Source organism: Arvicola amphibius, chromosome 1 (genome assembly GCF_903992535.2).
Source record: "Arvicola amphibius chromosome 1, mArvAmp1.2, whole genome shotgun sequence".
Taxonomy (NCBI): domain Eukaryota; kingdom Metazoa; phylum Chordata; class Mammalia; order Rodentia; family Cricetidae; genus Arvicola; species Arvicola amphibius.
In genome coordinates this window covers 137668013-137811431 of record NC_052047.1, presented here as the reverse complement: position 1 = coordinate 137811431, position 143419 = coordinate 137668013, and the positions used below count along the sequence as shown (strand labels likewise).

Below are 143419 nucleotides of genomic sequence, written 5' to 3'. Positions count from 1 at the left end.
TACTTGGTGGGGGTTCTGCACTCCACTGCTGGAGCGTCTACCTGATCATTGGTGTCCGCATGACGGGAAGTCCTGAAGTCAGATACGCTTTCCTTCCTCCCATATAAATCCATGCACCGTTTAGATTCGGGTAGATTGTCGCTAACACTTGCCAGGTCGATTCCTGAATAAACCGCGGAGCCTGAAGAAGAGAAGAGCTCAGCGCCTCAGAAATAGGTGTGACACCTCAAAACCCACCCTATTATAGGAGTACTTTTTAACAAAATGGAAGGAAGGAAGGGAGGAAGGAAGGAGGGAAGGAGGGAGGGACAGAGGGAGGGAGGGAGGGAGGGAGGGGAAGAGAAGGAGAGAAGGAGGGAGGGGGAGGGAGGGGGGGAAGAGAGAAAGAGAAAGAAAAAAGTTAAAAGACTATGAAAGAAGAGACAAGTGGAAGAACATTCTAGAGGCTGGAGACAGATGAAGAAATAATAAACAACTAGACAATCGGCTTTATCTAGAGTGGTCCCCTGCTGATCATCCAGGAAGTTAGAGGCTCCACCAAGATCCTGAGTTGTGGAAGGGAGGGTAGACTCAAGGTAGGGTAGGCCTGGAAGCCTGTATGTAGGAAGACAATGAGAGACCCTAAATCCTTTCGCTCTCTGGTTGCCAAAAGAAGACTGTCCTGCTAGAGTCTAAGAGAAGGCCAGAAATTGTCAGAGAACCCTAGGCTCTCTAAAGTCTATTCTTCTCAGACAGGAGACCAGGATCAGCCTTCTTGGGTGTAATGAGCATGGAAACAGATTCCTCTGAATGAATAAATAAAGGGGAATCTGTAGTGTAGATAGAGCAGGAAATTTATAGGATAAGAATGAATGTAACTTGGTGTAATGTAAAAGCATTTCTTTTTGTGTGTGTGGTGTGGAAAATTACTAAGGTGAAATATTAAGAGAACATTTGCCCGCTTGAAGGCTGCCACACCCATCTGGCCCTGCCAGATGAGGGGGCGGCACCCAACAACCGTGGTAACGAAGTAATCTTGCCACACAAGAGGGACCCCCACCCTTCTGTGGTCATTCGATACTGATAACCCAGGATATCTGGTTATTGGAAGGATCAAACGAGAGGCAGTGTCAAACTGGAATAAAAGAGAGGGCTGAAGCAGGATGGTCATCTCACTTCTCACAATGGCTCTGGCATCAAGCCTCCATGGAAAGAGAGATCCTCTAAGCCTGCCTCCCGGAAAGCAGAGATATTAAATGCCTTGCCTAAACATTTAATGCTCTGTCTCCCGAGTACAGAGCTTCATCTCCTGATAACAGACATTTTAACACCTTGCATCCCGAATGTAAAACCTCATTTCCTGAGAGTGGACACTGAAGGTCTGTCTCCCAAGAACAGACAAGATACTCTGCCTTTCAGAACGATTTGCCATCCCAAGAGCAAAGTTTCATCTTCTGAGCAGACAGAACGCTTTGCCATCCCGAGAGCAGAGCTTCGTCTTTGAAAATAGTGAACTAAGAGCCTTGTCTCCTGAGACTCGGTCACCCGAAAGGCCGAGTCCAAGGCCCTACATTCTGAGATAGACTAGCACCAGGCCATAGACGACGTGGTCAAGGACTGATCCAGTACCCGATACCAGCCTGGAATAGGACATTGGAACCTTGTTTCCCGAGCACAGACTACAGGGTCAAGAGTCAATCTATGCTACCCAGCCCCCAGTGTGGACAAGAGCCCAGCCTGAAGAAATTCAAAAAGCCCTTTTTAAACCAGGGAATACCAGGTCGTATGATGCTATTTTATGTGTGTATGAGATGTTAAGAGAAGAGCATAGACATATTAATACATAGGTTTAGTGTGTGAAATGTAAAGAGCTATCTTATGGATAATTAATAAGATTAGAAAATGTTAATGGATAAGTTAAGGTTAAGAAGTGTTTTATAGATAAGTAATGGATAAGTTGTATTAAGGTTAAGAAGTGTTTTATGAATAAGTGATAAGTTAGATTAAGGTTATAAATTGGTTTTATGTATTAGGTTTAGTAGGATTAATAATCGTGATATTGAATTGCTTGTGTGTTGCCCATTATCAATCCCCCATGCCTATTAAGATTGTAAACCCCATTGATACATTGGATATTGAAGTTGCTAGTAAAGAATCATTATAAAAACAATTCTCTTGCTTGGTCTACTCACTCATCGCTCTCTGGGGAGAAGAGCACAGAGTCCTCATAGATATTACTCGAAAAGAACCTGGAGCTGAAGTCCTCCAGCTTGTAACATTGGGGAATCCAGCTATAAAGAGGAAGGAAAGACCCACAGATATGGATATGTAGCCAGGACTCAGCTACCACAAGGGCCCCGACCTCTGTGCCAAGTCCTCAGTCCCCAGTCCCAGGTTCTAAGGCATGCCAGCACTGTCTCCATGTTTAAAGATAAGCAGTCATGAATCACTGGACAGCTAAGAAATTTAAATAACAAGAGAGTGAAGAGGACAAATGATCAGGAACAGCCCTTGGGGAAGCTGAGACCATAAAGAAGAGAATAAACAATGAAATTGTCATTAATACGCTCAGGAGACAAAAGAAGAAAGAAACTGGGCTATTGGAAATTGAAGTTATAAAGACTGTGGAAAAAATAAACAGATTATCCAAAACAAAATCAGAGTGCTCACCAAGCAGATGAAAAAGAAATAATAGGAAGAGAAAAATGGGTTAAAAGATTGGAGAATGGTTCCACTAATTCAGGTATCTCCATGATAAAAACTTTCCAGAAAGAATAATTAAGAAAATGGCTGAAGCAAAGCATTTTAGAAAACATGCCAGAACCTGCAATTCTAGATGGAAGAGCCTGAGAGAAGCCAAATCATAGATGAGGGGAGCTGGGGTGGGGGAGACACGGTGCTGAGGTGCTGTGAGGGACCTGGGCACATAAAGAATGTATTAAAGCAGTGGTTCTCAACCAGTGGGTCGGGACCTCCTTTGGGGTTGCATATCAGATATTCACAGTATGATTCATAACAGTAGCAGCTATGAGGTAGCAATGCAATTATTTTATGGTCGGGGGTCACCACAACATGAGGAACTGTATTAAAGTGACGCAGCATTAGGAAGGTTGAGAACCACTGTTCTACAGAGACTTCCTCCTGTGAGAATGAAGACAGAATAGTGATGTGGGAGTCCTCTCTGTGTGCTGTGATTACAATTAATGAATAAACTGCCTTGGCCTGTTGATAGGGCAGAATTTAGATAGGTGGGGAGGACTGGACTAAATGCTGGGAGAAAGAAGGGCAGAGTCAGGGAGCCGCCCTGGAGCCGCCAGAGATAGACATGCTGAAACTTTGCCGGTAGGCAATGACCTCGTGGTGATACACAGATTAATAGACATGGATTAAATTAAGATGTAAGAGCCAATAAGAAGTTAGAGCTAATGGGCCAAGCAGTGTTTTAATTAATATAGTTTCTGTGTGGTTATTTCAGTTCTGGGTGGCAGGAACAAACAAGCAGCTTGCTACTTGCAACAGAATGACACCTAGTGTGTGGTTTGTCCTTAAAAAGTGTCAATTCCCAGGGTAGAACCTGGGCTGCGGGGTGCTAGACTCAGCTTTGGAGGTCTCATAAAAGAGTAACAGTCCTCAAGCTGGCAGGAATCCCTTGCCCCAACTTAACCCACTCAGCTTCATTACCAATTTCCCAGTATTTTACCATAAAAAGCCCCAGGATAGCTCCCTCCATAGATGCAGCTACACTGGGAAATACATGCTGATAGGGTTTCCAGTTGCTTTTAAGATAAAGAAGGAGATGCCAGGAGATGGTTCAGAAGATGGACCCTTTGACTCACAGGCTTGATGGCCTGAGTTTAACCCCCAGAATCCACGTAAAGGTGAGAGGAGAGAACCACAGAGCTGTCCTCTGACCTCCACGTGAACCATGTGATGCTCCTACACCTTTACTCCTACATCTAAAGGGGATTGGCTACCTGGGAGGGAAGAAGAGGCCCAGCCCCTTGCTGTGTGGCAGGAGCTATTTTCCTGAGGAAGACCTGTTGCAGCTACTTCTTGTTGTGGACATTTAGGCAGGACCACTGAATCTGAAATATTTGTTAAAAATAAACTTAGTAAAGAAGCTTTACCTCCTCCAAGAAATGAAACTGTGCTAGCTAGCTTTCTCCACTTGTGCTGGCCTGGGATGTTTTACTAGATGACAATACACACCTGGGAATGGGCACACAAATCCCAAGAACTCAGCTCTGTGCGTTTCTACACATGGAACACACCTGGGTCACGGGCCCGAGTGATGTGAGATGTCCTTCTGTATATGTGTTGCTTTTATTGTTTAATGAATAAAGCTGTTTTGGCCAGGGGCTTAGCAGAATAAAGCCAGGTGGGAAATCCAAACAGAGATATAGAGAAAGAGTAGGCGGAGTCAAGGAGGTGCCATGTAGCTGCTGAAGTAGACAGATGCCCCGGAACCTAACTGTAGATCACAGCCTCATGGTGATATGCAGATTAATAGAAACGGGTTCATTTAAGATGTAAAAGTTAGTGAGCTAATAGGCCAAACAGTGTTGTGATTAATATAGTTTCTGTGTGATTATTTGGGTCCGAACTGCTGGGAAATGAACAAGCAGTCACTTTCTACACCCTAGGATCCAGAGAACTCACTTCCCAGACACCTTAAAGTGAGACTAACACATTGCAGGAGAGTTGCAGAATAGTTCCTTGTATCTGGTTGCTTGTTTTTTCTCCATACCACATTTGGATATCTGGTTACTATAATAGTATTTTTTTCATCAGAACCAACAGCCTACAAATAATGATACAGAAACTTATTATTAATCATAAAAGCTTGGCCTTAGTTTGGGTTTTTTAACTACCTCTTATAATTTGAATCAATCTATTTCTATTCATCTATTTTCTGCCATGTGACTTGGTTATCTCTCCTCTGTACCATATGTATATCCAATTTCCCTAGTGTCTCCATGGCCTCTCCCCTCTTCCTGCCTCTCTTCTTCCCAGAGTCCTCTCTCTCCCTGGAAGTCCTGTCCATTCTTTCCTGCCTTGCTATTGGCCATTCGACTCTTTATTTAAACAATCAGAAAGCACCTTAGGCAGAGACACATCATTGCAGTGTAAATAAGTATTCTGCAATATTTCCCTCTTTTAAGAACAATTATCAGGTAATAATTACATTCACAATGCCTAATCCATTTGTATTTGCAGTTTTGGAGAAAACACTCTATTATCTATTCTCTCTTGATGAATCTAACATTTCATACCTAAACCACTTTATAACATAACTGGTGTTATCAGCCTAAAATATATTTCTAGACCTTAAAGCATTTTCTTAGATAAACAACTTAAGCTTTTATGTCTCTCAACCTTATTCGCTTTACACCTTTTTTGTGAGATTTTTAAAAAATTTGGTAACAAGGAAAACTGTAACTATAATTATCTAGTCTTTAGAGACCTGAGAAGGATAAAATTTTACCTGAGAAAACAGGAAGCACTGAGCAAAGAACTTCCAAAACTATAGAAATGTCAGAAACAGCTGGTTGCCTGAACTGTCACCCAAGGTTCCCCTGCAATGTTGGAACATTCATCTTTGGCCTGCAGGCCTAGAATATCTGAGAGGTTTTTTTTGTGAAGCAGGTATTTTGAAGGACTGTCCTACCATGTCTTGGCAAAGTTTGACAATCCCCTTCTTTGGTGTCCTGCTTGTCCAATTTGATCAGCATACTTTCAGCAGTTGGGGCAAGGGCAGTTTCTCATGAGTGACTAATTTTGCCACAATGAAAACAAACTCCATATGGAAGTTCTTCAATGCCCATTTGTTGTAGAATATTATTTTAACTAAGCAAATACGTGTTACATTTGTTTATGCAGCAGAATATTGCTTTAACTATGTAAAGGTGTGTTACTTTTTCTGCTGCATTTGTTTAATTATGTAAAGATGTGTTACATTTGTTTTACCTTGTCTGCCTAAGGCACCTGATTGGTCTAATTAAGAACTGAATGGCCAATAGCTAGGCAGAAGAGAGACAGGTGAGGCTGGCATGGAGAGAGAATAAGTAGGAGAAGTCTAGGCTTAAAAGAAGAGAAGGAAGAGGAGCAAATGGGAGAGATGCCCAGGGCAAAAAGTCAGGCACTCAACCAGACACAGGGAAGTTGTGACTGCTCATGGGAGAGGCCCAGGTAGGGACTGCAGCAGCACTGGCTGGTGTGACTTCTTTATCTGTGTGGCTGTACCACATGATAGAGCACCAAATGGAATAGTATTTTCTCATCAGGACTGCCAGTCTGCAAATAACGACACAAAGAACCATTATTAATTATGAAAGTTTGACCCTAGCTTACACTTTTCCCCAACTAGCTCTTATAACTTAAATTAGCCTGGTTCTATCAATTTACATTCCGTCATGTGGCGCAATTACCTCCCCTCTGTACCTTATGTCTATCCAACGTTTATATGTCTTGCTGGCCTCTCCCCCCTCCCTGCCTCTCTTCTTCCCAGAGTCCTTTCTCTCCCCAAAAATCTGGCCTATTCTCTCCTACCTAGCTATTGACCATTCAGCTCTTTATTAAATCGATCAGAAGGTACCCTGCCTGAAATATCTTTTATTTTAAAATGTGAGCAGAAGGGATTGTGAGGCAGGGAAATGAGGGAACAGGTGAGGATGGCTGTGTGTGATAACTGTGTGTGCGGGTCACATAATTCGCTAGCCTCTTTTTTAAATCTCTCCCTTTAGAGGCAGAGTGTGGAGAGAAAAGAGAGACCTAAACCTACCAGGAGAACTGAATGAGATGAAGTTTTAAAACATCTTTCAAAAGACCTCAGAGGGGTAGCTGAGAAACAGACTCAGTCTATAAAGGCAAATGCCACCAAATTTGACAAAGTGAATTAGATAGCAGGGACCTACAAGACAGAAGAAGAAAGGGGACTCTGGAACATTGTCCCCTGACCTCTACAGCATACCATGACCTGGAAGCTCACACAAATGTTTTCTTAAAAGCCCCTCTCACTGTCTAGCTCACACTGTTTATTCTTTTTCATTAAAATATGCCTGATTAAGATGAATCATCCAAAGCCCTGTGCAAGTTGAAGGCATTCCTTGCAGCTTTGCAGAACCATTTTCTTCCCCTGTGAAAGTCAGTGTGAGTCAGCCTCTATGAGTCGAGGTGGTCCTTTGTTGCAGAACCACAAAGTTACCCTCCATGGCTAAGTGAACTCAGGGAATGTCATCCAATAACCTTGTTGCCTGCCTTCCTGGAGACTGCATAATTGTAAATAGCATGTGGCAACTCTGGGCTAGGAGAAATACTATACATTGTTTCCCAAAAAGTCGCTGGGCTACGGTGTAGCATCCCTGGGGATGCTGTGATGCCAGAGGCACTTTGAGAAAAGGTGTCCGCCTTTATTCATAAAACAAGCTTCCCGTGCATGCTCACCACATTTACACCAACACAAACTTAAGACAGTTCATAGAACTGAGTACCTTCTGAAAAATAGCAAGAAAGAAAAGACAAAATAGGGCTTGTTGGGAAGCTAGCAGGTACCAGGACTCAGAACGACACTATAGTATTTTACTGGCGTTACCATAGGAAGACACCACTCTTGTGAGAGATGAGGGAACCGATTCGCGAGAAGTGGCACTCCAGGCCCCGTTCTCGGCTTCCAAAGCTGCATAGTAGAGCTTCGCATGATGATGGTTTATGGATAATATGCAAACTATTTTTAAAAATCTGACCACAAGCTGGGCGGTGGTGGCACACGCCTTTAATCCCAGCACTCGGGAGGCAGAGGCAGGCGGATCTCTGAGTTCGAGGCCAGCCTGGTCTACAAGAGCTAGTTCCAGGACAGGCTCTAGAAACTACAGGGAAACCCTGTCTCGAAAAACCAAAAAAAAAAAAAAATCTGACCACAGAGTCTGATCCAAAGCAGGTTGGGCCACATAGCCACCCTGGCCTATGAGCTTCCAGAGAGCATCTCTGGGGTTGGTGAAATTGAAGAAAGGGTTGTGGGTCACCCACTCTGCTGCAAAGCAGCTGTGTGATGTGAGCCAAATCTTCTCACCCTCGGAAGTTCAAATCCCATCTGTGAGCGGGGGACGGTGCCTGGGGCTACATCAAGAGGTGATGAGTGAGGACCCAAGTTTCTGCTGGGCAGGGTGAGGCATTGTGTCCATCAGGCTGGGTCGCTGCAGGAGACTTCATCTGTCCTGCTGGATGCTTATGCTCAGTCCTCAGGCGGCACCTGGATCCCAGGTCACCACTTCTGGTCTATCAGAGACTCTGCTCCAGTCATTGAGGCATCTCATGCTGGCCATCCCAGGGCTCCTCCATCCATCCCCGTGTGACTGAGTAATCTATCAATAGTTAGGAGTCAAGACATCTGTAGGAGGCCAGAAGGCAGGCAGGCAGACAGACAGGAGGTAGGGAAGGAGGGAAGGAAGAGATGGAGCGAGAGAAGAAGGAAAAGAAGGAATGGAAGAAAGAAGGAAGGTCTTCGAGCACAAACTAAACACCGTTAAGGGGAGGAAAAAAGCCTCCTAGACATAGCATAACTCCAATACTGCACACACACACACACACACACACACACACACACACACAATAGGTCCAATACTGCAGACACACAGTAGGTCTAATACTGCAGACACACAGTAGGTCCAATACTGCAGACACTGTGGGTTCATAGCTCGGTGCTAAAATAACTGAATGGTTGTAGAAGCAGTTTTTGGTTCTCTAGGTTTTTTTTTTTATATCCTCCTTTGTGAAATAAGAGCATAATCAGGCAAATGACACACCTGAACACCTGGGCTCTAATTAAGAAGGCCCTGCACTCAGAAGAGCCTCTGTGGGTCCCTACATCTGCACCCCCGGGTGTCTCTCCCTTATCCTTTCCGGAGCACAGCGGGAGTATTCACAGTACCACAGTACAAAGTGGCTGGGAAGATTGGTAGGAACCTGTAATGCTGATAAGGATGACATCCTGGGGCAGACCCTCCTTGTCAGCTGTAACCCCTTCTAACTCACCGTCCATGTCGTTAGCTCATACAAGCTCAAGAGGGCATGTCTGGGTCCATAGTCCCGATGCAGCTGGGGTCTGTGATGATATCCATGGCCCTTGTTACCACAGGGGGTAATGGGAACCATGCCCGTTAAAATCTGAGGGCCGTGCTGAGCCAGCCACACCCCTCACTGACCCTGGATAGCTGGCCCTGCGTCTTGCTGGACTCTGCGGCGGCAGAAGAGCTGCCCGCCTCCACGCCCACCCCCACTCCCCAAGGGAAAGCTGGCCTCCACACTCAGGAGAGACAGCTTTGTACCACACCACAGGCGCAGGGAAGCTGACACCAATGGCTTGGACCCATGAGCGCTGACTCTGCCCCTTGCCTGAAGTGGGTGGTCCCAGAGGCCCTGCCCAACCACTTCAGCTACTACCCAGACCCACATCCTGGCCCACCCTAACGTCCATCCCATCTCTGACCTGCTGAAATGTGTGAAGGAACTGGTCCTGCTGAATATTAACGGCAGGATCTCCATGACCCGGGACAACAACAGGATATCCAAGAGGAGTTTGGTGAGGGTCCAGTGACGATGCTGTGCCAAAGGCCTTGAACCAGAACAATGACTCATTGCAATGAACAGTTTGCGGGTGGGGTTGATTGGACAAAACGGTATACTGTGTGACCACAAGGATGAATGAAGAAGTGTTGGAGAGACAGAGGAGAGAAGTGGCACTTGTTTGTTTTGTTTTTCATTAATTTGGGGGGAAGGCTGAAGAGGTGAGGAGTGTATATGGAGGTACTTGGAGGTGAGTGGAACTGGGGTACATCATGTGAAATTCCCAAAGAATCAATAAAGATTTTAAAAAATGGCTCAAACTAACAGCTTCAAAGTTAAAAGAACGTCTGCAGCGATTGTCCTCTAGGTGGCAGCAACATTCAGAACCTGCTAAAGCCTGCCCCTCAGGTCGCCCGCTTCGTAAATCCTGCGTGTTTCCCACTCAGGCGGCGGGCCCGTGGACACCCGGAGTTCTTACTCAGCTTTAGTGCGCAGCCTGCCCCCGTAGACACCGAACATCTCAAACAGTGAGCTACTAATTGCGCAGCCAGGGCATGCTTCCAAACTGATCTAATGTTGCAGGCTGATGTTTTCTAATGTTATTACTACTAAAGGTGGGTAAGTTAATCGAAGCCAGTTCCTCGCCATTGCTATATTGAGCTGCAAAGTTTGAGGACATTTGTCTCGTAATGTGTGAGACAGAAGCACACTCCACTCCCTTCAGAACTTTTCAACCTACGGTAGTTTATGTCCCCAAAATCCTGTTCCAGCAGCCCCTGGGGCTGGATTTGTGGTCCCAAGGAGAGCAGAGGAGCGGACAGGACCTAGGGATGTGAACTCACCTCCTTGACACAGGTTTCCCAGAGCATTCCGAAACAGTGCAGTGTTCAGGCGCTAACGCTAGGTGGGAACCTGGATCAGCCTGCCTCCCGTGGTCGCTTAGCGGTTCCTAGCTGGATAGTCTGTCTTAAGCGTGAGCGTCCGCCTCCCGCCGGAGGGGGCGGGGCTGGGTTCTGCACCTGCGCAGATTTCCGAGTTCCTGCTCCCTAGATCCCGCATTGCATCCTATGCTGCAGTGGCGCGTGGTAGCCGCCAGGTGACGCTATGGTTCCAGCCATCGTGGCCTCTCCACCACCTCAGTGGGCTGTTGAACTGCCGAGGGTGGAGCCTGACCCTGGTAAAGGAAGATCGATATTTTGCTCTTCCAGGAGATTCTAGAAAGTCGGGTTTTTGTTTGAAATGCTAGCAGTCCACCACTTCAGAGTTGAATCCAAATTCCTTTTTTACAGGCTAATGGGAGTCCCCTGGCGCTGAGTTGGTCTGGCTGGGACACCTGCGACTAGAGGAGGCATGTCCAGGCCTTGTCCTGAGTTAAAATTTAAATACCGCAGAATTCTCGGGAGGCCAGGAAACAGGAATTACCTGATGAGGGAGGAAGGGAAACTCCATGCCCTGGAAAATTATGGGTTCGTCATGGGGTCTCTGAAGCCCCTCCCTGCCTACCCACCAACAGACATAGGTAAGCAGGTTTAGAAGTGTAGCTGCTGTTATTTAAGTCTTTGTTCATTTTGGAGGATTGGGGTTTTGTTGGGGACATTTTTCATAAGGGTTTGGCTACATAACCCAGTCAGGCCGTCAATTTAGGGGCTCCTCCTGCCTTAGCCTTTAGGGTTTACAAGTGCGCATCTTTACACCCGGTTTCTAATGTTAAGCGATAGATTGCTTACTTTCAAAGCTGGTTTTCTTTCTCCTGAGAAAGCTCAAGGTGCACAGAAGTAGACAGTAACAAAATGAGCCCCATCTCATTAGTCTACCTCCCCATGCATCAACAGGCACCATTCAGGTCCACTCTCGCCGTGTTGAAGTAAGCCCCAGATAACATCTCTCTGGTTTCACAAGCGCTACCGTGGTAGTTTGGCATGCCGGCGCAAGCCTGTAATACCAGCACCCTGGAGGATGATGCAAGAGGCCTGGAGTTTGGGGCCAGTGTGGGCTACGTAGCAAGATTCTGTTTCAAAATAAACAAACGGAAAAACTGCAGTGGGCATCCCCAGGAGCTAGAGATCCCTTTAAACACTAATACCATTGCTGAGCTAACCATACTGCCTCACACCGACATATTTTTTTTATACCATCAGATATTCTCCATCAGTATCCAAATTTCTGAAACTACTTCATGAACACAAAGGTGCCATAGGCAACTGATTTATCTTCCCCAGTCATCCCCAAATGGGGACCATGAATTGAATTTGGTTGATTCAAATATCGTTTGAAGCCGGGCGGTGGTGGCGCACGCCTTTAATCCCAGCACTCGGGAGGCAGAGGCAGGCGGATCTCTGTGAGTTCGAGACCAGCCTGGTCTACAAGAGCTAGTTCCAGGACAGGCTCCAAAGCCACAGAGAAACCCTGTCTCGAAAAACCAAAAAAAAAAAAAAAAACAAATATCGTTTGAATTAGGGTTTACGTTTTCACACAGTGAAAGGAACAGATATCATTTATGTAGTTCTAATAGTTTTGATAAACAGTGACCTTCCTGTATGATAAGCACATCAACCAAAAATATAAAACAGTCTCAGTCACTGTTGAAGATTCCCTTCTCCGCCAATCAACCCGCCATCAGCCCAGCCAGAAGGAACCACTGATCCGATTCCGGCTACCATACAGCCCTTCTCTGCTCCTGCCTTCATCACCGAGGTTCAGCCAATGTTTATCGATATTTCAGTCCTTTCCTCTCATGCTTTGCCATCTGAATGTAACACAGTTGGCCTCAATGTATCCTGTTAGGAAATACCTCTGTCGATGGCTATTGGGGCTGTTCCCAAGCTTTGGGAAAAAAAAATTATAATGCCCCATTTACCAGTCTCGTTGTGGCAGTAAACTTTCATTCCTCACTGGCAAATAACCAGTAGTCAAACTGCTACCTTAAAAATGATGGGTATTTAGCTTTATGAGAAGCCACCTGTGGCTGTGCAGTGTGGCTGTGCAGTGTGGCTGTGCAGTGTGGCTGTGTGCTCTCCACTCCACCAGCAGGGCCTCCCTGAGGCTCTCACTTGCCTGCCTTAGTTTCTGCTCTTAGTTTCACCTTTGTTTTGACAACATGTCTTCCTTGCGTGTAGAAACCTCCGTGGACAAGATGTTCTTTCAGTGGCCCTTGTCTGTAGTCTTCTTGAAAAGTCTTTCTGTGGACTTGGGACTTCCAGCCTTGGCTAAGAATCAATGGCCACCCTCACTGGGATCTGTCTGTCTGCACCCGCAACACCAGCTTCCTCCTTTATCCCAGGCCCTACCTTCTAGCACAGGGAGCTCGCTGCTCTCCTCTGAGTCCCCTTGTATACCTGTAGAAAGCAGGGTATAGGCAGGGCACATGTTGCTGACAGCGCTCAAAGATGCTGGCTTGACTGAAGAATGCCTAAAAAGATCTGCCTTGGATACTGGCCTTTGTCAGTGGGAGAATAAGTCTGACCTTGACTTCTCTAAGTTTCCCTGATCCACACTGGTTTTTTTTTTTTTTTTTTTTTTTTTGGTTTTTCGAGACAGGGTTTCTCAGTGGCTTTTGGAGCCTGTCCTGGAACTAGCTCTTGTAGACCAGGCTGGTCTCGAACTCACAGAGATCCAACTGCCTCTGCCTCCCGAGTGCTGGGATTAAAGGCGTGCGCCACCAACGCCCGGCTAACATTTTTTTTTAATTTTGGTTAAGTCCAGTTTGTCTGTTTTTCTTTTATACTATAGAAGCATCCACATTCCAGATTTTTCCAAGAGCCTACCAGGAAAGTCAGAAGGCTTCCAGGCAGGCCAGGTCCTCTTCAGGTTTGCTTTTTTTTTTTTTTTTTTTGGTAAGATAAGGATCTCTCTGTGCAGCTCGGGCTGGCCTGTATCTCGGGATCTTGCTGCCTAGGCCTCCGGGAGATCTGGCGATGAGGCAGAGGCTGTACTTTAGGCCTCCCCCTCACCTCCCACCCTCCCCCCCCCCCACCACCCAGAGATAGAGGTGGCTGTTTCTTTCAGGCTGCAGGTCCCAGGTGAAGACTTGGTGAGATGTGAGCAGAATTTGGTTCATATAATCACCTGTCATACGCTGGTTGGAGTTTGCTTTTGGGGCACCTCATATTGATTTCCACATGGACTCTACTAGTTTGCGCTCCCACCAGCCATGTGTGGATTTTCTCTTTCCTGGCAGTCTTGCCAGCAGTTTGTTTTGTTTTCTTGAGGATAGTCATTCTGACTGGGATGAAATGGAATCGAATTCCGTGTGGTTTTAATTTGCATTTTCCGTATAGAATAAATGCTTTTTTCATATATTGGCAATTGTTTTTAATTTGCATTTTCCATATAACTAAGGATAAATACTTTTTCCATATGTTGGCAATTTGTATGTCTTTTCTATGAAAATATATGTAGTTCTTTTAAGAACTATTCATTTTAATCCATCTGCTTATTTATCAATTGGATGATGTGTGTGTGTGTGTGTGTGTGTGTGTGTGTGTGTGTGTGTGTGTGTGTGCGTGTGTAAATCAACCTTCTATGCTTTAGTTTTTACCTCTGGTCTTTCTGCTCCGTGGATTCTTGGGTTTTGTCCTTTGATCACATCTCAAGGCTCTTGAGGCTGTGGTCATGCTTATTGTTTTCCTTTACTGATGCCTGAACACTCTCTCCTCCTCGGTTAGTGTTGGGGGTTTGCTCACTTACGGAACGGGACAAGGATGAGCCTTCCCTGGTCCTTTGTTCATCTGTCCTTGTCACATTTATTTTTCCCTGAGCTCCTGTGTTTGTGGCAGCATCCCTCTCGTTGTTGCATGGACAGTTTCCCTGCACGATACAGAAGTGTTCGGTGTGCATATCTTCTTCCCTTCCCTTCCCTTCCCTTCCCTTCCCTTCCCTTCCCTTCCCTCCCCTTCCCTTCCCTTCCCTTCCCTTCCCTTCCCTTCCCTCCCCTTCCCTTCCCTTCCCTTCCCTTCCCTTCCTTTCCCTTCCCTTGCCTTCCCTTTCTCTCCCCTCCCCTCCCCTCCCCTCCCTTCCCTTCCCTTCCCTTTGCCTTTCTCTCTTCTTCCCTCCCCTGCTTCCTTTCTCTCTCCAATCCTTGCTCACTAATACTTTTTTCTGCATGTCCTAGTTTCTTGAGGTGAGCAACACAATGTATTTTGTTATATTAAATGTTTTTTTTATTTCCAAAGTTTCTTCCTTGTTTAAAATCTCATTTTTCCCGCTCAATCTCTCTTCCCTGTTGCTGACTCCTATGTGCTGCTGACTTTCTTTTCTATCCTAGATGGATTTCCTTGCTTTGTTTGTGTGTGTGTGTATGTGTCCTCTGTAAGCTTATTGGTCATTTTGAGAGGTGACGGGCTGTTTTTATGGAGCATTTTACCCCATTCACTCTTCAGGAATTTGGGTGTTGAGTGATGATCATCTACAGCACTGGTTCTCAACCAGTGGGCCGTGAACCCTTTGGCAAACCTCTATCTCCAAAAATACTTACCTTACAGTTCATAACAGTAGAAAAATTATAGTTATGGAGAAGCAACAAAAAGAATTGTATGGTTGGATGCGGTCACCACAAGAGGAGCTGTATTAGGATCGTAGCATGAGGAAACAGAGTGCATTTGGATGGGACCTCTGCTTCCTCTCACTTTGCCAGAGAGCCACAGCAGAGCCGGGTGCATCCTCCTTGCTGTTTTCTCTGTCCTTTTTGTAGGGTAAAAGGTTCAAGCCCACTTCAGGGTTTGAAAAAGCACCAAACCCCACCAATCGCTGAGCTCAAAATCCCTCCAATCCCTGAGCTTGAAAATCTACCAATCCCTGGGCTTAGCTCAAAATCTTACCAATTTCCACCCTAGAAATCTTCTCCACCCCAGAAAACTCCCACCCTAAGAAACCCTATATAAGCCTGTTTTCTGTTCAGTTTCTTGATGCTTCTCACCTAAGCAAGGGCAGCCATCCTCTTGTGTCTCTCCCAATAAGTCTCTTGTGTGAGGTTTGTTGTGCAGTGTGACTTTGTTGTATTCCTTGGCTCCTGACTGCCAGGAAACATTTTCCTTTAGAGCCGTGTCACATGAGTAGAGTGTAACATGAAGGGTCTATTTATTGGGGTTTCTGTCCCTCCTGGTACCCCATAGCTGGCAAGCCCCCAAAGAAAAATCACACAGAGAGTCTGCATTAGGTTATAAAACTGATTGGCCCATTAGCTCAGGCTTCATATTAGCTCTTATAACTTATATAGCCCATTATTCTAGTATATGTTAGCCATATGGCTCGGTACCTTTCTCAGCGGGCAGGTTACATCCTGCTTCTTTGGTGATCTGGGCAGGAATGCTAAAAGAGCTTCCTTCTTCCCAGAATACTCCTGTTTTCATCGCCCTGTCTCTACTTCCTGTCTGATTGACCCATCTATACTTCCTGCCTGGCCAATCAGCGTTTATTTAAAACATGATTGAAAGAATACAGACAGTTCTCCTGCACCAGTAGAAGAAACCCTTCTCCTCAGAGCTGCAGCACTAGGACTTTCTAGCTGTCCTGTCCCCTCTTTGTGATGCCTGCCGCCCTTTCACTCTTTGAAATAGTCTATTCTTTGTTATCCTGACTTTTCTCATTCTTGTGTCACACGGAAGAAACCTTGACGAACAGTCCTAGGGAAGCCACACAGAGGCTGAGTGGCTCCTATGCAGCCATGTCTATTGGTTTCCTTGCATGACCCAGAGTGGACTGATGAGCCTCTCTGCATCTTCTTTCCTCCTCCTCTTCCTTCCCTTCTTCCTCCTCCTTTCCTTCCTCCTCCTCCTCTTCTCTTCCCTCTCTCCTTTCCTCCCTCTCTGCCCCACCCCTTCCTTCCTCTCCTCATTTCTTTCTGATAACATTGTAAACTCAAGGACTTTAAATATATATGATTGCTTCAAATACAGAAATTTTATTTTCTTTTTCCGAAGATGAAATGAAAATTTCCCACAGGTGGATAGAGCAAGTGGCTTTATTTTGGCTCCCATGCCCTTAGACACGAGCCTGGTGGTTTTTGAGAGCACACTTGCTTTTTTGGTGTACTCAAGTATCCTAGAGTTAGTTACCCTACACACCCGCTGCTCCAGATCTAGAATTGCCATTTCTGGGGAAATCTAGGTCCTCTTAGTGAAAACCAATGTGCCAAGCTATAATCTAGAAGGCAGGGACACTTCTAACTACTTGGTAAATTCATGGTCTCTTCAGGGAGTCTGATATATTCATTGTCTTTCCTTCACTATAAAAGACATAAAGAAAAGTTCATGACTTTGGAGGCTCAGGGGCATGGGGCATGCACCTGCTCAAGTCAGAAGGTACCTCGTGTCTGGTAACTGATGTAGGATTCCCCTCTGTATGCTGTGAATATGTTTTATTACCATTGGTTAATAAAGAAACTGCTTTGGCCTATGGCAGGGAAGAATATAGGTAGGCAGGAACACTAAACCGAATGCAGGGAGAAAGAAGGCTAAGTCAGGCAGACACCATGTAACCGCCCAAGAGGTAAGCTACGAGCCTCGTGGTAAAATATAAAATAACAGGAATGGGTTAATTTAAGATGTAAGAGTTAGTTAATAAGAAGCCTGAACTAATAGGCAAAAGAGTATGTAATTAATATTAAGCCTCAGAGTGGTTATTTCATAAGCAGCTTCGGCAACAGGCAGACAAAGAAAACCTGGTTTCGGGGACCACTGGAACAGAGAATATTTGTAGCTACAGATAACCATGGAGTACTTGTTAGAACATGTTATAGGAATCAGTTGGGACCAAGAAAAAGAGCCCAGCTTTCAGTATTTAAAGCAAGCCTATGGTAGAGGGTCTCCTTAGCTCCCGATGACCTAAGGACTACTCTAGACCCTACGTCTTAGAGATGTCACCACTTCCCAACACCCTGTCCCCCACGAAATAAATTCCCACCACAAGAACTCTGGGCACCAGAGAATACCATCTTGAAAGGGACTGTATACCACGTGTTCATACTGACGTCTCCAGTGAAAATTTTGCTTCATTTTCAGGCTCGGCTGCTGCCTGTTCAGTTGCTGATAGCTTCGGAGAGCCCCTTCTTGTCTTTTGCCCCACATTTGGGCAACTGATTAGAAAGTTTAAAGCTTAGTCCTTTGGAGCCAGCAGGAGGTACAAGCCACACCCTGCACGAGCAGCTCTGGTACTCGCTCTACTCCAGCCCATCCCCCCACCCCCTTCCCAGGCTATGCCGACCTGCCAGGGAGGACAGAACCCAGGAAACGGCAAACATTTCATACTCTCCAATCTATTTACAAAGCAGCCCAGGGTGGGGACCTTTACTGTTTTCTACTGGACTCACAGACCACATCATTTCCTTAAATTTCATGCTGATATCCCTTTTCCTTGGGCTGAAGAAAGAAGTTCTGATCTCATGACATTCACATCACCCTAACTCCGCTGTGATAACAGAGAGGTTCAGAATAATGATATCTATATTGCTGCCAATATAATTTTTGAAGACTGCTTAATTTTTTTTTCAGGTATTGTAGCCTCAGGAAATACCAGTTTCCTGGTGGACGTGCCATTCAAGATTACATTTTGAATTACTTTCAGGTCATGTTGCTGCATTTTACATGATTTTAATTCCTACTTTCAGGATTTTCCTTTCTTTTCTTTAATTATTTAGGGCAAATAATATATGTTAAATAAAAATGATGATATTTTTATTTAATGTAATTCATTTTATTTTAGTACATTTAACATCTTATTTATATGTTTGTAAGCATTCATGTGGTTTGCAAGTCAAATCTGCATACACACACACACCCCAGCAAAATAAAATCAGATTCAAGGAAAATTACCATTTCCTAACAAGACATTTCTGGTATTTCAAGGGTAAGACTTAAGTTAGTTAGTGAAGGCTTTTACCAATGTCAATAATAAACCTGGAATCCCAAGTCTTTTTTATGATGGCAGAAAATCAGTTGTGGATCATGTCCAAAGTTGTCGAAGTAAAAGAGATCATAATCTAGAAAGGTGTCTAATCTACTGTTATAGTATTGATCACGATTGCTGAAGATCTGTTCCCAGGAATGCAAATATCCAGACTCATCCTAATGGAGTTTTCCCTTTATTTTGTCAGACTTTGATAATTTAAAAGTTCTGATGTCTCCTTTCCAGGGGAGTGGCTATGGTGCACCTCCTTACACACCCCTGTGGAAGGGCAGTGCATGAGATTTCTTTACACACCCCTATGGAGGAGCAGTGCCTGGGATCTCCTTACACACCCCTGTGGAAGGCCAATGCATGGGCTGTTCCTCACACACTCCCATGGAAGGCAGTACACCTGCTGTTCCTTACACACCCCTTTGGAGAGGCAGTGTGGCAACTGCTCCTTACACGCCCTTGTGGAGGGACAGTGCACGAGCTGTTCTCTTCTAGTGCCTTTCCTTATTGTTGGAAACCAATACCAGACAAAAAGCAACTTAAGCAGGGCGGGTGTTATTTTGGTTCATCATTTGGAATTCACTTAAAGACCTGGCAAGTTTCCAAGCCTTCCACACATCTTCCTGAGGCAGCCAGCAAAGTGGCTTTCGCTAATCTTCAGCCTTCTGACTGACTTGTAAATCTCTAGAAACCCTGCACAACAGAGATGTGTTTCTTAGACAAATGAGCAAGGAGAGCCATGAGTCAGCAGGAGAGCACCAGGCGATAACAAAAACCTGGAAGATCAAACACTGAATCATGGAAGGGGGAGTTTTCAAACTTATGTTAATTTGAACAGTTCAAATCAAAATGATACTCCTTTTTGACTGAGCTAATTAGCAGAGAATTTTAAATGCTAATGAAGAAAAGATCGGGTATAAAGCAGATATTCTCAGGCATTGAACTTGGCGGACAGACTGTGACAGCCTCCTGGGAAGACAGCAGTTCGGTGATTGAAGTGCATGCTGCTTGATGAAAGACTAGATTTCGGAAGCTCTAAGATCTGCATATCAAAACAAGGTTGTGTCTCAACGTGTTCAAAGCACTTATTAAATAATAAAATATTAGAAAAAACTACCAATTTTCAAATAGGAGGAAGCAGAATTATCATCACAACATTTACCTATAATAAAATGTTTATAGTATTAGATGAAAAAAGCAATTTACTTGTTTATATAGATTTGATTTATTGCACATATGAAGACTGTGTATGCATGTTTGCATATATCGGGGCACACCCATGCCCCGTATTTATTTGTATATGGATATGGAGGCCTGAAGATGACATTGAACCCTAATCCTAACCCAAACTCCCTTCTGGAGAGTTCTCTGACTGCTTGGACCAGAGGTGGTCCACCAACTATCAGAGCTCAGCTGCTTTTCTCCCTAGAGAAAAAAGGGGAACAGAGTGTATCAGCTCTGAGCTGCAGAGAGCCTGGTTCTTGTCAGCAGGAAGAAGCTAGGGACTGAGCACTGGGAGTGGCCTGGTTCCAGAGGACAAGGGACAGGAGTGTGTGTGAGTGTGTGCGCGCGCGCATGTGTGACCTACCTCAGAGCCTGGCAGGACTGAGCCTTTTGATATCAATCAGGAGCTCTGAAGGAAGGAGGCCTGGAAGGCAGAGAGTCAGGTGAGCTGGCTCAGTCTGGAGTAATGGTCCAACAGAGGAGTCCAAGCTGAGCCCCAGGGGTCGTCAGAGGTTGCATCTTATCCTCGTAGTGCTGAGACAACATGAATGGAGAAATAGGAAGAGAACTGGAGAGAAACAAGGGATGTGGGCCCATCTGTGCTTTGGGAAGGTTACCCTAATAGGGGCTCACTACCTGAAGAGCTATGTGCAAAGGTCCAGGGGTCACGGTAGGGACAGAGATATGGCTTTAGTGAGAGGAGCCCCGCAGACCCGGTAAAGACATGTGGAGTGCCTTGAAAGGGAGGGCTGGCCTGGAAGGCTCGATCCCTGCTAGAGGGCCTGGATCCTGGGGAGGTGGGAGTGGAAGGTAGGGGGTCAGAGGACTGAAGTCGGTCAGCCTCTCTGCAGGCCCTGGGCTCACTGCATATGGACCCCAGTCCTCCTGCACCCCAACAGTCTGATACCCTGACTCCCTCCCTCTATCTTACTTTCATAGTAACATCTTTGTCTCCACTGTGAAGGGAAAGCTGAAGGGGAGTACAGTGATGGGGAGATAGGAAGGAGGTGGGGCTTCACATGCCCCCTTGATTGGTTCCCATCAGCAGTATTGAGAAGTCAGAGCCCGGCCCTGCAGTCAGCAGCCCCAGGGGTTCTCTTTGCCCCCAGGGCCCTCCTTCATTGTTTGTGTTGCTTTAAAGAATTTGAGCATGCAGGGCGGTGGTAGCGCATGACTTTAATCCCAGCACTCGGCGAGGCAGAGGCAGACAGATCTCTGCGAGTTCGAGGCCAACCTGGTCTACAAGAGCTAGTTCCAGGACAGGCTCCAAAGCCACAGAGAAACTCTGTCTCGAAAAACAAAAAACAGAAAAACAAAAAAAAAAAAAAAGAAAAAAAGAATTTGAGCATGAGCCAGAGTAAAGCAAAGCCAAAGAGTTGAAGATTAGGGAGAGCATATACTTTAAAGGGAAGAAGGAGGAAAAGAGAATGGGGTGTTTTTTTTTTTTTTTACAATGTTTCAGTGTCTTTTAAATGACTTTTCATAGAGTCCTGTGGTTGGGAGTACGCCCTCCCCTCCCCCATGGGCTCATATATTTGGATGCTTGGTCCCCAGCTGGTGGAACTGTTTAGGAAGGATTAGGAGGTGTGGCCTTGTTGGAGGAAGTATGTCACTGTCACTGGGGGTGGGCTTTGAGGCTTAAATTGTCCACACCATCCTGAGTTTGCTCTCTCTCCCTTTTCCTGTCTTGCACTTGTGGATCAGGTGTAAGCTCTTAGCTACTTCTTCAGGGTCATCCCTGTGTGCCTGCCTGCTGCCATGCTCTCCACCATGATAGTCATAGATGCTAATCCTCTGGAATGGCAAACCCCCAAGTTTAATTTTTTTCCTGTTTTTTGTTTGTTTTAATAAGTTGCCTTGATCGTGGTGTTTTGTCACAACAATAGAAAAGTAATGTGACACCGTGGCTTCTAAAGTTACATCCCCCAAGGCTATAGTTTACAACAAAACATAAAGCTTAAAATTTAAGTATGGTTTAAAAAGCAAACACGAGCTGAGAGCTGAAGAGATGGTACAGTGGTTAAGAGATCTCACTGCTCTTACAGAGAACCCGAGTTCAGGTCCCAGTAGCTACTGCCTACAACCCTAGCTCCACAGATCCAGTGCTCTCTTCAGCCCTCCACAGGCACCTGAACCCACAGTCACAGCCACACACACACACACACACACACACACACACACACTCGTACACATAATTCACAATAAAGTAACAATTGCATAGAGGAATATATGAGCTGGGCTTTTGTGGGTTTTTTTTTTGTTTGTTTGTTTTTTCTTAATGAATTCCCTTTGGTAAATGCAATTCCGAGATGCTCTTATTAGGTGCCTTGCTTAGATTTGGGGATGAGAAAGTAACACCTAAGTGGTTAGAGTAGAGCTTGAATCCTTGCAGCCCTAATCAGGAAGGCTCAGGTACCCATTCTCAATAGGCTAATTAAAGAGGCAGGTAACAGGGAAAAGCAGAACAGGGAGATTTATTGAATGTGGCCCCGTTGTGAAAAGGAACAAAGAGGCACAATGACACCCTAAATATATTATATAAATATAAACCTGACCAGAGGCGTAGGTTTAGAGGCCAAGAGGTACGCTTAACTAATCAGTTTGGGTTTGGGTGGTCTAATCCTTCCCGGTCCCACGGTGAACTTCAGCAGAATCAGATTTCAGGCTTGTTCTTGGGACATTATGAGAAAAGGGCAGACATTGTTTATATCTCCCCAGCTGGGGAATTTTCACAACACCCTACTGGGAGAACACTGGTCCAGATCCAGAAACAGGAGGAGGGGGCATGGAAAAAGGGGTCACCAAAGGCATGGCTAGTCTACATTCACCTTACTGGCACCTGGTCCCAGAAAACCAGGATCCCGATTTTAAGGCATAGTCTTGCACAGGTTATTTTAATTGTCATGATTTTTCTTCCCTAACAGCAAAGCATTGCAAACTTAACTGTGCTGCAATAGTAACTAAGTAAGTGGTGGTTTCCTAAAAACAGTGCCACAGCCTCAGCGTTCACTAAGCAGAAAGGGAGATGTAGGATAAATGCAGCGCGCCCTCCACCCCATGTTTAAAACATCAGAAAGGTTGATACTGAAAAGGCAGGAGAAGCAACCTAAGGTGATGCAGAAACTGCAGAGGAAGAGTTTAATTTTAAAAAATGTAAAGCTCTTAGCTTTAAGCAAGACACGGTGTTGCCCGTGTATGATTTCTGGAGCGGGAACCTAAAGGTGGCTATTTACGGATCTCCATGCTTGGGTTCCCCGGAGCTGCAAAGCTGAGCCGCTCTGTCTGGCGGACCGGAGGCGGATCCCCACCCACCAGCCCCGCCCCGTCCGCCTTCCGCAAGACGGCGACGGCGGGGACTCCAGCCTCGCCGGTCGGCCTGGCATCTTGGCCACGCCCACCCGCCCGGCTCCGCCCCACCCACCCACCTACAGCCTGGCCTCCACCTCCGGCTCCGCCCCCTCTCATGTCACCCTTCCCATTGGTCTCCCGCTGCGCCGTCTGGCCCAATCGCAGCACTTAGCGCCAGATTTTGAACCGCCGTTTTCGTTTGAATCGGGCGGGCGCGGCGGGCAGACTTGGCGCGGGACTTCCTAGGAGGGCACTCAGGCGGCGGGCGGCGGGTGTGCGGGTCGGGGCGGAGCGAGGGGCGCGGGTGGCCGCGGTGGGTTCGCCGCGGCTGAGGAGCCGACGGCTCTGACGCGGACTGGAGCCGCTGAGAAGCGGTCCCGATCGGGGGCGCACAGCGAGCTTCACCGAGAGGCCACTCGGTCCTCGGCCGCAGTCGCTCGTCTCAGACTGACGGCCGGGCGGACCATGGCGTCCTCGGCTCGCCTGGTCACCATCAAGCGGAGCGGCGACGACGGCGCACACTTCCCGCTGACCCTCAGCTCCTGCCTGTTCGGAAGGTGAGCGCGCGCGCGCGGAGGAACCTAGGTGATCCCGGGACGCGGCCCTGTCGCCCTTCGCGCTTGCCCGGGTTGGCCCTGTACGGTGTTCGGAAGTCATGTTCCGGTACCGGGAGCTTCCCAAATGGAACCCGGGTTTTACATTCGGTGGACGCCAAGCTGACGTCGGTGCCCCGCCGCTCCCGCGCTGCTCGGGTGCTCCGGGGGAATTTCCCCCTTCTCTTCCCCTGCGGGTCGGATAATAACGCTCTGCCCTGAGGCCTTCCAAGCTGTTGCTTGCGTCGCCACTTCTGCCAAGCGTGAACCTTACGGCCCATTCTGCCGATTTTTAAATGTTACCCGAGAAGGTGAAAGGAAAGCTCGTCTTTCCTAACACCATGCAGATTGGTGATTATTGTTCAGATTTTTTGCTCGTCTGCTTAGCAGTAGACTAAGCTCCGAGGCAAGGGTTGTATTGATACTGATTACGTCCCCACGGCTCCATATGGTGCCTGACACTTAAGATCAGTCAGTGTGTGACATAGGGTGGGTGTCCAGCAGGAAGATGGAGATTTGGATTTGGGGGTCAAGGGAGAATGGTAGTTCTCGGGGAGACATTTGACAAGGTCTGGTGACCTCTTGTCACCCTGGGAGAGGTGTCTGTAGCTAGTATCGCTGAGTGAGGAGAGAGACTTGGTGTGTTTGACGGTGAACAGGACGTTGAGGAATTCCTTGGTCCACGTCTGTAGTATTTAGGTTAAGAAATATAGACTGTCGTCATCATTTCTGCTCAATAAAACTGGACTCTAAGATATATTCTCTCTGCCTTGTGTTTTGATACCCAAAGCCTACATTTTCTGGAGAGTTAAGGATGCTGTCATTTTCCATAGCTTTTTGTTGTTGTTCAAAAGAAAAAAACATTCTTGTCACAAGTGTCACTCATTTTGATTATTTTGCAATACTAATTAAATGTACTGTTTGCAAGTTTTAAAAATTTTGAAAACAATGTTTGATTGTGTGGTCTTTATAGGAAGTAAGACACTTACACTCTTGGGCAGCAATTCTCAACCTGTGGTTTGCGACACCCACCCAAAAGACCATCAGAAAACACAGATATCTACATTATTATTCACAGCAGTAGCAAAATTAGTTATGGAGTAGCGATGAAAATAATTTTACAGTTGGGGATGACCACCACATGAGGAACTGTATTAAAGGGTCACAGCAGCAGGAAGGTTGAGAACCACTGCCCTAGAGGTTCGTAGGAAAACGGTCTGTGGTGAGTGCCACCACAATGCTAGCTTCCTAGAAAGACAGTTTTTGTGGATTACTATTTGTAATGTGAGAACATTCGAATCTGTCAACATGGTGTGGTTTTTAAACAACGGTGAAAACCTCGCGTGGATTTACCGTGCGACATAGACATAGACAGTGACACAAGTGACTGAATAGCGAATGGGTGCTGGCGTAGACTGTTTGTATGTGAGGAAACTGAGGTGCTCATTACCATTCTATGCTAGTGCCTTTCTGTGTTCTTAAATACCCATATTGTTATATAAAGACATTAATTATAAAGTTCTCCTAAACTGATAATGAAGTGCTCCATTATTTGTGTCTTGTAAGGATAGCTGTTTATTTTATTTTTGTTGTTGTTGTTGTTGTTTGTTTGAGATAGGGTTTCTCTGTGTAGCCCTGACAGTCCTGGAACTAGCTTTGTAGACCAGGCTGACCTTGAACTCGTAAAGATCCTCCTGCTTCCACCTACCCAGTGCTGGGATCAAAGGTGTGCATCACCACACCCTGCCTAGTATAGCTATTTATTTGAAAGGTGATTGATTATGTGTTCTAGTGTTTTCTAATATAATTCTGAAGTACTTAGAAATTTTAATAATCCTTTATAGCTTCTTAGGCAGTACTGTGTCATTGTGTTGTTACACTTACAGTCTCTGGGTTAGTCACATTCTGTCTGGTTTTTTTTTTTTTTTGAGGTTGGTGGGGGTTTTTGTTGTTGTTGCACACACCCCATAAAAACCTTACTTTTTTTTTTTAAGGAGTATTGAATGTGACATTCGTATTCAACTGCCTGTAGTGTCAAAAAAACACTGTAAAATTGAAATCAATGACCAGGAGGTAAGTGAGTTTTGGAAATCAACTTTTAAAGCTTTTGGATATGATTTTAAGCAAATCCTTAGTATTTTCCTCTCCTCTCCAATTGTAGGCAATATTGCATAATTTCAGTACCACAAATCCAACACAAGTAAATGGGGCTACTGTAGATGAGCCTGTGCAGCTGAAGCATGGAGATATAATTACAATCATTGACCGATCTTTTAGGTAGGTGAAAACTAATGGGTTAATTCTAAATGCTGTGTTCTCTTTAATCATGAACTAGTACTAGTCCAGCTGTGGTCCTTCTTTGGTGTTGATGGGTGTTGGGAATATCTCATGGGGTGAGTGTGTGGGGTGTGTGTGGGGTATGTGTGTGTATGTACAGATACTTGCACCTGTGCCTATGGAGAATAAAGGACAACCACACAATAAAGGTGTGGTCCTCAGGATAGGTCCCTTTTTTTAATCACAGAGTAGGCTAGACTGGCTAGACAGCCAAGCCCAAGAGCCCTCCTGTTTTTGCTTTTCTAGTGTTGATGGCACATCTTAAAATTCCCAGCTTTTTGCCTTTAGAGAACAATTATGTTAAACTGAGGCTATTGGGCTGAAGTCCTAATCCCCCCATGACTGATGTCATTATAATGAGAAAAGATTAGCACCCAGAGTTACCTGGTGAGCAAGTACACAGAGGGGAAGCACTGTGAAGAGGCTGGAAGAGGGCTGCCAGTCAAGGAGGCCCAGAGGAAGCCATCCCTGCAGACACCTTGGACTTCCAGCCAGAACCGTGAGCAGCACATTTCTGTCACTTCAGCCACTCTGTGTTGTGATTGTGGCAGTCCTAGCAGACTAATACCACTACCACTAAGTCACGGACATTTCCACACGTGTCTTTGCGCTCTCTTTAATCACTATTCCTTTTCTCTTATTACTTATCTCTTAACATGGTATCTATAAGAGATAAGTATCTTTGGAGTCATATTACCTGCTGGTGGGCCTCTAAACACTATAACGTAAAACTCCATGTGTTTGTGCCTGACTGGTACTATTGTCTGTGTGTGTGTGTGTGTGTGTGTGTGTTTGATTTGCAGCATGTTGGGCGCCTTTGGCTTGTTTCTTCTCACAGTATGGGCATTTCATTAACGGTCACAATATTTGCAGTAATGTGTAAGAGTGTTCACAGTTTATTTGTTCTTGATGAGCATTTGAGTGATTTCCACTTGAAATTTGTCAAGGCTTTCTTTGTGATCAAATGTCCTCCTCGCTTCCTGTATTTGAAAATGGTATTCTGCAGCTACTGAAAGCACTGTTCTAACTATAGAGCTATTAAATCTCTATTATTAGTAGTTTTATATTTCCCTGCTTAATAGTTTAAGAGATATTTTGAAATCACCACTGAGAACTTATTTTTTTGAATTTCTTTATCACTTTTTGTTTTATTTATATTTTTTGATGCTACACTTGGTTATATGGTTGTGGACTCCTGGACATAATTCTAAATTATGCACAGAATTCTTTGTTGTTTAAAATATATTCTATTTTTGTCATTTTTTTTGTTTTTGTTTTTCGAGACGGGTTTCTCTGTGGCTTTGGAGCCTGTCCTAGAACTTGCTCTGTAGACCAGATTGGTCTCGAACTCACAGAGATCCACCTGCCTCTGCCTCCCGAGTGCTGGGATTAAAGGTGTATGCCACCACGCCTGGCTTGTCACATCTTTTGCCTTAGGATTCCTTTGGATGATAAATACAAGTAAACTCAATTCCTTTTGATTAGTGCTCACATAGCACAGCTTTTCTATCCCTTAATTTCAACTCTTATAATTCTTATGGCTTTTGTTGTTTCTGGGAACCTGCTGTTGAGTAACTTGTCTTTAAATATACTATTTTCTCAGATCCAATATCTTGATGGATTTACCCTTAAGTTCTCATGAAATGTCCTTTGTCTTTAATTTGACTTGATTCTTTAAAAGAGGCTTAGTTCAACAAGATGATACTTGGGAGAGGGTTCCAGATGCTAGCTATCTTTAGATCTTACATAGACAGCAACTAAAGTCAAATCAGGCTACTTCTCTGAGGTACTAAAGTTTCATTGTACACAGTAAATGGTTTTACCTATGAACTGACCACCAAGATCTGCCATGATCTAATGCCATCTTCCTAAGATATGCCTTTCCTCCAGAGAGATTGGGAAAAGAAGTCATCATAATTCTAAAGCATGCTTTGTAATTAGTTTTCTGTTATGTAAGTTTTTATTATAAAATTTTTTCCTAAACTAAACCAATTTCTTGGCTTAAGGTAATATTAGGAACAAAGCCTAAAGTTTGTTCCAGGGTTTCTATCTATAACCCCTGGACCTGGAGGTTCAAATCCTACGCCGGATTCTCTGTGTTGTAGGTATGAAAATGGAAATCATGAGGATGGAAGCAGATCAACGGGATTTCCAGGAAAATCATTTGGACAGGTGAGGGGAGATACTCAGGTTTGACTCTTTCTTTACCAGGATGGGAACTCATTTATATGTTTTAACAATTGATTTCTCACTCTTAAATTGGTGGCCAAGAATGGTTTCTGATTATAGCAGAAATATATAATAAAATAAGGAAATAAGTTGATTATGAACATAGTAAAAAATAACTAAAACCTTATTTTTTTATTTTTTATTTTTTGCTACTCAAAAACAGAGTGCTAACTTGGTCTTATACTCCACTAGACTCTGTTGTGATTTTACAAAAGCCTGTGGTTAGAATAGTCTGAATACATAGAAATTGAATGAAAAAAAGATATATAAAAGGAAGAATATGGCTGCTCCTAGGCATGATGGAAGAGGTATATTATAGATTTGAGACCATAGGCAAATTTCCGGGAGAGTCCAGAGTGAACATGGCCCTGAGCAGGGCTATGTGAGGAGAAAGGGAAGGGGAAAAGAGCCTCCCACAAAAGAGGGACAACTTGGGCCAAGAGCATAGCTAAAACAGCTGAGTTATATAGGGGCCAGAGTAGCTTGGGAGGGCAGCCTAGCCCTTGGGCTAGAGAAGTTTAGGGTAGTGGGTAGGGTATGCCAGCCAGAAGGATCTTGTAATGGGTACAGACAGGGATGCTGGGAGAACCTGGTAGCCAGCATCCACTTTGATAGGCACCTCGGCAATTTGTCCTGGGTTTGAGACCTAACAGAAATAAAAGATACAGCTCATGACTCGTTTCGGCTCCTATTCATTGAGCCTGTCTACCTCTGTGTGTCTAAAATAATTACATCGCGAAAACTGAGTGCTGAAGAAGCTTCCTAGTTTCTGGTGAAACTATGGTGTCTATAGTTTTGTGCCTGTGGTGACTTAGGAGATGGAAGAACTTAATTTTAACTTTGTGTCTTCCTTCATGTGATATTGGAAGACATTCTAGAAAATGTACTAGGGCTGGAGAGATGGCTCAGTGGTTAAGAGCATTGCCTGCTCTTCCAAAGGTCCTGAGTTCAATTCCCAGCAACCACATGGTGGCTCACAACCATCTGTAATGAGGTCTGGTGCCCTCTTCTGGCCTGCAAACATACACGCAGACAGAATATTGTATACATAATAAATAAATAAATATTAAAAAAAAAAAAACTAGCCAATACAGACCCCCTTCCTCTGGCATCCTCAGGCATCAGGCAGGGATGAGGTGTACACACAGGAAAATAGTCATACACATAAAATAAAATAAACATTTCTTTAAAAAAAAAATGTACTAGGAGAGGGGGCCGGAGGAGATGGCTTAGAGAGGTTGAGTGCTCTCTGTTCTTCCAAAAAGGGCCCAAGCTCAGTTTTTGGCCCCTATATTGGGCAACTCACAACTGCCTGTAACTCCAGCTAACATGGGATCCAACATTTTGTTCTTGCCTCCACAGGTACCCACACAAATGTGCCTAAACATACACACACACACACATAAATAAAAAATTAACTTTAAAATTGAAAAAAAGAAAGCTCTTAAGTCTGCTAAGAAAAGTTTAGGTCATGACCACTAACTTTTAAGTCACTTGGGTCTGTTTCTCAAGTATCTAAATGTCATGAAGAAGCACTTTGCTAAAGAATATAATTAATAAGAATATCTTCATCGTTTCAAAATGATCACACTAAGAAGGCCCTTAAATTCCTATTCTTATCTTCCCCAATTATAGGAACTGGTGCAGCAAGCCTCAAGAGCTAGCTTCTCTGATGATCCTGGTTGGTATTGGTTGGTTTCTGTTGTGGGACTGTCAGTATCAGATCATTATGACATTGGCAAGGGTGGGATCATGGGTACACAGGCATGAAATTCCTGGTCTTCTAAACTCTTAAGAGCCTGTTCCATTTAACATGCCAAACCAAAGCAGATAGATAGCTGGGTAACTTCTTCCCTAGTGCTTACCTTTTTAGCTGTCCATTTAATCTTGAGTTGTTGGTGGGATGTGTTACATCACTCGTTATTCAAAGTTAATGTGTTTTTTCTGGATGGAAACAACATTATAAGACAACTGTAAGGAATTAAGTAGTAGCTGGGCAGTGGTGGCGCATGCCTTTAATTCCAGCACTTGGGAGGCAGAGGCAGGCAGATCTTTGTGAGAACGAGGCCAGCCTGATCTACAAAAGTTAGTTCCAGGACAGGCACCAAAAACTACAGAGAAACACTGTCTCAAATCCAAAAAAAAAAAAAAAAAAAAGGAATTAAGTAGTTTGTCAACTAAATGAAAAGCTAGGTTATAAGGCAATCTAAAATAAGGTACTGGATTCCAGAAATGTTAGTCATTGAGAAAATGTTGAACTTCTGTTTCTTATTTCATATTTGTTGCCAAGATGGGAAAGGTCAAGATGCCAGCGCTTCAAAAACCACTGCTTCAAGAAGATCTTTGGTGTATGCCAAGAGGCTCTCTGGAGACAGTTCTGCCTCAGGTGGTTCAAAGGACAGTGTTACCCAAGATCCATCCAATACCTGTTCTTCAGGGCATGTAGAACAGCACAGTGGCAGAAACACAGAAGAGCCCACTTCTGATGTTCTTTTTAAGAAGTCCAGGGCTGCAGGGAGCAGTTACAGGGAACTGAAGTCTTCTCCTGCACAGAGCCTTAGCAACAGCAAGAAAAATGAATCTCCCTTTGAGAAACTTTATCAGTCAATGAAGGAAGAGTTGAATATAAAATCACAGAAACAGTCTCGTAGGAAGTCAGAACCACAACCTGAATGTGCAGCAGGAAAAGAAATGTGGGAGACAAAGTTATTGGTGTCATGCAAGTCAAGAGCAAAATCCAGTGGAAGCACCCCTGGTCCTGCAGTCTCTTCACCCAAAGTAGGAAAGATCTGGACTGAGGACCAAAGTAGTGCTGTGGGGCCTCTTCAGACTTCCACAGAGGCTCTGAGTTCCAGCTTCTCGCTCACTGAGACAGCTAAAATGAAGACCCCTTTGCGGAATTCACAGCAACTTAAGGATGAAGAGTCCCACGTTAATGGCAGAAGAGAATCTGTGAATCTGAATGAAAGTGAAGGTGCCAAGGCAGATTATAAGATAGTCACTCCTAGGAAGCCGGAAACTAGAAACCAAACTCCAGTGAAAGTTGAAGGTGCTGCCAGCCCTGCCGGTAAGCCAGAAAACCTCTCTTCCAAAAAGAGGAAGAGTCTTCCTGCAAAGATAGAAGTGCTGTCTGTGGAAACACAAAGCCAGTTCTCTTCAACTCATCACCTTGCTTCAGACGAAAAGAAAACTCCAAAGGATTCCTTCAGCAAACCTGAGAAATTGGCCACAGCAACTAGGCAAATTTATTCTGGGCTACCTGGTCTTAGTTCCGTTGATATCAGCAATTTTGGTGACTCCATTAGTAAGTTGTTTAACTGTAGATCTACTTTCCCTAATCAGTTAACATCTTCCCTGTATGTTATGAGTTAACAAGGTGTATGGGTACTGAAGATTTTGCCTTTTATAAGGAGTGATAACAGAGGTGGTGTAGCTAGCTAGTTTAGGAGGGAACCATATCACAGGAACTACGTCAGGAAAAATGTGCTTTTCTTTTACAAAGTAAGGGGTATAATCATAACGGCTTTTTACTTACTGCCTGGTTCTGAATACCAGTTGTATTTTGTGAGATTGGTTCTTGGGAATAAACCAGGAGCAGTCCTTTGACCATCATTGAACATAGTGGCCCTTGGATGTTCACAATCTTTTCAGTCTGTTACAAGCACTTTATTATAGACACTAAATGAACTCAGTTTTCTACACCAGCAAAGTTCTACATGCTTCCAAGACATTAACATTTTGTTTTTAAATTTTTATATCATTTACTTATTTGTGTTTATGGGGGAAAGGGAGTGTAAGCATGTGCCATGATCTTGGGCAGGAGTCTGAGGACAGCCCGTAGGGGTCAGTTCTCTCCTTTCACCATGGGCCATATTGGTCCTAGGGATGACCCTGAGGTCCTTAGGCATGGCAGCAAAGCACCCTTACCTGCTGAGCTATTTCACCACCTAGAAAAAGCTTTCTCTTTATCTCTGTTACAAACAAGAACTGACAATCCAAGGCTACATAGTGATTAACCTTGTGGCATCTTCCTACATACCTGTTTTGTGCTGGCTTACAGAAATAAAATGTCTCCAGACTTCAATACCACAACCTTTATATTAGGAATAATTTCTGCCAGTGGCCCTTGGTGTGGCTATCCCTCAGTAACACTTGCACGCAACAGCCAGTATTCCATTGAGCTTTATAATGGAGTGTCTGTCTTGGACAAGGGGTTTATGTAGACTGCTTACGAAGTTGTATAACGGGGTTTGGGTTGCATGAACTGTCCAAAGGCACTACCTAGAGATTTGTTCTTACTCATATAGTTTACTCATAAGGCAAGTCTTGTTCTGGTCTAAGTATTTATGTCTTACTGAGTTTCCCCAGGCCATTGCTCAGGGTCTGATTCCTCTGGTGCAGATCCCTTTCTTAAGCTATTTCATATGCAATTTCCTGTTTTAAGGAGAACCCTGGTTCTGTCCAGTTGAAGTGTAATGCATCTGGTTTCTCTTGAAGTCTTTTAAAGGAAGTTCTGAGGCTGCTCTGCTTTCATCTGTTTTATGAATAAGGGTGTCATGTTTCAGTATCTCCTCAAAGCCTTATTTCTAATGCTAGTTTGAATTAAATCCTAAGTCCTGGCATGTCATTTATATTGCTCTTTTCATGTTTGTATTCCTTACTTCAGACAAGAGTGAGGGAATGTCTTTGAAGAGAAGACGTGTATCCTTTGGTGGTCATCTGAGACCCGAGTTATTTGATGAAAACTTGCCTCCTAATACACCACTCAAAAGAGGAGAAACACCGACCAAGAGGAAGTCACTTGCCTCTCAAGCTCCAACAGTCCTGAAGAAAATTATCAAGGTAAGCTGAACAGTCACATTGTGTTTATACCTCGTGGCTCACAGATTGTCCACATTCCACCCAAAACCCAGGTAGAGGTAGAATGGCAGTTGAGACCTTTTTTCTACCACTTACCTCATGCTCAGAAACAACCATATGGGCTCTCAGGTGGTTCTTCTGGGAGGTGAGGTGGTATGCTGGACACTTTCCCTTTGAAGACTATGATACACCCACAAGGCCATATAACTTCCTGGGTCACACAGACACCATTTAAAAGAATCTGAAGACAGTAGCATATGAAATCACAGGTATTGGGTTTTTTTTTTTTTTTTTTGGTTTTTTTTTTTTTTTTGGTTTTTTTTCGAGACAGGGTTTCCCTGTAGTTTCTAGAGCCTGTCCTGGAACTAGCTCTTGTAGACCAGGCTGGCCTCGAACTCAGAGATCCGCCTGCCTCTGCCTCCCGAGTGCTGGGATTAAAGGCGTTCGCCACCACCACCCGGCACAAGTATTGTTTTGTTTTCTTCTGGAAGTATAAGGGCATTGAGGTTGCAGGAGGGATAATCTTTGCTAAAACATCTCTCTTCTGCACATTCAGCTCCTTAGACATTTGGCCCTCTTTTTTTTTTTTTTTTTTTTTGGTTTTTCGAGACAGGGTTTCTCTGTAGCTTTGAAGCCTATCCTGGAACTAGCTCTTGTAGACCAGGCTGGTCTCGAACTCACAGAGATCCGCCTGCCTCTGCCTCCCGAGTGCTGGGATTAAAGGCGTGCGCCACCACCGCCCGGCTTGGCCCTCTTTTTTATTGCTTTTCCTTGGTATGGCTGCATAGCTCAATTTCCTAAAAGGGCTTTGGTCAGCTTTATTCTGTTAGTCCCAAAAGGCCTGGTAGGCCTGCTTAATCCTTTCCTACCTTGAAGTCCCACCTCCCAGAAGTGAGTAGTCTTTTTTATGCAGACCTTGGGGCTGGTGTTGACTGGGCTGAAGTCAGTGCCTTGTTTAACTGAGTGATGTCCCCATTTCTATCTACCAGAAATACCTTAGTTCAGACTCCTCCGATGCGTATGTTCCTTTCCTTTGCTTAAATGAACGGGACAATTGGCCCTTTCTTATCCTTGAAAGACGGGCTTTAAAAGCTACATGGTTTGTTGTAAAGGTTTCTGATAGACACTACAGAGACGTTGCATCTTGGTCAGGTTTCTCATAAACAATTCTGCCTTGTCAGGAACGGCCTCAGTCACCAGGGAAACGAGAGTCTCCTGGAATAACTCCACCAAGCACAAATGATCAAAGCCGCAGATCAGGCAGGAGTGCACCTGCTTCCAGTGGCAGCAAATCCTTACCTCAGACAGACATTCCCAAAAAAGCAAGCAGGAAGAGTGGCAACCTGCCTGCCAAGAGAGCATCTATCAGCCGAAGTCAGCATGACATTTTACAGATGATCTCCTCCAAAAGAAGGAGTGGTGCTTCTGAAGCCAACTTGATTGGTTAGTGATGTCCTAGGGGAAATATTTCAAGCTTTATTGTTTCATGCTGAGTTTTGAAAAGTTTCACCATATTTTCTTTTTGACAGTTGCAAAATCATGGGCAGATGTTGTAAAACTTGGCACGAAACAAACACAGACAAAAGTTGTAAAACATGTTCCTCAAAAGCAGGCGAGCAAAAGACAAAGAAGACCTAATACTCCCAAGGTACAGTGTTCCAGCCATGTACCACTTTTACTCTCAGCTATCTTAAGCATATTGTTCATCTGTGATATTTTGTCTTTCTCGTTTTTGTGTACAGAAACCTACAAGCAACCTTCACAATCAGTTTAGCACAGGCCATGCAAACTCTCCCTGTACCATTGTAATAGGAAGAGCTCAGATTGAAAAAGTAAGCATGCCTGCTCGGCCCTACAAAATGCTGAACAACTTGATGTTAAACCAAAAAATTGACTTCAGTGAAGATCTGTCAGGTAAATACAACCTAAATGCCTGTAGTCACAGCCTTCTTGGCCCTTTTGTTTGTGACTTCCTTAGTGGTGGTTCTCTCCACCCCATCCCACCCCACCCCTTACAACCACCTGAGAACCATAGCTGGGAGCTCAGCAGCAGTGAATGTGACTACAGTCGAGCTAGCTTTCTGGTGTCATAATATTCAAAGATGAAGTGGTTTGGGAGTAGAGGGCATGTCTCTGTCTATTTGGGGGTTCTGTGTCCTACAGGAATCAGGGATGAAAATCTCAAGTTCATACCCTCTGGTGAGCTGCATGCGTATAGAAAATGGAAAGGTGTTTTGTGGTGTGAGGGCAAAGGACTCCTTTACTAACTTTTAGAGGAGTTGCACTGATGATAGCTGACCGCAGGGAATCGGTGGTTTAGAGCAATATTAATGCTTCTTCAAGATTCATTTTCTTTCTACAGAGCTTGCTAAGAGGAAGCCATATAAGAAAGTTCTTTGGAGCCATTGATAATTGAACTGTTTCCACTCTGCTTTAGTAGCAGTGAAAGTGTGACTGGCTGCTTAGACTTACTCTCAAGAAAGCAGATTTATTTCAGGTTCCTCGATATGTGATAGTTTCTGGTTGTACAATTTGGAAGAGAATACTTGAACTGAGCAGGTAGAATTTTATTTTTATTTCTTGCAGATTAGGAATTGAAAATGACCAACCACCTCAGTGTATAATGGTTGCGAATAGCCCCTAAAAGAACTGCATTTGGATCAATTCACTTATCTTTATAAAAGTAAAAAACAAAAGCAAAAACGTAGCAAAGTGTAGTGTGTGATCATAAATTATGAGTGTGTGATGAAAATATATATTATTTTAAAAACTCTCAAAGATAAATAAGATTTTAAATACACTATTCTTGAGACAATGGATTGTCTTAAATGTTCCTTTCTCCTAGACCCATTCTTGTTGTAGACAGCGCCCCCCCCCCCACATACCCTTTTCCTTTTTTCTTGGAACAGAGTCTTAACTAACCAGGCTGGCTTCAAACCCACAGAGATCTGCCTGCTCCTACCTTCTTAATGATACTATGCCTGGCTTGGCAACTTCCATTTTAAAACAATAGAAAGTAAACCCTTTCAAGTATTTCAAGTAAGACACAGAAGGCTATGGAAAGAGACTTGCTTAACAGACTAGTGTGGATGGGACCTCAATGGTGTCCAGACCCATTCTGTGGTGAGCGCCAACTCAACTTTTCATTCTGTGTTGGCCACAAGACAGGAGCATGGTACACTGACTTTTCAGAAAGTTTAATCGTTCATGGAGTTATGTCACTACTGCCTTTTTATTTTAAAGTGAATGGGAATAGCACTTAAGTGTGTGCGTGTGTGTGTGTGTGTGTTCTTGATAGCACTGAAAATGGTCAATGTTCTGTCAGTATTCTAAAATGTGGGCACATATTATTTGTATATAAGATTAGATCCTGAGAAACCTCGGATTTCTTGAGCATAGAACAAGGCCCTTAGGTTGTGGATTCTTGGTGAATATCTCCTGAAAAGAGGTGCCCATATCCAGCTTTTGTTCCCCTGCCAGGACTTATTTTTGGGAACTACTTTAGAAGACCACAGTGGTCAACTAAATCACTTGGTTTCCTTTTTCATAGGAGAGGGTTAAATAAACTATAGATATATTTGTCTTCTCATTCCCCCCCCATTTTTAAATGAGCATGTTAACAAAATCCTTATTTTAATGAAATGATACATACCTAGAATCTGAGAGCTTCTCTGTCATCTAACTTGTCCTGTATGAGGAATGGGATAATGTAAGCCATGTTTCCAATATTTTCCTTTATCAGGACTAACTGAAATGTTCAAGACTCCAGTGAAGGAGAAGCAGCAGCAGATGAATGACATGGGCTCCATTCTCTCCAATTCAGAGAATTTACCTGAAAAACAGTTTCAAGTAGCTAATTCAGGAGACAAACCTCTGCCTTTCACCTCAGAGATTTTGGGTTGGTTTATTTGTCTGTTACCACTCTTACACTTTTAATGGGAACTTCAAGATGCTTTTTTTTTTTTTTTTTTTTTGACAGTACTGTATTACTTCTTTACAATAGCTTTTTCTGGTGAGATGCATTTCCACCTTCTCTGTTCTGTTTTTCAGCAGTCTTTTTAGTCTTACTAACAACAGTTACTGACCTAGCTTTGTAGAAAGAACTACTGACTCAGTTAATACGCTCCAATGATGTCTGTGTGCTTTTAACTTCTTTGTTAAAAGATGATGGAAGCACAAACAGCACACTTGACCTGTCATATATAATTACACAAATTAAGAATTACTGCAAGGATAGAGATACTCAATTGGTAGAGTGCTTGCCTGACATGCAGGAAAATCTCAGCTCAGTTCTTAGTTCCTTCAAAAACTTGGTGTGGTGATGTCTATAATCCCAGTACTTGGGAGGTGGAGGCAGGAGGATCAGAAGGTCATTGTTGATTACATATAGAGTTTGATAATGGACCCATAACATACACAATAGAACCTGTTACTTCATTAGTGAATCAAGACAATAACTTTCTGATGTTTCAGAATAATTGCCTGTATTCAGATCCACATTACATGTCATGGCAGCTTTTAGAAGACATTTTGCAATGGCCCTGCTTTATCATCAAATAACATTATAGAACAGTTGTTAGATCATCTAGTAGCTTCTTATATAAGAAACAAAATTATTTGTTCTTATACACTTCCTAAAGATAAAATACTAAGTAGATGGTGAAAATAATACGTTTATTGTATAATTATATTGTGTTTCCTGTAGGAGAAAATGTGCTCTCCAGTACTCAGAATGCAACAAAGGAACCATCTGATAAATATTCTGCAAGTCCTACCTTAAGACGGAGAAGCATCAAAAATAGAAACACTGTGCAAACTCCTGAGAATGTCCAAAACATTACTCACCTTGAAAAGAAGACTCCAGGCTCTGTGACAGAGCCTCTGAAGACAGTATCCAGTGTGAGGAAGTTACGAGGGTCTAGAGAACTCAGACACACACTTGCAGAAAGTATGAATGAAAGCACAGAGGCAGACCTTGCCAAGGGCATCATAGTAAGATACTTAAGGAGGCCATCACTTCAAGGACAAGAAGTGGATCAACAGGTACAGGACAGTGAAAAGTGTTCACAAAGATTCAAGGAAAGTGTTGAATTAAAAGAAGATCCAGAAAAAACATCAGCTATGAGATCAAGTGCCAGGAAGCAGAAGCCAGCGAAAGACTTAATAGGAAGTCAGATGGTCACTCAAACAGCAGCCTGTGCTGAGGAACTATTTAATCAAGAAAAGAGAACCACAGAAAAACCAGAGGAATCCATGCACAAACAAAGTACACCAATATGTGATGGTCAGAGAGCTACAAAACAGACAGTGGACATGAAGCACTGGCCAAGGACTCCTGATAGAAAGACCCAACCTCTAGAAGACCCAGCTAGTCTCAAGGAGTTCTTCGAAACACCAAACTGCAGAGACAAACCAATAGGAGATAATAAAAACAAAGTCCTTTGCAAACCCCCACAACCTACAACAGATAACACCAAAGCAAGCACAAAACCATGGCACAGCACATCTGGGAAGAAAGTAGACATGAAAGAAGAACACTCTGAACAAAAGAAGTTTGTGCACATGTCAGGAGGAACCAGACATGCTCCCAAAGTTCCAGAACTTGCTCATGGGGGAATTAAAGCTTTGAAGGAATCTGAAAATCAAATGCTGGACCTGACTGTAACTGGTAGCAAGAAGCCGGTAGGAAAAGCTAAAGAGAGGGCTCAGTCCATGCAAGACCTGACTGGCTTTCAAGAACTCTTTCAGTCACCAGTCCCTGGTGACAAAATCACAAAAATGTCCAATAAATCACCATTTCCAGAACTGGCCAGAACCCCAGCAAGCATTAAGAGACTGTCTAAGACAGGTCTTGGTAAGGGGGATGTGAGAGAAGAGCTTTCAGCGCTTGGGAAACGAACAAAGTCGCCAGGCAGAGCCTCACACACACCCACAGCATCAGAGCTAGAAGAGAATGATACCACAACCTTTGTAGAAACTCCAAAGCAGAAACTGGATTTCACAGAGAACTCAACAGGATCTAAGAGAAGGTCACGGACACCTAAGATGAGGGCTCAACCCCTAGAAGACCTGGATGGCTTCCAAGAACTCTTCCAAACTCCAGCTGGTGACAGTGACCTAGTGACTGTTGGCAAAATTACAAAGGTGTCTTTGGAATCTCCACAAGCAGAGCCAGTCAGAACCCCAGCAAGCACAAAGAGACTGTCCAAGGCAGGTCTTGGTAATGCGGATGAGAGAGAAGAGCTTTCAGCACTTGGGAAACGAACAAAGTCACTAGGCAGAGCCTCACACACACCCACAGCACCAGTGCTCGAAGAGAATGTTACCACAACTTTTGTGGAAACTCCAAAGCAGAAACTGGATTTCACAGAGAATTCAGCAGGATCTAAGAGAAGGTCACGGACACCTAAGATGAAGGCTCAACCCCTAGAAGACCTGGATGGCTTCCAAGAACTCTTCCAAACTCCAGCTGGTGACAGTGACCTAGTGACTGTTAGCAAAATTACAAAGGTGTCTTTGGAATCTCTACAACCAGAACCAGTCAGAACCCCAGCAAGCAGAAAGAGACTGTCCAAGGCAGGTCTTGGTAACGCGGATGAGAGAGAAGAGCTTTCAGCACTTGGGAAACAAACAAAGTCACTAGGCAGAGCCTCACACACACCCACAGCACCAGTGTTTGAAGAGAATGTTACCACAACTTTTGTGGAAACTCCAAAGCAGAAACTGGATTTCACAGAGAATTCAGCAGGATCTAAGAGAAGGTCACGGACACCTAAGATGAAGGCTCAACCCCTAGAAGACCTGGATGGCTTCCAAGAACTCTTCCAAACTCCAGCTGGTGGCAGTGACCTAGTGACTGTTGGGAAAACTACAAAGGTGTCTTTGGAATCTCCACAACCAGAACCAATCAGAACCCCAGCAAGCACAAAGCGACTGTCCAAGGCAGGTCTTGGTAACGCGGATGTGAGAGAAGAGCTTTCAACACTTGGGAAACGAACAAAGTCGCCAGGCAGAGCCTCATGCACACCCACATCAGGAGTGCAACAGGAAAAAGGAATAAAAGAAATTATGGAAACTTCAAGTAAGAAACTGGAGTCTTTAGGAAATTTAACAGGGTCTAAGAAACAGTCTAGAACACCTAAGAAAGAGGGCCAATCTCTAGAAGACCTACCTGATTGCCAGGAGCTCTTCCAAACACCAGACCATAGTAGTGGCCCATTGGTTGTTGGCAAAACCAAAAGAATGTCCTTTAATTCTACACAACCAGATCCTGTCATAACCCTAAGAAGCATAAAGAGACAGTCCAGGGCAAGTATGGGTGAAATGGAAGTGAAAGAAGAATTTTCAGAATCCGAGAAATGCCAACAAATAGAAAAGGCCATAGACACACTCCAAGTATCGAATGATAGCAATGTCATTAGAGCACCGAAGCAATCTGCAAAGCGGAAACTGGATTCAGCAGCTAGTTTGCCTGGCAGCAAGAGGCTACGACGTGCATCTAAGGATAAGACACCATGCCTGGAAGACCTGAGTGGTTTCCAACAGCTTTTCCAAACACCAGTCCATTCTAAGGATTCACTGACTATTGGTGAAACTTTAAAAATGCCCACCAAATCTCCACAGTCAGGACCACTTAGGAACCACACCAGCAGAAAGAGTCTGCCCAAGATCAATCTCAGGAAAATAGATGTGACAGAAGAACAGAAGAAGGAATCACCAGGCAAAGACCCCACAGCATCAGTACAAATGGATGAAGGAATACAAGCAATTAGGAAGACTTCAAAGGAGAAACTAGAGACTGCAGCAAGTGTAATTGAGTTTACAGGACAGAGAAGAGCGCCTAAGGTAAAAGCTCTACCCCTGGAAGACCTTGATGGCATCCAAGAACTCTTCCAAACACCAGGCCACAGCACTGATCCAGTAATTGGTAACAAAAGAACAAGTATATCCTTGAGATCTCCACAACCAGGAATTGTTAGAACCTCACAAACATCAAAGAGACTAGCCAAGACAAGTCTTGGAAAAGAGCATATGAGAGAAGAGATCTCCTCAGTGAATATGCTGGGGTGTGCTCTAGGAGAGATTGTACACACATCCAGACTTCAAGAAGATGATGGGGGAGAGAACAACGATCTGGAGGAATCCAGAATTCTGACACTGGGCCCATCAGTAAATGTAACTAGCAGCAAGAAGCAGCGAGGGGCACATAAGAAAAGGTCTCAGTCCCCAGAAGGCATATTTGATCTTCAGAAACTCTTCCAAACACCAGCTAGTCATAAAGACTCGGTGACTGTTCATGAAACTACAAAAATGTCTTTGGAATCTTCAGAACATTTCAGAACCCCAGCAAGCACAAAGAGACTGTCCAAGGCAGGTCTTGATAAGGCAGATGAGAGAGAAGAGCTTTCAACACTTGGGAAACGAACAAAGTCACTTGGCAGAGCCTCACACACACCCACAGCACCAGTGCTCGAAGAGAATGTTACCACAGCCTTTGTGGAAACTCCAAAGCAGAAACTGGATTTCACAGAGAATTCAGCAGGATCTAAGAGAAGGTCACGGACACCTAAGATGAAGGCTCAACCCCTAGAAGACCTGGATGGCTTCCAAGAACTCTTCCAAACTCCAGCTGGTGACAGTGACCTAGTGACTGTTGGCAAAATTACAAAGGTGTCTTTGGAATCTCTACAACGAGCACATATCAGAACCCCAGCAAGCACAAAGCGACTGTCCAAGGCAGGTCTTGGTAACGCGGATGTGAGAGAAGAGCTTTCAACACTTGGAAAACGAACAAAGTCACCAGGGAGAACCTCACACACACCCACAGCACCAGTGTTTGAAGAAAATGTTACCACAACCTTTGTGGAAACTCCAAAGCAGAAACTGGATTTCACAGAGAATTCAGCAGGATCTAAGAGAAGGTCACGGACACCTAAGATGAAGGCTCAACCCCTAGAAGACCTGGATGGCTTCCAAGAACTCTTCCAAACTCCAGCTGGTGACAGTGACCTAGTGACTGTTGGGGAAACTACAAAGGTGTCTTTGGAATCTCCACAACTGGAATCAGTCAGAACCCCAGCAAGCACAAAGAGACTGTCCAAGACAGGTTTTGGTAAGGCAGCTGTGAGAGAACAACTCTCTCCGCTGAATAAACGAAGGTGTTCAGCACAGGAAGTCATGCATGTACTCAGACTTTCAGAAAATGATGTCACAGGAACCAAAGATTTAAAGGAATCTGCAGCTCAGATATTAAACCCAGCAGTGAGTGTAACTAGCAGCAAGAGGCAGCAAGGGGCGTGTAAGAAAAAGTCCCAGTTCCCAGAAGACCTGTCTGGTCTCCAGGAGCTCTTCCAAACACCAGGCCATGACAAGGATTCATTGACAGGTGATAAGCTCCCAAAAATGCCCCACAGATCTCTGCCACCAGAGCCAATAAACACTTCAGTAACCTCACAGAGACAGTCCAGAACTAGACAGATGAAAGTTCATGAGAAAAGTGAACTATCAGGAGACAGAATGCTTCCACAAGTGTCAGAGGAAATCATGGACATAGCTAGAGTACCTGAATGTGAAGAGAAGGGCATTAGAACAAGGAAGCAATCTGTAAAGCGGAAATTGGACACAGCAGTCAGTGTGCCCAGCAGCAAGAGGCAACGATTTGCCCGAGCAGAAAAGGCACAGACCCTAGAAGATCTGTCTGACTTCCAAGAGCTCTACCAAACTCCAAGCTTGGCAGTGAAGCCAGTGACTGTTGACAAAACCACAAAGATGCCCAGCAAATCTCCAGAGCCTGTGGATACAACTTCAGAGACACAGACAGGAAGACGACTCAGGAGAATGGGTGTGACGAAAGAGCCTCTAGCACAAAGAAAGACTACAAGAGTGTTGCGGGAAACCAGAAACACATACAAAGAGCCTGTGGGTGACAACAAAGATGTCAAAGAGTTTAAGGAATCTTCAATGCAGAAACAAGACCCAGCTATAATTTTAACCGGCAGGAGGAGTCAACCAAGGACACTTAAGGAGAAGACCCAACCCTTGAAGGAGCTGCCCAGCATCCAAGAGGAAACAGCCACAAGAATATCTTGTGAATTTCCACAACCAGAAGAAAAGGAAACCTCAGCATCCTCAAAGAGGCAGCTCAGAATACAACTGTGCAAAGAAGGTGTGAAAGAAGAGCCCACAGCTCAGACAAAGCCACGAGGCAGGGTAACCAGGAATACACTCAAAGAGCCCATGAGTGATAGTGGAAATGTTGAAGAGCTTAAGGAGTCTACAAAGCGGAAGATTGACCCAGTAGCAAGTGTGCCTGTCAGTAAGAGGCCACGGAGGGTACCCAGGGAAAAGGCACAACCCCTGGAAGTGACTGGACCCTTAGAACCAGTCCAAATTCCAGGTCACACTGAGGAATTAGCAAGTGATGAAAGACCCACAAGGGTGCCCTGTGATTCTCTACAATCAGAGCAAGCAGACAACCTCCAGACCTCACCAAGACGTCTTAGGACAAGACGCGGGAAAATAGAGGTGGACCAAGAACCTTCAGTAGTGAAAAAGACAGTGCCAACATCAAGGCAAACTACGCGATCCCGCAAGGTCCCTGAAATTGATGACAAAGACACCCAAGCTTCAAAAGAGTCTGGAGAGCAGCAATTAGAAACAGTTGCCAATGTAACTGGCAGCAGGAGGCAGCTAAGGGCACATAAGAATGAGGTCCAACCTCTTGAAGTCCTGGGTGACTCCAAAAACATAATTCAAATATCAGAGCACACTGAGAAACTAAGGCATGACACCAGTACCCTTAAGAGCACAATACAGCAAATGCCAGACCCCATAAAACCTCTGAGAACAAGCAGAAGAGTGCTAAGGGCCTCTAAAGAGGACACTGTGGAAACTGTGGAAATGTCAGTGGATACCAGAGATCCTGCAGAATCACAAAGCAAAAGCAACACTTTTCTGTCCCCCAAGAGGAAGTCTGCAAGAGATGGAGGTGGTCCAAGAACCAGGAGGTTGTGCTTTGTGACTCCAAAGCAGGAAGCAATAGATGAGAAACCTGCACCTAAGAAACAGAGGGCTGCTCCCAGCAAGAATCATGTGTCACCTGAGCCTGTGAAGATGAAACACCTGAGAATCATGTCAAGCAAAACTGAACCAGTGGAAGAGCAGATTAGCAATGTCATGAAAACAGAAGAGGAAGCCCAAGTAGAAAACTCAACCCCTCCAGATCAGGTAATGGGGATGGACATAGTGGGTGCATAGCAGGGCTTATTCACAGATGTGTTCATGTCCTTTGGGGATTTGTACAAGGAATAGACTAATGCCTTAAGAGTTTTCCTGCCTGGAAAAGAGCTAATTAAAAGTGGCTGTAGTAGTTGTCAGGGACTGAATGAATTGCATGTATTTTCAGTTTGAAGAATCAACAAAACAGGTGGGCAGTGTAGTTCTGTGTATGTGACAGTATTCTAATAAGAACACAAGTGCTAAGGTTGGAGCATACATCCTTGAGAAGGAATGGCATCCATCAAAGATTGCAGGCCCTTGTTCCTTGGTTGTCTTTAAAAGACCAGAAACTCATTTACTGCCTGTATGATGGGCATTCTTCAATAGTGTGAAATGAAATATTTTGATATGATTATCACCCCGAATTTATAATTTATCAGAGGTGATTTTTTTTCCATAGGAACAAAGTAGCTGAGGCATTGTCTTAAATATCTTAGATGACTCTTGGTAAATTAATCAATATGAAATTTGTGGTCCTTTAGTTTACTTTTTTATTTTTTCCTAATGGATCTTGAGATTTAACCCATTTTGTGGTTGTCTTCTCATTCCCTTAGAAAATGCCTCTGCCCTCCAGATCCCGACAGAAAACCAGTGAAAAACATCCAAGACCCAAGGTTGGTGCATCTACAGAGAAGGATGGGATGAAGACAAATGAGAAGACCATGAAGAGCTCCCAGGAGACAGAGCTGCAGAACACAGATGATGGAGCCAAGAAGTCTACATCTAGGGGCAAAGTCAGTGGGAAAAGAACGTGCTTAAGGTCTGGAGGACAGAGCGAGATTCCCCAGCCTCGTGCAGCAGAGGAGAAAACAACTGAGACAGGTGCAGAGATCTTGAAGACTCAGAAAGAGAAAGGAGTCTCTGGAGATTCAGATGCCAGGTCTTTGAGATCCAGAAAAACTGGAGCCACTTTGGACAGTGAACCTAACCCAAAAGTAACTCGGGGTTCCAAGAAAGATATAAAAGTTCCAAAAAAGGTAAGCTGCTTTTATTTTACATTCTGCAAGACTGGGAATCTTCTGATATTTATGCTCAGGTTGCAAAGGCAAATCAGAACACGCCAGCAGCTCCCAGCTATGCTAGTGGGAGAAGCCATCATCCAAACCACATACTTTCTTGTGTGTTTTGGTAATTCCACTTTGAATAGTGAGTTATCTTATGAAATATTTTATTCCAGAAGATCTGTGCATTCATCTAATGTCACTCTCTGATGCTTGTAATGGTGCTTATCATGGTTATAGATGATAAGCCTCTCTAGGTCAGCAACACTTAACTAAGAAAAAGGTGGCCTAGGCCTCCAAAGTCGTCCTTTAAGACAGCTGAATAGGGGCTGATGAGTTGGCTGAACAGTTAAGAATACTGACTGCTCTTTCAGAGGAACCAGATATAATTCTCAGGACTCATAACCACCTGTAATTCTATATCCAGGGAATCTGATGTTTTCTGATTTTGAGCACCAAACAAGCACATGGTCCACATATATACATGAAGGCAAACCACTCAGATATAAAATGAATAAGTCTGGTTAAAAATAAATAAATAAAAAGGCAGAATAAACCCAGAATTGGCTGTCTCCTAGGCAATAGAAGTAAGTAAATTTTATTCAGTAAGGAGTATGTTTTTTTTTTTACCACACAGAATCTAAGTACTCATGTGTTGTCAGGGATTTGCACTATCCCTAGTGTCATGGTTACACTGTATTGTAGGAAAACTTAAAGATAGGGTGGGCATCCAGGACAGGCTCCAAAGCCACAGAGAAACCCTGTCTCGAAAAACCAAAAAAAAAAAAAAAGATAGGGTGGGCAGTTGCCTTTGTGGGAGTGATATGCAATTGCTCTCTGTTGTCGGGGGTTTCTGTCCTGCCCGGTTCCCACAATCGTTCCCAAAGTCCCAAAGAAATTACACAGAGGTCTACATTAGTTTTAAACTGATTGGCCCATTAGCTCAGGCTTCTTATTAACTCTTATAACTTATATTAGCCCATTATTCTTGTCTATGCTAGCCATGTGGCTTGGTACCTTATTCAGCGAGGCAGTCACATCTTACTTCTGTGGCTGGGTTACAACTGCAGACTAGGACTTCCTTCTTCCCAGAATTACCTGTTCTCATTGACCTGCCTCTACTTCTTGTCTGGTTGTTCCGCCTATACTTCCTGCCTGGCTACTGGCCAATGAGCATTTATTTAAAATATAATTGACAGGATACAGACCATTGTCCCACAGCACTTCCCCTCAGCCCTATAGGGTTAACAGTGCATTTCATGTTCTCACCCTAAATAGGAACTATAAGCACATATTCATAATTTTGAAAGTAGTATCTTGTCAGAATGAAACGGAAGGAGTAAAAGTTAGTCTTTCCTTTGATGATCCTGAACACAGCTGCCAAGCCCTGAAGGTGATCAGGCTAGGTCGTCATGTCATAGTACTCAGGCCTCTTCTCCTCACTTCCAAGCACCCAGGGGACTCTACACATAGTAAGTTTTTTCCAGGGCTGCATTCTTTGCTGTCTGCCAGTCATGTGCTTCTGTGTGTCCATAGACGCAGAAACTGCATATGTGGGGTATATGTATTTTCCAGGGGTCCATGCTGCTAGAGTGTTAGAGGAACAAGCCTCTCACCTGATGTGTGTGCTTTTCTGTCATCATGTGTAGTCAACCATGTTAGCAGCTACCTGTCACTGTCTTCAAGAATTCAGTAGCATTAGCATTCACATACCAAGATCTTCTATCCACGTTGAACCTCCTACTTCTAGAGTTCCTGTTTTGTCTCTCCTTTTCTTACTATTCATGATCACCCATAAAACTGCTTCTAAAGTATGCCCAGCATCACCCTTGACTTTTCCTAATTTGTGCTGGGTGTGTCTTGTGTTTATCAGTACGAGGATTTCTGTTCATTTGCTCTGAGAGGCTTTTGGCATCTTTTACTTTCTATAGATTTGATCCCTATCAGGTAGATCTCCCTACTGCCTTAGAAGACTCACTATACTCTTTTTTTTTGGGGGGTGGGGCGGGTGGTTCGAGACAGGATTTTTCTGTAGCTTTTGGAGCCTATCCTGGAACTAGCTCTTGTAGACCAGCCTGGCCTTGAACTCACAGAGATCCGCCTGCCTCTGCCTCCCGAGTGCTGGGATTAAAGGCGTGCGCCACCACCGCCCAGTGATTCACTATACTCTTGCAGCCACATGGGGGAACTCAGGACACAGTGACTGTCCTGTCTGTGGGAAGCTATCTTTAGGACTCTTAAGTTTTCATCCAGGCCACTTTCAGATTCAGTTTTTGATGCTTTCTAACTAGTGAACCATGTAATATATGTTAGAAACTTATGAAAGAGCACAAAATCTAAGTTTAAAAAGCTAAATAAGAAAATATTTAGGGGAAAACAGCTTTAAGGTAAGCATTGTAAAACTAGTTTCCAACTTTAATTATTTATTTTTTAAAAACACTTTTAGGTTCTTTTTTCAAATGAGTGTTTTGTCTGTATGTATGTGAATCACGTGCCTGCTTGCAGCACTCAGTCAGAACAGTGTATCCAATCCCCTGGATGGTTGTGAGCCATCATGTGGGTGCTGGGAGTTTAACTTAGGTCCTCTGCAAAAACAAACAAACAAAAAAAAGTGCCTGTAGCTAATTAGCCATCTCTCCATCCCTCAAGATTTAGATTGGAAGACCTGAATGACACCTAGTAAGAACTGGGGGTTTGTAGAGTTAAACTGATCACAAAAGTTGTTTCTTCACATTATTTAGGAGTTGTTTTTCCTCCCATACAGGATGAAGACATTGTATACACCACAAAATTAAGGACAAGAAGTCAGAAGAATAGTTAAAAGTATGTAGCAAAGATATTTAAGAAGGAAAAATAAATTTAGCCTAATGATAAATTCCAATGTGGTTTTCATCTTCAATGTAAAGACAAAATGTAATATAATATACTGCCTGTGTTTAAGGAAGGAAGCTTTGAGCTTTCGTGGTTATACTCTCTTCAAACCCCAGTGAAGATCATGAAGGGGGTCACCAGGATCTCAGAGCAATAGCAATTTAAAAGTTTGGAGGTGTGCAGGCCGAAGTGTGGCCCTCTATCCTGTACAATAAAGCTTTGAAGTTAACTGCCTTCTGTGGTCTCTGTGCGACTACATTATCATATCATCTGCTTGTGTCCTCGGTCAACGGCAAAGGTAGATGTCCTATGTCCCTCCACTGGCCAGATTCTCAGTATACATTAGTTGTGTGGTTATAGCAGTGGAGCTTCCACAGGATAACTACACAATGGAGCATTTGGTTTGTAATCTGATCATTGGTCATTTTATGAGTTGGCTTGATCCTTTGGTCTTTGCCCTAACAGCTAGGACAACAAGGATGTCTGGTGAGCCCATCTTCATGGACACAGCTTGCTCTGTTAGAGGGGGCTTGGTACCTGTGCTTTTCTTGTTTGTAATTTTTTATTTATTTTATTTCATGTTTATTGTATTTTGCCTGCATGTATAGCTATGTGAGGGTGTCTTGGAGTTACAGACAGTTGTGAGCTGCCTTGTAGGTGCTGGGAATTGAACCCTAGTCCTCTGGAAGAACAGTCAGTGCTCTTAACTGCCAAGCCATCTCTACAGCGTACCTGTGCTTTTCAATAGGCATCTATACTAAACAAGTTGACTACCTTGCCCATGGAACTGTTGCTATTGGATAATATGCCACTCTAGTTTTCCATGATAGCTTGTTTCTATTTGCTTTTTCTGACCTCTTGCCTGGCAGCATGAGGCTTTCACCCACAGCCACCCTAGCATTTGGTATGAGATGAGTATTTCCCAAATCTCTTATCCCTAGACTCCGTTTCAGACCATGGTCATAACTTTTTATCTCCACTATGCTTGTTGCATATCCAAATTTTCTACCTTCCACCCTGTCCCTTAATCCCCTTTCTGTGTTTTCCAGCAATCACACATCATTGTTTCAGGCTGTTCATTGGCCTCCCTTGCCAAATGGGGTGATGATGGCAGGCTGGACAGAGAGGCCCTGGTCAGCCAGTGGCCTAACCTGCTCACTTCTTTATCTTTGTGTCCCACATGCAGCTGAGTATATAGTTGTAAGATACTGAGTGAAGACAGGCATTTAGCAATTTGCGTGAGTCTGGAAGTTACTTCTGCCATTTTATCTACCACAGGATTTCTTTAATCATAAAGAATGGCAACAGCTTATTCCTAAGTGGACAATTGAGGCTTCATAGGACTGGTGACAGTTGAGCTGGCAGAAGACAAGGGAAGAAAGAGCTCTTTTTTGCCAAGTTAGATGGTGTGAGGCATGAAAGTGCCCTTAACTGACTTAAATCTTAAGTCAAAGTCTTTTAAGTAACAGGAACACTGACTGACTTGTTCTGATGTATAATTAGAAATGTTATATGTATGTGGGAAATTTCAGTCACCTGCATGCTTGTTGAATGGCCCATGGTGATGGGTGAAAAGCCTGTTGTAGGAAATTCTGCCTGAGCTATGTCAGTACATTTTCTCACTGAGGTAACTAGTATTTCAAGAGCCCAAAGACTTGGCCTTAGGGCTACAGGTGCTGGATTAGAAAGGCTCATTCAGGACTTGGGAGATGGCCTAGTGAAGCACTAGCTATGTAAGAGCTGGGCATGGTGACACAGGTCTGTAACCCCATCATTGGGATGTGGGGCCAGGTGAATCCCCGGGGCTTGCTAGCCAGCCATTCTAGTCAAAATGGATCCAGTAAGAGACTATATCTTTCAAAAGAAGAAAGCCATCCCAAATCAACCTTAGGCCTCCACACCTGACTGCTTGTGTGGGTGGATGAGTGCATCTGTGTGTAGGGTGTGTGTGTGTGTGTATGCTCACACCTGTGGCTGCCACACAATAAACTAAAATACTCATCTCAGGGTGACACCAGTGTTCAAGACATTTCATAGAACACATCCTTCATTTACCTTCGTGGGAACATGAGAGGAATACCTGTTTTCTTGGCTAATTTTATAGTTGAGAACAAATACCCACCCATTCCTCAAGTGGGTAGCTACAGTCTCTAGCAAAGTCAGTTTCCCAGCAGAAACCATGGTGGGAGATTCCTAAAAAAAGGACATTGTACTTTTTTGCCTCTTGGAACCTGTTTGACTCTTTCTGTTTTGCTGTCATTTGCTCCTGCCCCTCCCACAACCAACTGCTCTTTTCTCTGTCTGAACACACCCCTGCACTTCATCTGTGTTCCTTGGAATGGTGAGCTTAGCTCCAGCAACCTTTCTAGGCCTCTGCACTTCAGCCACTGTGTAAGGTTGGAGCAGATCCTTGGTTGGCAGCAGAAGCCAGGCACCTAGTGAGAATCAGCATTCCAAATGACATTTTCAGCCCCTTGACTAAGACTGATTTAGTTTAATAGTGTGTAATCTGACTTGCCTGCTCATGGCAGTGTGACTTAGGGCAAGCCTGTCACAGTTTGACAGGCAGTTTTCTGGCCTATTGAATGATGTTCTCAGTGCTCCAGCTCAGGGCAGTTAGGAGGATTAACTGAACAGAATACTACTTGTAGCTGCTATAGCCCCTGGCCAGCGCTCGCAGTCAAGTTAATTAGGATCGTTTTCACAGAACCTATATCGCCAAGCTGTGTCCTGGGGTTTTTCCCTGGAGAAGGTAGGAAGATTTGAAATGCTAAGTCTCAGCACTAGGTTCCGCACAGTGTCCCAAACAAGGAAACTCTAGGCTAGGAATAATAGACTATTCCTCCACAGTGGTTCTGATCTCTTAATCACAGCGAATTTCTCAGCCCCAGCCAGCCAGCACCAACTGTCCCAGTAAAGGTTTCACTTGGGTGGCGCTGCACCCTTGTCAGTTCCAGCTGACCAGAACCCACAGCTTTAGTTCAGAAACACCCAAGCAGCCTGGCAGTCGTTGCTTCCCTCCGAAAATTGGCAAGACCAGCCTCTATGGTTCACACCTTTCAGCGTTATTGTCCAAGTTCCCACAGAACAGCTCCCTAAAGCTCTGAGCACTCAATGGTTTCTCCAGCCCCAAATTTCAGATGCTTCCACAGTCTGCACCTACTCAACATGGTTAGGTCTGTCACAGCCAGTGTATTCCAGGTGCCAATTGCTGTATTAGTTACTTTTCCAATACTGTGTACCTGGACATGTATCTGTGTTCTCATGCACTTGCACACACACACACACACACACACACACACACATTTAAGTAAGACTCTAAATTGTCTTTGGTACTGTGGTTCTAACTTGGGGCCCCACACAGGCTAAGTAAGTTCTTGACCACGGAACTACACTCCTAGCCCTCAATGCATGGCCTTGTCTAAAAGGACTTGGACTTTGGGCAGGGGAACGAAGTTCGGAAATGTGACCAAAGCAGCACAGGTACAGCTTGGTTTTCAGAGGTTTATTCTTGCATCAGGATGTTCTCGATCTTGCAATTTGCATGTCCCAAGAATTCAGCGACATTCACTGGTGTTATAATCAGAGCAAGATCAAACGGTAAATGTAATCAAAGAAAATACGAGAGTTGCGACCATGACACATACACATATAAAGATTGCACATAAATTAAACATGGCTTGGTTACAAACGAATATATATATATATATATATATATATATATATATATATATCAGTAAATACATGAAAAAAACCCAACAACATGGCCATGTCTCCAAATGCTGAAACACAGGTATCAGGCTCATTTTAAAAAGTTTTTAAAAACACATAAAAAATACCTTGGAAAACACAGGTGTGTATTCCTCATTCATCTAGCACATGGAGAGAATAAAGCAAGTCACACAGTGACCAAAGAACGCACCTGATCAGAACACTCAGCTCTGATTGCTATTTGGCATTTGAACACAACTGCATGCAACAGAGAAATGAGAAGGTTGTTGTTGGAGCCAGGCTGTTCACTGGAATATACCGAACCTTCTTTGACTGAAGAAAGAAGGACATGCCAGGTACACAGAGAAGATGCTGAGGCCCCACTTAGGATGCCCCTTGCATACCAAGGTTCTGTCTTAGGGAAGCTGAATTTGGCAGTGGCATTAGACAAAAGACTGAAGGGATTTGCCCCTTCAAAGAAATACAAATATGCCACAAATATGCCCACAAGAGGGTGGTCTCTGTTTCTGGAACGAGACAAGCTGTTTAAAAACAAGCAGGCCTCCCACGGGGGAACCTGGGGCAGCTCTGAGGTGAGGAAAAACACAAATAGAATATTTTTCTAGATATCCTGAAAAGGTCTACCCTAAGGCATTTCTTGATACAAGAGATGCCTGGGATTCTGAGTAATGAAGTTGGGGTGCCAAGGTGCATGACTGAACTTTGGTGTGGGACCAATGTGAGGTCACCTTCATTCCAGTTGGCTTGGGGTTGCAGGGTGGAAGCTTGATGCCCTTTGTCCTGCTTCAGTCAAAGAAAGGCATTGGGCTTGAAGTTTAACATGAAAAAATGAAACCACTGGCCAGGGAAAGCCCCCAGCTCTTCCACTGCTGCCCAGAGAAGGGCAGGACCTGCTCCACACAGAGCCGGTCCTGGGTGCAACCGATGGCGATGACAGAAGCCACTGTCTGCTTTCACCCTGTGTGCTGGGCACCAGCTAGTGCCTCTGGATGGAACTGAGCTGTGGGGTGTAAGGGAAGCTTGGTGACTTGTCCACCTGTAGGAGGCGGTGGCCCATCCTGGAGGAGGCGGTGGCCCATCCTGGGGTTGTCCCCGTACACACTATAAACAAGGACAAGCAGTGCAATAGACAGGCATGATCGGTCCCCCATGGAGATGGCAAATAAGGCCTTAATATTTTCACATCACTTTTCAAAAGTCTCCAAACTGCGTGTGTTCAAAGCCTTCGGTGACTTAGACCAGATGCCTTTTTTGTTGTTGTTTTTGCCTTGTGCTCATTGGCTAGGCACCTAAATGCCATAGGAAGAGCATATTGAAGTCTATGTTTCCGCATTCACCCTGCTCCCCCCTCACCCCATTCCTTTCCCTAACCTACTTCTCTCTGGCAGTGTGCCCATCACGGCCACTTGGGTTCAGAGGCCTCACCAGCAATTCCATCCAAAGGTAAGTTAGATTTCAAATTAGGATTCTCTCTCTCTTAAACACCAAAGAGTGGGATGTTTAAAAAACTGTACAAATCTAGATTTTAAGATTTCTTTTCTTACAAATCATCTTACAACTTTTTACAAAGAAAATCTGATATACCAAAATGCCTGTCAGGAAGTTTACAGTACACTTGCTTGTGGTCATCCTACCGTTTCTCTCTCTCTGTGTGTGTGTGTGTGTGTGTGTGTATGTGTGTAAAACACTTCGTTTTAATGAGGAAGGGAAGGAAGAAGTTTTGCATTGAGCCTGTGGGCTCAGTTAATGTCAGCACAGGTGGCTGGGCCAGTGGAAGGGACACTGGAAATAAGCTTGGCTGGATTGAGCCAGACTCACAGGCAGACGGACAACAAGCGGTTTCTCAGGAACACAGCTCTGATGGCTAGTGTAGGGATACCAGAGGCCTGTGAGACGGGATGTCCTGGGACCAGCATCTCTTCGCATTGAATCTCCAGTGACAGAGACACAGCCTTTCATAAATAAATGGCTGTAAAAATTCACTGGGAAGCCACCATCTACCCTTGTGGGCCTGAGACCCAGAGTTAGGTTGCAAGATCTGAATTTTATTTTTAATGTATGTTTTTGAGACAGAGTCCGGGCTGGCCTGGACCTGAAGGCATGTTTTAGACCCTCAAGTGCTAGAAACACAGGTACGCACTGCCATACCCAGCTCCTTCTTTGATCTTTCAAATGTAAAGATGAGCCACAGGACTGAGACCTAGAACTGTCCCAATGCCCGCATCTGTACTGTTTGCCACACCCCGATGCCCTGGATGGATGCAGCAGTTGGCAGGGAGAGTAAATGTGTCCTGATTCTGAGCCCTCAACAGTTTCCTCCACAAGGGGCTTCATGTTTAGTGTCTTTCACAAACACATTTGACATATTAAGAGCTACATTTACAGATGCATGACATGTGACATCGCATGATGTGAATCTTACAGAATTAAGATATTGACTGATATTAGCAGAAATATATTTCTTCCCAGATAGTATTTGACCTTAACAATTATTTCCATTTTTAAAAAGAACATCTAAGACTTAATAATAACCTTACAGCAGATAGCCTTTAGGACATAACAAAATATATACAAAGGAATTAGGAAGGATATTAATGTCCACTAGGAAATAAATTAACATTATTTCTTTTTACAAAATATACTGACCATTAAATTAAAAACTATTTTAAGGCAGGAATCTTCATTTGAAATTAGCATAATCAGAAAATATATCGATAAAATCTTGTACCACTTTGTAGCAGAATTCATATTGCTCCTGAAAAGAGAACAAGAGTGCATTAATAAGCTGCTTCACTCATACTTGATGCATTTAATCAAATGATGCAGTAGAGGCCCAGATGTCAGCCAGTCTGTTGATGCCCCCAAGTCTGTGGTTCCTTCCCACACATCAGCTTCTGTTACATAATGCAGTTCTTAGGGATAAGACATTTTCTAAACCAAGCTGTTTTTCTATGTGGAAAACATCAATTTTCAGTTTCGTTCTAGTGTATTTTCAGAGAGGCCTTAGGAAAACATCTTTACTTTTCATACTGGCATTGAAAAATATTTTGCGAATATGTGTGCACATCTGTGTATTTGTGCGTGTGCAGGTACACATGTCTTTGCTTGCACATGGAGACCAGAGGTTAGCCGTAGGTGTCCTTCCTCGGGTGCTGTCCACCTGAGTTTTGAGACAGGGTCTCTCACTGGCCTGGAAGCTGTCAAGGTTAGGCTGACTGCCTGTGGGCCCCTGGAGTCGGAGGTAAAGGCAAGTATATGCCATCAGGCCTATCTTTTTCTATTCTTTTAAAATTATTGTGGGTTCTGGGGAATGAAACTCAGGTCCTTATGCATTCAAGACACGTGCTTTATCCTCTTCCCCAAGGCCAGAAAGCAAGTGTGTGTGTGTGTGTGTGTGTGTGTGTGTGTGTGTGTGGTGTGTGTGTTACATGTTTGTTGTTTTGAGACAGAGTTTCATGTTGCTTGGCCTAGCCTGAACTCACACTGTAGCCAAGGATGACCTTAAACTCTTGATCTTCCTGCCTCTACCTCCCAAGTGTTGGGATTATAGGTTTATGCCACCACAGCTGGATGAAAACTATTTTTTTAAAAATATATTTATTTATTATGCATACAATATTCTGTCTGTGTGTATGCCTGCAGGCCAGAAGAGGGTACCAGACCCCATTATAGATGGTTGTGAACCACCATGTGGTTGCTGGGAATTGAACTCAGGACCTTTGGAAGAGCAGGCAATGCTCTTAATCTCTGAGCCATCTCTCCAGCCTCCATGAAAACTATTTCTGAGGTGGGAAAAAAAAAAAAAAAACAAACAACCCACTGCAGTTTTCACATTGAAAAATAAAACAGTGCCTAATTTCTAACTGTTAGGCAAATGAATCGCATGGTTTTATAGTCATATACATTCCATTAGACTTTGCAGGACTAAATGTCTTAGGCTCACGTGGGGCCTTTCTATTATCGCCGTCACAACACCTGTCTCTGCACATGGTCAGGCTGCCTGTCAAGAGTGGTTAGTGCGGAGAATGAGCAGGTGGGGGAGAATTCCTAATTAGGAGGCTCTGGGAAATGCCGACCGAGAGCAGCCTTGAAACCCTCACTTGCCCCCTTCAGCGTCAAGCGTTTTGGAATCCAGGGCAGAATTTCTCCCTCTCACCAGGAAGGGTGCACCGGGTAAGGAAACGGAATACGTGGAGCAACGGGATGTTAGGAGACTCCCCCAGGCAAGACCCTCAGAGGGGCCTTGGGGTCGAGGGGAGACCTTCCAGAGGCAAACAGGCTGAAGGCAAGAGCGGAACACTGAAAGTAACAAGCTGCGGGGCTTTGAACTTCAGGGCTGCCTTTGAACTCTGTAACAGTGTTTTTAAACGGAAATAAAATTTGCGCATGCGCTCCTCCTCTTGAGTCTTGCTGGAAAGACTTCCCTCCTAAGACCCGCGGAAAGCTTGGCTGTGAAAGGCTGCAGTTGGGTCAGGCACTCTGGGAAATGAACCCTGCTCCCCTCCCTTACAGCAGGCGCTCCTTTAATGAAGCCGGCATCAAATACATGAAACAATTCCGGACTCTCCTGGAACATCGGATCGTTCAGGATCTTACCAGGGTTTGCACCATGTGTGGTCTCTGAAGTCTTAAGCTCTTCACAGCTTGAAACACATCGAGGAGTCCCTCGGCTTTCACTCGCTCCAAAATGTTGCTGAGTGCTATGAACGTACCTGTCCGCCCTGCTCCCGCACTGCGGAGGGAACGGGCAGAGTGAGGGCAAAGCGAGCGAGAGTGCACGTGTGCACATGGGGAAGAGACCTGGGCACTCACCACCCCACCCCACCCCGGAGGGCCAGGGCAGAACTGAAGCATCAGTCGCTGAAGGGAGCCCACATCCGACTGCACCTTTATGTATGATGCTGTTTACGTGCATACGCTTGTGTGTGCATATGCATGTGTGTATATGCATGTGTGTATATGCATGTGTGTGCATATGCTTGTGTGTGTATATGCATGCGTGTGTGCATATGCTTGTGTGTGTGCATATGCTGTGTGTGTGCATATGCTTGTGTGTGTGCATATGCTGTGTGTGTGCATATGCTTGTGTGTGCGCATATGCTGTGTGCGCATATGCTTGTGTGTGTGCATATGCTTGTGTGTGCGCATATGCTTGTGTGTGTGCATATGCTTGTGTGTGTGTGCATATGCTTGTGTGTGTGTATATGCATGCGTGTGTGCATATGCTGTGTGTGTGCATATGCTTGTGTGTGTGCATATGCTGTGTGTGTGCATATGCTGTGTGTGTGTGCATATGCTTGTGTGTGCGCATATGCTGTGTGTGCGCATATGCTTGTGTGTGCGCATATGCTTGTGTGTGTGCATATGCATGTGTGTGTGCATGCATGTAGAGGTCAGAGGACTATGCTTGTCATCTTACCCTGTAGCTTTCCACCTTCTTTTGAGAGAGGCTCTTTCACGGAACCTGGAGCTAGTCATGGCTAGGCTGGCTGCTCTCCAGGCTCCCAGGGATGAGCTTGTCTATGCCTCACTAGCACTGAGGAGGACAGATGTGCACTGCCTCACAGGGCTTTTCACGTAGTAAAGGCTCGCACTCGCACAGCAAAACACTATCTTGACTGAGCCATCCCCCAAGCCCCTCGAGCGCAGCTTAAAGGATTGCTTATATACATAATACAACAAGAAGCAGCAAACAGAACCCTGCTTGCTTCCCTAAGCATAGTAAGTGTCAACATACTTACAACATATGTATGTCGTATGTGGGAACAACATAGAGGCTTTTCAGTGGTACTTACAAAAAGTATGGTCCCCTGCCTGCCTGTCAGCTCAGCATTGCCTAGGATGCATTAGAAATGCAAACTTTTTCTGTTAGGTATAAGGAAAAGAGATCCTGGCAAGTGAAAAGGCCTAGATTCTGGAGTATTGGATTCTGGAGTACCTAGATTCTGGAGTATTGGATTCTGGAGCAGCATCTGATTCTGGAGTATCTAGATTTTCTGCAATATTGGTACCTAAAGGTGATGTTTCATGGGTTGCATGATAGGAAGTTCTCTGCTAGGAATAGTGAGCTCCCCTGATGGTCCTTGGCCTGATGAGCCAGGCCTCACAGAAGGGGTCTGGGAGAAGCTAAAGGAGGGCACCTTTTCTAGAGTGGCCTCTGGTAGGGCATGGCTATCCTTGGACTTCTTGGAATTGCCACAAATGTGAGCTTCCTCTGACCTTCAGGACCTACTGTTGTGGTTCCCCATGGCTGCCACCTGCTGTCCCAGGCTTGCAGAACTTATCTCCAGCAGAGCAGAGCAAAGAGACACTCATTTCTACTTCCTTCTCAGGGAGCTCCAGAAAGGCTCCTGGGACTAAAAACTGAGGTGTGAGCACCACTTGCTGGCCAGACGTGGAGTATGCTAGGTGGGTTAATCCACACAGGGAGAGTATCCATCCTTCTCATTAAACGTGGGTGGGGGGTTTCTTGGACATCGGGGATAGGGTAATGGGTGGGAATAATGAGTGTCCTAAAGTGAGTCGAATGTTCAGGAAATGAAACAAGCACAACTCCAACAGCTAGTGAGAATCACTCCCTCCTCCCCCAAAAAAGCATCCTAAACTGCTGCTTGCCAGGGCTTTGCAAGTGTGGCCAAGATCACTGCAGTAGGTAGCATAGTTCTGGCAGGACCTACCCAGCTAGGGATGTAGGGGAGCTAAGGGTCTGTCACCCATTCACCTTTTCTCTATATGATGCTTGCATAGGCCTGGCTAGCTGCCGTCTCTAGGGACAACAGGAATATGTCTCTACCCTTGAGCCTGATGGTGGGTTTTATGAGTGTTGGAAGAGTCTTACTTCAGAGATCTGAGACTGGGGTCTGGGGGGATGCTTCAGCCGGAAAAGTATTGGCTGTGTAATACTTGAGTTCAATCCCCAGATACTCCACGAAAAAAGCACGCCCTGGGGCTCCCTGGACAACCAACATAACTTAACCAGCAAATAGAAAACCAAGTGAAGGTGGTTTACACCTGAGGTACGACACTTGGTCTTGACCTCTGACCTTCATGGCTTACACTTATGTAACTTCATGTTCATGGGGTCCTCATAATGTGCTATCATTAATCTACACTGGGGAGGCCAGTAGGGGTGGGGCAGCCAGAGCCAGAGCTGTCTGCTAGAGTTGACACAGGCTAGCTGAAGTCCAGAAGGACATCTGAGGACTTTTCCTGGGACGTTCGTGTGACTTCAACAAGACATAGTACCCTGTGCCCATTCTGACTCCTCCTGGAATATGTATTCTGCATGTGTAATGAACCGACGTTTGTGCACATCTGTGAAGTTAAATGTGCATGGATGAAAGGGAAGGAAATGACACACAGTCTAGGGAAACAATCCTACAAGAGCAACTATCCAGCACCCCCTAGCGGCAGAGTAGGTTTCTAGAAACATTCGGGCTGCTTTGGCTGGCCGGCCAGGACAGGGCGCCGTGGGGGAGGGGCAGCTCACCTGCAGTGCACGGTGATGGGGTGGTTGCCGGTCTGCTGCTGCTGCTTCTGCACGGCTGCGATGAGGTCAATCATGCCTTTGCCCTCAGCTGGGATTCCAACCTCAGGCCAGCCATGGAAATGGAACTGTCTCACCATGCGGACCTGCTCTTCCTGGCGGGCCAGGGGCTACAGACGGGAGAGAAGTCGGGTGAAAACTGGCCCACATCCTGCCAGATATCTGCCTGCCTGGCCACGGGTCCTTCTGGGTCTCAAAGCCCCATCTAGGCAGTCCAGAGTCCTGGCTAGCCATGACTATGCTTTCTTGGCTCTGGGATCCCATCAAGGGCTGGAGGTAAGCCCAGTGACTCGGGCAGCCCACTGTTGGCCCCGAGGAAACACACATTTGCACAGGTGCAGCTTTCTTGAGCTGATTGTCTCAGTTCAGAATTGAATGCAGCTTGGGAACTCTTCTGCCTCTCACTGCGCCAGACAGCCCGGACTTTGTGTGGTTAGGGTTCAAGGTCCAGTGTGGACAGGGACAGTGAGAGGTTCAGGAAGGGGCCTAAGAGGCCTGCCTACCCTCCTTCAGGTCCTTCGTTCCTCCAACCCCAGCTAAGGTCACTCTCCCCAGAAGCAGTGAGAGATAGCAAGGTCCAGTAAATTAACCTCTTTGTCATCAGACTCATCCTTCAGCTAGAGGCAGGTGACCCTAGAAGCCAGAGTTTCATAGGATACCTACTCCAGCTGCTCCACTGGCCCCTCGTGGTTCCCCGGGACTTAGGAACAGGTAGATGGTGACAGGTACAGGGTCTGCCCTGGTAGAGCGGTAAACACACACGGAGTGGTGTGCTTCCTGAGGTCCACTAGAGTTTGGGGGAGGGGGGTCACAGCCATAATACCTGTTTAAAAGTAACCAGGAAGTCCCGTATGCTGATGGCTTCAGACAGGGTGTCACTCTTTATTTCTATAGTTATATCGCCATGTGTCACCGAGCCCTCCGTTGGCCAATACTGATAGCATTTATCCTAGGGGAGACAAAATAAAATGTTTGGCTGTTGCCACTTAATGGTACAGAATGGATGTTGGGCCATTTCACGTGACCAGAAAAATCTTATGTGAACATGGATATGAATCCGTTAGTATCTGTTGACGTGGGCAGAGATCAGGTCTGGAGAGACGCTGATATACGGAACTTTGATACATGAGAGGACGGAAGACTTAGTGGGTGGAATGTTGTGGAGTATTTGTTTACACGTGTGATGTGTCACTGTGATTGGTTTAGTAAAGAGCTGAATGGCCAATAGCTAGGCAGGTGAGCATAGGTGGGACTTCCGTGTGGAAAGGGGAACTCCACCTAGGTGAATCTAGGCACATGAGAGACACTAGGAGCCACTGACGAAGGTGGACATATGGTATGGAGAAGAGGTAACTGAGTGGCCTGGTAGAACATGTATTGATAGAAAACAGGTTAATTTAAGTTATAGGAGCTAGTTAGGGCAAAGCCTAAGCTAAAGCCAAGCTTTCATAATTAATAATATGTCTCTGTGTCATTACTGGGGAGCTGGCGGTCCCAAAGAAAGTCTAACAACACTGGAACTGGAAGATGAAATCCCAGACTCACTGCGCAAGGCTGACATGAACACTAAAGCGTCTCCTATAATCAGGGCAGTAAACAATAAACACTACCCTACATTTCGACTTGACCTGGAATATTCTTTTACTTTGAAGAACATTTTTTTTGTGTGTCTCACTAAATAAGAAGGCAGAAAAGATTGAACCATCCCTGAGGCAAAAGACAGAAGCAACAACTTCCAAAGAAGTTCACTTTGCTTCGTTGACAACCATCATACAAAGAGTAAGAGGATGCTGATGATGGCAGCAAAGGTGCTCACCACATGAAGCCAGCACAGGATGAGCGTCGGCTATGTATGAAGAACTCTTAGAGCAACAACAAAGCAAACAGCTCACTAGAAAAACAGGAGCTTTGATGCCTGCTGGCTAATCTTTGTGGACATGTTGATGGGGTCTAGAATCACCTTGGAGACACACCAAGTCTCTGGTGGGGATGTGTCCAGAGAGATTCAACTGACAGAGGGAAACACACTTGGACGAGAGGTGAGGTGGCGTCGCCCCACAGGCTGGAGTACCAGAATAAACGGACAAGAGAAGTGAGGGGATCACATGTGCTCATCTGTCTGCTTCCTGACTGCAGAAGCAACGTGAACGGATGCCTTGTGCTCTGGCTGCCATGATGGCTTTGCCTCGGATTCATGATCCCAAGGAAATCTTTCCTTCCTTAAGTTGTTTTTTTTTTTTCCAGGTGTTTTTTTTCACAGTCACAGCAGTGAGAAAAACAATAATAACAGAGGTAAAAAGCAAGGGGAAACATTTTATGCAAGAAAGACGACCCCCATAGATATGTAAGGTGGTGTCCCACCTTGTAGGAATGAGAGATGCCCGTCAAAAACCACGAAAAGCTAAATTAACATTTACTTAGCAAGGCTCAGGGTGCCTGAGAACTCCAAGCACTCTCAGAACACGAGGCAGGCCGATGAATTCGTCTTATTCCTCGCTGATATTCACTTTAAAAAACACTTTGGACAGCAAGCAGGAATTCTCGCTCTTGGACAATCTGCAATCTGACGTTTTGTCTACCTGGCACCTGCTAACCGCTGGTAACGAGCTGCCTGACATCACTGTTTGTCAAGCAACAGGACGAAACTGGTCCCACTGCCAAGGATGTAAGAAGGACTGAAGAAGTGGATGCAAGATGTGGTGTTTGTTTTGTTTTGTTTTGTTTTGTTTTGTAGCAGAATACAAGGAAATAGTGGCGAGTCATAGTAGCAGACATAAGGGTAGAAAAATAACAAAATCTCTATTCAACCTAGAAAAATCAAATATCAGAAGACTACACACAATGGAATTCTTTATACAAAGTTGGCAATACAAACAGAAAAAAGTAACTGTTTCTTTAGGCATGAATATATGTGATTTAAAAGTGTGCCCCCACCTGGGTTTATTGCCTATACTTGAATTTATTTTATAGCAGAGGATAAAAGTGATTCTCTAATCCTCCTGCCGCCGCTTCCCAAGTGCTGGGATTACAGGTATTGCTACCATGTCCAGTAGATTCGACCCCCACCCCCCACCCGCAACAAAATAAACACTATATCCACTAGGATAGCTTTAATCAAGAGACAAAACACAGTGTTGTCAAGATTGTGGACAAACAGGGCCTTTGAACACTGAGATATGGGGGGTAAATAAGGATGGGGCAAAGGCTAAGAGCAGGCACTGTTTTTTTCAGAGGACCAGAAGGTTCTTAAACCCCTCAACTCAGCTGTTACCTATAACTCCAGCTCTAGGGGATCTGACTCCCTCTTCTGGTCGTTGTGAGTTCCTGCACTCATAAGCACCCCCCTGCCCGCCTCCTGAGCACATAATTTAAAAAAAAATCTTGAAAGTTGATGAAAGTTTATGATACGGAGTTACAGTGTAAGGAGGTGATTTCGCTCACAGGTGTGTAGATGAGAAACACAAAAGTTACACCTGCACAAGAACTTGATCAGAAACATCCACAGCAGCAGGATACCACCAGCCCCAATGTGGAAACAGCACAAGTGTCCGTCAGCTGGTGAAAGGGGAAACACAAGCCGTTCACATGACAGAATATTGTCAATAAAGAAGAAGTCCGCACCGAGTGCTCAGCCTTAAATGGGACAGCCGTATCAACCCTGCCCCATCCGGGCCTCACCAAGGCTCAGGGAAGGAACGCCACAGAAGCAGAGGCGGTCAGAATTCAAGAGCCAGAAGATGGGGGTGGGAGGGAGTGCATGAAACGCTGCCATTCCTTTCGTGAACTCGCTCAAGACCCACTCTAAAGCGAGCTAACAAAAACAGTCCACATTCCAACAGGCAGAATTAATGGGGGCTCAGTGGGTTACAAGAAAAGGGAAAGTAGAGGAGAGAGGGGGCATGTTGGGGATACCTGAGGGAAGAGAGATGAAGAGGGAAGGGGAATTGGGGAGATATGAACAAGATACATTGTTTATCTATGTTAGGAATGAAGTAAAAAGAAAAAAAAAAGAATGAAGTTCAGCCTTCCAGATTTATGCTACAAATGAAGGAGCCTTGACAACCGGATGGCAAATGACGAGTCACTCCTGAAACAGCACATACTGTGTGACTGCAGTTAGAGCTGGGTCCAGAAAAGCAAGTCAATAGAGTCAGGGAACTGAGCAGTGGTCGTCTGGCACTGGGACGGGGAGGGAGGAGGTTGACTGTGTAATGGAACTGGGTTTCTTTTTGAGGTGGTAACCACGACCTGGAGTTTGACAGAAGATATGTTTGCCCCACACTATGAACACATTAAACCCTAACAAACTGTTCCCTTAAAAAGATGGGATGCTTTCTGGGTGAAGCTTGGTAAAGTTTGTTGGTTGGCTTACATGTTTTAAGATTTATTTTATGTATATGGTACTCTATCTACATATACACTTGCAGGCCAGAAGAGGACATCAGATCCCATTATAGATGGCTGAGAGCCATCTTGTGGTTGCTGGGAGATGAACTCTGGCCTCTGGAAGAGCTGCTAATGCTCAACCAAAGAGCCATCTCTCCAGCCCCAAGTCTTGGGGTTTTTTTTTTTAAAGAAAAAAATCAAAACACAGATTCAGGGTCATGGCCATATCTTGGGGTAGCACTTAGAGAGATGTTGGGTACTAGTAAAGCATATTTTTGAGGGGGTTGTGACAACAGGCCCTAGGTGGATCTCTGGGAAAATAGAAATGCCAAAGTCATCTAACTTCATTAGGACAACAGCCAGGGGCATAGATCAGTGTCTGCTTTTATGTCTTGCAAACAGTAAGTAAATGCCTTTTGCATGTACAGGCTGTGACCTTGACATTTAAAAAAAAAACAGCAGAACATCAAGGCAAGTGTAAAGATACGCAAGGCCAAGGCTATTTGCCTTGTAAGAGCTCAATCATCCCAGCTTCCCTCTCTCCATCTGTTCATTCCTCCCTCTCTCTCTTCTTCCCTTTATCCCTCCCTCTTTCCCTCTCTCTCTCCCTCTCTCCCTCCCTCCCTCAGCCCTTCTGGCTTGATCTCACCCCTGTGTTCACAGGCCCCACACTGCTGAGCCAACATACCATTAGCTAACCCCCTCACATCCACCAGGTGCACAGACGCCCTGCTCACCTGCTCCCGCTCCTGCACCTCAGTCAGCATGACGATTGTGTGTGACTTCCACTCCCACACCATCCTCCAGAAGTCCTCAACTGTGTGAGCCAGGGGCCCCTGTGTGGCCATGAAGTAGTCCTTCTGCCGATAGCCCTTGAGGGGAAGCAGAGATGAGGGATGAGCTACCTGTCTCCAGAGCTAACACCTCCACAGGCCCTCAGGATAGCTCAGGGGTGATGTCAGCACCTCCAACATTCCAGGGCCTGACCAGAAGGCCTGCTGTCACAGGTGTACACAGCTCACGGACACACCCATGAAGCAGGAAATGCCACTTTATCAGGTGCTGTACACGTCTTGTCTTCAGGAGCTGAGGACATCTCTAAGGGCTATCAAAGGCTCCAGGTTACCAGGACGGCACTCAGTGGCCTCGATTCTAATGGGCTTTTGTGTGTTACAGTTAGATTCCCATTGAGGTGATGCAGAGGGCCTGGGTGTAGAGCTAGAACAGGGGCTTCTAGTCTCAACACCTCCGTCTGTCCCCTCAAGTGTAGACAGAAGCACTAATAGGCTGTTAGCTGCAAGGTTCCTTCTTGTCTCTTTCTTTCTCTTCCAACTCCACTGTGCATGGAGCCCAGGCCCCATGTGTCCCCAGTCAGATAATCACCCAGTCTATGTGGGTTAAAGTCACAGACATCACTCAAGAGCCAACACATGTTCTACATAGACAACTGTGGTGTCATACATATGCCAATGCGGAGAAGCTCTCCATCAAAGGTTATGTGGAAACTGCCAAGTCGTCAGCGTGAGACTAGGCCCCAATTTCAGAGCTCAATATTTCTTGATTTCTGTCTTTTAAAGATGTATTGCCTTTTAATTTTATGTCTATGAGTGTTTGCCTACATGTATGTATGTGTATCATGAACATGCCTGGTGCCTGCGGAGACCAAAAGACAGTTTCAGCTCTCTTGACATTGGTGTTCCAGTGGTTATGAGCCACCCCATGGGGACAGCAAACCAAACCCAGGCCCTCTGCAGGAGCAGCGAGTGTTCTTAGCTGATGAGCCATCTTTCCCTTATGTTGAATTTTGGAAGCAGGGTCTCATGTAGTTCAGGCTGGTCTCAAAATCCCTATATAGCGGAGGCTAACTTTGAACTCCTAATATTCCTGTCTCTAATTCCCAAGTGTTGGGATTACAGGGGTGTACTAGCAGACTTGGCTCACTATGCGTTATTCTAAAAACAAGTAATTCTGCCAAGAAAATTGTGTGCCGCTGCTCCTTATTGCGTGGGAAGCAGTGTTCATGCTCAAGGGCACATGTTCGTACAGGAGGGAGTCCCATGTTGCACCAAACACATACGGGGGCTGCAATACATACGTCTATGAAGGACGCGTTGATATAGTCTGTGTACTCTTGTCCTCTTTTCATGGAGAGGATCACCCGGTTGAAGTCATCTGCAAAGCAGGATTTCCTCTGTTAGTGGAGATTCAACCCGGCCTTAGAGACCACGACGGCCAAGGTTAATCCTCAGCTTGACAAGATCTGGACTCACAAGGAAATGGGCCTCTGGGCAAAGTGTGCGGGTTACCTTGTCTACATTAACTGACGTGAAGACCCATATTAATGGTGGGCAGAGCCATTCTCTGGCAAGGAAACCCTAGACTATGTAAACGGACAAAGCGGGTTGGGCAGCAGTGTGTGCTTGTTGCTCGCTTCCTGACTGTGGATGTCATATGTGGAGCTGCTTCATGCTCCCTCTGCCTTGACTCCCCCCTCCCCCACTCCACACCCCACCCTGGAACCATGGGCCAGGCCTTTCCTTACAGCAACAGGAAAAGAAACTGAGGCCAGACCAAGACTCTTACTAAAACCAACTCTTAGGGACCTTCCCGTTATCAGGCAGGTTCAGAAAGTGGTCCGGGGAAGCTCTGGAAACAATCCAATTATCACATTCATTTGTCATGAATCACTGAAATATGTCCCCCCATAGAAGCATTAAAAATACTGTGTCTGGGAACAAAGGGTGGGTGACCAGAAAAGAGAACCAAGGGATGGAGACTGGGGGTGGGTTGCGTAGCCTCCGGGAACGCTCTGCTTCTGGAGAAGAGGCGACCACAACGAGGAGAAGGCCTGAGTTCGAGGCCATCCTGGTCTACAAGAGATAGTTCCAGGACAGGCTCCAAAGCCACAGAGAAACTCTGTCTCGAAAAACCAAAAAAAAAAAAAAAAAAAAAACCCACAGCCATCCAACGGTGGAGAGCGGTGGCTGAGCCTCCGCTCCACGGAGGGCGTGAAGAAACACTGTGTGTGACCTGAATTGCCTTCTCTTCAAGCCAGGGATTCCCACATGCTTCTCTGGTTGTGTTTGCCTAGATTTCTCTTCCTTCCTCACCTGAGGGGGTAGATGTGGGTCTCTGGCTTCTATGGGTCTCTGCCTCAGTCATCCCAGCCCTCAATGGCAGGCCAGCGTTAAGTCTACCCTAGGTCAGCGCTATGCAGTCCCTAAGGCAAGAGGTTATTTATTTGCTTGCTTGCTTGTTTGTTTTCCCCTTGAAGGATAGATGAATTCATTTTTGGTCTGATTTAGCCCTTTGAAACATGCATGATCTTGGCCACACTATTCACTCTCACCTGTGTAGGGGAGATGCCTCCAGGCTCTACAGAGCCCTAATCTGGCACCAGGTCATAGCTGAGGCAAGCTTCCTAGGTCCCAGTGAGACCTCCCTATAAAGCTTTTGTGCCTCGCCTTTGAGCCATATTCTAGGCACCGCCTGAAACCCTCAGGGCCTCTGGAGGTTTCGAGAGTGCCCCAGGAGGGTCCTTTCTTCCTGACATTGGACACAGCTCCCAAGAGCCCAGAACTGGGACCAGAGGCCCTTGATCCCTAGCACGGTGTTCAAAGCTGGGTGGTTCAGGACCTGCGGCCACATGCCCACTGCCTTACACGGGATGATCTGGATGACACGGGCCTTCTTCATGTTGGCTGGCAGGTTGCCCGTCCTCATGTTCTCCTTCATGATTCGCACGTTGGTCAGTTTCTGCAACCAAGGAAGGGAGTTAGGGAATGACAGAGCTGAGGCAGGGAACCTATGCAGAAGTTTGTCTCCATCTCCAGAGGTTGCCTTGACACTGGGAGACTAAGTGACCCCACGTGTAGCTTGCACTGCTAGTCTTTCCCAGAAGCCAACCACCTGACACCCAGCTCCTAACTTTCTGACCTCAAGGCTCCATTTAAGTAGACGCCATGTTCACTGGCTCCTCAGCCACCCGCTCCAGGGCCAGGGAGTTGCCTTGCTGCACTCACCCTGGGCTCTTCTAGGGCGTGGAGGACTCCAGGAAGCGCTTACCCTAAACTCTTCCTCCAGCCCGATCTTGTCAAAATGGGTGGCTGTGCTATGTAGCGTCTGCAGGTGCCTCTCCAGGGAGGACACATCCAGCTCGGTGTCCCCGTAGAGGTAGTATTCCAGTAAGGCTTGGTAGATGAATGTATACTGTACCTGCAGGGAGAGAGGGGTGCTGCTCAAATCTGCCCTGAGCCCAGAGGAGGGCTCACTCCTTCTGCTGGTAAGAGAAGGCTGAAGGACAAGAGTCTGTTAATGATCACGGTCAAATGAGATGACAGTGATGGCCACTGCCTTCATGGGGGCTCCAGGGGCTATGCCAGCTGCTTAGAACTGCCCCCGTGGCATATGAACAATAAGGGTCCCCAGTCTTTGCGATTCTGTAGGAGGCAATGACAGAGTGGGCGGGACACTGGGCATGCTGACAGCCTGTGGCCACCCGCCTATCAAAACCAGGCCTCTAAGCTGGGCCTGGTGGTGCAGGTTTAAAATTCCAGTTATTCAGGAGGCTGAGATATGAAAATCACAAGCTCAAGGGCTGCTCGGGCTACAGAACTGGGTCAAGGCCAGGCTGGGCAGCTCACTTAGACTATGTATCAGGAAGTAAAAAAGATGGCTGAGAATAGAGCTGAGTGGTAGGGTGAATTCACATGACAGACCCGGTGCAATACCTGGTACAGTAAAAATAAAACAAAACAAGGCCACAACAGAATAGCCACAGAAAACACAATAAAGATTAAACGGGCCCATGGAGTGGGGCGAAGGCACCTGGGTGCTCTGTGATGCCTAGGCCAGGGCAGGAAGAGGTGCCACTCACATCTGTCTGGACCATCTGAGGGCGCTGATTGCGGATTCTAGACACAAACTCAAAGACATCCACCTTCTGTTCTGAGTGTATCATGTCCATCATGGCGTCGATCACAATGAAAGTGCCTGTCCGTCCCACGCCCGCGCTTCAGGGAGGAGAAAGATGCCACCTCGTGAGTCACATTCCCTGAAGTAAGTGACAAGCCTGGGAAGATGCCTGAAACCTGGGGGGACAAAGGACACAGCCTAGGGCAAAATTAAGTAGGGTGCAACTTGGGAGAATAAGGAGCAAATCTATTCTTGGCCACCAGAGGGCACTGCAGCCCCAGTAATTTAGCTCGGGGCTAGAGACCCTGAAGCTGGTGTGTGTGTGTGTGTGTTTGTGTGTGTGTGTGTGTGTGTGTGTGTGTGTGTGTGTGTTTCTTGTATGCCTACCCCCAAACACTTCTTGTTACCACTGTGGTTGTGTACTGGTATGGGAACTGAGTGATCCTTGGGGTACCAGGTAGTAAAGAAGACAAGGCAGAGGACCTGCCCAGGGCTCACATATCAGCCACCAACCTGGGCCTGTCAGCTTTGAAGAGGTTTACCCATTGGGGTTCTGCTCCAGCGACAAAGTGGGGTAGCTGCTGTGAAACTTCATGTTCAGCAGCCTTAGCTCTGCTCCCCCATACTGTCCCGTTAGTCACGCCCCCAGCCCCACCCCCAGCCCCGCCTTTGTGGCTGCCTGCAAAGGTCCTGCTCCTCCCGCTCCTCCCTGACGTACCTGCAGTGGACCACAATGGGCCCTGCATGTGAGGGGTTGAGTGTCTTTACTTTCTTTAGGAACTTCAACATTCCGATGGGGGTGAAGGGTACCCCGAAGTCAGGCCAGCTGGTGAAGTGGAGCTGTGAGACCAGCCGCGGGGCTTTGCAGCTCTCGGGAAGTTGCTGCAACGAAGAAGGGAGAAGTGAGAGGTGGAGGCCCCTTACCCTGACCACTCAGCATCGCCTCCTGAAGGACAGTTTGGGGGCTCATGCCAGGTCTGTTTCCACGAACACAGAGAATCCTGGAACACCGGGGTGCCCTACCGATGTGAGTATGCACAGTTCCCACTGCTGGTTATTCACAGGCCAGAATCCCAGTAGCCACACATCCCCAAAGCTGGCCCTAATGCTCAGCTCCTCTAGCTGTGAGGTAGGCCAGCCTGCTCTGTCTGGACAGCCCCACCTCACTCCTGGGGACCTGAGTCACCAATGACATATTCTTTTTGTTTAATTTTAATTTTAATTTTTTTCAATTAAAATATATTTACACTAGCATATTCTTTAAGTCTCAAAGAGTCAGTGTAGGAAGAAAAGATGAAGGCTCAGCCTGTACACTGAAGACCCCAGACTCTCCCTCAGAGATCCCCCAAGCCTTTGTAGCATGGTTCTCCTGAGCCTGGTGGTGGCAGAAGACTAGACTGGTGTGTTTAGAACTCTGTGTGCGTGTGTGTGTGGTGGGTGGAAGGGTGCTGTGCATGTGCACACTTGCATGCATGTGTATTCTAGTGCATCTAGGAGATAGACCAGCAAGGGATAATAATTTTGGGATGGCTCAGAGCATGCTAGGACCAAGCTAAACCATTGAGCCACGCACCCAGTCCATCCTTTCAAAACACTCTGAAGTGGCTTCCAGGAACTTCTGTTGAGATTTCGCAACCTAATCACACCAATTGGTCTACATTTGATTCCTGATTAAAAAATGGCCTATCTCTGAAATCTTCATTTTATCTGTCCTGTTCACAAGCATTTTTATTGACGGTTGTCTTGAAACAAGCATGAAAAACATGGGGGGGGGGATGCTGAACATAATTTTGACACCATTATAAAATAATCCTGTCACTGGACATGGTGGCTCACACCTTTAATCCCATCACTTGGGAGGCAGAGGCAGAGACAGAGGCAGAGAGATCTCTGTAAGTCTGAAGCCAGTATGCTCCATACAGTGTTCTAGGTCAGCCTGAACCACATAGTGAGACCCTGTCTCAAACAAACAACAAACAGCCCTGTTTCACAAAGCTAGGGTGTGAAAGACATCATACTGGACCCTGGGTATAACTTGGCAGCTTAGTGCCTGCTTGGTGCAGTGGGAAAAGTCCCCCATTGAATCCCCTACCTCTCCAGCTGGCTCCCCCACCTCCTAGGGAGACCTAGCGCAGTTGCTGGGAGTCAAAGTGCCCAGCGCTCTGCAGATTCAGGTCCTTGATCTACTCGCTCTGTCCCAGTCTGTCACATGTTCCAGCCCGGCAGCCACAGACTCTGTGAGAGTTCCTGCCACGCTGGGAGTAGGGTGAAGCAGGGCAGCTCTTCACATTGTAACCCCCCCACCACCACAACCTAGCTCCCGAGAAGCCAACACGAGGCATTCATGCATACCGGGTGGATGCAGAACTTGCGAATGGTGTAATCTACCAGAACCACGCAATCCTCCACGCACACACGGATGTTCCCATAGGTCCAGCAGCCCTGGTCTGGCCAGTACTGGTAGCACTTCTCCTGTGAGGAGCAATAGAAGGCAAAGAATCAAGATACAGTCTGAGGCATGGCCTCCCACTATCTGCATACGGTCAAGTGACCCAGGTCAGATGTCAGCTTCCTAGAAGCTGAGAGGATATCCTACAAGAGTGTCTTTTATATAAGGGGAAATTAAGGCCTCACAGGTGGCAAAAGTGACTGGGGACCAACCAGAGTGTTTAGGGTTGGACAAGTAACATCTCATCCCTCCCATCTTATTACTCCAGCCATGCCTGTCCACGCTAAACCTGTTCCCTTTAGAGCTAGGAAACCTGACCCCAGCAACCCTCTGGCTGAGTGAGCCTTGCCCTTGCCCCAATATTCCCAGAATGCCCTCCCTGAGCATTAGCCTGGGGCCCAGCACTTTGTTTCCTTCTGGCCAGGCTACTCATACTTGCCACCCTGCGTGCCATTCACAAGGTCACGCTAACGTGGGAACCTCTGGGGTGCTCGTGGCCACAGAGGCTGTTCTTTACCTGAGCCAAGCCCCTAACAGGCAGTAAGCTGTCCATCAGCACAGCGTGTGGGCCAATGGGAACCACCCTGGAGGACAAAGAGCTGAACAATCTTCCTTGGAGACATCTCCAAAATTGAGCAAGTCTTAAAGACACTTCAAGGCTTGTCCTAGACATGGCTAGTGAATAGCACGGCAAACTGGCCTGTTCTCCAGGATCAAAATGCTCCTGAAGTGAAAGCTGCCTGGCACAACGGAGACCAACATCCTTGTCACAACACTAGGGGACAAACATCACCCCTCCCTATATTCTGACCTAAGCTGGCCTACAGTCACAGGGCATTGAACGTCGCCTGTAGTGACACTAAAAATGTCTGGTCTGGATGAATCTTGGTCCTCAGGGGCTCTGAGAACTTTCAAGCAATTATTCCTGGAAAGCCTCCTCCAAAGAGAGGAACAGGGGTCTCAGACCCCAGGAAACTCTTGGTTGCCCTACCCTCAGGCCTCTTCATGTCATAAGATGCCAGTTGGGTTTTGCAATATACTGCCCAGGAAACAGAGACCGCAATGAAAGCCACCAAGGAAAAGGAACTCTCTTGAGAAATGACTCCATCTGAGGTAGTGGAAACTGAGAAAACCAACAGGCAGCCCTGAGTCACAAGGTCAGGAAAATACAGCAGGAGGCTCCTGGGGAGATCGAGACGGATGTCACCACCAGGACACAGCGGGACAGAGGTCCTCGGCCTCGGCTTAGGGCTACTCTGTCAGCAGTGGGTCACAGAGACGTGAGGGCTCTGATGAGTCTCAGTCTCCCCATCTACAGAATGGGGGCCCTCCTCACAGGGCAGGAAGCCTACAGCGAGAGTTCTTTTTCTGTCATGCCACTCTTTGCACTGGTGACAAAGGAGAGCAAGGGTGGGTAGGAGTCATGAAGAAAAAGAAGCAGCAACCCCCACGCCGTCCCCACTGTTTTCTCCCTGATGGATCAGAAAACTAGAAATGGCCACTGAAGACTTTTTCCTGTGCTGCTGGGCACGGAGCCCACCAGTTAGGTGCCCTGGGGACAGAGTGCTCTGCTAACAGTTAAGTGAGCCCCATCCTGTTCTCCTGTGCACCTCAAGACTGGGTGTTCTATCCCAACCCGGTAGGCCCTGCCCATGTCCTCAGCACATGTGAAGATCAGGCTAATGCCACACATGCAGAGGGCCTTGGGGTGGGAGCCCAGCAAGCAGATACCTTCTGCCAAGCTGGGCCTTCATGCTGGAACATGCTAGAAGCACAGTCTACTGGCTGGGTCTCCCCATCTGAGAAGGCTTCCCTCAGGCTTCCAATTCCCCTTTCACTTGGAAAAAGAGCTCTGTGCCAACAACAGGTCTGCCAGGGCTTCAGGTTGCTTGCCCTTCCAGTCGGCATCGGAGCCAGGTCCTGGCACTGGGGATGGAGATTTGGGCTCAGCAGACACTACCAGGGACAAGGCAACTGTGCCTCTTATTCTTAGCTGATCCTGTCAACTCAGGCATACACGCAGGCCTTCCATGAGCCTGTTGCTGGAGACCATTACTCCAGTCTAGGGAAGGCCTACACAATGGTGTCCATTGGCATCCAGGCCCACTGGGTGCGAAACACACCAGTGCCTTTCACTGTAAGGTCTGTTATCTCCAGTGGGGTTAGAGCCACCAGTGGCCAAGACGATCCTCGGACAGAGAAGGGAAACTATGATTCCTTATGTCGGAGCAGGACAGTGAGGTATAGAAAGGTGGAGATTCGACTTCAAGATAGGATGCTGGAAGGCCTGAGTACTGTTGCTCCCCACTGATGGAAGAGAGGTGCCCACGCAGAGGGTCAGAGCCTCCCTGGTGAGTGCCAGGCTACAGGGTCCGTGCAGGGCAGCTTACCTCCTTCCTCTCCTTCAGGTTCGTCAACATGACGATCGTGGCTGACTTCTGCTCCCAGACCATCCTCCAGAAGTCATTCACTGTCTCCTGCTTGGGGCCTGTGTGCAGAGGGGAGGGTCAGCATGGAGGCGCTATATCTAAGCTCACCCAGTTAAGCTCACCCAGTGAGTTCAGCCTTGAAGGCTTACACCCTCCCCAGGCACAAGACAGGCCCTGCAACCTGGAAGCTGGCTGTGCAGTCCAGCTGAATCTGGGTGGCCATGTTGACTCACAGGCAAAGGAAGAGGAGCCCAGAGGACTTTGGAGGGCCATCTCTATTCTGCTTGTCATAGTAAATGGAAACCACCACATACTGGAGGCCCTCAGAGTCACAGGTCCCTCCAGATAAATTGGAATGTAAATGTGTGGGAGTGAGTGCGTGTGGGGGGGGCGGGGAGAGAAGGAGAGGGGGAGAGAGAGATCAGGAAAAAGAAGAAACTCCTCTGCCCTTTGTCCACTTCCTGTCTGAATATGACACAGTGCCTAGGGTTATAACAACTATTTCGCGATCCTAAGGCTAAGAGTTCTAGGCTCAGGAGGAGGGGCCGGGGAGATAAAGAAATGCTTCTTTGGCAAGCTGGTGCTTAGGACAGAAATGCAGGCCTTTTTTTTCATGTTTCCACCAACGTTTGACAGATTCTCTCTCATTTACAGAGGGTCACGTGCGGTCCCCTGAGTGTAAGGAGTGTTTCTATTTCTAGGGAATCTGGCCTAAGAGGAGGGGGAGGGGAAGTCTCTTTTCAGCTTCACTAATCCCTGGGGAATTGCTGATCCCTCCTGGAAAGATAGCCTTTGGCTCACTAGAAGGTTCTTTAAGCACGGGGTGGGACTAGGTCCAAGGGTGGAGACGTGACTTTGTGGCTAAGTCGTGGCGGCTATGACCTTGATCTAAAAGCCCCTCCATCCCATCCTCCCGCCACCGAACTAGGAGCCTTTTGGAGCTCAGGCAGATGAGGGAAGTCAAAGTCACATACTGAATGTGAGTCTGGGGGGGGGGGGGGGGCAGAAGGACAACCAGAGGTTCCTTGCGTGTGCCGTAAAGTCACAGAGGGTCACACAGCATGGGCAATCTGACACAGGGACACAGGGGTACACACACGTGAAAACACAGTGTGAATTGTTGGCATGGTTGGCAGTTAGATACTGGAATGACTGTGTAAAAATACAGAGCAGACATGAACTAAGTTGAAAGCTTGCTTACCTTGAGCTGCTATGAATTTGTTCTTTTCTTTGTAACCCTAGAAAAATGAAGTCAGATCTGTAATTATTGAAGACTATCTTTGTCCAGGGGACCACTTTGTTCATAGAAGGGCAGGTGGGGGGAGATTCACCCCATAGAATGTAGAAAACAGAAAAGAGTAATACGAAAACAAAACCCATCAGCAACCTCAGAGATAACAGGTACTGTTTTCCCTAGGCCTTCACTATTGTTCTTTCTTTCTTTACTTGTTTTCCTACACACACACAAACAGACATACACACGTTTATATTTCTAGTTGGGCTCGTATATTATATACAAATTCTTTGATTTCTTTATATTTTAAGTAAGAAATTTAAAACCTTAAATGATATTTCAAAAAAAAAAACCCTAAATTAAGTCTGTAGCCTATTGTGGTTTGGTCTAGTCCAGTGCATTTGGCTGGTTCTGGTTCATCAGTGCTATAAGGAATTGGACTGAACACTGTCAGGGTCTACGGCTGTAGTTATTATCCCCCCCCCCCAGAACTGTTATCTGTGTGACCTTCTGGTGAAGATGCAGGCTGAGAAAGCATGGTGGCTTCACACTCTCAGTGTGACCAAACTGTCCGAAGGGTGGTGACCACACACACTCAGCATCAGAGAGGAAGGAACCCGGACATCACAGTTCAGACCCAGCCCCTGAACACCCAGCTTCGGCTTTATGTCAGGCCAGGGGAAAGGAAAGCAGTCAACTTACATCTATGTAGGACGCGTTAATGTAGTCAGAGCAGGGGACTCCGTCCACTTGGCTCAAAATCACTCTGGAATGGTCATCTGGGAAAGCAAGCAACCCATGGTGTTAGGACAAGGAGCGTCAGGGGCCCGGAGTGTCTTTTATCCACGTGTCAGTTACTGGAAGGACATAACCAGGTCTTCCCTTGAGGTCAGGATGGGGTGCCCCTGCCTGGCTGAGCCCTGCCTGAGCCACCTGGGCTTCAACCACGGGAAGGAGGAGGAGAGGTGGCCCCATGATCACATGGGGCAGAGCAGCAGGGAGCAAAGTGACCATGTTCTCACAATGGGTCCAAACGTTAACAATTGCAGGTATACATAGCGTGATCTCAGGATGAAGAACTAGGTCTTTCCATTCAGGCTTTCCAGAGGACACGGGGCTGAAGTGTTTGGGTCTCTGAACTTCAATACCCATTCATCACCATCTGCCCCAGGGCTAGGGGGAAGCTGGGCGCTTGCACAGTTGGACTATCGACGACGGAGAGTCTAGCTGACTCAACAGGCTATTTACCAGAGTGAGAGGGTAGCCAGAGATGTGTGTGTGTGTGTGTTTATGCATATTTGTGGTGCTGTGTTTTGTGTGTTACATACATGTGATATTTGCTGAGGATGTGTTGTATGGTATGAGGATGATATTGTATGGTGGGATGATGTGTATTGTGTCATGAGTTATATGAGCTGTATGCATGCATGTGGTGTGTGTATTTTTTGTGGTATTGTGTGCTATACATGTGTGGTATGTACATATGCTTCAGTGTGCTAAGTATGTGCTGTGTGGTAGGCCATGCTGATAATGAGTTTATTATGTATGGTGTATGGTACAACATGTATATGTAGTGTGTGTGCTGTCAGGTGTGTGGTATGATATGTGTTATAGTGGACTATTCGGGTGCAGTATAGAGATGGTGGGGGGTGTCACAGTGATGTATGTATGCACCAGGGAGCTCTGGCCCCAGTTCCTCCACAGCCCCTTCTTCCACAGAAACTTTGCTGCCGTGGCAACACACAGTAGAAAGATAGCTGACACAGGAAGGACTGTGGTCCCAGCACTGAGGAGGCCGAGGCAGGAGCGTTGAGAGTTCCAGGCTAGCTTGGCCTTTGCTGGGGCCCACTTTACACAGAAGGGTGTTGGCTGGGCTGTGTGTGCTACCTCAGACTCCCAGACTTAGTTTCATTGCTGAGCTGCATCTGTCCTGCTCTGGGCAGAAGAGGGGAGGGAACAAATCTGGGGACAGGATGACAAACCCCAAATTCACTGGCACCCATCTAGACACTCCTGCTCAGGGGCTCAGGGCCTCAGGGCCTCAGGATGGAAGCAGCTGTGGCAAGGCACATACCACGCTGGCTAAAGAGAATTTAGAATGCCTTACACCGTGGAACAGTTACGGAAACACAGAACAAAAAATAGCATCTGCGCGGACTGAATCTCTCACAGCTTCTAAGCGCTTCCTGCTTCTTAATCCTGAAAAGTCACACTTGGCTGTCAAAACATCACTTTCTAAAATTACCAGCACTGGCATGCTTCCAGCAGAGGGCCATCAGGCTGCTGGCTTCAGAGAGTCCCCGCAGGCATGAGCTTAGCCTCTGGACACAGAGCACTTGACTCCATTTTTGGGATTCCCAGGCCAAGGCCCACACTGCACTCCTGCCCAGGGGCATCTCTGAACCTATTGCCAGTCTGCCCTGGCTTGGGATACACTAAGAGAGGCAAGGGACACCTAGAGCTGTGGGCACAAGGTCCTCCCATCCTCCCTTGCAGATCGTAATCTGACTCCATGATATCCAGCCCACTGTCTTGCCCCAGCAGGACCAACCATTCCATATAACCAGATATGTCTCTCCTTAACCAGGTGCCACGATTGGTCCTTGTCAGGCATGGTGTTTCCATGCTGTAGGAAACTCAAGTCAACAATGAAGAGCTTACCACTCTTGGTAAACACACCATGCCCCCAATCCTGGATAGCTGACAGTACCCCAAATCAGGTGTCACTCCTGGATAGGAGGACGGAAGCCGGCCCTCATTCTAGGGCAAGAGCAAAGGAATTTCTGGGGGACATTGAACTGGACTGTTTACAGTGCTGCCACACTTCCACATGGGGCGAGGGCAGGCTGAATTCCTTCTGTAAGGCAACCTTGCCTTGTGTGTAGCAGAAGGAGAATGGAAGGCACCCAGCCTGTGTGAGTCCTCGGTGAGCTGAGAGCTCCACCTATTCCTGCGGCAGGAGCTGGACCATGATCCGGTGTCCTGAGCTCTCAGCAGAAATTGGTACTCCTCTGTCTGTCTGTCTGTCTGTCTGTCTGTCTGTCTGTCATCTGTCTCCTTTCTTTTCTTTTCTCTCCCTTCCTCCCTCCCATCCTTGTTTCTTCTCTCCTCCTTTTTTAAAAAAATCTTTTCTGAGACAGGGTCTCACTTGCTATGTAGCCTAGGCTGGCCTCTATTTGGAGAGTTTCCTGCCTCAGCCTAGGGGCTTCTGGGACTACAGGTGTGAGCTGCCACCTCTGTCTCAGAAACATTCTTGAGTAAGACTGTGAGTGTTAGCTTTGGGAGATAGCAGGTTTAATGACTAAGAGAGAAACTTTGGTAAGATGCCCTGAATGTCCTTAGCTCTGAGGCACATGGAGCTGTGACCTGTCCAATAGATGATCTGGGACTAGATTCCTAGCACTCTCTGGAGGTAGCAGCTCCCCACTGTCCATGCCCAAGGTTTATATGAGATTTCTATAAAGCCCACCATGACCCTAGGATCTAACTTATCCTATAGTCCCAAACACACAAGGGCTAAATCAATGCATAAATTTAACTCATCAAGAAGGTTGAAGCATTAAATTAGGAGCCAAAACTGATCTTTGAACATCCCAATTATCAGTGAACACACACCACTCTGAGGAGCCAAACACCCTCTTACTGTGGCCTTTCTTACCTTTGAGCTCCTGAGCCACACAGCAAGGGTTTCCTTCTTCCTTGGATTCCACAACCCACTCAGGAGTAAAGCTACTGTATCCATAGTTTAAACATAGGACAAGCAACCCTCTCAGCCTTGCCATACAACTACTTCCCCTTCCCTCGGCCTTGACAAACTGCAGCCCAATAATTCATTACTCTAGGTGGCAGGTTTTACAGAAATCACTTAAAAACCTTGTGGATGGACAGTGGGGAACAGCCACCTCCAGAAAGTACTAGAAATCTAGATCATATATTAGACGGGTCACAGTTTCGGGTACGTACAGCACACTAAAGCTGATTATGGCCAGCTCCCTGTCCCCACCAGGCACTCCTCAAGAGCAAGGGTCTCTGACACCAGCAGGAGGCCTTTGTTCAGGATGCCAACCCGAGCTTTGTGGAGTTGTTTGTGGCTTCTCTTCTGTGGGCCTGAAGGGTAAAGCTGTGGTTCAGGGAGTGGGGGAAGGGCTGGAGACTTGGCCCTAGTATTGCAACCCCTCAGGGGCCAGCTTTTGAAAAGGCAGCTGGGAACATGCAGGGTTTGTCCTGGCGGATGAGACAGGTACCTCAGGACCAGGCTCAGCCAGCTACAGCAGGTCACAACAGAGGCCCAGCCCACAGCAGCCTACACCCTAACTCTGACACTTCCTGGGCAAGCATGCTCCCCTGCTCAAGGTTACTGTGTGCAGCTGAGGTTAGAGCAAGGTCTGTTAAGCCTTCTTTCGAGGGTGCCAAACCCACTTGGGCTTTGCATTCCACCGTTTTGGTCTCTGGTTCTGGACTATAGAGTACATTGGAGATTTGCTCCAGGTAAGCCTCAAACACCGACTAGGAAGGAAGGTGCTGCTTGAGGCCACCAACAGGCCTAGACTGGTGTCCAGGAGTGAATCTGGCAGGAGAGGCCTGGCCCATTGGTGCCCAAGCCTGTGGGGAACATTCCTACCCAGCTTGCTTCCTGTATGCTTAGCAACCAGCGCGGTCAACAGCAACCAAGATGCCCACGCCCCGTGCAGGGAAATAGGCCCTCAAGACAGTGTGGCCCTGGATTCCCTGGGACAAGCACTGAGCACGTGGTCACCAGCAAGCTGCCAAGTGTAATCCGCACGCCACAGATCATGCAAAGCCAAAGAATGAACAACAGCAACAACAAAGTCTTACTGGGAAGAATGTTGGGATATCTGTTCTTTTCTCTGTTTTCTTCTTTGTTTGCTAGGTCAAACGTCCCTTGTATGTGTCCAGATGGCAACGACTGGAAGGAAATGGAAAGCAGAGTGAACACTGTTGAATCTAAACCCAGGTTCCTATCAACTTCCCTACCAACCCCAGGGATTAAAACTACCATCTGCCCATCACCTGTGTCTTTCCTCAGGCCTCACACTAGACACTGGGCGGACAATGCGCTCTCCCCTAAGCTTTGCGAGGTCAGGAATTCACTCACATTGCAATCCCATCATGCCCCAGTCCATACAGATTCTAGCCCAGGAAGGGATTCCTCGTGTACAAGTGAACTGATCCCAGGGGGTTCCTGATGCAGGAGTCAGAGAAGCAAAGACTACCAAGAAGAGGGTGCTGAGACCCTGGCCTGAGCTGCAGTTGAGGAGGAGAAGGAGCCTGGAAAGGCACTGTAGACACAGCCGGCGCCACGCTTAGGACTCAGACGTCTCTGTGGATTGTGTCAGGGTCAGGTCAGCAGGGCTGGGCCTAGAGGCTCGCTAGAAATGCTGCTTCTCCCAGCCCCCACCCTCCAGTCCCCAGATTCAGCAGCTAGGAGTTTGGGGCTCTTTGAGGCTCCAAATGCACCACCTTAGTGACCGCGGCAGCCCAGCTGAGGCGTGTCAGTGTGAAACAGAAGTTTCGCTTTACTGGGATGCTATCGCTGAGAAGCCACCACATCTGGGATGGAAGTGGCCACGTGGGTTTCTAGTTCCTTCTACCACCGAAGCCACCCTGCCTCTGATTTTTGGTTGCCTCCAGCTGTTCGCCTCTTGCTCGCTTCTGGGCTCCTCCTCAGACTCAGATGAGGCAGGGTAAAGAGTACTGTGTACTTCAAGTCATACCCGTCAACATTAAACCTGACCCCAGTTGGACCCAGGACCAACTAGGTCCTTGGACTGGGCTGCAAGGAAGAACCGTTCCTACTTACTGAGTGTTTGTGATAATTCAGGCACAGAGAAAATGCATGGCTCTTCTGCCTCCCCTCACAACTAGCCTACGAGTCAATGATATGGGACCAGACCCAAGGGAGAATGACTGGAGACAGGCTCAGTATCATTTGGCTGAAGAGGTGGTCAGACCTGGAGGGACTCCCTTATCAAGCATGGGAAACATGAGCTTTCCTATTTTCGGTGTCCCTCTCGAAGTCCCTGGGAGCCGGGGTCTGGCTTTATAGAGTAGCCTCAGATGACAGCCATGATGTCCTGGGATTGCTCTCATTTGGGCCAGGGACCTGACTTCCTTCTAGCAGGCAGCAGCGTCTTCAGTGGCCAGCTCAGCTCTCCACAGGAGCTTACCTCAGGATGCTTCAGAGCACCCCCTTCTCTGCTCTGGGTCCACCACAGTTCATAGCCACAGGCAGAGGCTTTGCCTGGGTCGGCGTGGAAGGACCAGTCAGAGGTCATCCTAGCAATCCCAATGAGGAGTTCTCAACTTGGTCCCCAGCTATGAACACTCATGTGCCTTGAGCTCGGATTCACCACCAGAGTTGGCTTGACACTACCTCCTTGGCTCTCACTGGATGCTGAGTTTGCGATGACAACCCAGGACCTGGGTTTGTCAAACCAAAAAGGTTTCGGCCCTGGACACAAAAAACAGTTACAGTGGCACATGAAACCCTGCAGCTGGCAAACCCCCACAGCATGAGCAGATCCTCAGAGCTCAGCGATAACACTGGCAACAGCGATTATTAATTGTAACAAATGGAGTGTTCCCCTGAAGGCGGCCCACGACAGAGGGACCTGCTCTGAGGGAGAGACGGGGTACACAGGAGCTCTCCAGTGAGGTATGTAATTTTTCTGTGTACTTGAAACTGCTCAACAAATAAAGCCTATTCGAAACAACAAGCTGGATAAAGTGAAGGAAGGCAAAGTAACTGTGATGCAGTGGCCGACGAAGCCTGAGTGGAAAGAGGAATCAGGCTCTGGCCACCCTTTCCACAGCTGCGTGGCCTTGAGGGGTGGGACAAAGAGATGAAGAGATCCACCATGTCTCCTCACCCCCAGGCTCCCGGAGGACAGGACTAGGGGAGGTGGGCAGAACCAGGCAAAGTTCTCTGTGTCCTCCAGATCCAAGAAAGCTAAACAGCTCCCTGTGCAGATTGGGCCCAGTACATTTTTCTGCTGTCAGGCTACCTAGGACCATGGTTCTCAGCTGCTTGGTACTCCAGGGAGGAGTGCCTGGAGATGTTTAGCCTATAGTGACCCTCTGTGCATTCTGTAGGAGGTCTGCTTTGCTTTATCAGGACCACGGGATGGCTCTGGTTTGTGGTTATGTTGTAAAAACAAAACAAAACAAAACAAAAAACAGAAAACACCCTTCTCCCCTTTTGTATGTATTTCATAGGGTAGGTCCCAGGCCCATAGTTTGACACAGCTTGCTGGGACACAGTGGGGAAGATGCTCCCGAGAGAAGGGTTTTCCCTGCATAGAGGCCTCCTTTTCTAGGATTGAATTCAGGAACTAGGAAGAGGATAGAGATCTGCCCTCTCCAAGAGGAACTAGCAGATAGCATCTCATGCACGTGTTACCTGTTACTTATTTCTTTATGTGTTACCAAAGTCCCATAGGGCAGGGAAAACCCTATTTCACAGATAAGTAAACTGAGTTAGAGGTTTAGAAAACAGCTGAAGTCTTCCAGGCCTAGACAAGCACTCAGGCAAGCTGTACTGATTGACGATCCCAAGGTCAAACAAACCCCTTCTTATCCTCAAGTTCACATTCCCCAGACCCTGGGCTCAGCAGTACGGGAAAGTCCAGACACATGTTGAGACTCACCCAGATCCCCCCCGACCAGGACCTTTGGAAGGGACCATCAGACCAGAGAAAGGGAGGAGGGTAGGGAAACACAACTTAAATGTGTTCTCTGAGAACCAGAGCAGCTGACCTGGGCAGAAGAGAGATGTCAAAGAAGTGTGGCCTTGGACAGGGCCAGTTCCCCACTGGAGAGAAGGGCAGGGGGACTCTGCACAGCCAAGGGCTACCCAGAGGCAGGCAGGCTGGGAGGCACAGGAGGGGGGAGAATTTGTTTGGGGTATAAAATTTACAAAGCTCCCAAAGACGCCAAGAATCAGCAGAAACGAGCCCCCGAGGCAACATCTTTTCTGTCGTGTTTTCTTCTTACAGTTTTGAGATTATAATTATTCATTTGCACGTGCATGCCTGTGTGCACACGTGCCTGCCATGGCATGAACGTCAAGGTCAGAAGACCATTTTCACAAATCGGTCCCCTCCTGCCACCGTGTGGGTTTCTGGGATTGGACTCAGGTTGACAGGCTTGGTGGCAAGTGCCTTTACCTGCTGGGCCATCTTAGGCCAGAAACATCTTTTCTAAAAAGCTAACTTAATGTTCAAAATTCATAAGGGTGAAAACATCAAACTTTTAAATAGTGGTTGGATCCATAACCTCATGGTACAGCCTGTTGTGGGGTCCCTGGCAACAGGGACGTTCACTGACGTCATTCTCTCTTGATTGTGCTCAGGCTGGTTCAGCCATCTCTGTCCTTGTTTTGATATTTTAAAGAAGCTGTCAAGCCATGGCAAGTCTTAGCGACTGTGCCTTTCGTGTCCTCTTGAGTTCTGCACCTAAGCCAAGTCCCTCAGCTACCCGGTCCTGCTCCTGGCCACTCCCAGACCCTCTGCTAACAGCAGGGTCACTGGCACCCCACACAGGACAGCAGAAGTGGAAGGGGAAGTGGGAGACGCAGGGCGGGACAAGCTTCTACTAGCAACGTGAGGGGCAGCTATTTTGGAAAAACGAGAATTAACTTCTGCTGTTCAGTTGTAAATTTTCAAAACACCAGCGCTTGAGTGCTATCTTTTAGTATGACCTAATTTGAAAAAAGAAGAAGAAGAAGAAGAAGAAGAGGAGGAGGAGGAGGAGGAGGAGGAGGAGGAGGAGGAGGAGGAGGAGAACACACTTGGCAGCAATAAGAAGGGAAGCAAGACAAAGGGGAGGGTGCGATGCTGAAAAGTAAGTGAAGGGTGGTTCAGTGCCCCAGCGCCTTCCCCTGTTCCCCCTAGGCATCTCTGTGTGAAAAGCCAGGTCATGATCACTGTCCACACCACCTCTGGAAACAACCACACTGCACTGCCTAAACACCTCCCCCTCTAGGCTCACGCGTGTGCTGCCCCAGAGTCTCCATCCCCAGGTGATGATGGCTGCCAGTGGGAGTGACCCGGAGCAGAACAACCGATGTGACATCACTGGGACAGAGACAGGCCCAGGTGGCCATCCCTGGACACGCACGCTTGCTCGGGACCAACATTCAGCCCCCAGCCCTGCACGCAGGGTGAATACTTGAGCAAAAACACATCAAAACAGCAACAGTATGGAGCCTTGTATCCAAGACAATGCGTCATGCCTACCCCTCTGACAGACATTTCAAAAATGAACAACTTGGGCCTGGGAAGATGGCTGAGAGACTAAGAGCACTTTCTCTTGTAGAAGACTTGGGTTCCGTTCTCAGAGCTTACTTGGTGGCTCATGATCACCTGTAACTCTAGTTCTAGGGGACCTGATGGCCTCTTCTGGCACTGGATGCACGGAGCATATATATATACATAAAATAAAAACTTTAAAAAAAAAGGAACTGGGCAGCTTTAGGGAGGAAATGGGCAACTTTCGGGGTGGGGTGACCCATCTGTACTGTGTCTTGAGAGTTTGAGAATGACTGTGAGACTCTGTGTGGGCAAGGGCACGCATGTCTCAGGGAGCCACTTCTCCTCAAAGGCTGTGGGAGGGATTTCTCACAAGCAACTGAGACTCACACACACTGAGCATGAGCTAGTGTCCCCCTGCCGACAGTCTCCACAACTACTGAGCTGTGCCATGATGATGGCTCGGAGGGACAACTGCCCATCGGATCAGAAGCTCAGCCTCCTGGGGACCGTGACAAGAGGCTTGGTGGGAGGCTCTCTGCAGCCTTCAGCGTGAAATTGCCACCTGCGCTAGGCAGCAAATGGCAGAATCGTTATCACAACCGGTGGTACACACGGTACCCAATAGCTGAGCTGGCAGCAACCCTCAGGAGCATCAGGTGCAACCATCTCACTTCACAAGGAGCAGTGAGCACCAGTGAAGGGAACAGCAACAGGGACCAGGCTCTCCAGACCCTGTTTGTGAGCAGCATTGCAATCGGCACCAGGTCCCGGAGTCCCGAGAACAACTGGTTCTGACCGTCCTGCTGCTCCTCGTGGTGGCCGAGACCTGGAACACTCACGTTGAACTCCTCGCGGAAGCGTTTGCAGTCATCTGCTGATCGCACGCGGATCTCCTCCTCCAGGTGCTCCACCGGGATGGGGAAGTACTTCTTGGGACCCGACGGAGACCTGCTCAGCAGCATCACTCTCTGCTGCTCTGTAGGGTCAGGAGAAACAGAGAAGCCACTTAGATCCATTGCCCATGGGTGACTCAGTCCTTGGATGGTCTGACAGCAGCATTCCTGATGGATCTGTAGAGTGGGAGGGGAGCAGCACTCTCAAATCACTCACCCTGGGGCTAACTCAGCCCTGAGCCACTAAATCAAACATCTGCTTCGCAACACACCCTCTTTTCAGCAAGTGATGACAGCATTCCTGTCCATCACAGGCACTGCATTCTTGGTCTTGCTTGCTAGCTCACCCGCCACTCATCCTTCCTGCTAGCCTATGCTCCTACACAAGGGTTACAGCAGCTTCTTGTGGCAGGGTCCAGGTTTGGAGCCAGAGAAGAGGAATCACAGGGCTCTAGATATAAACTCAGAATGGACGGGAATCTGCCAGGATCTCTGTCTTGCAGCCTCCTCTTCTTGGCAACACATAGGACTGCTTCTCCAAATCCCATACCTTGCAATACAGAGAAACTAACCATCCTTGAGGCAGGGAGAGGAGGTTATTGTAAAGAAGACGGTGGGTTTGAACAAGTCACTCACACAAGCTCAGAATGAGGTGCGAGCAGCGTCAGGGATTGGTGTTTCTCTTCACAGCTCACATTGATAAGGTCAGTAGAATAAGTCATCTGTCACCCTTGCAAAGGCTCTGTCCCATCTGCAGAGTTCACTGAGTCTATGCCACAGGCCACTGAATTTGCTCCAAGGCAGCCTCTGGCTTCAGCCAGGCGAGCTAGTAGAAGCCTGTGGGCTTCTGTTCCCCTCCCAGCCCCCCATCTTCCTCCTTACTGGCTTCTGGGATGTGCAGAGAACTGAGAAGAGCAGGCTGGAGAACAGAGGTGCCCTGGCACCATATGATGGTCTATTGAGGCGTACAGGTCCCCCAAGCCCCGCAAGGCGACAGCTCAGTGGAGTTCTCTGTGGCTTACACTCTCCCAAGCTCTGGGGGTTGCATTAGCCCCTTCACTACCTTGAGTGAGTTCATGAGTTTCACTTGAGTTCTGATGACAGGCACGTTAGTTACCCCAAGCCAGTCACAGCTATGTAGGAACTTATGGCAAAGCTGAAGCCACCATTATAAAGCAGTGTTTTGAGCTTTTAGTTGTCACACTGGGGACTGTATCAGGGACTTTGAATATGCTGGGCAAGCACTGTCCCACTGATAATGTATCCCCGGATTCCCTGGCTGTTTGAAGTGAGATCTTGTTATGTAGCTCAGGCTGGCCTTGAACCTGTGATGCTTCTGCCTGAGTAGGTGCCTCTAAATGCTGAGATTACAAGTCGGTGCCACCCCACTCAGCTAGAACTCGTGTGTTTAAAACCTTTTCTTTGTCTGCCATTGGGACACAGAAAGAAAAACAAGCTTTTGTAGGCAGGATTTACAAGTTAGGACACAACCGGAATCTAAGCCAGGCATGTCCCCTAACGGCCGCTCCTTCAGAAGAGAGAGTAGCTTTGGCCCGGGCAGTGTCCTTTCCAGCTTGATTCTGAGGCACCAGTGTCAAATGAACACTTCTCTTTACAAGTAGGAGCCTTACCATAGGTTGACTTCAAAGGCCTCAATGTGAAATGTTAGGTGGCAAAGCCCTGCTAACCTGACAGGATATGAATGGTCTCTTTAAGAAGAAAAAAAACACCACAAACTGAAATGTCTCAGACATCCGCTCTTCTGTGCAGGGAAAACGACCTCTGACACCAAGTTCCAAAATATAGAGAAATTCTACATTACTAGGAAGCGGTAGCGCGAACTGAGGCGGAGCTGGAGAGAGGGGAAGGGCTTAAGTGACAGCTGGACAGGGCTGTGAACGCCTGTCCCTTTCCATGTCAGCACGGAGACCCCGTGTACAATACCTTGCTCTTCTAGGATCCCGTTAGGCATCTTCTTGTCGTTGCTGCTGACCACGGCTTTCCTCTGCTTCCTGAACCTTAGAGGCAGAAGAGGTGTTAGGTCTTGGCCCGGCAGGAACCCCCAAGCCCTGAGTGTGGCGATACCCACCAGGTGAGCCGGTAAAAGCTCTTTCGGCCGCTCATGGCTGAGCCTTGTGCAGCTCAGGCGGGCCAGCTGGTGTCTGAGCTGTTTGGGCCCCCACCCCCAGCCTCCAGCATACTCATGCACGCTCATTTCCTCATAGGAGCTGGTTAGGGCACGTCAGCGCCTGGGGACACTCCTACCTGAAGAAGTAGGCTGCGAGGAGAAGCAAGAGGAGGAGCAGAGGCAGCAGCAGCCAGGTGAGCAGTGGCTGGGAGGTACCAGGGTCTGGAGGGCCTGTGGGTGGGCAGATGGTAGAGGGCAGAGCCCCCATCAGGATCCTGGGTAGGGGTGAGGGAGGATTCCCATAGCATACCACGTGGTACAGTTTGCAAGTGATCTCCCATCAGTTCTTGGGACAGAGGAATATAATGGCGTGACTTGTTCGAGGCCCCTGCACCCCAAAGTACGCTGCTAGTCAGCTATTTCTCTGAGCACCTCTGACCTAGCCCCTCTCCACAGTGAGGAGGTAGAGGAAGCTGGAGATCCCTCAGGGAACAGCTGTTGCATCTCAGTCCAGTAGGGGCAGAAATACCAGGCATAAAGGAACAGGCCGGCCTCAAGGTTGGGTATAATTCTTGAGGAACAAATACATTGTGGGCTGGCTTTTCAGGGCTGTGAACTCTCTGTCACAATGTCAGGAGTGCAGAGACATCTGGCCTTCGCGAAGCACCCTTCTTGTCCATCCTGTGCACCCACCACTCTCTGAGTGTCCCTGTACCTCGGCTCTGATGACCTTGTGGTCATCCACTCATCCACCCTCTCAGCCTGTTAGGGTGCTCTCTAATCTCCACAACGTTCCCACCCAAAGGGTTCCATCAAAAGCCTGCTACTCCAGTTAACCAGTTCCGCTCTTGAACTGGCCCAGAGGGCTATGTACTGGAGTTGAGGACCAAAAGCTGTCAGGAGAGAGCATGCCCCCAATGGGAGGGCCCGGGATATCAGTACCTAGATTTCCAACCTCTTGAGTTCCAGAGTGCCAAATATTGTTCCCAAGCTGAGTGTGTGTTGGGGGGGTTCACGTCCTTCCTCCCATGGGCCAGCCTAAGTCCCTTGAAGCTCAGGGATCCACAAAGGAGTTTCAAATCTGGTCATCGTGTTCCCACCTCTGTGCATGTAATCCAGAGGCTGTGACCCATAGCATACCTGTGGCTCTGTCCCAGAGGTTTGTAATAGGCTCAACAGGTAGGAATACCTGTCCCTTCCTTCTAGCCTAAACCTGCCCATTGGAGCAGCTTGACCCAAGACTTCCTGTCTGTGACTCAGGAATGCTATACCCTGGGCTAGGTAGGACTTGGAGCAAATTCTAGCATGGGCTGCTGAGAGCTGCCTGGAACTGAAGGGCAGGGCTGAGCCAGTGCCAGGGAGTTGCATTGCTCAGGGTTCCCTGATTCAACTCCATCCATTTTTGGCCAAAGGCCATTAGAAGGCGTGGGAAGCCTCCTTCTTCTTTTCCAGGAATGCTCACTATTTTTTTCTCGGTGTGTCACCACAGTGAAACTACCCACTTCTGCATTGCCCAGAGGTCAGCCTCTGGCTCAGCATCTGCTCTGCACGAGCAGTCGCTAAACTGGTCAGCCACAAGGTCCACTCTGTCGCAGTCAGAGAGGCCTCTGGGTCCCACCAGTTCTCCCCTGGGCCTGGTCAAAGACTTGATGGGCCAGTTTCCATGTCCACGTTCTTGGAGGACAGGCTGTGGTAACAGATGTGGGAATTCCACAAGGATTGGATGTCCCATGTTGTAGATGGGTTGTCACACAGGCAGTACAAGTGACTCAGGGATCCCGCTCTCCCTCAAATTGGTTTCTGTGACTTCTAATGAGGTTTGTCCAGGAAGGCAGAGGTCAGGACCAGAACTCCCTAGGCTTTCCAAGGGCAGTAGGAACATCCAAAGCCAGGGTGGTTTGTGGGGAACACAGGGATCCATGTGGGATTTGTTCTGGCCCTGGGGAGTCAGAGGCTATGGGAAGATAGGTCCAGACTACTTACTTCAGACATTGCAAACTTTTTTTTCTTTTTTCTTTTTTTGGTTTTTCGAGACAGGGTTTCTCTGCAGCTTTTTTAGAGCCTGTCCTGAAACTAGCTCTTGTAGACCAGGCTGGCCTTGAACTCACAGAGATCTGCCTGCCTCTGCCTCCTGAGTGCTGGGATTAAAGGCGTGCGCCACCACCGCCCGGCAGACATTGCAAACTTTATGTAAAAGCTTTTGAAGTTGTCGATTTGGGTAAGTAATTAGATTTAAATTGAACTTTGATAGACAGTGTGGGCCAGAAAAGAAACCCTGGCCAGAAAAGAAACCCTTGTGCAACCAGGGCAGTGTTCCCTTGGCCCCAGTGGCGTTCCACCCAGGGAGGCATGAGGTCTCCCAGGGGACATCCTATAGTCACATGCTGCTTCCAGTTCACGCCGACTCTGGGTCTTTCTAGATAGCTCAGCCTTATTCCCTAAAGTGATGTCAGGTTTCCCAACTGTATGTAAGCGAGTACATGTATGTTCACATAGATTTTAGGCATAGGCATCCCGCATGTATGTGTTCACACATTTGTTTACACAGAATCCGATCCTGACACTGGAAAGACAATGGTTTGCAGGTGAGGTGGGGCCTGGAGCTTTTTCCTCTGTGGGGGACACAGGTTCCCCCAGGAACTAATCTGCTGTTGAGAGGGACCATGCAGAGGGGTATGGGCCAACCGGGACGGGGAGGAGGGTCAGTTCTTTCCAAACCATGTGGAGCTCTGCACCAATTTGCAACAGATAGTGCTCCTCCAATGAAGGGGTGTTCTGTATCTCTAAGGGGTCCCCAGGGGGGAGGAGGGAAGGAAAGACAGGGAGCACGGTGAGGAGCTGGGCTCTGGGAAGAGACAACACAGCCCCTGAAAGGTTGGGCTGCAGAACTTTCTGGGTTCTAGTCCATAAAGCTTTGTGGGCCAGAGGCCCATGAATGTTTATGTAATAAGTATCCAAGTAACGCAGACAAAGTGACCATACATAGGCCAACTGCTTTGTTTCCTTGACATGAATCTGGGAGTGTATCTTCCTGTACATTTTCTCCTATGAGGCTGCGTTCACAGAAATGCAGGTTTGGTAAATAAATAGACTCACTCCTCCATCCAGTCATCCAAGATCGCATGGGTTGCAGGAAGTACTGTTATTTTACAAATTGTTCGGGAAGGAAAAAACCCCAAACTTTAGATTATGCAGAATCGTCCCCTTGACACATCCCAACACTGACGCTATGTGTGATGCAGCCAGACGACACACTCTCTGAACAGATCCCCAGTTCATCTCTCCCTTTGACCCCAGAGAGCTGCGGCGCTAGGTGAGCGTCTGCATTCTGTGTCCCAGCTGCTTGCAGTCCTATGCTTTGGATGGACCCGGATCGCACGGGTATTTGAGGCTATTTCCCACTTTGCTCTTCCCTGCACTTCCACTTCTATCCTTTAAAAAAAGAGATTCATTTCCAATACAATAAGTGTTTATGTGTATGCATGTGTGTCTGTCTTCGTGTGTTTGTTCCATGTGTGTGCAAGTGCTTGTGTAGTCCGGAAGAAGGTGTCTGATCTCCTGGAACTGAGGTTTCAGTCAGTTGTGAAGGGCCATGTGGTGCCGGGAACCCAACTTGGGTCCTCTGGAAGAGCATCAAGTGCTCTCAACCACTGAGCCCTCTCTCCAGCACCTAACTTGTGCACTTTGTCTCCCCAGGGTTTCTGCGTGGCATCTCCTACAAGTGGACCCTTGTGTCCACTGCATACATTATCAAACAACCATGGAAAATTTCAGATGATCTCCCGAAGCATCTGACGTCCATGCTCACTTGGGGTTCAGGAGGGAGCCACTTTCTCCTGGACAGGCAAAAAGACAGTAACATTTTTAACTCAGTTTTCTCTTATTTCTAGAGAGCTTGGCTCCTCTGCATTATAATTAAAATGGAATTAATTAGATACTTTGTTTTTTTCCCCCCTGGTTGTATTTGACATCTCCTAATAGCTTCAGCGGTCAAGTTGACAGAGCCCAGAATTATCTGGAGGACTGCCTTATTCAGATAGGCCTATGGTCATGTCAGTGGGACATTTGATCAATTATCGGTTGATGTAGGAGACCTCAGACCGCTGTAGGCAGCACCATCCCTAAGTTGGGGGTCTTGAGCTTGAGCCTGTAGTGGGTAGAGCCAGTGAGAGAGCCCTTAAGCAGCGGTTCCTTCTTGGTTTCTGCTTTAGTTCCTGTTTGAGCTCCTGCCCTGACTTCCCTTTGTGAAGGACCTTGATAGGGATATGTAAGCCACATTAACCCTTGCCTCCCTGGGTGCTTTTGGTCACGGTCTTTATCACGGCAATAGTAAAGCAAACCAGTGCATCGTCTGTTTTCCTACTGGGCTCTTTTACAGGTTAATTTTCAAGGGTTCTTCCTGTATGTATTATAGATGATAACATTTCCTTACAATTTTTACATATTTATAATGAATTCTTTGTCTAAGAAAATGCGTCATGATGAATATTGAATTCATCTTGGCCAATGATGAAAAGAAGCCATTTCCTGTTGTTCTGGCACATTCTGGTAATGTGCTAACCCTCAAGAGATACTTCATACTTTTTCAGGAGCCAGATCTTTTAAAGGGTACTTGGGGTGACCTCCCAAGTTCCAGGACAAAGGAGCTGCATGGAACTTGAGGCCTTCATAGCTCCTAATAGTGTGACCACAGATGCTGCTAAGCGTGCCGAGGCCCGGAAGAGACCTAACCAGAATTTGCTTCTGTTCTGGGTGCTGAGGTCACGTGACAGTCCTCTCTTCCTGAAAGCAACACATCCTGCCCATGACAATGTTATGAACCAATAAATCTTGCTTTCAAATGAACCGGAAAGCCCTAGACATGGACGGTGATGCCACCTTGAGGGAGACTCAGTACCACCTGTGGGGTTGTCACAGACTCTGACAATTCCTACCCCTACTGTGAGGAGATGCATGCTCTGTCCTCAGGACTTTAAGATGTTCACAGGGACATATGGACAGTCTTCCAGGTATCCTCAACAGCCAGCTGAGCTAGGGGTGTGGGTTGGAAGACTTTAGTGAATGTTCGAGAAGGTCGCTGTCCTTGAGGCAGGTCTGGGATACCCAAGGCTGCAGGACACTGCTGAGGACCGGTGTGTGGAAAGCAACCCGCAGAGAGGCGTGTGTTGCAGCGCCTGGGTTGTTTTTTTTCTGTGGCTGTGGGTTTCCCCTGGGGTGTCACGACAAGGAGGAAGTGGGAAGAGAGTACAGCCAGCCAGGGTGCTCTCAGCCCGGTGTTGGCTTCCACGGCAGCACGGTACTTCTTTCCTCCCCTTAGGGCCGTCACTGTCTCTCTAGGATATTAACTAGGGACAGGGGACCCTGTAGAGCCCTTGACGGGGCGAAGCCGACCCACTGGGATGGCACCAGTTTCCACGGACTTTTTCTAAAGAGCGTTTCTGTAAGGATATTGACAATTTGGGTTTTCTTTAAGCCTTGCAAGGACCAAGCAGGATGCTGAATTTCATGTGTAAACTAGATCGGGGCACGGCCGCCAAGACAGTTGGAGACAGCCATCGAAGGGGGGATTTCTGGGTGGAATTAACACTAGAATCCATAGGCTGAGTAAAGCAGACGGCCTGCCCCAGTGTGGCTAGGCCTCAGCCTGTCAGGAATAGAGCAAGTATGTGATAAGGGATGGGCACGAAGCAGGTGCAGAGACAGGGGCTAACCTTTGCTACTGCATGTTCATTCTGGCTTTACCACCAAGGAATCCCTGTCAACTGCTCATCCTGATCCCACCCATCAGCCCTGAGCCTAGCTCTCCCTGGGTGCAGCACAATCCATTAAACACACACACACACACACACACACACACACACACACACAATGAAGGAGTTGCGGGATTTTAGCAGCAGCATTCCTGACTTTCAGAGGCCGGTAAGATGACCGAGTCTGGAGGCTTGCTCCTTGTAGACCACAGCAGAAGCCAATGCTGTAGGGGTGCTGCTATGTCCTGAAAAATGTCCAGCCCGCTTTTCTCTATAATGCTCACTGCACTGCCAAACAAGAGCCGGGACAGCTACCACCTGTGCCTCCTGAGCCCGGGCAGGGAGGCACAGAGGGGTTCAGTAAGGCCTTTCAGGTTACTCAGCTAACAAGTAGCAGAGAATGAGGCTGGAACCCAGGCGGTAAGAGCCAAGAAGACCCATTCTTGGTTTTTCTCTCCATTTCCTCATCTTCTTCCTCACTTTGGCTTTGTAAAATATTTACTAATTTAATTGAGATGAAATTTACATGTTAGAAAATGTACCTATTTTCAATGTAAGGTGAATAACTTTCCAGGGTTAGGCAGCTCTGGCTATTACAGTATTAGTATTAGGATATTTTTTTCTTTTATTAGAGCATTTCTTTGTCTCCATTAAGAACCGTCTTTATTCTCAACATAAGCAACTGCTCACTACTCTCCCTGCCCATGCTATTCAGGTCCTGGAGATTTCCTCTCAATGGAATCCTACTTAGTCTATAGCATGTGGTCCCTGTGTCTACCTTGTGTCACTGGAAATATCCGTGAGCTTTCTCCTTGATATCACAAGGACACCAGTGTGCTTTTTCCTCTTCTGTATCCTTTAAACTACAAAGTGAGGAGAGAGACTAACAAAAACCCCCATCCCTGCCCTGGACTGTATCTGCCCTAACTTTCTCATGAGGACAGGGCAACCCTGTCCATTCCAACGCCATCTCCTAGAAGCCATGAGACACCCAAGAATGCTCCTCATTCATCTCTAAAATTAGTGACTCCTTTTTTAAAAAAAAGAGAAACCTCACCACATATCAATATTACAGAATATTATAACAATGATTTCTTCATCACCATTATTAGACCTGTTGTGTGGCAATTTCCTCAGTGTTGAAACATCTTCTCATGAAGGGGAGTCAGAAGTTCACAAAACATGAGAAAGCTCTAAGTCCCACAAGGTTTTACAAGCCAAAGACGAATTGCCAGGGGTGTGTTTGGGGTGGAGGGAGTCTTCAATGGGGTTGCATACAAGTTGCCTAGGAGACAGCCATGAGACAGCACCCGTGAGCAGTTACCCAGGCAGGAGTGGGCTTTCCAGTGAAGCAGCTGCCTCTGAGTCACGCCTGCTTCCCTGCGTAACCCCAAGACATCTACTGGCTCACCAAGGGAGACAGGGCGCTGTCGTTTCTTGGGTCTATGGGGGGTGTCTTTTCTTGGGCAAATAGCTGTTTGCTCATGTCTCCTCAGAAAAAGTTACCCAACAAACCATCAAACCAATATTCACATTTGCCCAACCCATGGGTCAGGGTTTGATAACCGTTGGTTCTAACAGGGCTCTACGCAGCCAGACTTCTCAGAATTTATTGTTAAGTTAATTAATTAATTAATTGTGTGTGTCAATGAGTGGGCACATATACATCAGTCACAGTGCACGGGGAGAGGTCAGAGGACAACTTTCAGGGGTCAGTTTTCTCCTTTTCCACTGTATAAGTCTCAGGGATTGAACTCAGCTTCTCAGGTCTGACAGAGGCTCTTTGTCCCCAAGTCGTCTTGACGGCCCCTTTCAGGCTTTCTCAGGCTCTCTTTCTTCCACCAATGCCGAGGCCCTCCTCAGCAGGTGGAAAGCCTCCCTGGACACACTTAGATAGCTCTGGTCAAGCGTACGCGCTCGGCTTCCTGGTTGCCACACTGGAAGATTTGCTGAACCTCTCTTCCCCCAGCAGTCCGAGGTGCTTGGGAGGGGGCCCATGTGCGAGGCAGCAACAGGGGCAGCTGGGATGAGGGTAGGGCTCTTACCTGCGGTTGTGCTGGTCCAATTGCTCTCTGTTGGAGTGGTGTCGTTGCCCTTGCCAGCTCTGACGAGTGACAAGCTAAAACCGGCCAGCAGGAGCGGACAGAAGGGCTCCATGGCACACCTGCAAAGAGATAAGGACTTACTTAGAATTGTTACTGGGTAGCAGGCCCTGGACATGGCTCTCACTCGATAGGAAGGGGAAAGAATTAAGAGATGAACTCATTATAGGTTTCAAAGGAGCCAAGAACTCTGCCTCCCGACTTCACAGTCTCTTTTGTCTTCCCACACTATGGTGGTACAGTCACAGTCACCTGCAAGCCCGGCCAGAGTTCCTACGGCTCACAACTCCCACACTGCTAAGGGTGAACCAGCACGGAGTGTAACCAGACCTCAGTTCCACACTGCTAACCAAGAGGCATCTTAATGAGTCACCTGGCACCCCAGATATCATGTCCCCCAGTACCAACTGCTCACCACTTCCCTTCCACAGTCATTCTCTGGCCAAGTTGTATCTATGGTGGGTGTCCTATCTTGGGCAAATAGATGTCATCGCCTTCCCGTGTGCCTTTTGGGTCCTTCTCACTAGGCTGGCCAAACCCATTGCCTCCAGACCTGGCACAGGCACTCCTGGCCAACCAGTTTGAGGCTGGCTTCAAGGTCCTTCTCTTCCCTCTTCCATCTGGTGGCTCTGAGCACTCCTGGTCCACTTCAACAGCCTTCTCCAGACCTTGTTCTGACTATACTAACTTCCTGCTCCACAGAGCCATTTACAGCCTCAGGAGGAAGCTAAGTGATTACCAGTTTGGATGGATGCAGGGGGACAGTCCAGTTGGCAAGAGGGTCAACACAGAGAAAACTTTTTCATACCAGGACCCCACAAGCAGTAACCTCGGATTCACACTTGGCCCCCACTTTGCCCAATCACCTTCAACCATCATTAGAAGCGACAGTGATGGTGACTACCCTGTAATGTAATAAACCTTACTTAAGAACTCCTGACCAATGGAGGCAGGCAATGGCCCCACCCAGCGCAGATATGGGCTCCCTGTCCTTGGAACCTCATCCATAGCCGGCCCAGAGGATCTGTCCCATCCTTATTGAGATCTGCTACCCAGAACCTCCATGAGGGATGTGAATGGACCAGACCTCAGAACTGAGGCTAGTAGACACTTGGCACTCGGGCTGTTCCAATAGGGAGCACTAATGTTTATAATTACCGAAGGCCTGGAAGGAACATGGCAATACCCAGTGCTTCTCAGCAGGCAGCCCTGTCCAAGATGAAACAACCCCCGTCCCCACACATTGGAAGTATCATCCCAGAACAATTAGTCGGTGGCCACCAGCACACGTGGCCTCTCCTCTTCATAGTTCCCAAATGGACACTGTAGATTTATAAAGTGAGCCACAGACACAAACAGCTCTCTGCTTGAGTGCGAACCCACTCTGGGCTGCTATCTGCATGTGTGTCATGGACACAGTAACCCCACAAGGGCTGTGAACCAGTGGCTCCTGGATGGTGAAAGACCAGGCAGAGTTAGCCTGCCGGGTTATAAAGCCCATGTTGAAGGTCAGGACTGCTGAGGCCACACGCCCTCAACTGGATCCATGCTGCCCAGGCTCTCCTTTGACAGGCAGCTCCACACACATCGCCACACACTGCCTTTTCCCTTTCCAATCTGTTACTGAACAGTGCCACGGTGCTTTCCATACACTAGAGGAAACTGTGGAATAATTGATTGGGAATTATTAATTGCCTCAACCCAACTCCAGAGGTGTAGAATTCCTGGGTGAAACATGGTGCTGCATTCCAACATTAATACCCTCCCTCACTGAGCACTCAGTGATTTAAGAGGAGGCTGGGCCAGCACCCTTGAGGAGGGTGAAGCTCAATTCCTCTCTCCTGTCATGGCGGTGCTCTCTAAGTTCTCGGAGCTGAAATTCCGGCTGGGACCAGCAGAGGGAGACACACTGCAGACGTCACAACCTGTCCAGCCATCTGGTGTCTCTTTATTGTCCCACTTGTATTCTAAGCCTAGTGACAACCTGTCGGAGGATCCCTGGCCATCCACTCTCAAAAACTCGCGCAGGCTACTTAGTAAGCACAGACACGGGAATAATGTGTGAAAGAGGCATTAAATCCATGCCGAACTCCAAGGATTTGTAGCTGACTAGCATTTGCTCCGCGCCTGCCAAGTGCTGAGCGCAGGAGGCTTGGAGCTAGTGCAGTCTGCAGAGCTGGAACGAACAAAGCAGTCTATTCCCAGAAAAGCACACTTTATTTTTACTCTACTCCAAATCCACCCATCTATCAGTTTGATTATAAGCCTATCTTTCTTATTTCATTGAATACTTTGCCAAGACTTCCCATGACCAGGTTCAAGTAGCCTGCTAGGATCTGGACATGCGAAGTTGACCCAAGTCCTGTCTGTGGCCATGGAAGCTCCTGGACTTGGAAGGGGAGGGCAAGAGCAGCCTCAGCCACCCCTTAGAAGCTGTGGAGGCTGGGTCACACAACCAGGGTGTCAGTCACAGTTTCCCCGAAATGAAGCATGCAACCAGAATCTTCAGCAATGGGAGGACACAGAGGGTTGGAGGAAGTTGTGCATGACCTACTATCACGCCATCTTTGTCTTCGCCCACAGGAACTGCTTCCTAGGGGGAACTGAAGAGTGAGGGTGGAAGTTTGGGGCTGAAGGATAGAGAAGGCCATGGAACAACTTGCTAGCCAGTGACTTGATCCCTCAGGCTCATTTCTAGTCACAACCCATGTTACTAGAATCAAATGGGGACCCAACACCGGATGCTGGAACTCTACATCTCTGGAGAGTGATAGGTTTATATACAAAGGAAGTATGAAGGCCACCATCTCCCTCTCATGATCCTGGTGTGTGTATTGGGCGGGGGGGGGAAGGGACCATCTTCACACCAAGGGAACATGAATGAAGGCGTGGAAGGTGCCATGATATTTTTCTCAGGACCACTGTCTCATTCCCAGGGTCCTTCTCGTTGGCACAGAGGTGACCCATGGGTCTTAGACAGGACAGTGAACGTTCTGGGAGCAGACTAAATCTGATCTGTGACGAATCTCCACAGCAGAAAGTCCTTAGCTTCAAGTAGGAGGGTTACAAACACTCGACTGACAACGGACAGGTGTTTCTTTCTCACCTGCAGCGCAGAGGGTGTACACCCATGGGTGCTGGTCAGCCAAGGCTGGGCACCTTGCACCCATGAGCAGCAGTTCAGTGTAGGACGTTCAGATCTGAGAGGAAGGAGTTGGTGTGGTGGAATGGTGGCTGGTAACTGAAGTTGCTCTTTTGGAACACAGCAGAGTCTCTGGCCTTGGCCCTCTCTGCCTTTACTACCCCTTATCCAGCCACCAGACCGTAGCTCTGAGGGCTTGGTTGTCTGTGTGTGTGACGTATGTGAGGACAGTGACTTGGGAAGCCATGTGAGGGTGTCGGCTCCCCTGGAACGGGAGTTACCATCTATTGTGATCCCTTTCCGTCAAGTCCATGTGAGTGCTGGGAACCGAACTTCGGTCCTCTGCAAGTGCCACTGAGACCGCTCTCCAGCCCCAAGTACCTGCTTCTAATGCCTGTCTTCTATAAAATCAGGACAAGGTGACTCATGCAACAAGAGTGTAAATTGCTTTTTAATGTTCCAGAAAAAGACAAAAACTCAGATAAAATAATACTTTTCCATGGCAAAAGAAACAAAACCCAGACCTTTCCTAACACTTAGGTGTGAATATACTTATAGGGATGAGAGATTTAAACAATTATTTTTTTTTTTTTTAAAAAAACCCATTCATTAAAATCTGCAGACACAGCATGTTTCAGGTGCAGCCACGTGACCCTGCCCCTTTGAAGAGGGCTTCGCTTATTAAAAAAGAAAAGATGTTCACAGGGAGTCCTCAGCTCAGTGGGTGAAGGGTGGAACTTAATTGCTTTTGAGCAAAGGTAATTGAATGTCTAGATGCAAACACGGCAACATCTTTAAAGTGAGGTTGCCAAAGGGGTCCCCACGTTGAGAAAAAAGCAAAAGAAAAAGAAATCAGGCAGGAACGAGGGAAGAGGGAGAAAGGCTTGAGGGTGGGTGACCCTGGCTGTTGGTCACCTGACAGATATCCTCCAGGAACTGGCTATCTGAATAGGTCAGAGCAAGCCTGCTGGAGGCAGGTGTCATCCTGGGCCTGTGAAGATGCACAGTGGGGTGACAATCAGGTGCTGACCCCTAGGAAGGAAGGGAAAAGAGACAGGGAGGAAGGAGGTGTGTGTGTGGGGGGGGACAGATAAATAGAGATAGAGAAGGAGGAGGAGAGGAGAGAGGGAAGCGGGGAGGAAGGAAGATGGATGCAGATAAGTAACATTTGACTCGGCTTTTTGGGGAGGACCTGTAAGCCTTTGAGCCTGTCGGCAGGTCTGTTAGGGAACAATTTCAAGTCCCTATGTGGTGTGTGCTAATTTGCATAATTCCAATTATTCACCGAGCCCTCTTGAAGATGAGTAAGAAGTGAAGAGCCTCTTCTGTCGGAATTCAGTCTCTTTCATCAAAGCCACAAGGCCAGATCATGGAAATCACAGGCTCCCACGCAGGAGCACATTTTCACACATTGTGAAACCGTATTTGGACTCATCCCATCAACAAGCAGCTAGGGTCTGGTCAAGTCAGGCACTGTTAGAGACCAGGAAGCTAACAGCATCTCTCCCCATGGGGCCGAATGGGGGTACATGGAGTCAGACTCTCGGGGATAAGCTTTGGTTTCCCCATAGGGGGAAAAAAACCTGAGAAGACAGGAAGACTCTGAAAATCTACAAGTTGTGACTGCATGAAGAGAACATCAAACTAAGGGATGGGGGACACATAGAAGCATGAATGGGGATTTCATAGAACCGGCAAATGAGGGTCACATAAAATTACAATGAATGGGGGCTGCATAAGACCAGGGAATGGGAGTCACAGTGAACTCTTCTTTCCCATGTAAACAGAAGCAAGTAATTGGTTGGAATAACCCTTTGATCTTACTTAACCCAAATTTTCACTAGTGAGTGGATATTAGCGATTATGGGGGGGAGGCAAGGAAAGTAAGTTCAATATCCACCGATTTTAAAATGAAGGATAAATCACAGGCACAGCAAGGACTCTCGGCACCCCCTGTCTCTGTCCCTTTCCCCATCAGAAAAGCCCATGGCTCTCATGCAAGGCATCGCCAGTTCCTACAAAGGAAATCTGAATGGTGAGGCTCGCCCACTGGGAAAGGAACTCTGATTACGTTCCGTGCATGTCAGCTTGCCACGACTGTGACAGAACTCCTGAGGAAAACACCTTAGGGGGAGCCTCACCCCAAACACCCTCAGATCTTGAACCTATCAGTGGATTGATCAACTGATGAGGTCGGAGCCCCGATGACGCAGTCACTGCCCACACATAGCCCATGGGCCGGACACTGATTTTCCTGAGTGCTTAGGGGATGTTTCATGCCGTCACCGTGTCCAGGATCACCACTACTGTAGCTTCGGGTTAATGAGCGTGTCCAGGTGTTACTACCTGTGAGGTTACTACCACACGAGGTGTGGTCTTGCAGCGAGAGTGCTCTTGCTCCAATCCACTCCAATCCCCAGCCCCTTGGTCACCCCGCTATCCTGAGCAGCTACTTCCCTTTTATCTGCTTCTGCATCTCATGCACCACCACCCTCCCCCCACCCCTCATCAGCCACCACGGATACCCTGCTCTCTCCCTATCAGCCCTCCACACGGCAGATCACCCTGACTCGATCATTGACGACAGTTTTCCATCCGCCGGTCCATCTGTCTCCTGCGGTCTGGGCTCCCTTGTCTACTCTTCTCTGCATTTGAATGTACATTTCTGTGAGAGCCCCTCATGGTCTGGTGGCTGGAGGGGAAAGAGAGGCTGAGTCCCACCAGCACCGCCTAAAATGGCAGGGGTGCTGTCAGAAGAGGTGTCTGTAGCTGGGGACCCACTGCATTTGGAGGGACAGGATGAATATGCGCTCTTCCTTCAGGCCACTGGAGTCAGGACATGGCTGACAACACTGTCTCTGAACTTGCATTATGTCAGAGTCCCAAGAACACTCAGCAGGGCTATGGGTTTCTACTTTCAGGGGCAAGAAGGCATGGGAGGCAGTTCCCCTATTTTTGCTAAGCCTGCAGGTAGCCCCGGCCCTGCTGCATTTCCCCTCTGGTCACATCTTGTGTCCTGTGCATGAAGTGTCCCCTCACAGACCAGCTGCACCTGGGGTCTTGGGAAGAGACAGCTGTGCACTGTGGTTGGTGTTTTGGGAGCCCTCCAGGGAGAGAGACAGACACTTTCCGAGATAGAGTCAGCGAAAGATTACTTCCTGCCCTAGTGACTTTTATTTGACTTTATCTGGGCTATAAATCAGCCAGTGATGCCCTTCGATCAAGACCCATAAATAAACCAACACTTCTATTACTGCTTCCAGGGGAGACGCGAAAGTATTTTGATAGACTAATGTTCTCTATGCTGAAATCAGCTTCTACAATCCCGGGATAATTGCCTCAGCAAATGTGCCAATCACCTGGGCACCCCACTTTGCCAGTGCCCAACAACTAAATGTGTGTGTGGAGGCCAGAAGAGGGTGTCTGATCTCCTGGAGGTGCAGTTATAGGAGGCTGTAAGCTACCCAAAGGGGGTGCTGGGGACCAAACTGGGTCCTCTGCAAGACAGAGGGGTCAGATCTCTTAACCTTGGAGCATCTCTCCCGGTCCCTTTCCTTCCTTCATTTCTTTCTCCCCCTCTCTCCCCTATCACCATAGGGCAGTTTTAGGACTTCCTAAATGACAGCAAGGGCCTCTAATTACAGACACAATGGTATCTCTCTTACCACCACTACCTCCTGCCCAGGCTGTCAGACCCACTGCCCTAGGGCATGGCAGTCAGCAGAGGTCTCAGACAACACTGCTCAACTTCCAGAAGTAGCAAGAACTATCGGCATGACCAGAGCCACAGAATATGGGTTCTGCTTGGGACAATGAGACCTGTTCTAATTGGACCACAGGACAGGAGATGTAAGAGGCAGGTGACACAGATCTGTAAGATGACAGGGATGTGGTTTACAGCTAGAAGCTGCTGCACAGACACCGTTGATCTCCCTGCCTGCTGCAAGGCTCTGTGGGAAGAAGGCACACATAAGGAATCCAGCGCCCCCTGGAAGCAGCATGGTGATTCCCTCCTAGTTGAGGCCAAGAGAAAACAGCCTGGAGAATTTAGGTCTGTACCCTCATACAGGACTCAATGGGCTAGCCTGTGCCCTCCACAGCCACTGGGAGTAGAAAGTTCTAGAAAGCATAAGAAGGAACTATATTCCAGAGGTGAAGAGAAGAGCATTCTCTCCCTGTGACAGTGTAATTAGTAACCCATCAAAATTCCTAGGGAAACAGTCAGTGCCTCCTCTTGATGGGGGTTTGGGAGCTAAGAGAGACATACTTTTGTTCAAATCCTCATACCCTAAGTTTGAGGGCCGGGTATTTTTACCCTAATTGTGCAATACCATCTTTAAAAGAGGGGTGCTTTCAGAACGTGGTGAAAAGCGAGACATGTATCTCAGCATTCATGCGACCTTGGGTGTAAGCATGAGACAAGATGGAGTGAGACCACACGCACGCCGTAAACAAGAGGGTCAGAAGTGCAAGGCCACCCTCGGCTACATAGCACATTCTGGGTTCCCAGTCAGTTTGAGTTATAGAAAACCCTGTCTCAAAACCAAAGAAACCAAAGCCAGTGTCCAGGGTCCTTTTAGTCAGCAGACTCCCGCTTGCAGCTTCTGTGCCTTGATGCATTTTCGCTCACAGCTTAGCATCCTGGGGCCCTCGTTTCAAGGTAGGGAAAGAGCTCTCTGTGCATCTTCAAGGGGCAGAGGGGACAGGCAGAAAGGATGCTATCTAAATGCCGCGGATATGGATTGATTACTGAGATTCTACCTTGCATCAAGGGTGTGCTGTGGCTTGCCACATTTTCCCATGCTTCCTTTGTTGAGAAAGGGTGTAGGACATCCGAGCAAATGGAAGGTGAACTCATGCCTGCAGGGCACTGACCACCGACTATATGCACTAAGATTGGTCATCTCAGCAGTAAAGAAAGGGCCTGGTTTCTCCTTCCCAGCTGGCCCAGCATGCAATGGGAGGTGGGGGCGGGGGGTGCAAGGTGAGACTCCAGCAATGGGAGGTGGGGGTGGGGGGTGCAAGGTGAGGCTCCAGCAATGGGCGGTGGGGGCGGGGGGGGGTGCCCTCAATCCTATCTATAATATATATTCTACATCCTTACCCAGGAGCTCTCAGGCTAGGTTGGAAAGAGGCTGTGCAGATTGGCTCCAGGCTTAGGCAGGTTCAGCCCTCACATTTCAGGCACCAAGGAAGCTGTGCACGTTCAGTGCTCACACAACTGGGTGTGCCAGAGAGGGTCTAAATGTTTCTCCGAGTTATAATGCAGGGACATTGCTTTTCTTAGCTGCAATTTGGGACCAGATTTTTTCTCACCAAATAACCAGAGGAGCAGTTATAAATAATTCATGCACGCTGTTTGGCTCAATTAACATTGCTCACGTGGCATGGGCAGTTCTTTGAAGTCAGTCCTTTCTTGAGGGACGGTGACACACTCGTGTTGGACGGGGCCACGCATCTGCCCTAATTAGATATTTACACAAGAGACCCAAGTGAAGAGGGTGGATTTATTTTTAATAAAGGAAGATTAAAATGCGTGCATTCACAGCAAATTAAGGAAGACCAAACTGAATTAAAATTCTCCCACAACTTGGCACGGTGAGGGTCTGAAAACGAGGAGCCTCACTTGAAATCACAAAATGATGTTGCTTGGAGTCAGGAAATAAAAATCAGGCTTTTCCTTTCCCTAACTCCCTTTGCCAACGTCCTGTGGGAGTCCCAGCGAGGATGCCAGGGAATGCCATGTACCCCCTGCCTTTGGAGAGCCGTTTAAGCCCAGCCTGCAAGTCCACCTGTGGAGCAGCAGCCCTCGGCTATAAGTAAAGAGGCAGATGTGGGTGATACAGCAAGAAACAGGGTAAAGCTGGATCACTTTGAGTTATACTGTGAGACAGGCCACACCTGAGCTCCTCAAAGAAGGCTGGGCCTCTAGGCTCTTTGTGGTTGGACATACATTTAAATATTCCAATTTCATGTAAAATCTTAATAAACTAGGCAAGAGCCTCTTACAGTGGCTCCACACATAGATGTTACCATTTTAAATGCAGAAATACGCTTGTCCACAGAGAGCTGGAACCTAGGTGTTTCCGGTAGCTTTGTTCATAGGGACAAGTGATTAGAGACGATACATTTGAGTGTCAGGAGGGACGGAGTTAAATCTGCTCTGAAAAGCAAGTGTGCTGAAAAGAAAAACAAAGGTAGCCATCTCCTCATGCTCAGGAGTTCAGCCCAGAGAGGATGCTGGGAGAGGCTGGTGAGGGCAGTCCTCCCTCCTTGCTTTCCAGCATCTTCGCTGGACCCCTGCCTCAGCAGTCGCCTGCCCTCTGCATCTCAGCCACTCTGAGTCTGTACTTGGGGCTTTCCTCCCGATCCTTCGCCTGTCTGGTCCATGCCAGCCTCGGAAGGAGTACGCGCCCTCCCTCACAACGCTGCCCCCCACCCGTTTCTAGTACTGAAACATCACCTGGAGCACAGGACAGAGGGGAGCCATGTGCTCCCTGTGGTCTTTTCTACTGCTGAGGATGCAACCCAGAAAGACCACAACTTATTTGTCCCGAGACACATATCTAGAGAATGGAAGAGTTAGGGTCACATTCTAGTCCAATTCAAGTCAGTTTGTGGTAGCTTCATTCATTCATGCACCCATGTATTCACTCACTCATTCATTCATTCATACGCAGTCATTCAACTATTTAATGGCACAGACTGTGTCCAAGGTTGGACAAAATAAAGTGAGATTCCCCCCACCACCCCTCCTACAGTGCAGGTTACCTCCCATTAGATAGTTCTGGAGTTCTGAACCCCCAGATGAAGCCGCCAGCTGATTCAGTGTCTACAGAGGATCTACTTCTTGCTCCTCGATGGCTCTGTCCCCCAACGCTAACTTTGGGCAAGCTCCTTTCAGGCTCTGGCTCCTAAGCGCACCTCAAAGGTACTCAAAGGTATTCCTGGGCTGAGCATGTAGCTCAGTAGTAGATCGTTTGCCCAACACGTGCGAGCCCCCAGGTTTAATCTCCATCACCATAAAAAAAAAAAAAAAACAAAACCAAAGAAATACAAACCAAATTCTCTCTCCGTTTTTAGATCATCACAACAGGTCCCCTAACAGAAACCCTCCCTGCTCTTTGAACAAATTGAATGCCACAGGACAGCTCTGTACTTCTTCTGGTCTCTGTGATTAGGGCTGCAGGGAGGACATCCTCTTGGCCTCCCTGAGCCCAGACAATGGTAAGGCTGCACACTCAGAACAAAACTCCAGGAGAGAAAAAGAGAGAGTGGGGTTGGGGGTAGTGTGAGCGTGTTAGTTCCAGGGTTACATTTCATTTTATTGATGCTCTGTTGGCAAACTACAATCAGCCCCATATAATTACAGAAAATTATAATGGCAGCACAGCAGCGAACCCAAGAGCTACCCTTTGGGAATATTAATAAGTAGATACTCTCCTCTTTAATAGTAAATGCACACCAATTTCATAAAATGGCTTGTTTTCACACTGGGAAACACCACGGAGATCATGCATTTTTAAAGAAATGCTGATTTTTAGTGTGACCACGAGATAGTAATAGAGATTATTTTCTTATTTGTCCAGATTTGTTTGTTCATTGGTTCAACAGGTGTTTCCCACATCATGGAATGGGGTCTGGTTTAACTGGCAAGGCTAGACAAATATGCTCCCTTTAAGTATGTCTAGTCTAACTAGGGGGGGTCACTCTCACATGGAAAATTTCAGTGGGTACCAGGTATTCCTGCCTCACCTCCAATCGCCCACCTAAATAGACTGCATGCCGCAGAAGCCGGGGTGACTAAGCTTGTATCCTCAACCTCACTGCACTCACAGGAGCATGAAGCGCTGCTCTTCCAAGGCTGGCATGTTGGAGACATGGCTGCATGGCTCCTGAGCTGAGCAGAGGGTCAGATGTAACACTTGACTGCTGGGAGAAAGCCTTTCTAAGACCTGGGGTCCTCACCAGTCCTGCTTTGGAGGACAGAATGATGGTCTTGATTTTTTATTTCCAGCTAAGCCAGAGTGGACAGCAATATTGGAGATTGTTGTTGTTGTTATTATTATTATTATTTTCAGGCAATGCTGGTCTAGATATTACAAGCCAAGGGTAGGCAGAAGTTATGTTGCTTTCTACGGAGGTGCTGAGCTCAGAGACATTTGATACAAGAGCCATCTTGAATTTTTAGGGCTTGAATCCAGCCTGGCAGTGCACTGAGGACAGGGAGACGTATACCTGGGCTCAATATCTGTCACTTTGCTATTTGGCTATCTCTCAGAGACTCTATCTTCCTTAATCTGAGGCTCTGTGATCTGAGACCCTGTGCCAGCTTTAGGGTGCGTGGGGAACTCAGGGGAGCCCTGTTCACGATCTGCTCTGAGCGAGCAAGAGGACAGTGACCTCTGCCTACCTACACAAGTGCTCCTGGCACCACCTCTGGTCCGCCTCATCTGGAGCACCCATGGCTGAGCACACCCTGAACCTGGGTTCCAACAAGAGGATGCAAGGGGACTCCAAGATGCTCACAGCCCAGTTGGGCAGACACACAATGGCAAAGTGCTGAGTGTTGGAGAGGGAGCTGACATGTGTTCAAGAAGGGGGTTTATGTGACTAAAGTGTTATTGGTTAACGTTTTATGGGCTCTGCTTTGAACTTGAAATAGAAACCTGAAACTAGATGCAAGATTCGGGAGCCATTTCTGCTTAACTGGAGGTCAAATTCCAAAGATGACCAGCAGATGGCGCTACGGGGAAGTCTTAGAACCCGCTAGCCACACCAGCCCCCTGCCATCAGATCAGAGTCCACAGCTTTCCAAACTAACTCCCTGTGTCCCCAAAGGTCATCCTCTGACCAGCATCTCTACAGATTCACTTTGTAAATGTGGTTTCTGGTCCCATCACTACCCAGGTAATGACCGCAGCAATGCTGTGACAACCTTCTCAAATCCCCTCTCTCCATTCACACACGGATGGAGCGATTAATTAGGAAGTAGCCTTTTAATGGGCACGTCTGAATTCTGCCTAGCAGGCACCCTCACCCCATCTCCTCACTATCAATTCAATTCCACCATCCGTGGGTCTCTCATTCCTCCCTCAGTCAAGAAATTTAACACCCCAGTGAAAGTTCCTTGTCTGAAGGGAACTAGGAAAAAATTACCCATCCAATAGCAAAGGACATTGGCTTTCTTCCCACAGTATCGATTCTCCTATGCATATTAAAATCAATTATTCTGGAAACTATAATTCACGGTGCATACATACACATATCCAGGAGGCGCTAAACATGAGGTGGCAGTGCCTCTGGGGACACCTGCTCTCACCTGCCAGCTGCTTAATGGGTCTGCTATTGGCTATTTCGCACACCCACAAGGACAGCCGCTGAGAGAAAAATTTTCGGTTGCATAGCCTCTCTCCGGATATGTAATGGTGTCTATTCCTCACCAAGTGGGCAGCCTTGTTATTTCTTAGCCAAGGAAAAGGGTTAGCTCCCAGCCAAGCCTTCTCTGCAGAGCCAGGCATGTGGCAGGAGCCTGGTTTCCAAGTCCCTTGGCGCTTCCATTTTCCAAGTGCAAGAGCAGCTTGGGCAAATCATGCAAATTGGGGACTCTGTGTAGTGGAGCACTGAGGCTATGAATGAGTTAGGCCGGTGGTGCAGAGAAAATGAGAGGGGCTGAAGGGACTGGGAAAGGCAAGCCACGTTCACAGCCCACAGGGGACCTCACATCTGGGGACTGCTCAGAAGGACTTGCAGGACGGGCGACTGAGGGAATGAATAAACGAATGTCTCAGTATTGTGGCATACTCCATAAACAGAGTGGCCATTTCTTGTTTGCCTTGGACTGTTGGCTCATGGCTCTGGCTGGGTATGGCCCTCCCCTTTCTCTTTCGCCAAAGGGTTTGAGGAGCCAGTCACATGTCCCCCAGACTATGTACCACAGTGGATGGGTAATTACCATGCAGAAATGGGAGAGAAATTCTGTTATCTTTACATGGAAACCACCGCCAAAGTAAATAACCCTCACTTTTCCAACAATCATACTTAGAAGATTAAGAAATTGAGGAATCTTAAGTTTAATGAACTAAATGGTTGAGTCCACCCCGTCCCCCAAGCATCTTTCTAACCATGGCTGCTGTCTTTGCAATATGCCCACTGGAAATGCCTGGATCTCAAAAAATTAAGACACCTGCTCCCATCCACAAGCTGAGTGGGTCTTGGACCTGTTTTGCCTCTCTCTGGGTGCATAAAACCAGCAGAGCAGAAACTCTCATGCCTCCAGGGAAGATGGAGAGCTGAGGGAAACCCTTGATACTGCCTGGTCACATGGGGACCTTCTGCAGCAGTATCCTGAGTCCTGAGAAAATGGTCATGGGATCAAGGCCAGCCACTACTCCCCAGTTTGTTCACTAACTCTCAGGAATAAGCTGAGATGGAGCCCCCTGCTGTTGATGATGGATCTTTCTAGGATGTAAACAAATCACTTTGGATTCAGCTCAGAGGTGAGCAAGGTGCAGACAACATAACCCATTTTACTTCTGTTTCTTTTTGTATATGCTGGTGCTGAGCAGGGCATGGGGGAGGGCCTCGGCTTTTAGTTCCAAGGACACAAACTCCTGGAAGGCACAGGACATAGAGTGAGAACAGGCGCTTCCATCTGAGCACAGAGAAAGGACTCAGAAGGCGCTACATTGTTGCGGAACCTCTACCTCTGAGTTCCTAAGCAGTCCAAGTCTGGGAAGGCTTGCTCCTGCAATACCTGCAGAGAACACCTAGTTCCCACGGTGACAAGACTAGAATCTAGTCCCTTGGCCTCTTCTACCTCTCTGGACAGTACGAGGCTTCCATGGTGTCTATTTCACAGAGCACTACAAAGCAGACAGGTCAGGCATGCAGCCCACTGACACCCAATTAGTACACTGGCGGAGCCTGAGTTCAAACTCACACAATCTGCTGGGCACTCAGAACGTGTCTATGGTTGAGGTTCATTAGTCCTGGGCGTGCTTTTGCTCCTGAACTTTGTAAGATTTCATCAGGATTTGTGTGGGGCTCATCTAAACAGACAAACCTTCATTTCGGGACAAACGGATACACATTTTGTAAATTCCAAAAAAAATCACAGAAAAATATTTACTGACTCCCCCAATCCACATGAGGAAAAAAAATACCCTTTGCTTCTTTTGGCAGAATCCAGTGTTAGCATTTGTGGGGCTGGGACTCTAAACATCCGCATGCAAGGCTTCATTTATCCTGTTCTACCTGGGAGAGGCCCGGCATCCTTAAAAGCGGTTCTTAATAAATATTTGTTCAGTGAGTGAGTGAAATAGCCTTTGCTGCCCCCCACAAAGGGCCAAGTTGAGTTTTCTTCCCCCCCAAACCAGTGTTTCTATAAACACAGAGCCCTGTTGCCTCAAATGTTTACCAACAGAGTCAAGAATATTGTGTCCTTGAGCTGTTAAAAGGGGAAGAGACCTCAGTGGCAGGAAATGTCACAACCCGCTAGAAAGGGAGAGCAATAAGCGAAGCAGAACCAGGCTGCGGTGGTCGTCAGAGTTTCCGCCACTGTGATCAGCACTGTTAATGTCAAAGCAGAGTGGAACCTAGGAGGGTAAGGAGACTCAGGAGCTGTCACTCAAGCCTCTACGAGCACAGCCTCTTTCCAATTTCATCTGCACAGGAGAGGCCAAGAGGAGCAGAGAGGCCACCGTGGCAACGGCAAGACAGAAATTCTCTTTTCTAGCGAGAGCCAGACATTCCTTGGACTTGACATGGTCTTGGGGCTCAGGAAGGGACCCTCAATGGTCCTTGTATAAGCTGTCTCTATTCTGCCTGCTATACAGATATGCTTATCCCGACCCTCTTCTGAACCCAGAACTTCCTCAGTGAGATATCAAGGAGAAAGGACACAAGTCCCACGCTCTGACACGGTCCAGCCTCATGTCCTCAGTTTCCACAAGAACAGAGCTTTGGGGCTGGTGAGATGGTTCATGCCGTAAAGACGCTTACATCCAAGGCTGAACAATTGGGTGTTCCCTGGGTAGGTTCTCCTTCATGGGGTGGAAGGAGAATGCTGACTCCTGAAAGCTGACATCTGACCTCCACACGCGTGCCATGGCATGACTGCGCCTGCGCATTCACACGCTAACACTGATAACAGCGAATAAGATTTACAGTGTAGCCTCCGATTAGCGTGGCCCAAATATTGCTTACTTTTTCATTTTCCATTAGACATTATAGACATCAGTTGATGAATCTGTAAATGCCACAAAACTCCTGATTTATACTTAGATCAGACTGAAGGAAATACTCTTCAATTAAGCAGTGATTTTCTTAGCTAGCCAACTATCTAAGAGGGACCAGAAGTTAAATAAGCATAAAATTCTTAATGCTCAGACTTAGCCTTGCCTCTGGAAGTCTCCCGCTCTCCCTATCTGTGAAATGCCCCCAGGGACATAGATGGAGGCTGGAACTATAGACTGGAGGCAGAAGCTGGTCTTGGAAGCCCCCACAGGATGGGGAGGCTTAACGCCTTCAAGGATGAGGGCAGCCAGAGAGTAAGGTACTTAGTAGAGTCTCCCAAGTTCATGTCTTCCTGGAGCCCCACACGGTGGCCTTATTTGGACACAGGATCTCTGTAGTTGTGAGCAGTTAAGATGAGGCCAAGATGAGCTGGCTAGACCCAGGTCCACTGATCTGTCTGTGTAAGAAGAGGAGGCGACACAAAGTAGAGGCTGAGGCAGCAAAGGGGCAATGCTGCCATAGCCCAGGAAAGCCAAAGACTGCTGGGAGCCAGTGGTCCAGTGGCAGCAAGAAAGGTGGTTCCTTCCTTTATAGTTTAAAAACAGGTTTATTTATGTTCACTTTGTATCTGTATGTGACTATGTACAGGAGAGTGCAGGTTCTGTGGGGGTCAGAAGAGGTTATCAGATCCTCTGGAGTTGGAGTTGCAGGTAGCTGTGAGCCACTAGACATGGCCATTCTGGGTCACTCATTGTGGGGGCTGGGACCAAACTGAGAGCCTTTGCAAGAGCAGCACGAGCCGGAGAGATGGCTCAGTGGCTTTGCAAATTTTGAATATGGAATTATATACAATCCACCCTTAGGTGTATAGGTGCCCATAAAGAATTGAAAACAGGTGTCCATAAATATTCATAGCTATACCTCTTATGATAGCCATTAAAGCAGAAACAAGCCATGTGCCCACCTGAGGATGAGAGGAGAAAAAGAATGAGGTGTACCCACAGATTGGTACAGTCTCCAGTCTGGACAGAATGGACTGACACACACTGCCACCAAGCTGATCTACAAAACATATTGCAAAAGAAAAGGGATGAGACTCAAAGGTCACATATTGTATGACTTCATTTACATAAATTAACTGGAATGTGTAAAGCAGTAGGTGTATAAGGCAGAATGGTGGTTGCCAAGAACTGGAAGGAGGGGTGTTTCATGGGGATGGGATTTCCTTTTGGATTGATTGAGAAATGTTGGAGACGGGCAAAAGGGATGGACACACAAGCACCCTGCATGAACAAACGCAAACGGCGTATACACTTCAGCATGGCTCAGTTTATCACAATAAAGACAACTTAATGCCAGGATTGTATTAGTTACTTTCTGTAGCTATGGTAGGACATCGTGACCAAGGCAACTTACAGAAAAAAAGAGTTTATTTGGGCGGATGATTCCAGAAGGCATAGATCCTTGTGGTGGGGAGGCATGGCCTTGAGCAGCAGACATGTCATCCAGAGAAGGAAGCTGAGAGCTCATGTCCTCAGTGCTGGGAGAGCAAACTTAAAGTAGGGGGAGAGCTTCAGTCTCAAAAGCCACCCCCAGTGACATATTTCCTCCAGCTGCACCATCTAATTCTCCCCAAACAGAGCCACTGAGGACCAAGTGCTCCAATGCCAGAGTCTTATGGGATGCATTCTCTTTCAACCCACCACGGGTATCAATGTTGCCATGGTGAACAGGATTTGTCCGCGGAACTCACGCAGGACTTTTAGACCCCAAAGTGATAAGCTAATGGTTTTGAAAGTATAGACATGTTAACTGTGGTACTCTGAAGTGGGTTTGGGCAGCTCAGAGCAGGGTGAGATGCTTTCAACCCAATCCTAACAGTTACATAGGTACAGGGTTGCTATGGATTGGATGCTAAATTTCCCCACAGGTTTGTGTGTTTGGACACTGGGTCCCCAGCTTCTGGCACTGTTCTGGGATGATGTAGAGCTTTAAGCAGGTGGAATGTGTAGAAGAAAGAATTGGTTGATAGGAGGACCAGGTTTACAGCTGGTCCCATGATGCCATTCCTGCCATGATGGACGCTACCATCTAACCAGGATTTAAAATAAATCCTTGTTTATTGTCAAGCATCTGGTCACAGCCGGGTTAAAAGTAATACAGGGAGAGACAGCCCATAAAAAGAAGCACGCGGGTACTCTCACCGTGATGTGATACAGTCTGGGGCCTGGGATGGGAAAGGCATCTCCAAATATGCCACAATGTTCAGATATTTTGCTTCCAGAACTATAAACCAAAATAAACCTCTTTACTTTATAAAGTAGGCTGCCTTAGGTTTTTCCTCACAGCAACGAAAAGCTACCTAATAAAACACGAACCCTATTTTGGGATGAATGACCCTCTTTAGCTCAGCATCCAAAAATAGCAAGGATATTAATACTTATGATATAATTAGCCACATCTGTTGAGTGCTGTGTGCTACTTTCTACGTGTCTGACACCACCAACTTACTGAATACCCACAACAGGTAGAGATTAGATTCTTACCATCTCCAGTTTTCAGCTAGGAAACTGAGGCACATAAGTATTGAGACCCTTACCAGGTGAGTGGGTGGCATTGCTTCCTCTACAGGGACTAGAAAAACACCGCGGGGTGTGATTGGCTGTTGGGCAGAGTGATACCTACAGAATCTTCCCAGGGCACCCACAAAGCGCCTCCCCCATCCCATCCCTACAAAGGCTTAGGACCTAGACTTCGTTCTTGTCTATATTAATCCTGTATCTTGATTAAATATGAGTTCTACATTCCGAGGGCCCCATTGTGTTAAATTACACGGTGAGCATGTATTGCAAATTGCACTCATTATTAGAAGTTACCCGGCAACATCAATACTAATTAAGTTGGGATCATTTTTTTAGCTATAATTTTAAAATTCTGGCAGCAATCCAGAGCCCTGCGTCTGCATGTGAACCGACACGAATGGGTGGAAGGCAGCGTGCTTTCATTTCAGAGCACTTAAAAACTAACTGCCTTTAAACTTACTTCTAGACTGACCTTTAAAACTGCCCACTAAGAGAGCTGAAGCCGTGGCTCAGTGGCTGAGAGTGTGTACCGTTCTTGCAGAGGACACGAGTTCAATTCCCAGCACCCACACTGGGTGGTTCACAACTACTTGTAACCCCGACTCCAGGGGATCTAATGCCTTTTCTGGTCTCCTCAGGAAACTGCATACATATGTATACACCATTACATACACACATATACAAATAGTTTAAAATATTTTTAAAAAAATCTTTCTGCTAATATGATGAGTATTTTCTTTGACTTTTCTTCTTTTTTAAGTATTTATTTTCATTATGTGTATATAGGTGTGTCTATGTGTGGGTATGTGCACATGAGCGCAATGCCCACGGAAGCCAGAAAGGGACATCAGATTCTCGAGAACTGGAGTTACAGGTATTTATGCCGGTGCCGGGAAGAGAACCCTGGTACTCTGCAAGAGCAGCTGGTGCCCACAAGCACTGAGCATTGCAAACATGCTCTCCAGACCCTTTCCTTTCCTCTTGTTCAGCTCACACGACTCTCAGGAGAGATGGAGCACAGTAGAGATTTAGAAACAAGAATCCTGAAAATACTTCCAGAATGTTCAGCGCTCATACTGTGTGTGTGTGTGTGTGTGTGTGTGTGTGTATGTATATGTGTTCAGCGCTCATACTGTGTGTGTGTATGTGTATGCGTTCTTGTAGTGTGCGTATGGTCAGGTCTATGGGCATGTGCATTTGTGTGCACACGTGTGCGGAAACCAGAGATTATCAAGTGTCTTCCCCAATTGTTTCACACCTTCTTACAGAACACGGAGCTCACTGATTCAGCTAGACTGGCTGTCCATTGAGCTCCAGGGATCCACTTGCCTCCTCCTCCCCAACCCCACAATTACATCTGCATCCCACGTTTATACAGGTGCTGGGGATTTGAACCCAGATCCTTGTGTTTTCACAGTGAGCATTTTTACCTTCTGATTAATCTTCTCAGCCCTAGTGTTCATGTTTGTAATGCATTAGGGAAAAAAATACCTAAAATTATTTCCCTTAAATAAAAAGTGACTGCCATCCAGTAACATTAGGAGACTACAAACACTTGCACAGCTAGACAATACAGGGCTCTTCATAGGCAGTGTCCTGCTGAGTACCATGCAAAAGGTATCAGGGAGGTAAAGGGCAACCCAACAGAGGTCAAGTTCCCTCTACCTCTCAGCAAGAAAGTGACAAGCTGGGACACTCTGCTTTTCCATACTTGAGTGTATATGTATGTGTGTATGTATGTATGTATATACATACACGTGCATATATATGCATGTGTAGAGATATAGCTATACAAATGAATGTATAGAGATCAACCATGCTATTGTGAGACCCAAGGTGCCCCAGTGCTGCAGAGAGAGCTGATGTGGCTCCATTCATCCATCCATCCTCATCCATTGACTCAGCTACTAGAGCATGGCCCCCTCTGCTGCACAGAGTACTTGAACAGGGGCAAGGGATGAGCAAGTGTGGGTGCTTGCTCTCCCTGTGTGCACAGTTGGTGGTGCCCTATTCCCACCTGTTTGCAATTGCTAAGACCCCGGGACTGGAAAGCCATGTTCACTACCAACTTTCTCCTGCAGAACACTGTCTTACCTAAGGGAGTCTTTGAATAAATGACCACCTTTATAATGCAAACTTCCTGGAAGCTTCCTCCCCCATTTACCCCGGATGGACTCGATGTCCTCATCTCCCTCATATCCCTGAGAGGCTGATCAAAACCGAGCACTTGGGAACAACCCAGGCTTAGCTGCAAATTGCGCCATGACAGCTTGGCGCTTCCAATTCGGGACCCATCCACTGTGGATTTTGGAGGCATTCTGGTGAGCATGTGGCTGCCAAGGGCTGGAGTTTCTCCCTGAGCACAGCGAGGCTTACAGCAGCCAGGCTCTGCTGGATACAGCAGCTGAGGCAGGGCTGCCCTCCAGCCTGCAGAGAGCAGATGAGAGGGAACACAGCCATTGCCCCTTCTGCAAAAACGACAGAATGAGTTTATATATGGAGGGCAGAAAGGAGAAGCTGGGACCCTCAGAGTCCTTGGCAATGTTTACAAAAGCTCACCACAAACCATCATGGAGCTTCCTCATGTCTGCTCACTGACATGTGGCTGCTCTCCCTAAATCAGAGAACCCCTCCCTGGTTATTGCCCCCAGAACACTTCAGCATCCTCAGAGATTTAGAGCATCAGGACTTAGAGTGCATGGTCTATAGAGAGGGCATTTCCTCAAGGCCCAGGCCTGGGCAGGTGTGCCAGCCCCCAGACTGTGGAGCCTGACTGCAGTGCAGGGGTAGGAAGCATCCCAGGTTCAGGCGGCAATGCTGAAAGCCCGACAGTGGAGCGGAAAGGCTCAGTGGCTATCAAAACTGGAGAAACATCCCGGATACTCCCACCTCTACCCTGGGATTGAACATCGTGTAAAGAAAGCTCTGGCGTTCTACCAGTGCTCACATTTTATTTTCTGTAAGCTCTCCTTCAGCACACTAAGTGACCAAGCCAGTCTCTGGAATCAAGTTTCAAAAGTCAGCATTTCTCTTAAGTCTTTCCAATGTCGGCATGATACCCCCTCACCATTTTCTGTGACTGATCTGCTCACAACACACACACACACACACACACACACACACACACACACACACACACACACACACACACACACACACGCATATCTGTACACCCAGCCCTATGCTCCTAACACATGTGCATGCACACTGAGACTTCTCTTTAATACGGAGCAGTTGCAACAGACCCCAAGTCGACAGGAAGGTAATGCAAGTCCTGTCTCATCGTGTTGTCCGCCCCAGCCTTTGCAAACATGAAATACAGTAAGGCACACGCTAAAGTGAACTACAGATCCCACTACAGATGTGCCATGTGGTAACTCAGATGCTCAGGGACCCTCCCCTGATCCACTGCTCCCAGGGAAGTAGCGGATCCTGAACAGCTTCTGAACACGGCTGGCTCTGTATTTCTGGACAGCGACCTCCATGAGTTCTACAGAAGTCTCACAGTGCACCACGGGAGCAGCTAAGTGTTTGGGTGGGGAGCCAAGAGCTTATAAGGCTTTCTCTGCTTTATAGGGCAAAGACTGGGGCTCACGGATAAACTGATTTAGAGGAACTGAGATGTAAAATGAAACCTGGTGCTTATTCTCAGCGGCAAGACTGATCTCATAAACACCAGAAATATTTCCCAGGTAAGCCAGTGTCTGTGCTTACCCACACAGCTGCATCATTAGCCACTAAAAAACAGTCTGAGCATTTTGCAAGCACAGTTCCATGAGAATATACGCTGTTCAGTCAAAGGGATATAGTCTTAAGCCATAAGCTGTGTACTTTTTTTTTTTAAGGAGAGGAAGAAAAAAGAGTTCAGCTAGAGAAAAAACAAACCAACAAAAACAAACAATAAAAACCCCTCCTCTCCCAGTGTGGAAATTCCGAGCCATGGCTCAATCTGCTTCCCTTTGGATGGTTCCTAAACCACCATTCACATTTTGATCTTAATCCAAAGATGTTGGCTCAAAATGTTAGCCCCCTCCTCTTAGCTTCATAGACATATGGTTCTTAAGTATCGAGTCCAAGAGAAATTGCTGACACACTAGATAACAATCTATAGAAACAAAAAGACACCAACGGGCGTGCTTTATCTGCACAGTAAGCCAGCGCCAAACAACTACATGGATTTGGCGTTTTACAAATGGCAGCTTGAGCCATGCACACACATGAACTAGAACTGATGAGACGTTTTTGAGTTCCTGAGTGCCAACATTAGAGAACAAATTTAAAATGGTTAGAAGACACATATGTCTCACCATGTAGAACAGTAATGGAAGGGGCTTCCTGGGCATCCCTTTGCCCATCCATGAATACACAGGCAATCAGCACTGGTGTGAATGCACCCAAGCAGGCTCTGAATGCACAAGGCACTATATTATTTTTGCAGGTGTTCCTGTAATCATTTTCCTTGGGGGTTATTGGCTGCTGGCTCTTGTACCGTCACCAGAAATCAGGGCTGGGTGTGATGACACATTCCTTGAACCCTACGAGACAGGTCAGCTTGGTCTACATAGTAAAACCAGGCTAGTCAGAGATACACAATAAGACCCTGTCTTGAAGTGAAATTGTAGCAAAAAAACAGCAGGAGCATTTACAGGAGGGCATTTATTGAAATAAATGCTTCAAAATAAATTTATCATTCATAGCATCAAACTGATTTATAAAAAGTTTCTAAAAGAATTTTTTAAAATTTATTTTATTTCATGCGCATTGGTGTTTTGCCTGCATATGTCTGTGTGAGGGTGCCAGATCCCCTGGAACTGGAGCTACAGAAAGTTGTGAGTTGCCACGTGGGTGCTGGGAATTGAACTCAGGTCCTCTGGAAGAAAAGCCAATGCTCTTAACCACCGAGCCATCTCTCCAGCAACCCCGCCCTGCCCCAGGAAGTTTTAATCAGTAAATTAGTATGGAATAAAATAAAACGCAGGGCCACTCTAGTGGGCAGCACCAAGTGGTGGTTAGAAGCCTTCTGGCCACCAAGCTTAGAGAGGAGTGCACGGTGAGAGGGCCCCCTCCCAGGCCGAGGTGGATTCTCAGCCCACAGGAACTGAGAAAGCACCATGAGAGGCCTCTGTCATGGGCTCCGCCTTGGGGTTTGATTCAGAATGAAAGTCTGTGCTCACAGTTCACTTTCAAAGGATGCTCTCCGAGCCAAGCTCACTGAGCTGTGACATGAGCTGAGGAAGACACAAGGCCAGGCATCTCCCAGAAGCATGGGGGTAGTGTTTTTCCTTAAATGTGGTGCAGAGATTTTTTTTTCTTTTTATCGTAACACATACATTTAAATCAGGATTACCCTTTAACAGATGCTTTGGCGTGTAATAAATGTTGAAGTGTTGAGGCACCCAGCCAAAACCAAAACTTCCCATCCGTTGACTAACAGCCCCCACTCCCCTCAGCTTAGAAAACACTTCTATTTCAGGCATGACGTGACCTTAGAGAGATAACTTCTCATATCAAAGTCATCTCTTACCTCTCCCACAGCAAACACTAAAATAAAAAGGGAAACGCGCGCTCGGTTTTACTTCCCATCCTGTTAGCTGGAAACCTGGCGCTCCCGACGCCACCTCCTTGTCTGAGAAAACCCTCCTTACCCTGTGATGGAGTGGAGCATTCATGGGGGCGTCTTTATTTCAGATTCCGCAAGGAAACTCAGATATCATGCTACTTCAGGGACATGCTACTTCATGGAGAGACTGTGCTTCCGAGTCTCAGGACAGCAGTGCAGATGCGCCTCAGATGTGGAGCAAGAGTTCTAACAAAGCTTCAGGCCATGTAGGAGGAACAAGGATGCCTCTGCACCCCAGTGCATCCTTCCAGGAGAGCTGCTGGCTGCAGAATCGTACATTTTATATTACTCGTAAGAGTAATTCAGGCACTCATTTTAATTTTTTCCTGAGAGTCTGAAGTACTGAGCATTGAGTGTTTTCCATGTGCCAAGGAGGCATTGCATATTTATGTGTTCTGATTCATTTAGCTCACTAGCATTTCTGCCTCCAATAAGAAAATGTGCAAAGTCTCTAATGGCCACATAGGCCAACAAAGGTTGTCCAGGGCCATTCTGTGTGGCTTCTAACAGCCGGGGGACAGCCTTGCGGATGGAATGCCCTGTGCACTTGCTCATCAGCTGCTGGAATTGCTGGCTTGCTTTCCTCCGTGGCTTAGATTATCACATGAGTTATCTGTAAATCCATTTATTTGTCTGAAAATTCTCTTGCCCATTTGCTTTCTGTCCATAAGGAAAGTATGAAGCAATCACTGAAAACCACCTCTACTGCAAACCGCCAACACCACTGACTGATTTCGAGGGGATCTGAGATCTCTTTTATTCCCGAAGGGGGCCATTATTTCCACTGGTTGCCATAGTGATTGCTGCAGTATTGCGGCCGTGCGTTCAGTTCTGAATCACAGTCAAGCCGAACACTTAAATCAAGCCATTTGCTTCACATGGTACAGGGTTTTCCAGAAACAAACACCTCGTCATGTACAACATCATTAAGCGGACTCTCAGCTCCATCCCACAGGGTGGAAGAGCAGCTCAGAGGACCATGTGTGTGCATGCTGGCATAAACGTGATGGATGCAGTGGGACTTAGAAAAGGAGGTAACATCTTATAATGCGTCAACTTAGTCCCTGCATTAAACAGTTAGGGAGAACATGCGTATCACCCATTGGTACTGTGAAAAATAGTTTGTAAAGAGCAGAAGCCATGAAGTTGGAAGGAGGAGCAACATGTTTTCTTGTTGGAAGATCTTCCATATCCACTCAAGTTCTAGCTTCATTCCTGTTCTCACCATCAAACACCCTGACCAAGAGCATCTTTGAGGAGGAAAAGGCTTACTAGGCTTACACTTCCAGACTTCAGTCCCATCACTGAGGGCAAAAGAAGGCAGAAACTCAGGCAGCTAGTCACATTGCACCCACAGTCAAGAGCAAAAAACAACCACACCCATGCTGCCTGCCTGGTGCTTTTGCTCAAATAGCTTTTTCTCCTTTCATACGGTTCAGGACCCAGCCTAGGGAATGGTGCCACACACAATGGGCTAGGTCTTCTTGGGACAATTAAGAATCAAGGCGGTCCCCACAGACATGCCCACAGGCCAATTTAATCTAGGCCATCCCTTCACTGAGGCTCTCCTCAAATAATTTTTAAGATGTGACAAGTTATTGTTTAAAACTAAGCATTACATACTTCTCAGTGAATAAGCCTGGTATCCCCATTGCACACCAACACACACACACACACACACACACACGCACACGCACACGCACACGCGCGCGCGCGCGCTGTACTTAGTCGGTATCTGAGAACTCTACCTTAAGAAATGTGATGGTTATCTCATTTCTCAGCCTTTAGTGTCCTGGCTTTCTGAGAGGTGAAGAACTCCCAGGCTGAACTGGATTTGAACTCAAGGATGCTGATCCTCTGAGGGGCTAACCCAAGGATTCAGCTTCTGAGTAGAGTGCTGACTTCAGTTCAGCAGCCTCAGAGGACAGGGGAAGCTGCCCTGAGAGTAGCTACAGAGAGCTTCCCTTTATTCCTCCTGCCAATCAGGATGCTCAGGGAAGTAGCCAGCTTTCACTCCAACGGGGGAGGGGGGTGTTATTAAAAAGGGAGCAATACCCTAGGGCTTGGATATTAGGGGCTGCCATTTAGGAAAAAAAGTAGATAATTATAAAGCAAGGAAAACATTAATCTAAGTTTGACTTAAAAATTAAGTTAATATAAGTTTGATTCATTTAGTTGTGGAATCTTGTCTCTCTTGCTCCTCTCTCTCTCTCTGCCCCCCTCAGTCTTTCTTTCTCTCTCTCATTTTTGCTTTGTGTCCCTCGCATCCCCTTCCAGAATCCCCTCCCATGGCACGATCACAGACTGAGAAGTTTTGTTGTTTTAGTGACACAAAGAAAGCATTCTCCACACAGGAAAGAATGCTGTGGGGATCTCAGACGCAGGCTGCCATGATAAATGGACACACTTCTTACAACACCCACTTCAAAAAGAAATGAGGGTTGCGACATTTACGGTAATTCACGGCAGCCTGGACACACCAGGCCTGCATCTGAGCACACAGCCTGCCTCCTTCCTTCTCGTCAGAAATGTTTTCATGAGTGTAGTTGCCTGCAGGGAAGGAGACAGAGAATGGAAGTGAGCAGTTAGGTGGGGGGATGGGGAGTCAGGAGTTTATGGACACCATCCCCTATTGCAATGGTTCAGATAGAGCAAAAGGGAGCGATAGGCATACAAGCTTAGATGCCGACCTTAGACTGAGAAGCGTGGCTGGGAAAGAGGAATCTGGTGAGGCTGGAGAGATCGCTCAGTGAGTGCATTACTTTCTGTGCAAGCAGGGGAGCCTGAGATTGAATCCCAGCACCCATGGAGAAAGATCAGCTGATGGGCTGCCCTGTAACTCTCTTGCTGGGAGGATGGAGACACACAGATCCTGGGGGTCCCTGACCAGTCAGTCAGTCGGGCTGAAATGGTAAGTCCCATGTTCAATGAGAGACCCTGCCTCAAAAACAACCCAAAAAACAGATAAGGTAGAGAGCAATAGAGGAGGACCCCTCAAGGTTCACACTTGGCTTCCATGCAAGTTCATGCAGAGGCATCTGTGCGCGTGTGTACACGCACACACCTATGTCTGGGCATGTGCTCTACACCCAGCCCCACCCACACCTGCTCTTCAGTGTGTACATTCTACTGTGGAAGCAATGGTTCTAACAGGGCAGCTTCTAAGTTCTCCTCCTAACATACAATTGTCTCTCTGTGTGTTTCTAGCCCTTTAAAATGTCTTTGGTGACACACTGGTAAAGTTACATGTTGCCAGGCAACAGAAGTTCCCCACACTGCACATCCCTCAAGAAGCCTACTCCTTTCCAAATAATTAGACATCATTCACCGCTCGGTGTCCACACTGGGAATAACATGAGCCTTGACATCACTCTGAAATGAAAAGTCAATCACACTGATTCCTGGCAACAAGGTGTCCACACCGTGAGCTTTCCAAGAGAAATGAGACTCACCCCAAGGCTGACCTCTAACACAGGAACAAGCCAGAGGCAGATGGCTTGCTGAACTCCGAAAGAAGGCTCACTTTTTCACACTAAAGCACGTTTTATAAATAGAGGTCAAGTCCATTTGGTTCAAGGTGAGCTCAGATAACTTTTTAATGTGTGCGTGCACGGCTAGGATAAACATGAACAGAATGCTAAATGAGGCAGGGAGGGATGAGTAGCTTCATAAGTGGACTATTTTCCTTTGGCGCTCAGCAAAGGTAGGTGGTGCTTGCTGCCGCTATCTTGAGATCCCTTCAAAAAAAATAATTGAATATTCTAGCATCATTGGAAACTAGGTTTCCATGTAGGTGCTTGAAACATCACACTGCAGATGTTGCTAATTAAATCACAGGAAGCCATGGGTGCCGTCCAATTCTGCAACCCAGGTTTAGTGTTTAGACCATCAGCCAAGCCATCATGGGCAACTCTGTGGTGCTTTTCGGGATCCATGAACCTTGAGAGTATGCAGGTCTTGAGAATGCGAGAGAAACTCCTTTTAGAACATTTATTATTTAGGTTTTAAGATTTTATTGTGTGTGCGTGCCTGTGCGTGTGTTTACATGCATGCAGTTAACCTTAGAGGCCAGGAGGGGGCACTGGCTCCCCTAGAGCTAGAGTTCCAGGTGGTTTTGAAAACCAAGCCTTCTCACTCCCCCTGTTCTTCCGTCTATCAGAAAAGTGGGGTAACCTCCAGTTACTCCCCCACAAAGTTTCCCAGTGCCCTCTCCTCTACTCTGCGTGGTGTTGGCCATCTCTGCATAGGCTGCTCCAGTGCTAATAGCCCAAGACTCCTCCTAGCTTGCTCTGACTTAGGGACAAGATCAGCAGGACGCCAAGCCTATCCAGATCTTTAAGGAAACTAGGTATCAGGACTCGTGAGATCTTGAGTGGCCTCCCTTACCACTCAAGTGGGTAGTCTGTGCCATCGCCAGCCATACCTTTCACCTCATTCTTGAATTCAGACAGGTGAGAGTTGTGTTTTGGGTCCTCACCTCTGAGGGAGATATGAGAGTCTGTTGGCTGTCGAATGCTGGAGCCATCCTGTACTGGAGGCTTCTCTTGCCAGCTGGCATGGAAAGAGGAACCACAGCACCGGTACTGAGAGAAGTTCCATTCTTTTTGTTAGATGACCCCCGGCATAATTCCAGTGCCTCATTTCTGGACACAGGATTGAGTGACTAAACCCATTGAGACACAGGAGCTCAATGCTAATAAGTGGCTTTGATCAGTGGACACATCTATTAACTCTTTGAAACTGTGGAAGCGGGGATTGGGAAGACAAGTCGTGTCAAAGCCCCAAGTTAAACCAGGATGTATAGTCCTGGCTGGCGTGGTGCTGGCACAGAACCAGAGGCTCTTCCCTCTGACAAAGCGGAGAGGGACCTGGAAGTACCAACATGCCCGCCTGCCTCCTGCCTGCACAGTCACAACACAGTACAATAAACTTGGCCACATCCTCCAAAGAGGTCTCAGGAGCCAGTGGTGCTGACAAGGAGACCACTAAAGAGTACCGGAGATGCATGAGGTGTTAGTTGATTTATTTCTTTAGCACACCTGTGTGTGTGTGTGTGTGTGTGTGTGTGTGTCAGAGGAGGGAGGGAAAAGAGAGAGAGATGGCCCAAGATCTCATGAGGAGGGGCTGGACAAACACAGCAGGTCTAAACAGTGGGTTGTGTTTCCATGACAACATAAGTCAGTAGGACAGGGAGGCAGGACATAAACATATACATTGGGCATTGGATGTGACTGGACAGGGAAGACCTTTCTAGAAACAGATAAGGAATCTGGGGTTTTCAGAGCCCAGCTGCAAAGGGCACATATGTGCTTCTGTTTCTACCACCCCCACGGGTGAGCATACAGCAAGCTGACCCCCTCTCTGCACTCCCAGGGCTGATTCCAGAAGATGTGATCTGAGAAGTCCCTCAGGCCCTGCTCAGGAAAGCCCCAGCCAGAGGCCTAAGACTCTGAATTCTCTCTGTGAAATCCATTCAAAATCTGCTATCTCTTGAAGTTGTGTTTTTTAGGTAAAATGGGCAGTGGTGCACATTCCAGGAGCTTGGTGTCTTGATCCACATTCTACCACACTCCTTGGGGGGGGGGTGCATCTTCTACTGTCTGCTCCTCCCCCAGTGGCACAGTAGAAGACTGGGTTCAGGCACAGGGAAATGGAGGTTGTGTGGCCTCCCTCCTTTTGCCAAGTCCAAGGCCTGAGAGTACCCCGGATGCCCGAGGGAGTGTGATATTAAAGAGAAGTAAAAGAAACCAAACAAAACCAATTAGGATGGGTCCAGAGGGAAAAGAGAAGAAAAGAAAAAAGCTTTTTCCACCACCACTCTTTGATAAAGTGACCGGGCATTTGATGCGTCTGGCTGGCTCGCAGTGAGTGTTGCCTTCGGCTGGGTACAGAATGCCCTCTCCTCATGCCCATCTGTTCATTTTTTTACATAGTTACAGACCAGTTTTCAAGTTTTCTCAGATCTGCTAGGTGCTGGGAAAGTCCTGGGGACTCAAAGACAATGAGTTCATTCACCAGTGATGGCCCTTACCCCCATGGCACAGTCAGATGGGATAAAATAGATGATCATCTGCTCTGGGCAGTGATCTGACTAAGCGTGATTTCTAGTTATGAGTCATGTATTACAGAAAATGTGGATTCAGTAGGAAATAGGAAATAGGAAGGTAGGCATTTCCTTCAGCTGAACTTATGGGTCTGTGTCAATGGGCCCCTCTCCTGGGTTTCTCCTCTCCCTTCCTGTATTTTACTCTCTTAAAGCAGACCTTTGATTGTTGGCCTGAGAACCTCAGCCAGGCAACACCAGTATCTCAGACCCTTGATAAGCTCTGTCTTTATTCAAATCTGCGTTGGAAGGAGCAGACTGTCCATTGCCTTAATTCTCATGGCTTTCCAAAAAGAATAAAAGGCACATCTCCAGGATACAGCTGTGCGCATAGCAGGCACATTCAGAAAGTGTGTGCTGGAGCCCAACAGCCTCATTTCCAATCTCAAAGAACTTTAGGAGGTCAGCACGCTTGGATGCACAATGGAGGCTCCCGTCCACACCACTGTTAACGATGCCTGGAATGGAGGCGTGGCTCTCAGACCAGGGCTTTGGGTTGTGTTCCATGTTCTTGGGCTGGAGGTGCAGATCTAGATTCAGTTGTCGTTCCGTGGTTCCTAGGCTTTGGAGCACAGCCTTGGGCTTCTGACTCAGCGTTTGAGTCTTGGTAGAGGCGGCTGGATTTCTGAAGCACTGCTTGGGTTTTGGATGCAGGTAAATCAGCAAGGGGAGGAAGGCTGTTGCTCCGGCTTGCTGTTTGCCTGTTAGAGTGTACATGTGTCTCCTGAGCTCCAGTGGGCCCAGGAGAGCCAGAGTACAGCCACCTGTCACAGGGTGTCTCCTCTGCTCAGCACTGGCACCTCCTGAGCCCAGGCTCAAAAGTTGGGTTAAGAACAGATTAGTGTATTTGGGGGGGGGGTTGAGTAGAGGGAGGGGCTCAGTAGTAGAACTCTTTGGTAGGACATGTTAGACCCTGGTTCCAATCCTCACCACCAAATAAACAAAAAAATTATTTTCAAAGAAGGTCTGCATTCCCTCCTCCTCTGCCCGCTGCTCTCTTGTGCTTTTAGGAATCTTCACCTATAGCAGGACTGCTTTCTTGGTCATTGTTTCCCCTGAAGTACAGCTATAGCATCTTTCCAATTGTTTTATTAATAACGTTTACTTTGACCTTCTTGCAAACATTTAGTGTGTGTGCATGTTTATGTGCATGTGTATGTGCTCATATATGCATGCGTGTATGTGGTTTGTGGGGGGGGTCAGATGATAAATAAGTTGAAGCAGTCAGCTCGCTCCTTCAACCATGTGGGATCGAAGTCCATCAGACTTTGAGGCAAGCACCTTCTCTGCTGAATCATCTCCCTGGCCCTCATTCCTGCAGCTGCCCCTGTTTCTTCCTGACCTATCTATCCTATCTAGCACGGCCCTTGTCCTTCTCATCTTCCTGCTGCCTCTTTGAGCCCTTTGGGGGCTGTGATTATCAACCTCATCCTCACGGATTCCCAAGTCTATAGGTATCACTGTAAAATACGATGCTGAGGGCTCATTGAGTTGGGTGTAGGGCGAAGCCGGGAGGACTCATCCAGCAGCCCCCCCTGCTCCCTGCTAAAACCAGGAAGGAGAGTCCCTTCATGAGATCAGGGTGCTCCACATTTGGCATCAAGTGAGAGTTTGTCAAGAGAAGAGACCAAAGAGCAAAGGAGCAGCTCTGGGGGATCATGTCCTTCTGGTGCTGAATAACAGGCAGGGAGGAATACCTTCAAACATGGAGGAACTGATGTTCTGGCCAGACTTTCCATTAGAGACACCTACCATGAGGCTCTCCAAGGATCTAGATAAACAGTTAAAACCTCTGAAAACTGCTCTTAAAATCACACAGCTCTGCAAATCAGTGCGATAAAAGAAACAGTTTAAATGTTGAAGAGGGATTCTACCCTTTGGAGAACATCAGTCACACAGCTGTCATTTCCTGGGGCAGGTTAAATGCCATTTCTTCAGGGATGTGACTGTGTCCCTTTGTCTCCACAGCTGAGCGCCACATTGCTCTCAGTTGATATCAAAAATAATGTTTTAAAGGAAACATGACTTAATACTCAGTGAAACAGGAGGAAAACACATGGCCATGGACAGTGAATCACTCATTAAAAATTAAATCAAGCCGCCCACAACAGGAAACGGCATTCGAGAATGTCAGTGCTGGCTTCACATTGGCAGAAAGCCAAAATCGGAGTGCGAACTAGAAATTCCTGGGACTGGTGGTGTGTGTCAGGTACCTCTAGCATCTCAACAACATAGATTGTCCCAATCTGACCTCTGTCAAACTCCCAAGTGTGTGTCTTGGGGGGACAGGGTAATACTGGGGTGTCCGTGGTTTCTCAGTATGTGAAATGGCCTCTGCAATGAAGCACACACATAAGTGAAGTAAAACCACCGTATGGCTGCAAGAACGATTATGTAGAATGGCTCTCGGGTCAGCAGGGAGCCACCCTCTCGTTCTGCATCTCTGGGGGGTGACACTCAGGAGTCTCCTGCACACTAGGCAAATGCTTGGCCACCAAGCTTCAGCCTGGGTTCACTTTGGAAAGTTCAAGTCTGATGGAGGAGAGTTATCTGTCTATGTTTCTTTCATTATTAATAAAGAAAACTGCCTTGGCCCTTTAAGAGGACAGAAAATTAGGTAGGTGGAGTAGACAGAACAGAATTGTGGGAACAAGGAAGTAGAGTGGGGGAGACGCTTCAGGCAGTCGCCATAGGGAGTCTCCATGCTGCTGCTCTCCGAGATGGACGCAGGTTAAGATCTCTCCTGGTAAGCCACAACTCGTGGTGCTACCCAGATTACTAAATATGGGTTAAAGGAAGATATGAGAATTAGCCAATAAGAGGCTGAAACTATGGGCCAGGCAGTGTTTTAAAAGAATACAGTTTCCGTGTAATTATTTCGGGTGTAAAGCTAGCCGGCGGCCGGGTGGCCCCGCCGCTTCACACTACACAAGTCCACAGAATCCTAGTGCTTGTCTTTTCTTCCTACCTGGGAACAGCAGAATGGGAAAAAAGCTGACTGCTTTTCAAATAAAATTTCAATTTTTTTTGGCAGATTGAAAACAAATAGAAGTGAACCGAGACAGCTGCAGGATGACGGCTGTCAAAACAGAGATGTTCACAATTTACAAACCCATCCCAGTAGGGAAGGGGGCTAACACCAGGGTCCACAGTCGTGGTTGGTAGATGCAGCCGGTCACTCTCTGTTGGGGATCTCTGTCATTAGTTCACACCCAGCCACCACAGAGTTTTGTCTTAAGGAGACCTTTATAAAACTCCATATGCAGTTCTTCATACTTTAGACCAGGAAGCTGTGACTCGGGTGTGTGTGAAGGAACACGTCCAAGTCATTTGGCTTTCTTGAACAAAATCATCAAATTACCAGGATACTGGTCTCCACCGGCTTGCTGTCTGTCTTTATCCAAGTCTCCTCTAAGCTCCTGCACAAAAAGCACACTCATTCTTGCTACAGCAAGGCCCCAGGCAGTGCTAGCCTTGCAGACTAAATCAGACCTAGCACTTAGCACTTTTGTTTTAGTGGGTGTGTGTGGGGGGGGGGCGGTGCGTGTGTATGTGAACATGCGTGTTAGGGTATGGGGGGAGGGCGGAAGTTGATAGCGTCAAATCTCTCTCTCAGTCACTCTCCACCTTAAGTTTTTGATACAGAGGGTCTCACTGAACCTGGGGCTCACTGATTTGTCTAGACTGGCTAGGCAGTAAGGCCCAGGAATTCTCTTGTCTCTGCCTGCCCAGTGCTCAGATTATATGTGTCTGCCAGAATGCCCAGCTTTTTAGGTAAGTGCTAGGGATCGGAGCTCAGGTCCTCATGCTTGCCCCGAAGGCACAAGCATTCCCCAGCCCCCATCACATTCTTTTTTTTAAATCCCCATACACAACTTTGAGCCAGCAGGAGATACTGATAAACATTCGGTGAGGGAGTGGACAGGCTGTGCTGGAAGGAAACCTGGCGAGGGTGTGAAGAGAGATTAGAAAACTGAATTTGGTTAGCAGATAACATACGGAAATCTTTGGGAACCCTGGCCAAGATCAACTTGATGGTCATGAGGTTGTTCCAAAACGCAGCGATCCACCCACCAGCCATGTGCACAGCCCACAGAACGTTTGGATTCGTCTGTGTGCTCTGTGTACTTGCAGAGCACAGCTGTAAAATAACATTGTTCATAGTGGAGCCCTTCCTTTCAGTGTGTATGACCTTCCCTTGGGTGAAGGCTATGAGAGCTGACTGGTGTTCAAGTAGGACAGGGACTCTGCCAGTTAGAGGGACGCTGGGAAGGATTTGCTGATTTTCTTTAATGGATTTCAAACAGCTCTGCTGAGATGGTCTGCTCTAGGAAATGGCACATAGTTCGTGTTCAAAGTAACATGTATAGGGACTAGAGAGATGGCTCAGTGGTTAAAACATGTGCTGCTCTTGGAGAGTATCTGGGCAGTTCCCAGGAGTCAGGTTTCTTCCAGCTGCCTAGGGTACCAGCCACAGGGGATGCTGCTGGGCCCTTTGGGTACTTGCATTCACATGCTAACACACAGATGCTCGCATGCAAACTATCATGTTACTAGGTTGCTAACCCCACAGATATTGCTTGTCCTGTTGACTTGTTTCTCCAATCCTCCAATCCGCCTGGGTCTGTTTCCTATGCTCTCTCTCTCTCTCTCTCTCTCTCTCTCTCTCTCTCTCTCTCTCTCTCTCTCTCTCTCTCTCTCTCTCTCTCTCTCTCCCTCCCTCCCTCCCTTCCTCTCTCTCTCTCCCTCCCTTGCTCTCTCTCTCTCCCTCCCTCCCTCCCCTCCCTTCCTCTCTCTCTCTCCCTCCCTTGCTCTCTCTCTCTCCCTCCCTTCCTCCCTCCCTCCCTCTCTTCCTCTCTCTGTAGTTATATGTGTGCACTAATGGAGGATTAGAAGCCGAAGAGAACCTCAATGGCCCTGCTGTATTGTATCACTCTCTGCCTTATGCCCTGAGACAATTTCTTTTTGAATGTGGAGCTAGGCTAGTAGCCAGCAAGCCCCAGTCATCCTCTTGCCTCTGCCCTCCACAACACTGGGGTTACAGATATGCGATTACACCTGATTTTTTTTTTTTTTTTTGGTTTTTCGAGACAGAGTTTCTCTGTGGCTTTGGAGCTACACCTGATTTTTTACATCATAAATGGGGATTGGAACTCAAGTCTTCGGACTTGTACAGCAAGGGCTGTTGCCCATTTAATTGTCTCTCTAGCCCCTGGTTCTGATTTTTAATCTTCAGGGTGGAGATGCAAAGGCATATCCAGACTGTTTCTCAAGCATGTATGAGGCCCACATGAGATAATAAATTTGAGCATGCTTTATAAACTGCCAAGTGTCCTATATTGGATTCACCTGATAATAAACAGAATTTGTGCTTTAAGGATAAGGCATTTAAATCATTTAGCAAAACAGGAAATGGACCAAGCCTTGCTCTCCAAATAGTCATTTCCACCAACATCAGAATGTTGTTTTTCTGTGGCCACATGACACAGCAGTTCTAACAAGCACACATCTCACTACGTAGCCTAGACAGGCCTTGAACTCCAGCAATCCTCTTGCCTCTGCCTCCCAGATTTTGGATCACAATCACGAGTTTCCACGCCTCACTTATTTGTGCCATTTCTCATTGTAGATCGTTCTGTGGAGTTGTCTGGAATCAGTTTAACATTCAAGCATCGTCAACATGCTCCTAAAAAGTCACTGAGACCCAAGCAGCCCTCACCACAAAATAGCACAAATCCAGTCTCTCCTCTTGCATTTCCTTATTTCTGCTGTGCTATGCAGAGAACCCGTGAGGTTCTTCATTCTGTAATTCCACAGGGATCCTTCCCCTAACGCCTTAAATACCTTATATTAAACTTCACATCATATTGAGTTCTGAAAAGCCAATTGGCAGGTTTTGAAAAGATGCTGCCATCTAATCTGTTGCTTGACATCCCAACTGCCACAGGACACACTCTGATGACGGAGATGCCGTTGAGAGTAAGTTCTCAGCTCTGCATCTGTCCTTGCACTTGGCACCTGACCTTGTTCCTAATTCAGAGGTCCGGTGGGTCTGAGAAATCTCCCCGTGACTCACCCACAATGGGGCTCGCATTTCTGGTCGTTCCCCCACTGCATTGTGAATGATGCCACCCCACCCCCCACCCCAGGCAGCTGGTGCTGCTCTGTTGTTGCTCACACCATCTGTTCCTACCATTCGAGCTCCACAGCCGGGAAAACCTCACCGTGCTTGGGGTGGGGCTGGCTTCTGGCACCAAAGGCCGACATCTTGAAGACCTGGCCCATGCCCTGCTTCGGGTACCTCCTCCTCCTTTCTCAGTGTGCCACTTTTAATTAAAGTGCCATTTCCCACATCCCAAAGGATGATCAAGAGGGCACTCTTGATGATAAAATGCCTAGTTGATAATAGGTAGAAACCATTCCGGTGGCCAGAAAGAATAACTTCACCTTTGATTCCTGGTGATCTGATGGCCCTCCAAACCCCTCCAGGCCCAAACAGACAGTGGCTCCCTGCCGAGGTCTGTGCATAGCCCCAGCTGGGGCTATTGCAGACACAAACCGGCTCAGGGACAAACCCAGATTTCCTGCACAGGACTGGAAAAGTTAACAGAGGTGCTTGCCAAGTTTTGTTTCTCAAAAGCCTTGGTAATATTCTTTAACCTAAATTTTGGGTGCTTCAGAAATTTTATGATTAGCAAGCATGAGAGAATCCATAAAGACTGGAAAGGCTCCCCTCGGGTTGGCCCCCCTTTACCTCTTGTCCAGCTGGGGTGATGCACAGCAGCCATCGTGGCCTTGAGGAATCCATGCTTCTCTGTTAGCTGAAGTGGATTTCAAGATGAATGTCAGGGTCTGCCTCAGGAGCGGCGGCGACGAGACAGGGGTTTATATGGACAACTGAAGTTCCCCTTTCCCTCCAAGTGGAAAGGGTGATTGATGGGGATTGCCTGCCTCTGGGAGTGACAATGGACTTCCTACCAGACTCCTCTGGGAAGCTCTTCTCAAAGAAAGGTGGAAGCTCTCTAGGGGATGGGACTGGAAGGCCGTGAGTCACCCTCCGTTCCCAGAGTGCACTCTAGACCGTCAGGGGTCAGCAGGGGAAGGAATCTCTCACTGCTTCCAGAGGTCGGCTGATCTGAGAGGAAGCTCAGGGAGCCAGGAACCGGCAGAAAACCCAAGTGCATGCAAAGGGCTCCCATCAGGCCTAAGCCACACACCTCATAGAACCGCCCCTCTTCCTGCGCTCTGCACGCTTACCCTTGCTCCTTCCTGCCATTTCAAAGGCCAGCTCAGGGCATGCAGCACCTGCTCTACCCACTCAAGTCACCCTGGACTGCCACCTAAGAGCACCTCCACCTTAAAGACCAGGGCCAGCGACTCTTCTTGGAAAACCTCAGATTTTTGTCCTGCTATCATGGCCATTCACGCCACTGTCAAAGAACATTGACTCAGAGGAGAAAAGTCAACATGCTTTGAAAGTGCGAGGGGAGGAGGCATAGATCATGAAGGCTGAGCTGGCGAATGCCCAGCTGCTATTTGAGGCTATCCCTTCTGTTCAGGCTTATCCCTTTGTTATTTCCGCGAGCCAAAGTGAAATCACTTTACAGCATCACTGCATTGACTTGGCTATGGCCATTCTTAGGTTTGAAAACAGAGCTGTTCCTTGAGTATGGAGAATGTATTTAAACCTTAATTATTTGTCTTCCATGATTTCTTAACTCTCGCGCTCTATTGCATTAGATCTAGGGTGTAGGAACCCATTCCGTTGCAGACACTCTCCAGATGAAAGACCTTTTCTCACAGATAGGCGGGACAGAATGGCCTCCATGAGTTTACTGTTTCATCTTTTGTGTGTGAGCTTGTGTGTTGTCCACGTGTGTGTAGCTGTTCATGTGTGTGCATGTGCATGTGTGTGAGCCAGGCTCACATGTAGAGGCCAGAGGTCTACATCAGGTGTCTTCCTCTATGGCTCTCTGCCTTATGTTTGAGGCAGGATCTCACTGAACCTGGAGCTCACTGCTTTCCCTGGGGCATCTGGCCAGCGAGTCCCAAGTATTGACTTGTCTCTGCCTCCCCAGGGTTGGGATTACAAGTGTGTGCCTCCGCTCCTAGCTTTTAATATGCTCTTTGGGACTGAAGTCAGCTCTTCACACTTTCATAGCCAGCATTTTAAGCTTATTGTTAATTGCAAAATGAAAAGGGGGAAGCCCTTGTTTAAAAGGCTCTCTCAGACCGACACAAAAGAGAAAAACTTTCACTCTTTTGAAAGCTAGTATTAATATAGGGTTTTTTTAAATGGAAAGTCAGTGATGTTGCCAGTAAAGTGAAGGTCTTTTGGCAAACAGTATGGTGCCTACACATAGTGAGGCCCAATCCTATACTTCTTTAGAAGTTGGGAGCAGCTGCCCTTGATTTTGCGGCAATATTAATATAGGATCAGCAGTGGTCACAGTAGTTGGTGTCTATCAACTGTGATGGGGGCACATCTCACTTAAATATCTCCATCCTCCTGGGAAAGCTGGGCAGAAGAAAGGAGGCTGGCTTGGTGTGTCCATTCTGCTAGGCTGCCAACCTGGCTTCTCTGCAGCCATCCTATGAAGCATGGATGAGGGCTTGAGACCATCTCCAACCTTAGGGAGCTTACCTGCACTGCTGACTCAGACTGGCCAAAGTTCCAAGTCACTCAAACGCCAGTTTCAGATTTCAGAAGTTAGAAATAATTCTCTGACTGTTCACTGAAATCCTGAAGCATTTTGCTTAGTCTCAAATGTTTGCCAATGAAATAGAGAGCTTGCCTGCAGCCCAGGAGGCAGATTCCTAATGAAGGCAGAAGAGATTACCTCGTTCCTTCCTCATATACTTGTTCTTCAAGTCAAAAAGGAAGATTACTGAAGTCAAGAACAGATGTGTGTGTGTGTGCGTGTGTACACGTGTGTGCATGTATGTGTTCACAGACATTAGTGCATTTGCCTTTGCTGACGAGTGTGGAGGTCAAAGGCTTACAATGGGCTGTCTTCCTCAATCAAGAGGAATCAAGGTCTCCCACTGAACTGGGTACTTGATGTTTTTTGCTACACTGCCTGGTCGACTAGCCCTCAGGATTCTCCTGTCCTGCCCATCCTCAGTACTGAAGTTGCAGGCATTCTCCTCTATGCTTGGCTTTTCTGTAGGTGCTGTGGGTTGCAACTCAGGTCCTCCAGCATGTGCAGAAAGCCCTCTACCACAGAGCCATCTCCCAGACCCATATTTTTAAAGCCAAGAACTGAGTGACCCAACTAAATACACAAAGGTCAGGACCAAGGTCAGAGGCAAAAAGGCAGGGCCAAGAAGATTGGAGCTGCTGCCTGGATAGCAGGATCCACATGGAAACACAGACACATAGAAAGTCAGTTTAGCATTGCTAGCCAGAACATTGGCTTCCAAACCTCTCGCTGGGTTTTGAACAGGGCTGTGGGGTGGGGGCTGAGGAGCCAGGCAAGCAGCTGTCACAGGATCACTCACTTGGAGAGCTGCTGGCTCGCTGATGGGCATCAGGGCAATGGACCAAGAGGCTAGGAAATCCTAGAATGGGAGGAAGGAAGGCAGACTCTGCACAAGCCAGCCCAGACCGAAGTGCCAAGGAGCACAAAGGTCACATGCTTTTAACCAACCAGGATCTGTGTCCTGTGTTTGAGAAGAAGATGAATTCATGAAGTCTGATCTTTGAATACTTTACTCAAGAATGGCAGGAACATAAGGAAAAAATGCTGCTCAAATCCACAGTGTTGTGTTTAGTGTGCGTTTGTTCACACCAACACACAATGGCTTGAGTTCCAGTACAACAGAGATTGCTGACTTGCAATTAAACCTTCATCCCATAAAATATTTTTCCAGCCAAGAGCCTCCCCTTTGTTCCCACTGCCACCACTTACCCAAGCAGAGTTGGATGCCGCTCATAGTTGGTGACATTTAACAACGAGACAGATAAAGGACCGTAAAAACTCAGTAAGTACAAATGAAGGCTTCCTTCTTTCGTAGTTTATAAATTCTTGATTATCATGAGCCCACCTTACCAAAACACAGAGACCCAGCCACATAACTAACCTGCCTTTGATCAAATCAGGAACAACCACAGGTATTCACATTCAGACAGAGACATACCATCAAGATCCCCTGGCCTAACAGAGGAGGCCAGCCAGACAAATGAACCAATCCACCAGCCCTAAAACCCAGAGCACGGTAAAAGCTTATTGTTGTTATTTCTGTCTTGTCATTTGAGATAGAGTCTCCTGTAGACCAGGCTAGACTTGAAAATCAGAACTTCTTGTCTCTATCTCCCAAGACCTAGGGTTACAGGCATGTGACAGCATGTCCCAAGAGCAAAGATATTTCAAAGGAGGCCGAGCATTTAGGAACTGGGACTTTCTAGATGACACCCTGGTGACGCTCACCAAGGGCAGCACATGAGCTAAACATCCCCTTCCTTCTTGAAGTTATTTTAAAACGCATTGGTGGAGCAAGCTCCAAATTTTAATACTCTGGAGACAGAAACAAGAGGATCATCTATGAATTTGAGGCTAGCCTGGTCTAGTTCTAGAGCATCCAGACCTACAGATGGAGACCTTGCTTCAACAAACAAACAACAAACAAAACCAAATCTCTTAGACTTCCTTCTCCGTTTTCTTTGAAAAGAGGAACAGTATTAAGTTGATTAAATGGTTTTGAAAGGCTATGAAGCAGGCAACGGTGGTGTAATGGTAAAGGCCTGAAATCTCTTCACTAAGGATGCTGAAGCAGAAGGATTGTGAGTTTAAGGCCAGCTCTGGCAACATAGTGAGAACTTGTCTAAAACAAGATAAAACAAAGTAAGATTTGGGCTATGCTGTTCAATATATATATATATATATATATATATATATATATATATATATATATACTTTTCTTACAGGTATCAGAAACATAGAATTTTGCTGTTACCTGGACCCCAAAAGTGTAAAACACAAGATCCCATGACACTGAAGCATTTTTTCACTAAGAATGCCATTCAGAAAAGCACCTTCTTAGCAGTCTCCCCTCCCCCAGTAGCAGATCCATTTAAGAAGGGGTTCCCACCAGGCAATCACGTGCCGTGGTGTACCCTGAGGGGTGGTGAATGTGTGCCACCGAGATAAGGCAAGCCCCTTGTGAAAGACACAGGCCAGAGAAAGGAGAGCACGTGGGAACTGCTCTCAACAATGTTTCAGGACACTGAGTGGCTGAGCCAGGAGGGATGCCAGGAGGAAAACAAGAACGAGGAGTGTGATGTGAGCCATCGAGCAAGCTACATTCGTGCGTCACCCGCTGACCATATGGCTCGTTTCCCAACAAGATAAGCCTTATATAACAATTAAATCCCAGGCATTTTTAGCAAACTAATCATACATTAGAAACAAATTTGTAGAAAGTTATGTACTCACCAAGGGAAAATGAGGGCTATAGTCTGAAAGAGAAAGAAGAAAAAGAGCATTAGTTATCTGGTGAAAACGTCAGTTGCTCATTTGAGCCTCCCGTTTCCAACAGTACTAGCTGCCTATGGTCATTTTGCCTCATATTTCAGGAGACTGCTTTGTTTTGGTGGTCATTTCTTTTGGCTACATGCATAGCCTTTCCACACCCATGTCCTCCACCAAGCCTTCTTAGGCACCCTGGCAGTCAGTGGAGGGTGGAACGCGGCTACCCAGGGTCTGAAGTGTTTAATGCCCAGCCCTCAAGAACCTGCACAGGTTGCTGCCCCTAGTGTGGCATATAAAGGTCCTACCTAAAGCGGTCCCCTCATCCTCCCTGGAGATGGCCTTTCAAGCTAGAGACAGCCTTTCCCCTCCACATCTGGTGTCATCTCTGCCTAGCCTGACCACTAATTAGTTCACGAGCTCTTTGCCTCAAAAAATTATTAAGATATAATTTATATATAAGATTTGCCTACTCCAAGTGTATAATTTAGTGGTTTTTAGTATAGTCAGGAATTTAATAACCCTAGTTAACACCTCATGCTAGAGGCTGGAGAGATGGCTCAGTTGACAGCTTGTTGCTCTTACAGAGGACTGGAGTTTGATTCCCAGAACTCACACAGTTCACAGGCATCTGTAACTCTAGTTCCAGGGGATATGGCACCTTCTTCGTGTCTCCTCGGGTACTGCACAAATGTGGGACTCATACATGCAGGCAAAACATCCATACATAGCGAAACAAAACTCAAATTTAAAAACACTTAAAAATCTAGATCATTTTTTACATCTAAACACACACACACACAGAGAGACACACGACTTCACTGTCTAACACCCCATCCTCTCTCTCTGACTTCCTGATAACCACTCATCTACTTTGTGTGGATTTCCCTATTATGAGCATTTTGTAGAAATAGACTTATGCCATATATGGTCTTTTGCAACTAGCTTCTTTCATTGAGAATCATGTTTTGGAGTCCTGACCATCCCATAGAATTTTCTAGCACTTCACTCCTTTCTATTAACAAGTATCTCACTCCCACATTCTGTCCGCCCCTCCATCCATCGTTGATGGACATAAATTTGTGTGGCTGTTGGTGAAGTCGGCAGCCTCACATGAGGCTTATGAGACTTCCTTCTGCCTCTGGACGGAGCCGTGGCTGGGTTGTGATCACACGCTTAAACAGTTAAAGGGCAGGATCAGTTTTCAGTTGTCACTGTTTTAAAATAGTCAGCTCTTCCACGCTGCTTTCCACCAGATTGCTTGTGATGACAGTCCTGGCAAGGCTGGTTACTTTAAAAACAAATATAATATTGTCTCGGCGGTACAAATTACACCAAGTTTATTATAAATTTATTATATGGTCACAGATTTAGAAGTTAACTTAGGAAGGAGTTTTAAAGCCACAGAAGCAGAGAACTAATTTTGGTAGCTAAGAAATTTTAAATCTGCTTGGGAGAGTCTGTACTCAATATACTCCTCATAGATCAAAGGGTATCTACCTTGGCCATTAATCTGTAACATTGCACTGGGAATCTTAGTTAATGGAATAAGGCAAGGAAAAGAAATACAAAACATAGGCATGGAAAAGGAAAAGCATGAAGCTTATTTCTGAAGTAGTATGAAGGTCTATGTAGAGAATCCTAGAGGATAAGAAAGCACCGATAGCTAATACATGTGCGTAGCTCAAATGAAACAGACAGTACACAGATAATCCACGGTAGCTACACAGGCTAGCAAAAAGCTGTTAAGGGAACAAGTGGGTGGTGTTTTCCCCCCTAATTTCATACTTAGGGAAGCTGACGGTCTCAGCATCACACATTCCTCTGTTAACAACGAGCCAGTAGCACACATGATCTATTCGTAATATCTGACACTATGTGTCATGGCATCATTTTCTAGGAAAGGAATCTAAAATAATGAAGAGACAGCATGTTGATTCATGCAAAGCCACAGAGGGTTCCCAGCATGCCAAAGGGCTGCATATAACGTAATACCCAAGCACGAGGTAGAGGTTCTCTGAGTGTTGGTGAGTGTGGATCTGTGAACTATCTTTTTCAACAACTTCATGCCTTCCGCTCACCCTAAACTAACCCAGAGGTGATGCTGGAAAGAGTGTTGGCTTGGAGTCAAGCAGCAAGAAAAGCCAAAGGTGGGCACTACCGCCACATTCCCAGGGTAATTCACCGGAATGCTCCCAATGACCTTCCAATGCTTTGTTGACTCATTCCAACACGAAATAGAGCCCAGTGTTCCACAGTGGCTGCTGGCCTAGGACTGTAGCTGGAGGCAGAAGCCTGGGTCAAACCAGACAAAAACCACAAAGGAAAGAGCTAGTTTGGTGTGGAAGTAGAGATTGCTTCGTTAATCGCTCGATAAACAACCAAATACAAATGACAACTCCAAACAGAGTTTTGTAGTAATGTGTAGCACGATAGGCCATGAGGATTCTCAGTTTGTGATTCATACATGATTGGATGACTATCAGTTTCCCTAAGAACAGAACCAGAGCAAAACTAAACATGCTCCAAAGTAAACCTTTACCAACTATATATTTCCTGTAGCCTGAGGCCTTGCAGGCAGTCACCATTACAGTGAGCAAAACCTTGCAAGAACCATTGAAAACCTGGGGGTTGGGGTGGTAGTTGATGTGGGCAGTTTGTTCAACATCCTTCCACAAACTAGACGCTTCCTGCTCTTATCTTGAAAGCCAGCATCCTCCAAAAAGGGGAAGGGAGGGAGGAGGGGAATTCGTGTGCCTGTTCAGCTGGGGGTGGGGAGGTGTTGAGGGGGCAGCTTCTGTTGCTTCCTCCTTCCACACCTCACAGCTAGCCTATGAAGCAAAGGGGTGCTCCTTAAAGATGGGGACCCTGCATCCTGCAGTGTGAGAAGGTGGGGCCGTGGGATGCTCTCTCAGCCTACTCTTAGCTGTACCCCCTGACCTTGCTTGCTCATGATTTTGGGTGGTAGCTCTGCCCTCTTAGTGATGCTTTAACTCCTTTAGGGCAATCTGTCTCCCCTCTCTAAGTTCCTGGTATCCAGGGCACAGCTTGCCACAGCCTGGGTATGACATTTTGCTATGGGCAACAATGATACTGACAGGTTCATCCCTCAAAATTCCACCCACTTCCAGGGAGAGTTCCGCTGTCTCCTTTAGTCCAGATGACCTGGAAGAGTTCGATGGGCCACATCCCTGCTCTGGGGAGGAAGAGGTCTTTGGGCGTGGTCTGAACTGACCTGCTACTGAGGTAGAACTGGTGTTGGCAGAGCCTGAGTACACAAACCACATCCATTCCACTTCCATGGAAAGCCCAGTCTACCCTGGGAAAGAGGCTGGTGACATCAGAGAAGGGGAAATCCAGCCTGAGGAAGGCCTGAGGGCAGGCAAGGTCAGGCCCAGGAAGAGCGCTCCCAAAGGAAGTGACCAGCAGCTAGGCTTGGTCCTGATGGTTCCCAAGATAGAAGGCCCCAGCAAAGGGAGTTACTGTGCAGCCAGGCTTCATAAGGGAGATTATCAGAGTGCAGGGTGAGAAGTCCCCGGAACTGTTCAGGCTATGGATAAAGTTACAGGTGCTGCTCAGGTGGACAGAGCTGGCCAATCTTTCTGAGCTTAGACAAATGTGAAATGCCTTTCCACACACCCGTGGCCCACGCACATCTCGGGCATCCCTGCGGGAGGCAGTTTGCTGCTCGCAGCTTTACAGGTTTTTCTTTTGAATGGGCACCAAAATTTCTAAAACCGCGGAAGTGCTTGCATTTCATTTTAAAATTCTAGCGATGTATTTTTTATATGCATCATGTATTTTATATGTGAACATCTTTATGACAGTTGACGGTTCCATAAAGCAAAAGGCACACACACAATTCTATGTGGGGAAATACTAGGGACACTGGCCTTGAACAAATCTCGCTGAGCATAATCAGACCTGGCCAAGTTCCTCCATTCTGGCTGCGTTCTCTGGAGATTCCGGTTTTCCCAGAAGGCGCTGGTAAATGAGTCAAGACCCCTGGGGGAGCAAGAATTGCTATCCACAGTCAGGCACAGTAACCCTCGGGTCCAATCACTATACCCAAGAACTTACACAGACTGACCAAACAGCAGGGCAACGCTAGAAATAGGATAGTAACCAAAGCCTATCAAGAGAACCACAGGCAGTGGGGATGGCAGAGCCCCAGCCATGCCTCGGGCTTGCCTGCATTCCATCAGACTGCCACACTGTGCTGCCAGGGTGTGTGGAGAGATGGGAACGTGTCATGTTTCTTAACTTTTCGAGGCTGCAGATTGCACTGATCTCACGCTGCCAAGTCTGACAGTTTTCCTGTTTACCTTGCAGACACCAGCAAAGCTGCTACTCTCCCATCTTCCGGTGCACTGAAGAAGGGCTGGAAATAGAGACTGAAAGGAGAGGAGGGGCGTCTCCCCACACGAAGGACTCTGCCTCCCTCCAGGTACGAGCCTCCCCCCAAAGAGAACCTTCAAAAGCAATGTCACCAAGGTGACATTTTCTCAGCTCTCCATTTTGTTAACCCAAGAAAGCATGCTTTCTAAACATTTGGCGATTTTTAGCAGTTATTCCCAGGCAAGCCTCCTGTCTGCTCTCCACCCAGTACATATGACATTTCTCTAACTGTTCACTGTGGGGTGTCCTCTTTGCGTAGCAAACTGTGCATATTAGTAAGCTAGGGGACCCCTTGTTTGCAAGCACTGGTCTGGTGTTTTTTTCCATCTTGCTACACCTGTCTACATAGTTGTGGTTGCCTTGGAATTTAGGAGCACAGCAGTTTGGATCTATTCTCTTCACAGGCGCAGGTGCTCTCTCAGCTTTAGGGGTGGGAGAGATGCTAATGACTTGCTCATCTCTCAGTGCAGGGCACACATACTTCTCCCATAGTGATATGGTGATGGTCACTGTCATGCTTCCGACCTGTTTTGTTGTTTTCTTTCTTTTAGATCTCTTTGCCCCCCATGCCCCACCCCAGGGAACTGTTTCCTTGCAAGGATCCTGTACTTGAAGGTAGAATGGTGTGAATAGCCTTGTCAAGCTCTCTGGAGAGGCATCGTGACAAGGACTACTAAAGGCTCGCAGTACGCCCGGGAGGAGTCTGTTACTAGACCTGCTCTGTAGACAGGAAGACTGAGGCCCACAGATAGAATCACTAGCAGAGCAGGGATTCCAGAGCTGGTTTATAGGCCTCACTGCCTCCTTGAGTTCTTTCCAGGAACTGGCTGCACGAGGGAGGTCCTTAGAAACAGAAAGACCTTCTGCCTGGGCTGTTGGTGCTTGTCCATGCCCCAAGCCCGCTTAGAGTGATGCGGCTTCCCTGGGGGTTTGCCTTCTGATCAGAGCACTCACGGCTAAGGCACAGCTCCATGGGACCACCCCATGACCTTACAGATCCCCCGTGTTTACTTCTAATAGTGCAGAATTGAGCTCCGGGCCTTTGCAGGGACGCTCTGAGCATTGCAACGTAGGTGAGACTCGACAAGCCAGGACCCTTGAAGCTCACTGGGTCTTTCTTAAAAGGCACAACCCCACCAACTCTGCCAGTCCACTTCCAAAGGACTCAACGTGTAAAGAACGGAACTACCTCTAGATGGAGACAGGCTCTTGCCTCCTCCCTTAAGGGTTAACGCTATGGGGCAGGACTGGGAAGGCAAGTTCACCTTAAGACAATGCACTTTTCCTTCCTATAATCCTACCCTCTAGGGCAGTTCCTATGAGTGGCTGTGGGGTTTGGCTGGGCCTGTGGGCCTTCCTGGGGTCTGACTCAGAAAGGTGTAACTGTTTCTTTTTCTTTCCAACGTTGGCCAGAGCCCAAGAAGGCTATGTAACTCCCTAAAGCTTTTGACTTCCTCCTGTTCCCTTCCAAAGCTTCCCCTCAGCTGTGTGGCTGCCGGCCGCCAGGTGGCTGACCTCCCTGCCGTCATCCCAAGCTGCACAGTCTGCTCCTTCTCTTCTCCATTCTCCTCCTTCCTTCCAAGCAGCCGCAAGATTTACAGCTTGGTCGCCCGGGGCTTTTCCTTTTACAGGCCAGTAAATTATCCCTAGGCTTCCATGGGAGGAAGCTCTTTTTTGACCTTTAGCTTCTATTTGTGTCGATTCTTAACTTCTTTTATTCATGAGACTAAAACGCCCAAGAGGGGACCCTGGTTTCCCAGGTAGTGCACGATGGTTCCTGGGCTCCCCCAAGATTCCCAGCAACACTTCTTTCCTGTCTTTTAATTGGCAGAGGAAACAAAACTGTTCCTGCACCCCTAGACAGCATCCAAAGGACTAAAGAATGTTGCAGATTTTTTTTAAAAAAAATTCATAACACCAACTTTACAAACAATGGCCTCATTTTCTCGGCAGCGGTGAACAAGTGAACACTCTCATACAGAACCCAGACGAGTCCTTGGGCTGACAGGCGAGTGGGGTGTCTTCAGCCAGGCAACCCCATGGGATAGCTACCACTCACTTCCACAAGGGAGTCATTTGTCAACCTGCCCCTCCCACTACTTCCGGGTTTGGGTGACACACCTGTGGCCAAGCCTGCTTCGCTGACCACATTCTTTAAAGAGGGCCTCAGCCCTGAGCAGCCACACATAGACTTCTTGCTTCCTGGATGTTGGCTCTTGTCTCTCTCTCCCCTCACCCACTCTGCCATTTAACTATGGGAAACGAAGCAGATCTCGTCCATCTCCCACGGTTGTGCGAGCCAAGGCCCTTCCCACACTGGTCTCTCCATTAGCAACTTGGAGACTCGGGCTTTTTGCCTGATAATACCCAACATCTTTACCCCAAGAAAAGCAACAGATATGATTTGATCTTTTCTCTGCTACTTCCTGCTTGTGTACTGATAGCGCCGCGTGGGATAAAATTCAAGCTTCCCAGACAGGATCAGCGGCCTGAAGCCAGCTTCCCTCACTGCCATGGACACAAGTACATAGAGAGGCGTTTCATAAAGCGGAGCCAGGCTTCTCCCAGTGAGACTGGTGACCTGGCTCTTGGTTGGGGAGAGAGGGGTCTAGCTTCTGCTCCCGTCAACAACCTTGACTAATCACAAGCCTAGGTGTTTCTCTAAAACCATGCTGGAGACGGGGCTGAATGGATGTAGCTACTGCAGAGCACAAACAGGCCCCCCATCCCGTGACCATCCTGAACAAAACTGACTGTCTACCCGAAGTGATGGATTGGTGCAGACAGAAAGTGTAAAACGTGTGGGTCCTTATCAGAATCTGGACTTTGTTCCCCAGGGAGGGAAGATACCACAGTGATCTC

At 47.1% G+C, this 143419-nt stretch overlaps 2 protein-coding genes across 4 annotated transcripts; one reads left to right on the top strand and one right to left on the bottom strand.

Annotated features, from left to right (window-relative positions):
• The first annotated feature begins 23449 nt into the window (after positions 1–23449).
• On the top strand, positions 23450–48401 carry Mki67 (marker of proliferation Ki-67). The gene is made up of 14 exons (XM_038316269.1): positions 23450–23561; positions 25592–25670; positions 25759–25874; positions 28040–28106; positions 29799–29844; positions 30454–31467; positions 32830–33005; positions 34205–34466; positions 34553–34671; positions 34766–34937; positions 36766–36921; positions 37729–44249; positions 44855–45277; positions 48066–48401. Exons 1-14 carry the CDS (start codon positions 23470–23472, stop codon positions 48120–48122), a joined length of 9300 nt encoding a protein of 3099 aa, XP_038172197.1. The 5' UTR covers positions 23450–23469; the 3' UTR covers positions 48123–48401.
• Positions 48402–51884: 3483 nt separating this feature from the next.
• Ptpre (protein tyrosine phosphatase receptor type E) lies at positions 51885–131633 on the bottom strand. 3 transcript variants are annotated; one of them, XM_038332219.1, is made up of 20 exons: positions 131446–131633; positions 94951–95069; positions 87293–87386; positions 86972–87045; positions 84974–85110; positions 79699–79789; positions 75565–75641; positions 74830–74866; positions 73590–73687; positions 71103–71222; positions 69469–69632; positions 68713–68848; positions 67902–68051; positions 67499–67592; positions 65932–66008; positions 64574–64708; positions 60274–60399; positions 59394–59560; positions 56501–56636; positions 51885–54659 (listed from the first exon to the last, which is right to left on the bottom strand). In XM_038332219.1, the coding sequence occupies exons 2-20, from the start codon at positions 95060–95062 to the stop codon at positions 54585–54587; spliced, it is 2100 nt and encodes a 699-aa protein (XP_038188147.1). In that variant the 5' UTR covers positions 95063–95069; positions 131446–131633; the 3' UTR covers positions 51885–54584. The 3 variants fall into 3 exon arrangements, with proteins under 3 accessions (XP_038188147.1, XP_038188153.1, XP_038188161.1); XM_038332225.1 differs by lacking the exons at positions 87293–87386; positions 94951–95069; positions 131446–131633 and adding an exon at positions 87117–87208; XM_038332233.1 differs by lacking the exons at positions 84974–85110; positions 86972–87045; positions 87293–87386; positions 94951–95069; positions 131446–131633 and adding an exon at positions 79979–80051.
• Between the last annotated feature and the right edge of the window lie 11786 nt (positions 131634–143419).

Excerpts from the sequence above, each read along its gene's own strand:
- Ptpre (XM_038332219.1), bottom strand. The coding sequence starts at position 95,062 with ATGGAGCCCTTCTGTCCGCTCCTGCTGGCCGGTTTTAGCTTGTCACTC. Across the intron at positions 69,633-71,102 it reads GCAAGTTCTGCATCCACCCG|CAACTTCCCGAGAGCTGCAA; the intron begins GTATGCATGAAT and ends TCTTCGTTGCAG. Across the intron at positions 59,561-60,273 it reads TCCTGGTTACTTTTAAACAG|CCCCTGGCCCGCCAGGAAGA; the intron begins GTATTATGGCTG and ends TCCCGTCTGTAG.
- Mki67 (XM_038316269.1), top strand. The coding sequence starts at position 23,470 with ATGGCGTCCTCGGCTCGCCTGGTCACCATCAAGCGGAGCGGCGACGAC. Across the intron at positions 25,671-25,758 it reads TTGAAATCAATGACCAGGAG|GCAATATTGCATAATTTCAG; the intron begins GTAAGTGAGTTT and ends CTCCAATTGTAG. Across the intron at positions 44,250-44,854 it reads ACTCAACCCCTCCAGATCAG|AAAATGCCTCTGCCCTCCAG; the intron begins GTAATGGGGATG and ends TCATTCCCTTAG.